The sequence below is a fragment of the Megalops cyprinoides genome, chromosome 2, assembly GCF_013368585.1.
Source record: "Megalops cyprinoides isolate fMegCyp1 chromosome 2, fMegCyp1.pri, whole genome shotgun sequence".
Lineage (NCBI taxonomy): Eukaryota > Metazoa > Chordata > Actinopteri > Elopiformes > Megalopidae > Megalops > Megalops cyprinoides.
Window position 1 is genome coordinate 23138134 of NC_050584.1, and position 144179 is coordinate 23282312.

Genomic DNA, 144179 nt, shown 5'->3' on the forward strand with positions numbered 1-144179 from the left:
AAGGGAAACAGATTAGTGTGATTGAGGCACATTAGGGCTTTTAACAAGGACCGAAATACCATTTGCATCATTGTTATCAAGGAAACATAATGGCTTGAGCACAACATTAATGGAGGAAAATATTGCCTTGCATAATTCATTTGCAAAAATTAATTGCTGCATTAAAAGATGTACCATCCCTGATGGAAAATGCAGTGCCCACGATAAGAGTTTTCCATTATGTTCACTTGTTTACCACTCATTTCATTTTGGAGGTTATTGTCATGCATAAGGTACCATAGATTGGAACAGGAAGCAGATAGATTAAATTGGGCATGTTTACAGGGTTTTATAAATTGTATTCCACACATGCTCTATTCACAGTAAACAGTAAGTTTTCTTAATAATAAATAACTTTCATTCCCATTTATTGTAGAAATGGCATTCTTTCTAAAAATGTCTCAGTTTATTCACTTTTTTAAAATATGATAGTTCTAAATTACCAGCAATGTATTTTTATGAAGTGATTAATTAATGCAAATCTTTGTGTGATGAACCATGCATGCTGTGCCTCTAGATCTCAAGAAAGCATCTGACAATGGATCTGTCTATTCCTTCAAAATTTGAAATTCGCATCGTACAACCAAAATGCTTTCCTTAATGCAGTTAAAGCCTGCCCAAAAGATAATGGCACTCATGCCAAAAGTACTGTTTGTCTAGTCTATGTAGCACTGCCTACTCTTCCATCTCCCTCTAATGCAGTAAGGCAGCTGCATGAGTGATGAAAGAGGCTGTCATCTGGAGAAAACCAGTCTTACAAGGTTAAATGCAGTCATTCAGATACTGAAGGTACCTGCCATATGTGTTCGTAATTACTGTAGCTATGGAAGAGGGTAAAGGGATGGTATGGTGAAGGAAAGTTTTTGGCTCTGGCTGCGAAGAAGAGACAAGAGCTGGGGGAACCGAGAAGCTACTTATAGTGACCATTGAAATCCAGCTGCAGGGAGCGACAGGGAGACGTCCCTGACCGCTGCCTCACCATCCTGAGATGTTCTGGGATTAAAGGGGTGAAACATCATTGAAGGACGGCTCCCAGCTGAAGACCCTGCAGCTGGTATTCAGGCACCGGTGGAGGTGCGACAGGCAGAAATGCCTTGCAGGTTTCAACATCAGCCTGTCCCTAAACTGGCGCACACTTTTTAAAATGTTTTGCATGAGTGATTTAAATATACAAAGAGACATAACCCTATTCAAAGCTGTAACCCTGTTCTGGTAATTGTAGTGACTGATTGACGGACGTAAATGTAAACACGTTTGAACACACTTTGTTCTCATCATTTTGTTGCAATAAAACATTCATTTTCTCCGCCCATTTTGACAGAGCCAGTGCGCAATTATGGCTTCTGTTATTTGTCTGTTGAACCAAATGCGACACATGTGCCACGTCAATTAAAAATTCATGCTGTGATTAAAAACAAAGCTACGCATGGCTGTTATGTTTATTCACGCATTTTAATGAATGGCTTTACAATGGGACAAAGAAGGCCAGCGCTAACGGGTTTATGAATGCAGGTAGGTGTGCCGCTCACAGCTGGAGAAGGGCCACGGTTTGTTGTCATCACTGACCCATGGTTTGCTGTTCCACTTTTCAGCTGGCATCTCTGTGTGCATCAGGCCTTGGGGACAGCCCCGAATATTGTAAGGTATCCAGAATCAACATTATAAGCATGGATATGTCACTATATGCGTCTCCTGCCTGCTGCCAATACAAAGAGCTTCCAGATACGTGTAACGGCACTGCATTACTTTGATTCCACAGCTCTGCTCTGTTCGAACAAAGCAGAAACAGCAGAAATGTTCGAGTTCAGTGTCAGCTTTAGTATTTGTTGCAAATGCTTCAGCTTTTAGGTGGATGGCCCATATACAGGAGCACATTTCAATCATCAGTAAAGAGTCTTTTCGTAGGTATGTTGTAGAGCTCTATTCACCTCTTTTCCGCATGAAGGAAACCAAAAGACAACTGAACTTAAACAAGTATGAACTAAGCCAACAAAATGACAGTCTTCTGGAAAGAAGGTGTCACATGAAAGACATTTCCTTGCCATTAAATTTTCCTGTCTATGTTTTCATTTAAATATATGCAGTCACATTGTGGTGTAATGGTTTGTGGGTATTATCCATCTACAGTGTCTCTAGGTAGTGTGTTTCTTTCTCTTCTTTTTTTTTTTTTTTTGGTGGGGGGGCGCTACATTTGTACCCACAGAAAGGTAATGTGCCAGTAGTGTAGGTAATGTGCCACCTTTGACTTACGAGTCCTGCTCATTAACCAGTATGCTACACTGCTGCCCCAACATACCAACTCGTATAAGGGTTTTTCTTTATTTTTGCCATTTTCCACATTTTAGAATAATAGTAAAGGCATCAAAACTATAAAATAACACAAATGGAATTATGCAGTGACAAAAAAGTGTTAAATCTATCTTATATTTTAGATTCTTCAAAGTAGTCAAAAAATATATTTTTTTAAATTACAATTTTTTGGAAAGAAATTCATACATAGACATCAACTTTACTATATGTACATATTTATCTAAGGAACAAATTTCAAGCATTTAAGCATAAATCTTGAGATCAAAATGTCTTTGAATGCATTTTTCCCATTATCTTAATTACATGTGTCCAAACGTTTGACTGGTACTGTACATGGATCATATGTATAAATGCTACAAATGCACACTGCCCTGGAAATGGGTGTTCTGTGTGCATCTAATTTTAGCTACACATCAGTTATCATAGGGAAATTATTCATAACCACCCAAATTCTTAGACCAATCATAAGACCTCCTCTGATTTATATTTGTGTTACATCATCTACCCCTTTGGATTTGGCAGTTTTTCTAGTCACATGACACATCTTGTCCTCATCGTCTCTCCCAGTTGTTCCATCTGGCCAGTTTTTCAGGAGGGAAGACTGACACCTAGTGATGCTGAATGCTTGAACTCGGGAAATGCTATGCAATAAATACTAAAATCTTTTCAGTGGTTTCAAATGTAGTTCAAAGCCTGTAAGTGTCGGATGATAAGAGATAGCACAAACTCAATGCAGGATCATTTGGCTTTTATACTGGATTTGTCTGCCATTGTTACAGTAGCACAGTGGTAGTTTAAGCATACTAGTATGTTAGTTCAAATTTGTGATGAATTAATTATCAATTTGATAATGAGGATTGAAACATTTCAGGGATTAGGTTAATGTTTTATAAATGAACTTCTCCTCCTGTGCAGGAAAATGCTTTTTTTTAATGTGCAACAATTACAACAGGCATTGAACAGAAAGTCCCAAAACACATTATGTTCTACCCAACAGCTTAAACTGAGCTGAACTTTATGGATTATTTTAATGATCTCCTTAGTCCCAGTCTCCAAGCAATAAAGGCTAAGTAAACATTTTCCTTTTTTATATGACGGGCTGTAATTTAGGAATGCAAACAAACACTGACTTTCATTCTTCCATCTTGCAACATTGCGTCAGTTAGTACTGTATTCCCAACACTTTCTGAAATACATGTCAGTGTGTACGTCAGTGAAAAACAGCCTGGCTTCCATGTTTCCTGTGCATGTTTGAGGCTGTGTTGGAGGATCTCTTTGGGACAGTCAGTGGTGTGTAAAATAGCCACTGAACTAGCATGCTTGGTGGCATTTCCCAGGGGGTCACCTTGTGCTCTAGTTTGAAGTTTCTGACAGCCTCCAGCATGTGAGTGTGTAGACAAGCACGCCCTGTAATGACTTATCTTGTTAGAGGACAAGGAAGCACTATTTTGTTTTAAAAGTTTGTAACTAAAAAACTAATTACAAGGAGTAAATTAATTTCATGCCATCATTTGAAATTAATTGCATTTTGAAATAACTGACTGGAAGAATGATAAGAGTAGGGGGAAAAAGTTTCAATTTAGTTGACAGTTAATCACATAGCTTTGGCTGAAGGTTACAATTTACTTGGCAGCTTTCTTAACAGTAGGCTCTTATTTATTTATTTATTTATTTATTTATTTATTTATTTATTTAAAGTAGTTAAAGAAAATCCCTGAGTAATTATGTTCTTAATTCATGACCAGCTGTTTAAATTTTATGAGCATGTGTTCACAATGGCCATGATAAAACAGAGAAATCAGTAAATGATGCATCAGGCACCAGCACTTAGCTTTCTCTCAGAGTCAAATTAGTTCCTTCAACAGCCCCTTGTCCGCCAACCCCCTCCCCCCAAAATTCCACAAACACGCGACGTGTCGCTGTTATTAGATAGCCACATAGATGTTACATTTTGCTTCTGTGGGTCAGAGGGTGTTGGAATGTTTAACTGAGGGGTCATACCACTAAAATTCCATAACCAGGCAACCACACCCTGCTGCCACACCTCATTCTACTGTCTTGTTTTTGTTAAACCGGCCCATATATATTCCTTTTTGCTGAAACCGGGAAAAACCTTTCACCTACACTGACAAAAGTGTTCAGACACTGTTGAGCATTCAGAGATTTTGCTTCTGTAGCTCCCTACCTTGCAAAGTAATTTTATTTTACTTTGCATGTACACTTTCAGTGTGAATCACTTGCTATTTGGTAATCATTGATCATAGCACATGCATATATGGGAGAGAAAGTTACCTTCCACAACTTATCTAACATGCATGCTTAAGTGTTATCTTAGCAAAGGATTGAATATACAATAAAGTATGAATATGAAATTTAAAGATACTAAATACATTGTTCAAAACCTTTACACCATTTATTGCATATGCTGTGTAAAAAAAAAGTTTTCCCTCCAAATAAGCACTGTTGCATTGCTATTGTGTGTGTGTGTGTGCTTGTGTGTGTGTGCGCACATGTTGTGGGTTGCAAACCACTCTGAAACAATGCAGTCCTGTCTTTAACATAAAATGCCTGCGAGTTGTTCATGAGACAGGTTCTCGCTCGAAAATAACCTGTTCCAAGAAATTCCAAAACTTAACCGATCTTCCCAATAAGATCAACCTAAGGAAGACACTTTCACCAACATGTCCTGGGCAAGAGTGAGTCAGTCATGTGAACAATGGTGCACTTGTTCGACGGGACATTCGTCACACAAAAACACTATTTATTTGTGAGTGTGCCGCAGCCTGTAAGCAATGTGACTTCAGCTCAGGTATCTGGTACAACATCTGTAGAATGTAAAAACAGGCACAAACGTTCTGAGTCAGGGAGGGAATGCTCTCTCAAGGTCACCATCTTGTGCAACCCTGTTTTAACCAACAGTTTACTTAACCCTCTGTTATACAACAGGGCAATGACACCTGCAGCAACCAGTATGGCACAAGTGCTAGCATGAAGAGTTGCATGAGATACCTCTCTGAGTTGTCAGAGAAAGAGTGTACGGTTTTAGAAAGAAAACAAACGAGAAACGCTTTTTCTGACAGTCTCTAAAACGGCACTGTGAATGTTAGAGCAATCCTTCCTTTGGCAGAACAAACCACGTTTATCAACATTTCTGATAAGATGGATTACACATAGTGTATTTGTTTCTACAAGTTTGCTAGTGTGACAGAGCATCTCTAATACAGCAAATGGCACATGCCCCCAGAAGGCATGAAAATGCATGTGAAAATGCAATCTTCATTCACTCCTGTTAAAAAAATACAAACACCCTAAATTCCTTCACATTCAAACCAGCACACACAATTATATGCAATACTTTATACAGAAAAAAAAATACATTTTCTTGGCAGATCCCAGAAGACCACTTAAGGAGGTGAGCATATGATTGCAGTGCGTCGATATCACGGTGTCAGTTTGCATGGTTAATGAAAAATTTTGAAAAGCAATACTTCTGGCACTGAGTATCATCCAATGTCCATTAAAGGCACTGCCCCACTTAGGGTTTCACAGTTATTGACTCTATATAAAAACATTTCAAAAACTAATTTCAAATAACAAACTATTCAGTTCAAGGACAAAGCAGTAGAAAAGGCACTTTGCATTAAATGTAACTAACTATACATCCCCAGAAATTATACTGATTTTCATATCCATTAGTTTCACTTAGAGGTTTGGCACATTGAACATATACAATGCATCTATTGCAACTTCACACATGCATGTACAAAATATTAGGACTTTTAAATCATATAAGGGGCAAGTAAAAGAGCCCAGGGCTGTGGTTTTGTTCTGGTTTTGTTCATAACTGGTGAATGATTGCGCATTCACACCCACAAGAAAAGAAATATGGGCTAGCCCTGTAATATACTCATTCATGAAAATCGACCACAACACACTCAAAACACTGTGCAGTGTGAGCCTCTGTCTTTTCGTAGCCGTTTCTACCTTCGGTAGGGTATTAATACAATGGACTACTCTGAGAGGGTATTTTTACCCTGGGTACATTGTTAATACAACACAGTGAGTTTTGGTTGTCTCTGAGTGTTTTTCACTCCACTTACAGTATTAAACCAATAGAGCAAAGACTGCATCTGTGAGGGCCCTCATTTCTCAGCACAGACTTCGGCCAGCGTTCTGAACTTGGGTCCCAGGGTGTCTAAGAAGGCCAGGTCCTCATCCCCCCCCTGGTCGCTGCAGCACCCCACAGAGCCGGCCGGAGAACCCACTCCCTCGTAGCCATATGTGTGGAGGAGGTCGTCCGCAAAGCGCCCCTCCTCCTCCGTCACGAAGAAAGTCAATTTCTGGTGGCATAAGGGTAAAAGGTTATCAAGATATTAGCACTCACAGTCAAGGCAATGGGGAAATGTAACTCAGTACCCACTAACATTGGACAATACACAAGTTTCACAATTTTGAAATCAAGACTAAAAGTAGACCAACACACTAACACTTTCCTTTGTTATGGTTACTAGCACGTGATAAATCTAATGTTGTCTTTTTTCCTTCCATTCTTGTTGCATATTATGCTGGTATGTTATGCTTCCTACTTGCAATGTATTTTAATGGTTTAATGTGCTTTCTGCCCAGGGCCTGCAGATGAAAATCAGCTACATACCTAACTCTGGTGCAAATAATGTATTGTGCATGGACCGTGTTGAATAAACTAATAAACTAAACTACACATACATACCTGAAAGCCAATTTCAAAAAAATATATGCAACTGGAATCACGTAATGTGTGGGACTAGGGACTGCAGACTATAAGATCTCAGAAATATCCTGAAGTGTAATATACTTATTGTATGATAACAAATAGCTATAGATGTAATACAATACATCATATATTCTTAGTTACATTAACGACTTGATGTCAATGATTCTTAATCAGCTGGAAAAGGACATCACCTTTTTCACTCAGCATCCACAGACAGATGTCGATAAAGAGTGTTGCAGCTGCCTTACCTTGTCTAGATATAAGCCGTTGGTCTTCCAGGTATCCAGAGAGGAAAATTCAGAGTATTTAAGCTGTCCTCCTTCGGCGTAGGTGGCGCCACTGTAATGCCCCGAGCTGTAAACATTCTGAGAGTCTGTCATGATGAAATCCCTGCCAGAGGTTTTATAGATACTCTGCTGCGTGCTCTGCTCCAGGGTCTGCTGCCTTCTGAGCGTGCCCGAAGTCAAGGTTCCCTGTCTGTCGATGAAGGCCCCCTTCAGAGAGTTGTCCACCGCGGTGGTCGGCACGATTACAATGTTGCTGCTCTTCTGAGGGAGAAACAAGACTACAAATGAGAACTTAAAACCATGTGAGTACCTCATTATGCATTACAGTACTGGCATGTAGTAGACGCTCCTAGCCAGAGAGACCTACATCGGGTATAGTTTTCTTTACAATGTTATCCATTTACACAGCTGGATATTTACTGAAGGGTAACTACCTGGCCCAATGGGTACAGCAGCAGTGCCCCAGCAGGGAATCAAACCAACAACCTTTCAGTTACGAGCCCTGTTCCTTAACCACTACGCTACACCACTACACATATACTTATGCAGGCATTTGTTTTTGTTAAGAACGGCTGTGGTAGACGCATTATTAGCCATTTAACTTTCTTTTTGTTTATACTTGAGGACGAATGCAGGGGACTGTTCTCACCCCTTCCTCTCCCGGAGCCTCTGTGTTGGATTTCAAAAGCATACCAATGCTTGAGTCATCAAGATATATTTTCTCTTTCTCTGTAGTGCAGGCAAATGTGAAGAAAATACCTTTAAGAGAAAATAAAAGCAAACAATCAAATACATTTACATTTTGCTCAGCAGGCAGAGCAAGCTACATAGCCTGCCCTTTTTATATGTAATCCATTTATGTAGCTGGACATTTACTGAGGCCTTGCCCAGTGGTACAGCAGTAGTGACCCACCATGTGAATTATACTGGTAACCTTTTGTTTTATTTATTAAGGTCCTTGAGCACTATGTCACTCTGCTACCCTTCATTTAGAGGTTTCAAAAACGTTTTAGAGGTTAAAACTGCATCATAATCTAATGTACTGTGAGCACTGGAAAGTTAGCATTCAAATGATTGGGTAGCAATAAAAGATATCCTGTGCTTGTCAGACCCTGATGGTTATTGTTTGCTAGTCTGAACACAAGAAAAAAACGTACAGTAGTCCCCCCTTATCTGCGGGGGATATGTTCCAAGACCCCCAGCAGATGCCTGATACCGAGGATAGTACCAAACTCTATATATACTTTATATATATATACTATATATATGTTTTTTCCTATACTTAAGTGACTAACGGGCAGGTAGCGTACGCAACGTGGATACGCTGGGCAAAGGGATGATTCACGTCCCGGGCAGGACAGCATGAGATTTCATCACGCTACTCAGAACGGCACGCAATTTAAAACTTATGAATTGTTTATTTCTGGAATCATCCATTTAATATTTTTGGACCGCGGTTGACCGCGAGGCAACTGAAACCGCAGACAGCGAAAGCGCGGATAAGGGGGGACATCTTTGCATTGAAGGAGGTATTACACGTAACGTGAGGAGAGAGCGGTAGAGAACAGGAACTTACAAAGCAGCAGTAATAAAGCCAATGCCAGCAAAATGGCAAGGATCCCCCACACGCCCAGAGCCGTTGAGCTCTGCTGAGCAACACACTCCCCGCCGCTGCACTGGCAGATCCGCACCATCACCGTCTGGACTTTCCCCAAGCTCTGCAGGTCCTTCACCAACAGGGGAATGGTGTACTGCCCTGTCGGGAGGTCCCTGGTTTGTTCAAGCACCACGGAGGTCTCTGGAGGCAGAGTACGTTAGATGTACGTTAGATCAGGTCTGTGAAGTCCAGTGCATGAAGACACAAAGGTTCAGCATCACCACATGCAGAGATAGCATACTTGGGTAAATTCAGCTGGCCAGTACATAGTATTGGACTATGCCACTATTCCAACAGGAGTAACTTTGCTGAATCAAATAGCCATGAGGTATACTGAATCATAGTTACGAGGATTATTGTGGTTTGTTATGCGGTTCCTCCAGCGAACATTAGGAGAATGTTATGAATGTTCCATGGAGCAGCTTAACAGAAACAACAAAATGTGAAGAGCAGTGTTATTTAAAATGGGAGGTTTTGAATGCATTTTAAAAAAAGCATGAATCAGCACAATGGGTTGAGTTACAAACCCACTTCACCCCTTCACAGAAAAAGACTATACTGTGTTCCACAAATGGGGGCGGTGAGAGGGAGTATCATTTCCTATGACTACATCCTCATTCCATTGCTGTTAAAATAATGTCATACCTTTAATGTCTTTTAGCTTCCATTTCCCATCATGACCATCTCCAAGTTCAAAGGTGAAGGGACCAGAAAAGGGGTGTTGATCCTTGTCCTCAGCCTCCACCAGCACTGAGCCTGTCTCACCATCCTTTTCACAAAGTATCATGTCTTTCACCGGGATATTGGGTTCATTGTCATTCAGATCCTCAATCTGAATCAGCACAGTCCCAGTGCCTGTTTTTGAACCTGAAAAAAGCAGTTTATTTTGAATGGCACCGCCACATTTTTCTGCAATACAATAATGTCACTTCCAGCAGGTCTAGTCTTAAAGCATTCCCACTTAATCCAGAGGCACTGTAAAACATACTATTTCCAATGCAGTTATGTAACACAGCACACAACCCTTTGTACACAAAACTAACTGACATTTGCAGAGACAGAAAGAGGAGTTCAGGTATTTTAGCAGAGCAATGTCCATCCCCCATAATAATGTGTAGCTTCAGGTGAGGAAACAGTTAGCTTTGCATTCTGACACATCTACTGCTCATATGAGGTATGCAGACCTCAAGACTCCACACTGTCTGACTTGCGGCGTATCTAAAAGATGATTACCGCGCTGCCACACCTCTGCTTAAAGGAGCAAGGGCGTGTCTACAGTGTGAGGTAGGGGCAAGGCGGGAAGAATGTGCTCTGAAATTATGTCATCCGTTTTCTGAGGTATTCAGATTTTTTTTTAAATGTACTTACTCTGATCGACCGCTTTCACCGTGATGTTATACATGTTGTCCGTTACAAAGGGAGATTCTCTGTCCACTGCGCTTATGACTGTCAGACCTCCTGTGGTTTCGTTTACATTAATCCACGAGGCAGGGTCTGACAACTTAAAATACCTGAATGAGGAAAGAAGACAGGATAAGTGAAAAGCTGCAGAATATGTCACTTTGTATAGTATATGTAAAATTGAGAAGAGCTTAATGGAGACCTCATTAATAAGTACTTCAAAGGTACAACAGAGTTCAAGTCAAATATAAGTCTTTGCTTATACACTACACATCACAGACAGAAAACATATACCAGCACATTTAAATTAAAAATTATGGTAATAAACAATGTACTACTGCTTTTAAAAGATCATGTGACTTCTATCCATCTATAATAAAACCTAAATATTTACTATTTTACTATGTTTTCATGTGTTTTCCACATTAATTTACCTTGAAAAACATGACATATCAAAAAGACATACTTTATGCCTTTGCTGCTTTTCGTTTCCGGGTCAACAGCTGTGTAGGTCCCGATCAGCGTCCCATTGGCCACGTCCTCCTTCACACGGAGGAGCAGGGTTGGGGTTGTGAACTCCGGGCCTTCATCCTCGTCTCCCACGGTGACATCCACCGGGATCGAGGCCCAGGTGGCTTTGGTGCCCACGAGAGGGGCCTCGTTCTGGGCCGACACCTCCAGTAGGACGTTCTTGCTGATCTCGTGATCCAGAGGCTGGGACAGGGAGAGTGAGGGGGAGAGAAGGCGGGGCAGAGGATGTTGGAATCGCACGGCTTCATCAAGCAGTTTAAAGAGATTTCCGAGAGGCACATTCCATTCCCGCCTTCCTCGGGAGCGTGCGGCATAATCAAAATTTCAGCCACGGGTGCATCAAATAGCAGGCGGATGCTTCACTCTGCTATTAATAGTGCTGCCCTCCCTTTATCGCTGCACCATGGAGACCATCACCCCGGAGCTCCAAAGTAAAATTTCATTTAGGAGTACTCCATGCAGCTGCTTGAGAGGGCTACTGAAGTAAGGCTTAAATAACACTGCAAAAAATGCTGTTATGGTGATACTGGCCAGTGAATAATACGGCTTGATACAAAGAAGACCATCTTAAGAGGACAGCTTTTACAAGCAAGTACAGTACCAAATGTTTGGACACACTTGATTAAGATTATGGGAAAAATGCATTCAAAGACATTTTGAATCCTAAAGACTGCTAAAAATGCTCGAAATTTGTTTCTTAGACAAACAGTGAAGTCTTATTTCATAGTTTTGATGTCTTTACTATTATTCTAAATTGTGGAAAATAGTAAAAAAAAAGAATAAAAGTGGCATCCAAACTTTTGAGTGGGACTATATTTTGTGGCAGGGTATTGTTTTTATGCTTCAAAACAATGCATCTGCTCTTGTAATCTGGAAGAAATTATGACATTTATTATTACGACATGTATTATCAGAAATTATGACTTACTAGGGTCAATTCTGTCATAACGATGCATAAACCTCATTCAATCACAGAAGAAGATTTATTATATGTGTATTACATGCGACGCCAAAGAGGCAGATTCTTTGGCGTCGCGGTCAGAGTTGCATGGTTGGTACCCCGTAGACCTGGATTGACCATTTGCACACCTCACAAAATTCGGATCTGTTCCGCACACGCCAGAGTTTCCCTCACCTTAACGACATAGAGAAGTCCCTCGTTAGTGTTGGGATCCGTGTCAATCCTGAAGTTCCCGTTTTCATTCCCCTTGCTGATCACAAACACGGCGTTCCAGTTTGGCGTCTTCTCGACGTCCTTGTCATCCACTGGGATTCTGAGGATTAAGACGTCCGCTTGATTTTCTTTGATCTTTGCAGCATACTGTCAGAGAGACATACGCTCAAGGTCAGAAAAAATGAAAAGGGGTCGGGAACATGAGGGCACTAAGATATTGTGAAAGCTGCAAAATCATTCCATTTATGCATTTATGTATTTTTTTCATAAAAATAAACTATGCATTTAAGGTATTGATTGATTGATTACATACAGTTTTGATTGACTGATCATTCATGACTGGTCACGACACGCTCAAGTGACACTCATGGTTGCATAAGATTACATCAGCTCATTAGTCAGCCTGGTGAAAATCAAAAAGGAGGCACCCATAAATGCCTTTGTACAATCCCTCTGAGATTTAACAAAGTCAACAAACTCTCACTCAAAGAGACTATGAGTTAAACCAATTCAAAAATGGTGAGAAATAGTTTAGCTTTCCTAGCAATGAACAGCTCAGATTGTAAGGGTGTGCTGACTCAGTACAGCCTCAAATGGACCAAATGCCACAATGACAGTGTTGTCTTAATGAGCAAGGAATTGTAGTTTTTCTATTTGTCTGTCTGTTGGTTCACCAGGCTTTGCATCATCACCTCTCTGAGAATGAAATGGTGTAAGCACATATGCAACAGTCAAAGTCTCTTGAGTGAATCACAGCCATGAATGACGATTTAATCAAACCTGAGGCCACCAAAATTAAATATCACATACAAAATCCAAAATTAATGTGCTTCTCTGAAACCACACGTGTATAAAAAGAATGAAAGGTTTTTTCTGGCACTCAGCATTGCAAACAAGTGGAGTATCATTCTGTCCTTAAAACACAAGTGCACATGCTCTACTAAATAAGACTTGCTTAAGAGGCATGACAGGTATTTCCACAGATACATTAGACAAACACAGCATGCAACCTTGATCTGTTCGAAGACTCTCCTTTTTTGCTTTTGTGCTTAGTTATATTCCTCAGGGTAATTCATCACGGAAACCACATCTACGTCAAAGGTGGAGAATCTCATATAGATTTGCATTCCACTTAGCTACATATTGACATCTGGGATTAAAAAAGCAAGTCAACCTCAAGACAAAATTTGTATGTACATTATGTGCTTCAATGTGTATGTACATTAAGTGCTTCAATTTGGTTCGGAGAAAACCAGCATGATCTGCTCCTCTGAGGCCCTGCAGCTACCTATTTCTCATTTAGTTTGAAAGGGGACAGTCTTTTATCCAACATTTTGTAAGCAACTACCTGAGAGACCTTCAGGCAGTGTGCTGGCTCTGGAAAACCTGTTTTTGTGCCTGGATTTCATAACAAAAGGCACAAAGATCAGTTTGTAGTTCTTTGCAACACAAGGAAACACATAAGACTGAGAAAACAAGGCTTGTGCGACGCATGTGAAGGGTATATTTCCCCAATGACCCTCAATGACACTTGACATGCATTCTACTGCAAATAATACATACCATTGTCCCAAATAACTGAGCACACAAGCACTACTTGTCTCCTAAACCACTAATTAAATTAATGTAAATTTAGCTGAAATTAATGCAAATGATTATGTACCGCTGTCTCTCTGAAAGTAGGTGGGTTGTCGTTTATGTCTCTTAATGAAATCGTTGCCGTTCCTGTGCTGGAGAGGCCGTTGTCTGCACCCTTCATGTCTTTGATCTGTACCGTAACCAAGTGTTTGTCCTGTACCTGCAATACAGCACACAGGACCAACACTGAATTAACACTGTCCTTCACCTGTTCAACATGTCAGATAATGACAATTTCTTAACACTAACATCGATCTTATTTGAATTTGGTCATTTTGGTCACACACACTCCATCATAAAGAATAATTAAGCAACAATAATGGCATAGAAAGCATAAAATTGCAAATTTTCAAAAATAAGTGTGCAGCATCTATCTGTACATAAGCATAATAATGCATAACTAAATGAGACTAAACAGATGCAATGCAAGAAGAATATTAAAAAAAACATCCTTACCTCCCTGTCAAGAGCTGCTGTTTTTGTGGTAATGACTCCAGTTGCAGAGTGAATGAGGAACAGGTCAGCTCCAGTGAGGAGCGTGTATTTGATCTTTGTGTGATCAGTCTCCGGATCATCTCTGTCGGTGGCGTTTATTTTCCCAATTAGAGTTCCTGCATGGAGTAAGAGAAAAGGTCCATCACTTTTTTAAAGAGCTATAAATAAAGCATACCCTATCTAGACCAAAGACCTGGTGTCACAATTAGCATAAGGAAGATGCACCTGAATATTGATGCTGAGTTTATCACTGCTCCCGCAATGAATGTATTAATTTGCTCTCACCTGTGCTGCATTGTTCCATCACAGAGAACTGAAGCGACCCAGAGAACTCTGGGGCATTGTCATTCTCATCCTCCACATTAACTGTTAGGGGAAGTGGTAGATCCGTCTGCTTATGAGTGCGCCTGTCAAACACTTTCGCCTGAAACTGGGAAAACACACAATGTATTAATCACATTCATCATCCAGTTGTTTGCCGCATGCCACAGACTTTTGCAAAATTAATGTAAACACACTCACTATGAATTGTGCATACTGTTCGCGGTCAACGGGCCTGTGTACTTTAAGCATTCCTGTTTCAGAATTGACAGAGAACAGACCAATAGGGGGCTCGGTGACCCCTGGCCCACTGATCCTGTAGTAAACGGAATAATTCACGGAGGAGTCAGAGGCCACCTGTCAAAAGAAGAAATCGTGACTACAAGAATAATTCCGAGAATCACATAGCAATTCCAGATGAATGCACTTGAACTCAATATCCCAACAATTATATGACAGGTTTGTAGTGGTGGAAAATCACTAATAATAACAATAACACCCCAAAACCCAATTATCTACAGTAGTGCAGTGTCCTTGTCATTTTAAATATCAGAGAACTTTTCTGTGTCAGCACTACTTTATTCAAGGATAACACAATCAGTGTGATATTTCCATGCTTGACAGAATAGGTTAAACCAGTTCAAGAATCCCCTGCCACACATTAAGTCAAAATGTTTAACTTCATTGTTACTTTTCATCACTGCCCACAACACCAGCAGAAACAATAGCAGTATCCATCTTTCATAGACAGTTACCAAATCAATTTCCTTTGGAAAAGGAGGAACATCATTTTCTTTTATGTTGAAGGGCAGCATACTCCAACGTCTTTTAGTGCGTCTCCGGCCTTTGCTCTTCTTTAAAGGAAAAGGAAGAATCCATTCACAATGGGTGAAAATATAAAGATAAAAGATCAAGAGGAAGCACAATTATTCTTGAACCGATGTCACAAAATCATTAGTGTCTTGCATTGGCCTTCCTACCTCGACAAGGTTAACATCCACTTTTTTGATCTGGTCACTCTGATCATGGATGAAAACTGAGAAGGTCTTCTCTCTGAGAGGTACCGCAGCCACGCTGAGCGTGATGACATTCCCGTCTGTTTGTGCACTGAAGTCTGAATTGCTCGTTGTGACCTGCACCACCTTGATGTCACAAGGATCCAGATCGACTACAAACATCAAATTGAATGGATTACAACAATATTAATACTTGGCATCCAATGCCATTTAGTTCTGGCATCAAGGGACTATATTACAAATTACTCACAATATAATGTACTTTATTAACAAAGACTTAAAAACAAAGAGAATGAAAGTGAAAAACTTGTCCATAATGTTTAACAGCCTGGAAAAGGGCCACTACTAAAGGAAGAAGAGAACTCAAGCATGTTGTGTTGAACAGACTAGGCAATTTTGGATTTCCAGGAGTTTCCGGAACAGAACAAAAAGCAGTAATTCCTACATATTTTGGCTGGAGCACCACAGTGGAGTGGCGGCTGCAGGTTTGAATCCTGAGCTGGAATCTACAGCTGTGCACATTAATTACATTCTGAACCTGCCCCTTAGCAAGGACCCAGCTGAATTCAGAGGAGCGACATGCAATAATTTAAATGACAAATGTTTCCCCATATGGCAGTTTGTGCTGAGCAAATAAATGTTCCGAAGTTCAACCGTGGTACTCTACCTTTCAAAAACACATAGCCAACCGTTAGGACCTCCGGTAGTTGCTCCTCAATGGAATGTGGAATGCAAGACTCGGCACATCCAAACATCACCTTAAAGAAGGAGCGAATGGTTTCAACCTGCTTGGTCCTATCACTCCTTTCTTATATATGATGAATGAGACCATTTTTAAACCTTTGAGCAAAAGGCAATATATGTCTATCAAACACATACCCAAAATGTGTACCTTAACCTTACCCACCTGGACATTAAAAAACTTCAATAATGGAGTTCCCTCTCTTGTTAAAACCCCTCTGTTGTTTGTTTACAGGTCTTGTTGGAAAGGGGTGTCAACTAGTTATTCAATTAATTTTTATAGGCCCCAACTAATTATAATCAAGTTTAAAAGTAATATGTATTTGTACTTTGTTTGTAAGGGACATATACAGACAGAGATGCTTTTTAGATATATGTTTTATCTTTCACTTGTGCAAATACGCTTTCAGTGATATTACTCTATCTGAGAGGCAGTTTAACAGATAACAGTATATTCATGCCAAATACGAAAAGCAATTTAAGCTAAAGCTCAGTCACGTTAATAGCTAGGAAGAAAACTCAGAATGAATAAGCGCACTCCAGAATCCGAGGACAATGCGCTTAGGACATGATGGAGGGCCCTCAACCTAAAGCCAAATAGCTGAAAGGACCTTGTGCCTAAAAAGACATGTTCCTCTGTCTACAGTGACTGAAATATTGTACACAATCACGAAAAAGCATAATCAAAAAAATCAGATCAACATTTCATTTCAAGCATATTCAAAAAAAGTTATTTACTAAAATAACCCATTAGACAAAAATCTAATAACAGTAGCTAAATTCAACTCGGAAATTAAGTTTTAAAATATTTTTCCAGCAACAAATCATGTGTCAGATCATAGGGATAGCGGTTTAAAACCTTGGACAAACATTAATATCTTAATTTCTCTAATCTCTGAACAGCATTCTACACTGTCAGCAGAAAATGTCTTTGAAACCGTTTCAGCTGCTTAAAACGTTGTGTTCATGTGATTTTGCCTCTCCATTCACATGAACAGTTCTACGTTAATACTCTTAAATGAGATCTTGCTTTTAAACTTTTCCCAGAATGAGCTTCTCGTCACATGCAAAAAATATATATAGGCAGTTTCCAGTTTTTACAATATTTACAGCCAGTTTTACTTACGTATTCGTTGGCCTACGTATTATATAAGAGCCTTTACAGAGTAATAAAGTTAATCACTTACCACAGAAAAGAATCCAGTAATGAGAAGCAAGCCTTGGGCCATGTTTGGCGCGTTGTATTAGATAATTTATGGACTAACGGCGTTTATGGGAAAAAAAAAAAAATCAAACTGCAATTTCAATTGCAATATCACCACACCACAGAGCGCGCGAGACAATTAAAAGGCGAAAGTTGACATAAAGGCTTTGGGTGCGGTGAAAATGATGAGGCTTAGGGCTTCAGCGCATTGCGATATCCCCTTTACCCTCACACCGCGAAGGTGTGTCGCCTGTATTGTTCTGTCGTGTGTTTAGGAATGCAATCCGTCTGTTTGCGAAGGCCATCCACCTGACCGGTTTGTACTCTGTTTCACCCTGTTTCGTGACTCCTCCTTCCGAAGAAGCCCACCCTCTGCTCACTCTGTGTGTGTGCGTGTGTGTGTGTGTGTGTGTAAGCGAGTGAGTGAGTGATAAGGCGAGAGAGATAAAGGGAGGGGGCTATAGAGGAAAAAGTACATTCTTTTCATGTGCGCGGTGGTATTTTTTTTTTTTTTTTTCTGATTTAAAAAGTCGGCGCTGACGGAGCTGCTAGAGAAATGTATGCAAATATAAGCAACTATATGTGTGTGTGTGTTATATATTAATGCTTTTAATACTATTAATAACTTATTTATAGTACTTCAGTTCCATGCGAGGCGGCAGTGTAGCATAGTGATTAAGGAGCAATATCCAGCTGTATACATGGATAACATTGTAAAAGCCTGTAATTTATCTGGATAATGTAATGATAAAGAGGAGTAATGGTCAATTTAATTTCGTGTTGAAAATCGCATTTTACAGAATGTCTGTACATATTTAAATTCTGATAAGGAATTCATGTGAATAGGTTGTTGGCATAGATGTTGTCATAGTCACACGACAGTCATTCAAAATAAGTCTGAGTCAGTGTGTACGATAATGGCCTCATATTTCTGTCATCGATGATAACCATCACCAGACATATGAGTCAAAAAGTCCAACATCTGCTTTCTCACCAAAAGCTTACTACGGCTGTAGTGTTAGTGCGGCATTTCCTGATCATACATACGCGTGTATTCTGCTTATGCCACTGACAGCAACGAGTACTTAAACAGTGCAATTAATGTTTAACGAGTTATTAAATAGTTCAAATGAATCCTTTGGCAAAAGGGAAAATAATTCTGCAAGTAAATGAATCATTCATTCAATTTATTAATTGAATCATTAATTGTCTGTTTATTAGTTAATGTTCAACCTTTTATCTCACAAAAAGTAGCACTGCCCTAAAGCTGGTAGTTATGGCCAGAGTATTTTGGTTTGGTTTTAACTAGGTTCTAATTTGGTTAATGGGATAAGACCTGTGTATGTAGTGCATATGTTTTGTTTCAGCATACAGTGTAAAACTTTACCTTTTTTCCTAGCTGGACCAAATGGCCAAATCATATGCTTATTTAAGTCTAAGTATGGGCAAGTTCATGACACAACATGGGCGTGAACAGGGCACTGTACTCAATAAGCTTTTTGTTCTTTTTTAACCTTTCAAAGGTGCACCACAGCAGGTGGAAGACTCATTGGCCTCTTGGCAAGCATGCCAAACAAGAATGCTGATCATTTGCAGGTACACAGCCTGAAGTGTGGGAGGGTAGGTCCAGTGCGATGAGCTCACTGTCCCGCTGGCTTTAAAAGCTGATAAGGAACAAATGCCTCAGAGAGGTTGAGTCAGGAATGCAGACAGGAACACTCTCTGCACCACAGTCTGCCCTGCAGAGGAGAGGTTGTAAACAGACCTGGGAGATATATTTTACAAATCAGGTGCATATATTTAGGACTTATGTACGTATAGACTGGCCCGGCACTCTTTATGAAGGGTGACCTATGAAGCAGATGCAATGTGGACACAGTCTGAAATGCAACTGCCTAAACAAAACACCAGCAAAAAATAAATACATGACCTAGAACAGGGTTCATACTGGTATTGCCTCATTGCTATTTATCCTTTATGTAAGCAGTAGGGCAGACTGATAGTTCATTTCTGTTTTACATGGATGATCTGGGGCATCAATGTTGGATGGGAAAGAGAATGGCTGTGCAGATGATCAAGAGTAGGAGGGGATGGTAATGGCCAGATGCAGAGAGTCAGCTTGACCAGGACACTGGGGTTATACCGTAGTGCAATGAGATCGTCAGTGGCCACAGTGAGACTCCCATGGGTGTCAGAAGAGCAAAATCACTGGCTATGACTGAAGACCCACCCTGTCAGGCTGCATCTCGGTTCCACCCCAATCCCCACCCCTTAACACCTGCTACTTGTAGTACTTGCTGTTTATTTCACGTGTAGTATTGAGATGTGCTTTATGGATTCTAAGATCTAGTGACTGATGTATGGTGGTATACTTGGCTTCCCTTGTCTGATCAGGTTGCACAAGTTAACTTGCAGTAGGGCTTGAATAGTGTTATGCTCACACTCACTGGTCTGGGAGTGTTATTACTCTGGTCTGACACGGTTGCTCATTCAGCTTGAATGGATACACTTCTGTTATTTTTGTGCTGGAATTGGCTCTGGATAAGAGGGTCTGCTAAATGTAATGTAATGTAACGAGTCAGTTTAATGGCATTTCATCCGACAGAGGGAACCTTCTTCAGCACAGTGCTCAGGGAAGCTGAAGGAAAGATACTGCAGGATATGACCTTGCATGCAGAGTGTGAGAGGCTGGTTTTAATACGGAGGCCTTTGGTGGAATGTAGCATGCCAATGTCACAGGGAGTGTCTGCGAGCAGGCCAGTGGTGAGCACAAGGAACAGGGCTGGGAACAGCATGCAGTCCTGGCTCTCCCTCTCAAAACACTCACAAGATGGAGTGAGAGTGAGTGGCCACAGCACTGGCTAGGCCATTTGTGCTTGCTATCTCTGTCAGCTAAGCATTCTTAACGAAGGACAGACTTGAAATTTGGAGACAATAATAGTAACACCACTACTACTACTATTACTACTACTACTACTACTACTACTAATAATAATAATAATAATAATAATGGTAGTAATAATAATAATAATAGTAATAATAACATAGTATATATAAATAAAGTAAATAATAAAATAATAATGTTAGTAATAAAATAGTCATTGCTTTTTTCTTCTTATTCCTCTTATGGCAAATGATTGCATTTAACTCTTCTGTGCATATACAAAAAGATGCATAAACAACACAGTCTACATTAAGGTTAATAATAAGGTTGATGTTAAAAGATTTAAAAAGATGAATCTATCTATGTGTTACATATGACCGATGCTGACATGTATTTAAACTATATTCATGTGTATGTTTTGTTTAAATGTTACGTAAACTGTCAACCTTTTTGCAACCCCAATTATGTCACAGGACATGATCTTTAAAATAGTGAAAGGAACCTCGTAATGCACAAATATCTGTACCCAGCCACAGCCATAATCAATAGTTTAAATGGTATCTATTTAGCAAAAGTGGGGACGCAAGTTATACAAACAATGAATTGTTTCCAATTATAAAATGTCTGTAGACTTGCAATTAATTTCAGTATGTAGGCAATATTACTAAACCATATTTGCTCTATTGATACTTGTTGTAAGCATTCTTATATACTTGATTTTCGGGGTGTTATATTTTTCTCTCAGACAGTGGTTGTGTAAATTGGCAAATTGACTGAAATTATAGTTATAGGTTATATATATAGTTATATAAACCGCCCATGTGAAATTTGACTCCCCATACTTGGTCCTAATACCAAGAATATAAGGACCCCTTAATGAAGTCCAAATTATTGCCTCATTCAAATTAAAATTATTTAACGTTTGAAGAACGTGCAGAATTACATTTATATATTCAGAGTTATATTTATATATTCAGGAATTGAATTTATGTATTCAGAATTACATTTATATGTTCAGGCTTATGTCTATATATTCAGGAATTGAATTTATATATTCAGAGTTTGTATGTATTTATTATTACTTCATATCCTCATATGGAAATGGCACAGAATTCAGTCCTGATCTATATGTTTTTGCACTGTCTTAGAGGAACAAATGACAAAATTTTAGAAAGTTATCATTAGGTGATCTAAAATAATCTGAGCTGACTGAATTCTACAAACAGCTCCAGCGCTAAAAGGGTTCATCAGTCCAGTGGTTTAAAGCCAGTGTTTCAACATACCATTAAGGTCATTTCATGTGGCAGTACATTCTGAATGACCTCTCTTTTACACTTCCAGCACAATAAGTAGACAATGTTTTATTGTGATGTAATAATTTAATTTGGATTTAAAACTATGACACAACACCATGCCATCTCTTTCAATCACATGTATATTAGTAATAATATGAAACATAAAACTAATTTTGAGCCTCAAATACAGTGTTGTTACTTAATAGATCATAGCTTATGTATCTACTATATATAGTTATTCACATTACTATATACTACATACTCTATATATCTAATCTCTATAATTTCTCTAACTATCTCTATATATCTAAAAAAAAAAAAACTCAAGATTTTGACCACTACACAGAAACTGTATGTGGCCTGGAACAGCTGTTCCAAATATCATCTATTAAGAAAACCCATTCCAGTTCTAAGTGAAGTTTAAACCCTTGCTAACATGTTAAATATGGCCATTTGTAGTCACATATACTGGGCCCCAGTATTGCCTGAAAAATAAATTGTTTTATTTATTAACCTCCTTACTTTAATAATTGTTTTTTGATAGTAATTTCCATCAGACCTAAACGGCAGGGCCTCTTCCCCTTCCAGGCGTGTAGCATGTCTGTGAGCTGTTGTCTGAACACCCATGCAGTATTCATTGTGTTTTTTACAAGAACTTGCGGCTCCCATCTGTCGCTCCACCCTTACTATCAGTCTAAAATAACCGTGCAGAGGAGGAGCCTGTACCCGTATCCCGGTGTGCTTCATGTTATCCTGGTCTGCTGTGAAATTTAATTTGGTCCTATTCACTGTTTTGGGGATAAGTTTTAACTGACAGGTTATCAGAAAAGTTTACACATATAAGTCTTAGATGCCTCCTGATTTATTTTATTCAAAAGTTATCTTCACTACAGTTTTAATGTTTAATCATTTCAGGATTGAGGAATGAGAACATGTAAATGTCTAATGAGTAAATACATGTTTATTACATTTATTACATTTATTACATTACATTTTAAAATACAGCTACAAGCAGCACCTAGGTGGACCAAGCACAAAATGGCCACAAGCAATCATGATGATATTATAAGGGTAACAATAAACACATGTCCGTGTAAAAATAATTATAAATGAAATAAATACATCACACTTGAAATCACAAATCAAAATGATTCCATATATACTCCATATTTGCAAGATTTGTGAAAACTGGTATGGCATGGCAAAGTCCTGTAGGTCTGTGTGTATTTGCATAGTTTTAGGAAATTCAAACATAATTTATTCATAATTCTGCACAGTATCATTAGTCCTGTGGATATGTTTTTTTGAGGAAGCAACTTGGTCATTTATATTAAAGCTTGCTACACAGATTATAAAAAGTAGAACGTACAATATTTAAGGACTACATTCAAGGACTCATCTGTTAGTATGTAAGATGTATCATGCAGCATGTCAGGATTTGAATCAATGCCTGAGTTGTGAGGTGTGTGAGGTGCAAATAGACAATGAGACAAACATTGTAACCAAGGTGGTTGCCATTTTAGTTAAGGTATAGAAAATACCGTTTATTCAAATTCATATGGTTCTTGAAAATGTAGATTTGCTTTGTCAGCTTAACTGGACTGACCTTACAAACTGGAAATGAATATTACTAAAATATAAATAACTACAGGTAGAGTCCTCATAAGAATATTATGGCATTTAAAGTGAATTTGATTTGTTAGTTTCACGTGAGCCAACTTGACACTTCCTTCTCTAACCTGACTCCCTTCTCAAAGTAACATTTGCTTTTCTTTTGGAAGAAATATTAACTTAGCATCACTCTTTTTCCTTGGCAGGTATACGCAGTAGGTGCAAAGTGCATCATTATAGTGTAACCATTGGTTGGCATGTAATGTAATGACCACTGAGAAGGACTTTGTTGAGTTGTTTCTGTGGATGATCAGTCACTGTCCAGGCTACTTCAGCACATATGCATGGCTACCACTATCACCTTTGCTCTGGCGTCATTGAGGTATGAGATGTATCATCATGAGATAGCCTATCACAGTGAGATCAGCTTGAACTGTAGCCTGTTGCAGATCAATGTGAGGCAACCTATCACCATGGGATTGGTGTGAGACAGCTTATCACAGCTGGGTCAGTGTGAAACAGCCTATCACAATTAATTCTTGTTAAGACATATTAACATATTGCTATACATATATTAATTTGGGGGTGGCGGTGTAGCAGAGCAGGGTTCATAACTGAAAGGCTGCTGGCTTGATTCCCCACTCGGGTACTACTGCTGTACCCCTGGGCAAGGTACTTAACCCAGAATTGCCTCAGTAAATACCCAGCTGTATACATAGATAACATTGTAAAAAACTGTAACTGATATAAGTTTCTCTGGATAAGGGCATCTGCTAAATGCCAATAATGTAATAATGTAATGTTAAGATTTTAAAGTTTATTTTTGCTTCACATGCAATACATGCCTAACATGTTGTCTAGCCTAGTCTGTATTTTGCTAACATTAAACTAGCCATTTTGGTGCATTAAATTGTTCTGTTTATTGATGTTGATGTTGATGTTGATTGTGTACTCTGCAATATTCAAAATAGCAATATAATTAGCTACAGTGAAAGAAATGACAAGTGTGTAAGAGATTATAGAGTGGCATAACATGTTTACAGCTTGAAGTGTCTGGATGGGTGCTGAAGAACAGATGTACCCAGTTTCCCACTGGTGGGCCAAACAACAGTCATATTTAGTCCTGGTTTACATTTTATGCATAAATACTGTGAATTCATTGGTTCATGGTGGCTATTATATTCAGTGCAGGTAAAACCTGAGTAACTTTGACAAAGCAGCATTCAGAGAAAAAAAATACAGTAGAGGAAGCAGCGTATGGATGCAATGAACAGGTAGGGAGATGGAGGTGATGTCTTTTAAGCATTTTACAAAAAAAATCAGTGTTGGAAAAATCCAATAATGCCGAGGTCATAAGTTGCAAAAATGTTCAACAGGAGCAGACACATGTACCTAACAACTTTTGCATTACATTATTAACATTTAGCAGAGCAACTTACATAAGTTACAATTGTTACACGTTATCCATTTATACAGCTGGATATTTACTGAGACGATGCTGTTTTACCTTGGCCAAGAGTACAGCAGCAGTCCTCCAGTGGGGAATAAAACTGGCAACCTTTTGGTCATAAGCTCTGCTCCTTACCACTATGCTACACCACAACCCCTTTGTAACTTTTGTTGAAACAATTTAGCAATTGCACAAAAACTAATGTTATCATGACACAAAATTTCCACTACATGTGTGATCTACTCCATCTACCAAATTGGAAGGTTTTGTGAGAAAAAACATTTTGATCAGCTGTTTGTATTTTATTGCCATCTTTCAAATGATGGGAAGATGGGAAAAATATAATATTCTGCACAAACATTAACATTTTTTTACCCCCTAAACTCAGCCCATTAAAAGCATCGCTTCCTTTGAAAGATGTCACTCAAAGTATGGGCAGCAAAGAATCAGAAGAATCGGACAGTTGGGCAACACTGTGTTAACTTTGCCCAGATTTCATTCTATTTTAAGCTTTCGTTCATATTTTAAGTCATCATTTTGTCATCTGTTTTTCAACAAAAAGAAAAAGACAAGTCAAGCCCTTATTATAAGGGTGGAGTGTCTGTTTTATAATACCGAAATAATGATTCATTGGGTGAATAATTTTCACGAGACAGTGAAAACCTGGGAAAGTCAGCAGCTCCAATTAGCCAGGCCTGTTGTTCTGCCTGTGAGTTCAGATGTGTGATTATAAAAGATTTTTGTAATTATCCTGAGAAATTGCACAACACGTTTTATTACATCCATATACAGCACATCTCAGGAACACATATGATATATCTCATAACTCAGCAGTCATATTCTCAGGTAAGCATGATCTGATCAGGCGACTGCTCAGGCTACATATGAAGGCAAATCGGGCAAAAAAACAAAATGAAATCCAATTTTATTATTAACATTTTAAAAAACATCATGAGTTCTTTATATTTTTTGGTAGTAGACACTTATCCAGGGCCTCTAACATTGCTTATGTCTTATACATACGATGATGCATTCTGTTAATTTTCATGGGGGGGTCAACTGAGGTCCCTTTTCCTAAGGCTACAACAGATTATTTCCTAAATGGAATCCAAACTGACAATCAGGTGTACAGTCTACTGGTATAAACACGATTCCCTTTTACCACCCTTAACAATAATGTATAAATGTAGTATGCGTGGAGCACATTGTATTTATTAAATGCTTTGTGCTACCTTGTAATTTGAATTCTGTTTTACTGGGGAATTTTATAAAATTAAATAAATTTAAATTTTAGTTAAAAGAATCTAATATAGCAGCAGTTATAAAAGAGGTATGGAATGATCACGTGTGTGAATATGCTTTGTCTTCATGTGGCTGTGCATATGGTTACACCCTTTCTCAGCAATTATCTCAGCATTCAAAGATGACTATTATAACTAGTTTAAACTCATCCAGCCCGTGTCCACTCAAGTGTGTCATGGGAGATGTGTGAAAACAGGCAGAGCTTTGGCAAAGATAAGGTGCCAATTCATTCGTCACTGTCTTGTCCAGGTTTCCAGGTGCTTGGAGTCTACAACGAAAAAATAAAACACACACTAACTCAGCAGGTGGTCAGGTAGTAAATAGATGAGAGTAGCAGCAAACTCCACCAAAGAGCACTCATCTAAAAAAGAGGAGGAAGAGGAACAAGCCAAGACAAGCAAAGGCAGACAGCACTGGTGACAAAGATAGGCCTACAGAGCAGCATGTGTTGTTCTGCTCCACTATGAAACAGTGGTTAAAGATGGCAAGCTAACAATGAATCAGACCATGTGGTGTCAAACGCATAATATGAACTGTGAGCGAATCACAAAAAATAGGATTCTACATAAAACCACTAGTAGGGTTATTATGTAAAAAGTTCAGAGTCCTGATTGTTATGTTAGTTTGGACAAAATTACACATAGAAGGGTATTTCTTTATTTTTTACTATTTTCCACATTTTAGAATAATAGCAAAGACATCAAAACTATGAAATAACACAAATGGAATTATGCATTACCAAAAAAGTGTCACACAAATCAAAACTACCTTATATTTTAGATTCTTTAAAGTTGCCTAATAATATATTTTTTTTCAAAGTCGCCTAAAAATAAAAAAAAGAAAAGAAACTCACATTGGCATCAATTTCATTATTTATATTCGTTATAAGTCTTCAGATCAAAATTTCTTTGCATGCATGTTTCCCATTTTTCTGATCAGGTGTGTCCAAACTTTTGACCAGTACTATGTGTGTGTGTGTGTGTGTGTGTACACATACCCTTGTTTTCATTGCCTTGAGGCCTGAAATGAAAACCCATTACATCTCATTTTCTTCCACTTTCAGTTATGCATGGTAACCCACAACAACAGAGTAAACCGAAAGATCAACAATTTCTCAATATTAATTTAAAATAGAAGAACTGAAACACCTTGGTTGCATAGGTGTACACACCATACATTATCATGGGAGTTATAATTGTGCTAATTGAAAAAAAACCTGCTCTCCTCTGTAAAACAAAAAAAAATTAAAATAATAATTAATTAATTTTAAAAAAGCTGAATATGGGGAAAAAATTTACCTTTTAGCATAACAGTGTCCCAAAGCACACAGCCAACTCCACAGTGGAAGGGCTAAAAAAAGGAAGATCAATGTCCTGGAATGGAGCAAATTCTCACTGAAAATTGTTGAACTGACTTGAAGTGAGCTGTTCGTGAATGGTCCCCTCACAATTTCAGTAAGTTTGAGGTCTACAGTTAAGAAGGATGGGAGAAAATTGCAAAATCAAGATGTAAGAAGCTAATAGACTTCTGCTAGACTCCAAGGTGCCACCCAGTATTAATTTTTTTTTTTGAAAATCTGTCTTAAATTTTAACTTTGATATTGTTGGTTACAATGTATAAATAAAGCTTTTAAAAGTCTGACTTTAATTGTCTTGATTTCAGCCTTTAAGGCACCAAAACAAGAGATTTTGAAAGAAGGTATAGACTTTCTTGATTCATTGCAATGCTGTAGGACGCAGCCTTGTGCTCAGAGCAAGTGCCTTCACTGATTTACCAGGATCACGATTGTTGCTTATATTTCTCTAATCTGACACATAAGTTATCCATGCATTGATCTGTGATCTGTTACTTATGGGTTACAGGGGAAGGATTTCCTGGCAGGAAAGTGAAGGAAACTACAGTAAGCTTGCATGATTACACAGGGGGGATAAATTTCCCCAGCGACAGCAAAGGTACTCTCCGAGGCAGTACTGGCTGATTTTTTTTAACCAACAGGAAATCACCTGTTGGTGAGAAAGACATATCATACAGGAGTTGGATAAGTGTAAACCTGCTCTGAGGTTTATCTTTCGGTTATGCGGTTGCCATGGCAATATTATGAGAGCGGGAGAGCGAGAGAGAGAGAGAGAGAGAGAGAGAGCAATGCAAGTGAAACCTTTCAAGCAGGGTGTGTCTGGTAAGGTCAAAATGTCCTGGTTCAGAAAATCTCCTGGGGCAATTTTCCTCTGTCATCACTGTTTTTGGTGTACTAACGCCGAGCAATATGAAGCATTTACAGGGAACCCATTATAAAGGGTGCGTTTCCTCCATATGAATAAAATGCACACGTACCTCAAAACAAGAGTCATTTCCACTTAAATTCCAAGTTAACTTTAGTTTATTTTCTTTTTTTCTTAGCACACGCTTACTGTTTGTGGTACGGATATGAGGCATCTCATGCCATTACAGAAAATAATAAATATTATTATTATTATTACTATTTCATGCTCTGTGTAATCCATAATTTTTTAAAGATAGAGTCAGCAGGAGTCAAAACATGAGTTGTTCATTAATTTGCAATTCTGCTGAGAAGAAGACAACTGTAATCATCTCAGCTCACCACTTTATCCAGAATAATTCCTTATTTTTTACAGTGACTGCATGGCTGCGTACAATATTGTTACTGTTGTATCTACTTCTATACTGCATGCTACTCCCTTTCTTTCACACACATACCTACAAAAACACACTCCATATTTATTTAACTATATTTTATTGCTATTATAACATTTTAAAATGTCAAATTTATAGTGTAAAGGTAATATGACCTATGATTAAGTAGAAATTAAATATAAAAAAGCAGTTCAATGATTAGATTAATGGCAGTTGTGTATGTATGCTGAAACACACAGATTTATTTTACAAGTAATGTCATTGTGTCTAAATTGTGGATACTTCCAATATGCGAACAACCCCCACTAAATTATCTGTAACTGAAACAAACCTATTGTTCTTTTTGTTCTTGACATATGCTCAGTGTATGTCAGCAGCCAGCAAAATCAAAACCATTTCATATATACCATCAACCAGTTTGATCAATTCATCAATTAATAAACACCAGGTACCATCTTGATTGAAAGGACAGCATTTTAGGAGACACCTGTTTCATCCACACCGATGAATCTGCACGCGTGATTCATGCATCCAGTCCGCATGCCTGAGACAGTCACAGTGTGAGAAACATGTTCGCCGGAGTGTACTGTTTGTTCCTCCCCAGGGTGTTTACCCCGCTGGGCCAGGAGTGTGTGGGCAGACCGGTTTTGCGAGAGCAGGGAGTGACGGATCTGTCTGTACAGGTAAGGAAAGGGCGTGGTTCCTGTGTGTTTCCTTTCGGTGCAGACAGACACCGCATGCGGGCCCATCTGGGCGCGCCGGTGAGATGACTCACCGCCTTGCCACGCCTCGGATCATTCCCGCGGCAACATCCACCCTGTTAGTGGACGAGAGGACTGGGTTCAGCCGCGCTTCCTGGATCACGCCCAAAAGCCTACGCCCCAGCTGAAAGTGGGCAAGGAGCTGCTGCAGGGGAGAGCTGATGGAAAACAAGGCAAAGAGGCAGTACAACGTGAGATCTAGGCCAGTTCGACCAGCCTAACGTCACGCAACATTCCAGTACCGTGCCGATGAGCCCTAAAGTGTAGAGCTAGAGGTCCCATTGTACTGTACACTCCAGTTATAACCAGAGCTCCCCTCTCCTCAGAACCTCTGTGAAACTCTGTGGAAGGATTTGTTGCTGTTGAATTTGTGACGTTTTACAGGCATATCATGTCTGCACATTAAAGGTTGGGGGACATTTTCATCATTGAGAAAAGGACACATGCACAGTAGGGCTGCAGATCTCTCACAGTGAACTTTTTCAAGTCTCAGCCCAATTTCTGGGTGACAACCCAACAGTTTATATGCTCTTTCTGTGTGTATATATAGAGTAATATTAAAATGATCTATTCAGCAAGAGATTTCACACCATTTGAGGCTAAAAATCTGTTTTGGGTTTTATGCTATTACTAATACATGTGAGATTAAAATAGACAACATGATGTTGTCTCAGGTTTACAGTTATTCAGTTTTGTCAATACTTGTCTCAATTGGATCTTTTTGTCAGTCTGGAGAACCACTGTCTATGAGAGAAAATTAGACAACCTGAAAATCCAGAACAGAAGAATTGCTTACAACAAGTATCTATTGTCTACCAATGTGCACACACACACACACATACACACACACACACACACACACACACACACACACACACACAGGGGTTAGACAAAATAATACACCAAATAATAAAACACCAAACAAAATCTAAATATCCATTAACTAATAAGGAACTGGGCCACCCTTTGCCTTCAGAACATCTTATATCCTTCTTGGAATGCTGTTGTACAAGTTTTGAACTGTTTCTAGTGAGACATGGGACCCTCCTTGAAGAAGAAAAGCTTTGAGAGATGAAGGAATTGGGAAATCACCCCCGCATTACGTTCCATAAAATTCGCATAAGGGTTGAGTGATGTTTCGATCTGGTTATTGGGGAGGCCATGGAAGGGATTTGATTTTATGCTGATGATCATGAAACTTCTCTTGAATCTGTTTATCAATGTGTATGGGTGCGTTATTGTCTTGAAATACAGTAACGTCTTAGGAACACTATAAGGTGCACTGGATCACCTAAAATGGCTTCATATTTTTTTTCTGTAATTCTATCACACAGAGTAATAATCGTACCCAATAACTCTTTACAAGATGGCTGCCCATACTTAACAGATCCACCATGTTTAACAGTTGGGAATACGCAATGTGTGTTGAAGGCTTCCCTTGGCTTTCTCACAATGTAGCCCCATCCAGACACAGGAGAGACAGTAAAAGATGAATCACCAGACCATATTACTGTCATAAACTGCTCTGAAGTCCAGGTTTTGTGCTCATTACACCACAGGCCTTTGTTACAAGTAATTTCTGAATGGCAGCTCTACCATAAATATCAGTTCCCTGTAAAGCTCAGGTACAGGTTTTGTTGAGACTGGGTCCTAGATGTGTAGCTGGGAGTTTCTCTGGATAAGAGCATCTGCTAAATGAATGTAATGTAATGAAATGTAACATTGAATTAGTTTGTGGAATTTTTTAAGCAGTTATTTTGTGGGTTTTAGCAAATATCCTGTTAAGTGTCCTTCTATCCCTATAGGTGAGCTTTGTGTCCTGACCACTGTTCCTCTTTCCAGATGCAGTTTTTCCTTTGGTGTATGCCATCATGATTTTCAACACCGTTCCCCTTTACATGTTAAATAATTTTACCATATGTGTGATTGATGCACCTGATATTCGGGCGCCAGCTATGATGTGTTTCAAAATCTGTTAAATCTCACATGTTGCTGTAGAAACTCATACTAAAGACATATTAAACATCTTTTATAGCAGAAATGTATTGATAATTAGTTCATATGAAACACCTGTAGAGTCCTTTATCATTATGAATACGAACACTTTATCATTGTGTGGTGTTTCCATTTTCTCTACGACCTTGTGTGTGTAAAACAGTGTGAGAGAGTCGAATATACAGTATTGTGATCAGAAGAGGTCATTAAGGATGAACATCGGCATGGTTTTAAGTAAATGTGATAATGTGATTAACTCCTGTTGAAATATGTTGGATTCAGGGTCAAATAAAGCGAGCCGCAAACATTTTAAGTCTTACATTTAATAACAAGAGTGAAGAGCAGAGCAATGTACGATCACCTCTCTCACTGCCATATAAGACCGAAAAAAGTCACAATGTTTTTTTTTTTTTTTTTTTACTTTTTAAATCATTATTATTATCATCTTTAAATTTCTGTATCCATAAAAGAATAATAGCCTACATAAAATTCGCTGCATGTTGTGTAATTCGCTGCTTGTAATTTGTACGATTACTAATGTAGGCTATATTTACCATTGAATTGTCAAGGCAGCGTTGTACGAATGGAACAGGCAACATGAGATATATAACGATCTTAATATCTAATATTGTCACACTGTGAATAAAGTATCTTGGCGTGGATTCAATGTCTATATTTCTGCTGCAGTAGGGAAAACAATTTTGATCTCGTGCGGTTTCACGGATTTTAACAAACACGAATGGCCGATTGTTGTTTCCAAAACTCAAGCCAGCACTAACAAACTGATTAACCTCGAGTGTTCCAGTCGGGGTCGACTGCTGTCGAGTTTCAGTTTGTCGAGGGAGCAGTATGATGGTTTATTCAGTGTTAATGTATCGAATATTAGCCTACTATGTTGGGACATAAACGTAATTGGACACACTTGGGAAATAATTTTTTATTTCATCTAACACATTTGTGGAATCCGTCCGTCGGAAGGACATTTCCTAATGTAAAAACCCATGTGAATTGTAAAATAACAAACATGAAGAGGGCCTGTCAAACTATCCTCATTACATTATCTTTGTAAATAACACTTCCGGCACATTCTTTTCTTGCAGAATCTGGTGTCTGGTTCTTATTTTAATACAACAATAATAATTACTATTATAAAGCAACGCACACTTTCGCCATTTTTCTCTATAAAACACACAAGCAACCATGTTGATTCAAAATAAAACCGTCTTACAGCACTTCTGTTGTCATGGATAGATCCACCTACAAACCAGCAGGTGTGGGTGTGGGTGTGGGTGTGGGCGCACTGAAATGTTAGGAGGTTAAGTACCTCCTTTGACTACACCCTTCACAAAAGTTAGTCTGAACCCTTCAAGGAGGTCATTACAGGTTTAATAACAGAATCGGACATATCAAGAAGTCACCTGTTGGATTTTGAACAACTTCTCAAAGGAGCTGTAACCTTCAATGGCTCGGTTTCGTCTGCCAAGCATCGGGTTACTATTGGTTTTCTTTTTAGCGGTAAGCAGAGACAGTATCTATAACTGCGGTTGTTTGATTCATTAATATTGTGGTTAACTACCAGTCATTTGACAGAAATGTGTTTGTTCGGAATGAGACGGCATCGACAGTACTTTCATGTTGTTATTCTGTTCGATCTCTCCTCCAAAGACTACTTTTCAAACCAAATTGAGAGAACTGAGGAAGCGGTAATTGTAATCTGGGGGCATGTAAAAGTTTCTACCATCGTTAGTCTTTATAAAACATGTTGTACACGATGGGTGTCGCTAATGGGGTAATGTAACACTATGCGCAGCTTGAAGGATCATATCGGCGTGAACTTGTATGAACCGACACCGAAAGTTTAACGGATTGTCTGTGAACATTGGACGGCGCCATCCGCGTAATGGAATGTGGATTTTTACATTATACAAGTTTAAACACGTATGCACAGCAATGAAATTCGTAATGTGTGATCTGAGTCTTGTTTCTTCCTTCCTAGTTCAGGGTTTGCATGCACCGTTTTTTACAAGTCTGGGGTAGGGCGTGCTGATTGGCGGAATGAGTCGCCTAGGAGAGGTCAGTTTGACACGTCTGGGCAAGGAAACTCCCCCCGTTTTGAACAGACTGTGTGTGTAGATCTCACAGGTGTTTTAGTTGAAGCATTTTGCTCCAGCTGAATGTTGTAGCCTACAGTCTTTTTTCAAATTTTTATGTAAATAAAAAAAAGGAAATAACGGAATGTGCATGAACGTGCACGGAACCGGTATGGATATCTATATCTATTATGAGAAGCTATAAGCAAAAATGAAAACACGTTTTGGCTGTTGCGTTTTACTGAGCTACTTTATCTCATGGATAAGGAAAACGTGACTTAGGGTGACTTCTGCTTGCAAGGGTCATCAGGACCTTACCAGTCAGAGTAATAGGGTAGTTGGGACCTTTGTTACTAAGATTCTACATGAAGAATTCTAGACCACTCAACAGGTATTCTTGACTGAATAGAGAAGACTATTTTAAAAATGCAAACTGTTTGGACTTATGATCAGGAAGAGTTGGTCGATCTGATTGAGGAAAATCCTGTGTTATAAAACATAATGCAAAAAAGTGGTATTAGAATAGAAACAAAATATGCGAGAAATAAGGCTGCTTTGTGCTGAACATACTTTTCTCATGTATGCTCCTATCTCAACTCTCTGATCTTTCCCCCTTAATCCGCATGCCACTTACAGGCTGGGACTTAACCATTGTAAAGCACAAAGGTGGAGATGGGTGGGGAAGGATATTGAGTGACAGGTTCTGTAGGAACGATGATATTCCAGCCTTGTGCCCCACCTCTTATTTACTGCCAAGTGAGCTGTTATGAAAGTAATGTGATGATCCATTAGCTACAACACACACGTCCACCAATGTAAACCAGTATGATTCGTAAAAAAAGAAAAGGTGCTTACCTTGAATTTTGTATTATTTTGGGGTATATGCAGGCACAGGCAGTCAGACTCAGGAAATATTTTGCTCCTTATAAATGAGGAAAACATGGGTGAAAAACAGTAGTATTAGTTTAATTACAGGTATAATTGTTTGAGGACAAACTTTAAGTTGGCTTGAAAAGGCACAGCATTGTAGAAGCTAGTAGTTACAAGCTTTGCTTAAGAGATGGTCTGTGGCCACTGTACCATGACTATTGTGATGTCAGCTACATGTAATAGAATGTTCTATTTCTGAATGTTCTATACATGTTAGTCAATGGGAAATCTTTTTGATGTTAGTGCACAATTTCCTCCTATAAGGGGACACTGTCATGTAACACAGTTCTTTTTCTAAGACAGCACACTGTCCATAGATGACAAAAGCCTGTAGAACTCCATTGTCCCCAACCACAAAAACCTTATACTCCCCTACATTGCTCATTATAGCCATATAAATAGCATTCAGTACATACATTCAGTTTGAAATTTTAGCAGAGTATATCATGGACCTACATTGACAGGCCAATGGTGTAAATACACAATTTCAGAATTGTAACATTCAGTTTTATTAAAAATATTATATGGAAAATTTCCACAGCACACCTGATTGGCTCTGGTGGCACGCTACTTGGTTGAGAAACACTGATTTTTTGGTATCTATGGCTAAGTGAAATGGGGAGCGGAGAGGGCAGTGACTGAAGCAATGAAGACTCAACTGGTAGCACAATGTCTTGGTGAAAAAAATAGAATTATTTTAAGGCTGCAGATTGCAGTATAACTTAAAAGTTAGAGAAACAAGTTACCTTTCACTGACTGAAAATGGTATGCATAGACAGTTTATGACTCCGCCAGTGTTTCTACCTCCACAGGATGTGGAACACAACAACTTGGTTTGGTGTACTCATGATCCTAGTAGGTCACTTTTAAATTACGTAGTCATTTTGGAGATAGCATTTTACTTGTTGTGCAATGACAGTTTAATGCTGTGAGCTAGGACCTGAAAGTGTTCGTAGTTCAAATCCTCAGATTCCAGTTGACTGAGGTTTGAATACTTTAGTCAAATGATCTTTGTTTGCCAGTTTACTTTGATTTGTGGCAAAGCAGTAAAACCAAATTATTTGTCCCTGCATTTCTACAGCATATGATATTTGTCATTCTACACACACATTCTACAGTAAAAAACATGAGGCGAAATGCAGGAGCGAGACCAATAGATTCTTTTGTCTGAGGCTCAGTGCAGCCCATCAGTATGGGCATGGCTACATTATGAGTCTAATCCCACAGTCAGTTCCAGCAGTGTCAAGTTCTGATCAGGCAGACAGCAATGTGAAAAATTCATATGAGAATTTGAATTCTTAAAGAAACAGGAAGTGAGAAGTCTAGATACATTCTTTTTGTTTAGTCTGATATATTTATTTCATAGTCACCTTCACAAATACACCATTAAATGAATAAGTGACATAAACGTTGACTTCCTCTAAGGAAACTGCCTAATTCACTACTCGCCTAACAAGTAGTTCACCAGGACTGCAGTGCAATAATGAAAGGTTGTTGGTTTAAGTCCCTACTGGGGCACTGCTGATGTATCCTTGGGCAAGGTACTTAACCCACAATTGCCTCAGTAGATTTCCAGCTGAATAAATGGATAACATGTAAAAATTGTAATCTATGTAAGTCGTTCTGGATAAGAGCATCTGATAAATGCTTGTAATTTAATGTAATGCAATGTAATTAAACATTGTGCTTTGTGTGGTCATATGTCATATGTTTGCTTTGTGAAAGAAAAAGATTTAAATGGGACATGTTTTTGAAATTTAATCTGAATACTACACATCTGAGCCATCTGTGTTACAACATGTTTTTGATGAAACAGCAGAGCTGATATGTGTTGTGCCAAGATAAAATGTTAGCAAATACTTAAGCACATGTTAGAGAGAATAACGAATTTGCGTTGGGTTTTCTGTCTTTTCTTAATTCCGCTAAATCCTAAATCCATTCTTACCGAGCTCTGTATCTTGTAAACATGGAGGCACAGTTTAACAGGGCTTGTCGATCTTAGTGGGAAGCTAAAACAGGCCCCTCTCCACTGCACTGGCTTAGCTGTGGGCCACCTTTCCTGGTCTGACATTGCTCTGAATATGGTACTGCTGTCAGCAGAATTGTGCCTGGGTTGTGGGAGGTCTCATTCTGTCTGAACTTGATTTTTCCAAGAAGTCTGAAATACCCTGTCGTGTTTATTTTAATCAGAAGCTCTGACTCATTATGCACTGCGTCATAGATTGTGCGTACAAGCACATACATGACTTCAGAGTGAAGATTACTCATGGCAACTGAAATTAAAAAGTAAAAAATTCTTTACACTGGTCTAGTCATTGAACAGTTTTTTTTTCATAGGCCTCTCACAAGTTCATGTAGCTTATTGTTACTTACTGTAGAATCAGTCAACTAGCCAGTCTTTTATTTTGTATAGCACCAGTTGCAATCAGCAGCAGTTAAGATTTGAAATTCCTAATATAGGAAAGAAAGAAAATTGTTCTCAGACCCCTACATTGGAAATAAAGTAGTCCTCAAAGAAACTGTGGGATGCTACATTTTCAGGCTAATTACTATGTTAACATATCAGACATATACACAACATGTCTCAACATGTGACAGGGTTGGCAACTGTCAGGTTTTCACTGTGACACTCATGTTTTGTGGAACCCGTGACAGTAAATTTGTAAGAGCTGGCAAGTGGTATGTTTGTCACATTCCCATATTTATCAGACTAACTTGTTCAGGTGACAGGTACATTAAAACATGGTAACATGTTCCTACCTTGTATTAGAATAGGCCAGACTATCCATTTGGCACATTCGTGGTCTGTTTGGGCCCAAACCATCTTTTTATGGTCATTTATTCAACTCGTTTGCATTTCCCCTTTTTTTCAGGTTTTCGGTGTTGAAGCAGAAGGAAAGAAATCTCCAGAACTGAGGAGACAGAAAAGAGAATGGATTATTCCTCCACAGAAGCTGAAAGAGAATACCGATTATCGGTCTAGGGAGTATATTGCAAAAGTAAGGTTCTTATCCTATCAGCCATAATGCTCAAATGAATGAAATACCTGAAAGAAGTGGTACATGTCATTATCATATGTTATCATTATTATTATTATTATAAGAAAGGGCAGTCTTTTCTAAACAGCATTTGTTTTTGCACTGGCTTGTAATAAACTAACAGTGTGATAAAAGCAACTGTCTTTATCATATTTATTAAACAAGATAAAATCCGTTTTAAAAGGAAAGTGAGCTAAAAATCAAAGATACTTATGCTGCTTCTTAAGAAAAGTTGATGTAGGTTTTTTCATGTGATAAATCCAACATTTTATTTTACAACTGAAGCCCTTGGCGTTGCATATAAGTCTCATTCTTAGAAAAATCTGTAAAACTTCTGAGGGCCCCTGGTGGCTCAGTAATCTGCACATTTATCCAGAAATTAGTTTGCCAATCATTAGGCTTTATATGCTACAGCAACAGGCCATGCATAGCAAAGTAGTGGTAGATTACCAATAAGTTCATCAGTAAGGTGTGAACTCACAATTTAATAAACTGTGTCTAGCAAATAAACAGAAAATCAGCATCTGTCAGTGTATGTTAGTCTGTCTCTGACCAGATGTATCTGCATCAGATGTAACATATATGTGGTTATTGGAAGGAAAAGTTTTAACATACTTGTTTTTGTCTTTTCAGATTCGATCAGACCAGGAGTTTAAAGCACCAGTGAGATACTATTTGAAGGGCCGTGGCGCTGATGAACCTCCTGTTAATTTGTTTATAGTTGATCCAGTCTCTGGCTTTGTGAGAATTACAGATATTCTTGACAGAGAGAAGATCCACCTTTACAATGTGAGTTTGGTTTCAAAACTGGCTGCATGAAAATGGTGTCCTTCGGAATGCAGTCAATGCATATTCTTTTCATTGACTTTTCAGCTCTCGGGGGTTGCCCGATATGCGAATGGGGAGTATGCTGAGAAGAACATTGAGCTCCGTGTCCAAGTTGAGGATGAAAATGACTGTGCCCCTGTATTTGGCGAAATGTCACCTGGATCTGTGTATGAATTAAGTCCAACAGGCATGTTTCCTTCTCCACCCCCCCACTCCCCCATATAAAAAAAACAAGTAGCTGATAATAGTAATATAAAGTAAACCAATTTTTCATTTGTTTATATTGAGTCAAAACTAAATAAATAAACAAAACAAAACAAAATAAATAAACGAACACAGTTGGTTTATTTGTTGCAGTTTGAGCTGGGTTACCATTCTCCTTGTTTGTTTTGTCTTTGCTCTTTGCAAAGTCTGCTGAATCTTCTGAGCTTGTTTTCCTCTCTTGAATCATAGACACTTTTGTTATGAAGATAAATGCCACAGATGATGATGAGCCTGGTAACATAAATTCAAAAATAGCATACAGCATTGTGAGCCAGAGTCCAGGAGGAGACATGTTCTACATAAAACCAGATGGCTCACTTTATGTCAGAAAACCTAGTCTTGACCGAGAGGTAAGTTTCTGATCATTTTACTTGGAACATGTTACTTTATGCATTTTACAATATAAGGGTGCTTAAATGTGTTCTTGGGTGCTTAAACTATAATACATTAAAAAAAAAATTAAATTTGAGTGATGAATTTGAGGAAGTGCTAATGTCTGAAGGCTGACTCTTACACTGCCTTGATTTGGTTGGTGTATAAAAACCAAGAAAGATACTACTTATTCAAATGAATTACTTAGAATGGACAACAGCATGTTGGATAGACTGTGTGTATGCACATCCTAATTAGCATTTGTGTAATATCAGAACAAAGTTGAAAAAGTAAAAACAGACCATCATTACATCATTAAATGTATTCTTCCTTGAGGATGACTTTTGTGTTTTAGAATAGCTGTTTTCGTATACCTGCTTAGCTATAGATGGTTTCCAGTTTTCAGCAACTTTTTTGTGATTAAGGTACTTGCAAAGGAATGACATACAAACAAATGCTTTGTGAATCTACAATGCCACAAAACGTTTTGATTTTATTTCTTATTACAGTTACATGGGTCTTACACTTTGGTTGTGAAAGGAACAGATCTGGATGGTGCAGTAAATGGCAACACTGGAACAGGCACTGTTAAAGTCAACATCCTTGATGTCAATGACAACGTTCCCACACTGGACAAAGAAGATGTAAAACTAAAAATTTTACTATTTACCTCTTAATTTTTCTTAAGTCTGTTTTAAATAAATGGCTGGAATGTAAGGTATTTGACCTTGATGTATTCTCTGTGTCTCCCAGTATACAGGCAGCATAGATGAAAATATACAGGGTGTGGAGGTGATGAGGTTCAAAGCCAGCGATCTTGATTTGGAAAACACCGACAACTGGCTTGCGCAGTTTGAGATCATTTCAGGAAATGACGCTGGCTACTTCAGCATCACCACTGACCCCAAGACCAATGAGGGCATTTTAATGTTGGAAAAGGTATGGTCCTTTTTGCACCTGTTTTTTGAACAATAACCTCAACAACAACAGCAAAAAAGTTAACCAAGTGGCAAGTCTTTTAAAAAACAAAACTGAGAAAGTTTGTTTTCTCTTTTAAAGCCAGTTGATTATGAAGACCTGAAAGAGCTTGACCTTGGAGTGGTTGTACGAAACAAAGCAAAATACTACACAGTATCTGGTGGAGGCTTTGGAGAATACAGTGCTGGAGGTGGAGGTGGAGGTGGAGGTGGAGGTGGAGGTGCTGGTGCTGCAGCAGGAGCAGGAGGAGCTGGTGGGGGAGGGAGCATGGTCGTGAGTAAACCATATCCTGTCAAGATCAAAGTAAACAACATGCCTGAGGGCCCCATGTTCAAACCCAAGGTCAAGGATGTGCCCGTTTCTGAGGACAGCAAAAAGTTCAACATAAAAAATATAATTGCAACATATCCAGCCATTGATGGAGACACACTGAAGCCTGCTGAAAATGTCAGGTTAGAAACCCACAACTTCTTGCATTTGAATTATTTGTGTCTTTTGAAAAAAATTCATTTGTGGTTAATAAGACCTGAATTCAGTGAAAACATAATGCATTTTCTCATATTTCATATTTCTCAATTGAATTAGTAACAAAAAAGTTGTTGCTGTACAAACTGCCGTGCATTCTAATTGAATCCTGGCTGTAAGTCAATGTTGCATTATTTTATCAGTCATGCAATCAAATTTCATTTCATAAAATCCTTTATACAAAGAAATTTATCACAGAGAATTGCATACTTTATGTAAACAATTCCAGAAACAGCAAATATAGCAAAATGCTTTAGCAGCAGAAAACAAACTTCTTAGAATAATTTCATTCAATGATCTAATGGAGAGTCACCAACAGCTAAATACAGGGATATACAAAAACATCATGCACTTGATAGTATGACAAAGACAAAGAAACCCCACAAAATACAGAGAGGGAAAATGATTTTTCTCTTAGTCCCCTTGAGGAAACTGGAAATAACCTTAACAGTGAATCAGCTTTGGTAGCTAGTAGAATTGAGCTCATTTGAGGGAAGACTAACCTTTGCAAAATACAAAGTGTTAAAAAGGTACAGGATCCTGTTTAGAACATGTCACACACCTGTATGTCATTGTGCAGTAGTAGTATCTGGATTTCAGGTATTACAATGGGAAGACAGTTCCTGTTCATTGGTGGATTGTGTACAGCATCTCAGTATTGTATTATTTTATAACCATAGGTATGTAAAGGGACATGATCCTGACAACTGGTTGGTCATTGATGAAAAGACTGCAGAAATCAGACTCAACAAAGCCCCAGATCGGGAGTCCAAGCACCTGGTCAACGGAACATACTATGCCAAAATTCTCTGCATAACACAAGGCAAGTTCTAAAATAAAAATCAAATAAAATTTTGGGGTAATTCAGAACAAAGCACCTACAGACCGGGATAGGCAGATAAGAGTGTTGAATGGATTTTTTCTTCACTTTAGATACAGTTGTGCAATGCGTACTGTTCCTCATACCACAAAACTCATACAGGTTCATGTGAAAGCAGTCTCACACAGTACAGAATGCTTTCAGGTGATAAGTCAAGTTGTATCGCCATCTGGTGGAATGTTATATACATTTACATTTACATTTATTCATTTGGCAGACGCTTTTATCCAAAGTGACTTACATAGGTTACAGTTATATATAGCCTCCGCTCATTGGGCCGCTCATTCATCAAAATTACATTTTATTCATTTAGCATATGCTCTTATCCAGAGCAACTTCCAGCACAATAGAATATAAGTGCATTCATTCAAGATGAAAATATTTATAAAAATGAGCACATTTTGTTCTTCAATTAAATTTGTATGAAAAAGTCATACCAGATTTATGAAACATGTGGAAACAACCATTTTTGTTCTTACTCTTGTTCATATACTGATGAATCCTAATCATTTTTACACTGCATGCTCATTCATGCTACCTTTAAGTAGCCCTGAGTAAATGTCCTGGCAATCCCATTAAAGGATATTCTAACTTCAGAGGTGCAGGTGTAGCTGAAATGCTGCCAAAAACGTCAGCTTGCTCAGATTTGAGTGCTTGCATGGTACGAGCGGACTGTATCAGTCGTGAAATTCATTCATACTTAGGAACTCATTCCAGCTAAGAACAAATTAATGAATTCTAAAATGTCTGTCATTGTGACTGTACGCTCACTATATGCATAAAATTGTTCCTACGCATGAACAGGCCCTTGACTTTGAGTGATAAAAAATTAAATCTCCTTTGTGCTTTCATTACATCATTACTGTTGTCACGTATAATGAGTAGACCAGACCATTTGAAAGTATTTGTTGAAATAATTGATAATAAAAAACCAAACATGAGACATACTCTGTGCTATTGTTTAATTTACTTGAAAAAAAGTCAGATAATTATTCTTATTTTTCTAGATATGCCCTCCAAAACTGCTACTGGAACCATTGCTCTCCAGGTAGAAGACATGAATGACCACTGTCCCACACTCACTAGCACTTCTCAGACCCTGTGCTCAGATGAGAAAGTTGTGCTCGCCACAGCGGTAGATGAAGATGCTTATCCCAACGGAGCTCCCTTTAAATTTACCATCATACCTGAAGAAACCAAGGGAAAATGGACAGTGGAGCGCCTGAATGGTGAGTAACTGTAGCTGGTCTCTTCATATTCACTTTGTTCTGCAACCTCAGAGGATTGCTAACACAATCTTATTGTATGAACTTTTGAACCCTTGCTTTGTATGTCACTCTGGATAAGAGCATCTGACAAGTTACTAAATGCAAATGTAATACTCCAGCAGAAGGTGAAATACTATATAGCACTCTAGTACCACCTAGAAGCCTAATGCACCAACCTTAACATTTGTGTGCAGTAGGATTCTTAGTTAAAAGTATAATGCTTGTTTTCTGGTTTTCACATGTGTTCATGCACTCATGAATATCACGGAAGCAAGCACATTAAGGGAGGCTCCAAATTAACCACTGTAGCACTTTTTCCTTCTAAAAAGTTTTTATTCCTTTTTTTCTACTGAAGACACTACAGCGATTCTGAGGGCCAATGAGACCTTGTGGCCAGGCTCCTATGAAGTGGCTGTTGAGATCGCAGACAATCAAGGGGAGGTCTGCCCTGACAGACAGAACATCAAGGTGGAGGTGTGCACCTGCACGGCAAATAAAGTCTGCGGCAGCAGAGGAAAGGACGAGACAAGTGCTATTTTCGGAGCCCCTGGGATTGGTCTGCTCATGCTCGGCCTCCTCTTGCTTCTGTGTGAGTAAAGTACTGCTGCAGAACATAAGACCCTTTTGTTTGTTAGTAACAGTATCCCATGTCTTCGGGCATTTTGTTGATGAATCAGTGAACTTTGAGGAAACCAGTCTTGTATATTGTATGTTATAAAAGGATCAGCGTGTGAAACTCCCAGGGATTTGAATCCTGGGTTGAAGTTAGGTTTCATTGTAAAAGACTTATTTAACACTGTCACAGGCATGCAACGAGATGATTATAGGAATGTGCAAAATGTCCTACAATTTAGGAATAAAAGAAGACTATTGTGACAGCATCATTACTGATCCAATGCATTGTCATAGTATTATGTTAAGATTCAGTCAAAGATCATTAATGATAACAAGCAGAAGCTGATGTGCACCTTTCCTTCCTCACCGTTTCCACAGTGGTGCCCCTCCTGCTGCTCTTCTGCACCTGTGGAGGTGCTGGTGTGGGAGGGATAGCCAGCGGTTTTGCCGATTTGCCTTTTGACACCAAAGAACATCTGATTTCTTACCACACAGAAGGAAAAGGAGAAGACAAGGTAAGTAGTGAAATGATGAATGTACTTTTTGACAATTTTCGGACAATGAGTGAAAACATGAATATGTCTGGGGTGGGTTTTTGTGAAACACCTAAGAAACAGTCCCCTTTGAGGACTGTTATATATATATACAGTAAATATAATACAGAACACAGAAGTGTACTTTTATCCTCTAACAGCATTTATTGAATAAGTTTACTGCCTTTGGGCGCTGATTCATTTGGAACAAACCTGACTTTTGTATATATTCTGAGACACCCTTCCTTCTAGTGGACAAGTCTAAGAGCAAACTAGTTGCAGTTTGTAGCAAACTAGCAACTAATTTCCATGAGCTTCTCACCTTGTTGAACTGACAAGGAATAATTCTGTGGTACACACTGCATTCTATGAAGTAATTTTGCAGATAGATATAAACACAGCAACAATATCAAGCAATGAAAGGACATTCAATTACTGGTTCTTCATCCCAACATTCTCACTGAGAGAACGAGTCACTAAGTGTTTGTGTGCCTTTGGTCCGCTCCCCACGGAAGGGCAAAACCGAGTTCTCTCAGCTGAAATGGATTCTCCCGGCTTTTCTGTCCTCTCAGGACGTCCCTCTGCTGACTGCCCCAATGGACATGGGTGACGGCTTCATAAAAACTGCCACTGTGGGTGCTGTAGGAGCCGGGGCCGGCTTCTTGTCCTCGGCTTCAACGATTGGTCATGGAGGCGGCATGTTCTACCAGTCCAATGGACACATGGAAGGCGAATACATGGGCAAGGAGCAAGGGAGCGCTTTCTACTCCAAAATTGAGGGCAGCGAAGAACACATGTATGACGGATTTGCCCTCCCAATGGATTATTTGGAAGAGTACTACTCACAGGTTAGAGATTTGACTGACTTAGTATCAATGCAAGCACTGTCAAAGTCAGATAACAGTATACAAACACTTTTTAAAAAATATTAAGAATTTTAGTGTAATAAATTCTATAATTTAGTTAATACTCCTCCCCATTAATGAGTCAGCGAGTTTAAAGGCTGATCACCTTGAGTAAGGATTTGTCAGATAGAATGGGAGAATAAACACACAAACAAAATCAGATAATTTACTATACATCATTATATTATGAAAAGCATATCTATATTGCATGTTTGCAAAATGGTTGTCAATGCAGTGACACTGCCTTTGCATATTTCCCTGTCAATGGTGTAGAAAAGCATCCAAACCATAGAAGACCATCCAACAAAGGATAACTTGCTGGTCTATGACTATGAAGGACAAGGCTCTGCTGCAGGATCAGTAGGGTGCTGCAGCATCCTCGAAGCTGACGACGACCTGGAATTCCTCAATGACTTAGACCCCAAGTTTAAAACCCTGGCTGAGATTTGCAAAGGTCAAAAAATCGAATCTGAAGTTTCCGCCATCGCGTCGACGCCCGCAGTTGAGCACAGCACCGTGACAACAGTGAACTCCTCCGGCACTCTGAATGTGGCAAGCTCCAACGTGGCAGAAACCTCTGCCGAGAGAAACGTCGTAGTGGAGAGTAATTATGCGGCCACCCTCCCCAAAGTGAGTGTCTGTGAGAATGTGGTGGTTCCGAACCAGACGTACCTCATTCAGCAGCCTGTTTACTATGCTACGGCTCCGGTTTTACAGGCTACTCGGTATGTTGTTGAGCCTCAGGTTCACAACACAGTTCTGGTGTCAGAGAGGCCCTCTGTGCCTACCATGCAGGGTATGTATGTGGTGAGTGATGCTCCAGCAGCGGGGAACGTGGTTGTCCAGGAGAGAAGAGTGGTGGGGGGTCCTGTCGCACACAGTGGTGTAATTGGGGTGCAGCAGGGTACCTTAAACAGGGGCGAGAATGTTGTGTTGGTGGAGAGGAATGTGGGTTCAGGCCAGGTGATGAGAGAGGGGACAGGCCTTGTCCAAATGGGAGGTCTGTCGGGGTCACAGAACATCATGCTAGTAGAAGAACAGGTGGGTGCAGGACAGGTGCTGCCAGGAACCCCAACATGGATCCAACAAGGTACCCTGCAGAGGGGACCCATCTCTGGGTCTCAGAACATCCTGCTAGTGGAGAGACAGGGGAGCAGTGGGCTGGGAGTGCAGGAAGGTATGTCTGGGTCAACATTACAGAGGGGAGAACTGTCTGGATCCCAGAATGTAGTCTTTAAAGAACAGGGTATGGGATCGATCTTTGGCTCCCAGGGGACACTGATCGGGTTGAATGGAAGCCCAACTCAGGTGACTGGTCTGCCTAGCTCTCACAAAGTAGTGGTCCAGGAGAAAAAAGTAGTGTCTAGTCGAAATGTGTAAGGAGGGACCACCAAAGAATGTTAAAAAGTTGTAGGTGATCCTGATTGGCTGAAACCCAATCAGCATTTTCTGGTTGTTTTCTTTTGTGTTGCGTCCCTCACCCATACACCTGGACGCCATTACACATCTGGGACGTAACGGTGGGGCTTTACTCTTGAATTGTTGCTTCAACAAAACGTTAAGTCAAGTCTGTTCAGTTCCTTCCATGAGAATTTATGCCAGTGGTTGGTTGTGCACAGGGAGTCATGTTGTTAAGTATTGAGACAAGAAAACAAAAGTCAGTCTGCTCTTTGTATTAGCATAACATATAAGCATGTCTGCCTTTTAGATCAGTGTATTATAGTGTTTTACGATTTCAAAAATGTTTGACATAAATTTTTTGTGTGTGTTGGAGTGCGCTATAAATTCATATTGTATCAGGGCTGATATCAGGTGTGCAGCTGTCCTACATCCTTTTCCATTCTGACTGACTGCCTCTGGAAGACAACGTAATGAAATATTGTTATAACTGGTGTGGAGTTAGAAGCGAAAACCTGAAACGAGACTGTCCATCTCATTAGCACACATGCAGTATTGCCACTGCATGCCTCCAGACCCTGCCTTATAGGCAAGTGATTACAGCTAAGTAGGGTGACATATGAAAAAAAAATCATACTTCAATTTCAATATTTCGCCTCAAGCAGCGTGAGAATATTCTTTTCTTTTACCTGCCTCCTTTAAGAGATGTAACTTTTGTGAACTTGTGCTAACCACCCTTCATAAAATCCACGGGTCATGCCATACATGCCATTTTCCTCCAAAAAAAAGCTTACTGTGAGTTCTGGTTTTTCCAGGGCACACTTCTTTTAACATTTCTTAACTTTTTCTGTATGGGTTTATTGTACATGTTTCTTTTTTTTTTTGGGGGGGGGGGGGGTTGTTTGGGTATTTTCATTAATGTTTAACTGTTTGTTATGTTTAATATATATTTTTTGGATTTATGTATTTTGTTGATGAACAAGTCTTGTGTTGTGCTGATGGATTTGAGTCTTGTATTTTAACTTAGATTCATGGAAAACTGTTACATTTTTCATTCATACACAGTGCAAAAACAGAATTAAACTGGTGTGCTCTTTTTTCTAGAGTGAAATAGAATATTTACAGATCGTATATACTCATTTATATTTGGGAGAAATAATGAATTTGTATCTCAGTGCTTAATCTTTTACTATGTCAGTACAAAGGACGCTTGCACCTTAAGTGGAACATTGAAATAAGACTGTGCTGCAGATATCTTTCCTGAAAAGCTGCACATTTACACTTACTTTTTTTAGTTCATATACTTTACAGTATGTCATTGATAATGTTTGCTTGTAAGTGACATTAACAATAAAGCTCTTCTATTTCCACAGTTGTGAGTTGATTCGTCACCCATTTTTATTACTTGTAATGAGTTTTAACCCAATGAAATTATTAAAATGTATTTACAGCATACACATTAATACATTTATTGATGATGAATTTGTGAATGTAATTACTGTGTGAATGCATTCTTAAATGGAATTTAATTACAGTCAGTGGCTAACCTAATACGGCGAACACATACTACGGCTATAGGGTGCAATGAGGGTTACATTGCTGGTGACAATGGAAGACATCCCTTTGCCAGGAAGTGTAGTACAGGACTGCACTGTTATATAACTAACACTGAAGAATTTTTTAAAAGGTGGCGATTCCATGTCTGTACATCCAGATATCGAGCCCATAAACTAAATGTTCAAACATCCAACAATAACATAAGATCAGTGGCAGAATATGAGATTTGTTTTAAGACACGTAGTTACCTGATACAGTACATCACAACATTAACGTTAGCATTGCAAGTTATATGTAATAATATAGACACAAGTGATGAATATGTATACCAGGGGCGAAGCCGATGGCTCATTGCAGAGGGGGCGAGGACCTGTAGTGGGCCCTTATAGAGCCTATTATAGGCTGTGTGGAGATGCAAGACAGATCCAAGGGGAAACGTACGGAGACGGAAGGGCGGAATGCCGAGAAATGCAGAGTACAATGAGGTGTGCTATTTCAACACACCTAATTGCATGAGATCATTTTTAAATACCGCAGCTCCGTCAGCAGTGACGGCGATGGGCAGAAAAACAAGACAGCCGGCGATCGCCTAGTTCCTATACTTTGGGACTCGGACAGAGGGTGTAATTTTTCTGTTTGTACACTTACACAAGGATACTGGACAGTGAATAAAGTTTTCTGTAACTCTATTGTGTCTCTGCTCATTCAAAATAGATATCACAGCGAGAAACTTAGCTAGGGGTCGAAACCCTCAGTCTGACTTTTTATCTGTAATCAAGACATAAACAAACTTTATTCAAAATATTCAACTAAACAACAAAAATGCATGTTCAGTCAGGCAGATTGGGCCCAAGGTGGGCCCCTTTGTAACTGGAAGAACCATGGGCCAAGGGCAGGCTACACCCTCTGCACCCCCCCTGCCCTCCCCCCCCCGCTCGCTCCGCTACAGGTGTATACACCTACAAGCAAGCAGGTCAGCTCATAAAATCTTCATGTAAATCTGACATACACCCAGGCTTGGCACCAGGAGGACATACAGAGGGTGCAATTGCAATCCATGGGGGTGCGCAAAAAGTCATAAATACTATGCAGACATCGGGATAAAAGGGTGCAATGCACTTCTAAGCACCCCCATAGCACCAGGCCTGCATACACCACTTCGTTTATAATGCATAGATCCTCCTACAAATCAGTGTATTTGGGGGTAGGCGCAATGAAATGCAACCAATTAAAACACCTTGTTGGCCACATCTTTCATGATAGTTCGTCCCTCCAAGAACGTTATTACTGATACTGTAACTGCATAAAACATATCAAGGAGTCACACACTGGACAGGTTGGATGTTCAGGCACATCCCGTAGGTGCTGTAACCTGCAATGGCTCGGTTTCCCATACAAGGCATCGAGTTACTTCTCCTTTTCTTTTCAGAGGTGAGTAAGGACATAATAACTACTTCCTCCGCACAGATATTAATATTGTTATTCTTTACCATAGCTACCAACAAAAGCTATTCAACAAAAATCTGTTTGTAATTGGCATCATCAATGTTTATTTATTATTTTTTTCTTGAAAACCTGTATGATTTTCTTTGATATTTCAACACAAGACCAGTTTTCAAATCATATTGGTAGAATGGAGGAAGAGGGAATTGTGATGTCTGGGGTGAAAGTCAGCGAGTGGTATTTTGTTCTAAAACATAAAGTGCAATATAAATTTTTTTTTTTCATCTAGCAGGTGTGATATACAGTGGTCGTCGACATAGGGGCACTTATTCGTGGTGATTTTTAGTGGAATTCGCATCCATGTCTAAATTTATGCTTGCAAATGAAAACACTATATTGGGCACAAAGAGTGGTGTAAGTCGCCTAATTTTGTCCGATTTAAAAAAAAAGAATAATAACCGGCAATCAACGAAAACACTTTCAGGTATGTTTAAATCCTGGTTAAATCACACTATTCTACCATAGGCATCTGTGGGGAAAAGAAACGGGTCAACCTTAAAAATTCCAGGGTCAGTAAGGCTCATTCCAACTGAATATGTGGATAATAAAAATAATCTGTCTGGTTAAACTACTTCATTATGAAGTGATCCTATTTGATAGATGGACAAATGTTTTTACACTAGCTAGCTAAGTGTCTGGGATCCTTCCCCTTACGTTAGGACCTGGCTGAGACAACACCGCTCAGCTACGGACACCCAGACGAGGGTTGCCAAAACCACACAATTAAAACCTAAACATCTGAGGAATTAATAACCATGTAAGCACAATTATCATAACATACATCTCCAATCTACAATCATTTTGATAAAAACATGATTTTTTTTAACCAAGATAACGTGTCCTTGCCCTTAAAAATGTCACATGGTACGACCATACTAAGTATTTAAAATAATATTTCTCATTAACATGCATAATTTTTTAACAAGGTATTAGTAGTACAGTGACGTGTTCTGAAAATGAATTTGCATTTTTTTTAATATCTGTAATATCTTCATATTTATCTTCTAACAGCAGTCTGTTGGGTGTTTGTAAAAAGTAGAGATCCATTTTTCTTTAATAACCCATAAAATTGCTGAAAAAAGTATTACAAAAGGATCCATTTGAGCATACTGTATGAGTGATTAATATTTCAGCCAGAGTAATTAAATCACTAAAAATGAATTTAATATTTTTACTGCCACAACTGGTTATACCACATGATAGATGGTTGCACCAAATGATGACAAGACTGCATGAGGTTAAATATCTAGTCAAAAAAGACCACAAAAGAACACAATTAATTCCATGAAACAAACAGGATAAAGTACTTTTATTACTTCATGAAATCCCCCTAAACACAAACAACTCAAATATACAAACAACAAAAACAACAGTTCAGTGGACATCATGTATTTCATTCAGTTGTATTTCATCTGAAGCATTTCATTAAAAATCATCAAACTATAATTCATATTATGAGTGTTAACTTGAAGGCTGGTAAACTTGGAGAGTAATAGTGCAGACATTTGTGAACTTTGCCCAGTCTGGGCTGGTCAACGTTGGCCTGCTGGCTCAGATTCTGTATCTGATATCTTTGGGGAAGATGGCCAAAGAAACAGATTCTTGTCACCTGAGTGTTGCATGCAGGTAACCTGTACTTCCTCTCCAACAATCTTAAGAACCTGGCCTACATATGGAAGCTCATCATAGATGACAATAACAAACTTGCCTTGAAGATCTTGTAGACTGGATTGATCACTTGGTGGCTCAGGAGAGCCTGTGGGATTGTCACTGTGGTTTCATGTGTCTTGCAGGTCTACTATTACTGGCCTATAGCAAGGGCATGGCTGACTTTCTGAGCAGTTGCAGAAGCATGACACTTCCCTGTGACTAATTTGTGCAGGTTGTGAAGATAAACCTGGTGTATCTTTAAAGTGCCCTTCACAGGCACCAAATTTCCAGGAAACAACTCATATTTTCCTATACTCTCTTCGCTCACCCAATAGTGGGTAATGCTTGATCCAGACTTTTGGTTGAGCATCTCATAGAGATCCATTGCAGTCTGATGCTCACCTCCTCCACCTGTGCCATCTCGGGCACCTTTGCATTGGGACCTTTCTGAATAATTCCATGCTTCCAATAATTCCACCTGCTTCAATCCTGAGAGGAGAAGAACTATATGGAGATAAAGTTGTTTTTATTATGGTACTGTGTAACCAGCCCGTCACTAACAAAATGTACAGTAGTGAGTTGCGGGAAGGTCGCCCTAAGCTCTTTCAGGATGGGCTCTCTCATCGTGACAAAGGCTGTCAGACAGTGTCACATAGGATTTGGTGCCAGGGATAGTGGGGCGCCATCTTTTTTTGCCCAGCAATACAAAAACAGTTATGAAATTATGCCAAACAGGAAGGCGTATATACGGGTGGGAGACCCTCATAACAATAATGACCAGATTCCCCAACCGCAGGGTGTTCCGTTGAAAGAACGAACAAAGGTTTAGGTATCAAAAGGTCACAACTTTATTATACCAAAAATCAGTAAAAACAGACTTTAAAACAGGGCACAGTAGTAGGCTATAGGTCAAATAGAGCGTGATGCCATAAATTTAAACTTAATTGTTCCCACCCCAACAACCTTGGAATCACTGATATTACAGTTAAAGAACCTTTGTCCCAAGATGGTGGTATAGGCAAAGTACAATCTAAGCCATATGGTTATCCCTGTTTAGTGCATACTACTGGCTAGGGTAAATGAAACAAGAAAAAACCCCGAAATACATATAATGCAAACAAAAAACTATAAGAAACCCAACTACAAAATAAATCCAACAAAAGCAACTCAGGTAAGAGCAAACGAAGGAAACATAAAGATCAATTAATGACCACCATGCGCCCAGAAGGACAAGAACGGAATGCCATCCCGTCCGTCCGTCCCCGCGTCCCCCATAAATAAATCCAGCTCTAGTCACAGTAGTTTTAATTGGGCAGGTGCAAAACTCAAGCACAAATAGTCACAACTACTCACAGTGCACAACCTCTATATCCAATTAAGTCACTAGATCACACAATAAATTAAGAATATCACTACTCACCAAATCGATACTCAAGCTTATTGTACCACCCCACAAATGCTATATATCTAGTTCATCACACTTATTTTAGCTTTAGGCTATTGCAGCACTTCACAAATTAAAATCACTGTTCACAAAGAGTTTTTTTTTTTTTTCTTCTTCTTTTCATAAGTAAATATATTGCACCACCGCATACGCCGTCGATAACACCAGTCGCGGAGAGAACCTACACATACAACTACGAAGCTCTATTAGGCCTTCGTCGGCAGCGCTATACGCAGAAACTATACGTGTGGGGGAAAAAACAGCGGCCAGACGCCACAGCTTTATTGCACTTTCCTTGCGGAAAATATAATAAACAAATCCAACATTCAATGTTGCCCATGCATTCTAGCCCCCCGAAAATAACAAGAATCAAAAAATTACAATACAAATACAATATCAAGCTGGTAAAAACCACCGAGGAGCTGCCGCATGGAATATAGCAATGCTGGGACTATGGTAAATAAGAACGTGGATATAATCATTTTACTAAACACTTCGATGAGAATGCTAAAGACCTCACATATACCCCAGTAAAACCATTTACTTTATAAGACTGATAAAAGTCCAAACGCGTATGCATTGCTCCAAACAAAGTGGCTGCTTTGGATACATTCACTTCAACCACACAGTAAATATTTATCTCACCGTAAATTGGTGAGCAGAGCTTACAACATTAGGCGGCTTTTAAAGTAGCGAAAAGTTATTTTAAGCTGTAAAACATACAGCTGACGCACATGGCAAACCTCACAGGTGTAGGCTATTCGAAACCGCATAGCTACTATACTACCAGTGTATGCTGATTTTGACCAAATGTAGTATGTAGTATATTGAATTTTCCAGTACACCAAAGATACCCGGATGACGTACTGATTTGGAGAAATATCGCCAGTCTCCATTAGACCAGTCTATCTCGCCTTCTGTATCCCACAAGGAAGTGCAGCTGTAGACGTCACAGGCAATTTTGAGGGTAAAAAGCTGAAAAACAGCTTGACTTTATTATGATCCTTCGTAATTCCATTACATTTAAATGATTAAAATCTGAAACTGCATTACATCTGTAATTAAACTATCAATTGTTTCTCACAGAAAATCGTCATTAAAAAATAACATTTTATTCATAATTATTCGTGAATTTTCATGATATACATTTTTCTTATCTGATAGCCTAACAGGTGTAACACCATAAAAAGTTAAGCTTGAAAGCTAGCAGTGTAGGCTACGTGCATTGTATTCAAACTTAAATATCACGGCCATTTTTTTTTTTTGGTAGCAGCACTTCTCCTCCGTACCACATTATGTGCCCGTTCCACCGAAAGGTAATACACTGAAAAGAAAAAACCTGAAAATACTTCAACTCGCGAATACTTTTCGTGAACTCGTCAATACTTTTCACTCGTGAGAATGCTAGCGGCGTCTAATTGGAAAATACCACGAGGAAATCTGGACGTTTCTAAACTCGCAAAGATTTCACGCGACAATGTAACATAGGCTACTACAAATGTAATCATTAATGGTCGCATACTGGGTACTACACTGAAAAATACCATGCAGTATACAGTAGGCGGTTTCGAATATCTGACGCCGGATGTAACGTTGTGACCTATAACCTTGCGGCAGAACACCTGAGTGGATGTTTTCGACACGGTCCTAGTGTCCTACCCGCTACATATAGAAGTGCAAAAACATTTTGAGTGATTTCAAACAAGCTTTCAACATAGAACCTCTGGCTTGACGGTGGCACCACATGATATTTTGACACTTTAAATGTGGAAAAAAAATTACCAGTACCTAAAAAGTGTGAAAAAGTAGTTACCTGTATTACAGAGTCACTACATATACAGTACATACTACTTTTAAAACAATTTATTCGTTTTTTGAAAAGGAAAAAATACAGTTGGACAGAAAAAGGTGTCACGTCATTGACCCATAAGCGCCTTTCTCAAAGTGACACAATGTGTCTACATTGAGATGTTCTGTTGTCGGGCACACCTTTTCTTGGGGGTTTTAGTTGGCACAGACTGATCTAATGAGTCATCAGGGAGAGGTCTGCTTGACACGTCTGGGCAAGGCAGGGCAATGAGAATGGAATCAAAACATTAACCGTTACTAATATTTTCTCAAAAATTAACTTTACTGTATCTCATGTTAGTAGATACGCTGTGAGCCTCAAGTTCCTGAGCTCAACTTAATTGATTAAATGCAGCCTGAAATGTGATTGTGAGAAATGACACTGCAGGTGTTGCACGTACTTTGCTCATGTCTCTTAACTTTCCTGTTTTTCCCCTTTAGTCTGAATGAATTAAAGACCAGAATTTATCCATTGTAAAACACAAAGGTGGCGATGGGTGGGGAAGTATTCTGTAGGAACTAGTACATTCCAGTCTTGTGCACCAATTTCTATTAACTGCCATCAGTGAGCTGGTATGTATCTCTTATGAATCCAATGTGATAATGCCTTGTACCTTTTACAAATTGCTTACAATATGTACATATCTGGGGACATGTTGCACCCCCACCCCTCAGGTGCACACACCGTCTCTTAGATGTTGGATAATGGCATAGTTTAATGGATTTTCACATCATGCAATACAAACATGTAGCTTGTTCTACAGAAATGTGATTCATATTAAATGCATTTCTTATATAATGTCAGTGGTGTTTGCTATTTGTAAATTGTTCATCATAAATCCTACAATTTTTGAGTTATTTCATCTTGATTTGAAGGTGGTGAGAGTGCACATTCATCTCCTTCGTTTTAAATCGTAGTATTTCTGCAACTTTTCACAGTGTATTTGCACATTTGATAACATGAAGGATGGCTTGGATATGATATGAAGAATTATCAAGGTTGTGTATAGTGAATTTGTTCTGGGTTATTCTATCTTGTTTAAATGAATTTTAACCAATTTCTACATCTCATAAACATGGAGAGACCCTAGAATAGCACTTGTCACCCATCGGCCCGTCCCCAGGCCCTTCCTGACTGCACTGGAAGCTAGTATCAGTTCTTTGGTGCTGGATGGATGGTCTCTCTCTGTTTTTCAGAACTTGCATTCTTCCAAGAAGTCTTAACTTCAATTTAATTCAAGTTCAATATACTGTTGTATTTATTTGAACTGTAAGATCAGGCTTGTTTTACACTGCCGCACCTGTTTGGTGATCAAGCAGGGGCATGACTTCAGAATGAAGATTACTCAATGCAACTGAAATTTAAAACAAAACTACTTGTGCAAGGTGTCGACTTGGACATGGCACAGTATTTGAATAGTATACAGTCATTAAACAGGTCTGTTTGGATGTGTCTCCCACAGCTTCTTGTGGCTAATCATTAGCAATCAGTCTTCTTTTTTGGATAGAGCCATCTACATTGCTGCGTTCAAAGACACTTAAATCTTTTGTTTTGCCCATTCTCCCTCTGAATTACAAATACACACATCTGTAGGTACCTGCCCACCTGCTTTAAATAGCATAGTCTGAACATCTGATGGTGTCACTGATTGAGCAGTCTATTTCACTGAAAGAGCAGGTGTACTTGATAAAGTGTCCACATATGCACTTTGCCAGCTTGTTAGGTACACCAACCTGTTCATGAAAATGGATGGCTCTCACAGACAATGAGTCATGTGACTGCATAAAGCAAGCAGGTAGGCATTGAGGCATCCAGTTACTGTTTGATGGGATGTTAGAATGAGCAACATGAGTGACCTAAGCAACTTTGAGCATCATATGATCATCAGTGCCAGGTGCACTGGTTCCAGTATCTCAGAAATGGCTGACCTCCCAAGTTTTTCAATGCACAACATTGTCAAGTGTTTACAGAGAATGTTGCAATAAATGCAAATCGTAGTTTTTATCCAGCTGCAGTCCTGCGGGTGAAAACAGCTTGTTGAGGAGAGAGGTAGAGGGAGAATGGCAAGAATTGAGCAACCTTACATGCGGGCCGCAAATAGGGAAATAACAGTGCCATTCAACAGTGGTGTGCAGAACAGTATCCCAGAACACATAATTGATAAGCTATAACAGCAGGTGACCTCACCAGTTTTCACTCCTGTGAGCTAAGAACAAGAAGAAGCATCTCCAGATGGCATGTGATCACCAAAACCGTACAGTTGTGGGGTGGAAAAACATTGCCTGTTCTGACAAACCCTGGCTCCTGTTGTGTCATGCTGATGGAGTCAGGATTCAGCACAAGCAGCATGAGTCCATGGACCCATCCTGCTTGGAGTCAATGGTACAGTCTGGTAAGGGTGGTGTAATGCTGTGAGGAATGTTTTCCTGGCTAGATCCCTTGATACCAGCTGAGCAAAGTTCAAAGGCCACAGTGTATCTGAATACTGTTGCTGACCAGGTACATCCTTTCATGGCTGCAGTTTACCCTTCATCACATGGACATTTCCAGCAGGATAACACACCATGTCACAAAGTATGTATTGTCTCAGAAGAGTTCCAGGAACCTTGCTTTATTTTAGTTGACCAAGCCAACGGACTATCTTTAGGCTGAGAAAGCATGGGATGCTCCCAACAGGAATGTAACACCATCCAATCTGCAACAACTGTGTGGTGCCATCACATCAACATGGACCACCACCCTGTGGAATATTTCCAAAATCTTGTAGTATACGTGCTCTGAAGACTTCAGGCTGTTCTGGAAGCAAAAAGAGGTTCAACTCAGTATTAGATGTGTGTACCGAACAACTTAGTATTAGATGTATGTACCTAATAACTCTGTCACTGAGTGCATACACAGTCATAAAAACACAAGCAGTGCAGTGTTTTGTTCCCTTGGTATGTTGGCCAAAACCTAGGGTGACCATACGTCCTCTTTTTCCTGGACACGTCCTTATTTAGAGACACGTTTTAGGTCCCAAAACGAGGACATGTCCGGGAAAAAGAGGACGTATGGTCACCCTACCAAAACCACCTTTATGACAGGGATGCTTATTTCATTAATTTTCTTTGCATTTTTTTAGGTATTCTACTCTGAAGAATGGTGTACACCTCCAAACAGACTTAAGGAGAATGTGGATTACACCAGTAAGCCACGCATTGCTATAGTAAGCTTCTTGTTTGTTACGAAATGAAGGGGTCATTTGAATAAAATAACTACAAGAACTGGTTTGATATTTAAATATCACATAAGGAAGAAAGGGCCTTTTTTCTAAACAGCATTTCTTTGCCTTTAAATTGCAATGAACCAGTGGTCTGTACATTGTGGCAAAAGCAACTACCTTGAAGTATTTATCAGACATTCAGATAAAACCCATATTTTAAGGAAATGCTATTAAAAGTTAAAAGGCTATGTTGTATCTCCCTCAAGGAAATTTGTTTTCAGTTCTTTCATGTAAAAACCCAAGAACTTTCACTCAAAGAGTATCATTGGAGCTGTGTACTTCGCTCAGTCATTAAAAATTCTGAGTGCCTCTGATGACTGTTCTCCCACAGATGTCCCTGTATTTTAAGCAGTAGTTAGCTAGCTCTAGGCAGGGCACTATGGGGCACCGTTTGTAAAAATGTATACACTGATTTATCCTGCACAGTTTTTGCACATTTAACATTTTTACCCACATTTTTCAAGGGTAATATTTTTTCATTAATGAAAAATATGAAATAACTTGTGTAAATATAAGTGTTAAATGTAAATGTTAAATGTAAAATCTAATATGCAAATATGGAATGAACCTAATGAATATGGTAATTAACCACACCTCCATTGTGTGACGCATGTTCTTTCCCATGGAAAAGCTCGGCCATTCCCATCAAGCACTGTGGCAATGTAGAAACATGTCAAGTGCAGCAACAGGTGGTGGTGATTTGGCGGAAATAATTGAAAAAGCAGTAGCTGCTGGTGTCAAAGCAGCTCTGCGAGGTCAGACCACGCCAACGTCGAGTGGACCTACAATGCCATCGGTAAGTTCTGATTTTTAAATTAGACATTTAGCTACGTTATGGTAAACATCGCTAGCAAACAAGCGTTACATTCCAGCAGATGTTCGTAGCCTAAGTATTGCTGAAAAGGTAGCAAGGTCACCCGACCAGACAGGCTACGAAAGGAGATGAGAAGCGAGTGATGACGTTGTCACAGAGGTAACGTTAGCTAACTAGCTAATGAAATGCAATGTAGTAACCTTACCAAGGTGATAACTTGCAAAGAAGCTGCTAGCTAACATACGAATTCACCGACTGTGTTTATGGTCCGTGACGGACGTATGTCATCGCATATCCATCATGTGCTGTATTGTCTACGACTACATCGGAGCAGGTTTTCAAAAATGTGTCCCTTTTATCTCGTTAGCCGGAGCTCATTTAACTTCTTTAACTTCTCTAACTAACTCATTTAACTAAGTTCAGCAATACTTAGGCTACGAACATCTGCTGGAATGTAACGCTTGTTTGCGATGTTTGTTAACCAAAACGTAGCTAAATGTCTAATTTAAAAATCGGAACTTACCGATGGCATTGTAGGTCCACTCGACGTTGGTGTGGTCTGACCTCGCAGAGCCGCTTTATTAGATTTCACTGTGTCTGTCTTTGATGCTTTGTTCGAAGCTTCGGATCTTTTTTCGGCACAATCACGAAGAAGCTTCAAAAGCCTCACAAGGCTTTGTCCGCCCATCACTACCAGCAGCTACTGCTTTTTTAATTATTTCCGCCAAATCACCACCACCTGTTGCTGCACTTGACATGTTTCTACATTGCCACAGTGCTTGATGGGAATGGCTGAGCTTTTCCATGGGAAAGAACATGCGTCATACAATGGAGGTGTGGTTAATTACCATATTCATTAGGTTCATTCCACATTTGCATATTAGATTTAACATTTATATTTATATTTATATTTAACATTTACATTTAACACTCATATTTACACAAGTTATTTCATATTTTTCATTAATGAAAAATATCCCTGAAAAAGGCTTTGACAGATTTGCATCAATTTGTCTGTAAATGTATGAAAAAGTGACAGTTTAAAATTGTACTGCATTTTTTTTTTTTTTTTTTTTTTTACATTTGACAATGTTAAATGTGGAAAAACTGTGCAGGATAAATCAGTGTAGCCTATACATTTTTACAAACGGCGCCCCATAGGGCACAGAACCATGAACGATCTGACAGTCATTCTAACACATTTGGAAAAAATGTCTAGGACCACTTGCTATCTGTATGTCTGTGGTATAAGGTAAGCAAAAGAGTGTGCCCGGTGATATTGCGGCTTGACAAAGTGGCGATCTGTGATTTATCCAAAGCAACCCGCAGCAGTTATTCACTCTTTCTCAAACGATGGTTACCTGTAACTTCATAGCAAATGCTCTGCCTTGTAGCCAGTCAATATAGTTACCAAGCTGGCTACATTGTTTCCATCGATTACAGTTTATTTTGGATTCGCTAGTTAGCTAGCTATCTAGGAATAGCACACATTTGAAATGGCTAGACTAGAGAGTGTTTTAGGCACTACACGAACGATGTTTCATGTAAGCAATAAAACTTGTTAAATTTGGTCCCTGCCCTTATTGTATGTAGCAGTAGCTAAGATAGTAGCTAGCTACCGTTAGCATTAAGTTCACCCATCAATGATTTTGTTTTATAAAAGAAAGGGCAGTCTTTTCTAAACAGTATTTGTCTTCTTAGCATTAGCTTGTAATAAACAACGCAATAAGCAACCTTCATCATTTTTATTGAACATTATAAAAACCAGTTTAAAAAAGGAATGTGAGTTATAAATCGAAAACAGATGTTTCTTCAATCAAGAAAAGTTGTTACGTAACAACTATGTCTAGTGTAGCAGAGCTCATGGGAGCCCTGCGTAAAGCTAGCAGGGTATCAAGTAGCAGACTGGTTTCAGTGATTACGTCACTCCCTGAGATTTGATTAGCTAGCGTTGTTTCCGAGTTGGGGTAACGACTGGTAACGCTGTTACCAGCTGAACAGTAAGAATATCGGTTCACTCGTTTGCTGGGTGACCCAGATAACATTCATCCAAAAGACACAACGCAGTCTACACACTCTAGCAGAGAAACAGAAAATCAGCCTCTATCAACAACATCTGTGTTTGTTCGACTGACTATGAACAGATTGATCTGTACCAGGCGTAACTTATCTGTGTTTTTTGGAAAATATGTGTTTTACATAGGCTTACTTACTTGTTACTTTTCAGATTCGATCAGACCAGGAGTTTAAAGCACCAGTGAGATACTATTTGAAGGGACGTGGCGCTGATGAACCTCCTGTTAATGTGTTTATCGTTGATCCAATCTCCGGTTACGTGAGAGTTACAGGTATTCTTGACAGAGAGCACATTCCCGTTTACCATGTAAGTATGGTTTTAACACTGGTTGTATGAAAATGCTATTCTTCTGAATGCAGTCAATAAATATTATTTTGATCGTCTTTTCAGTTTGAAGGATTTGCCCTATACCCCAATGGAACACGTGCAGATGGACCCATTGAGCTCCGTATCCAAGTTGCCGATGAAAATGACTGTGCCCCTGTATTTGACGAAATGTCCCCTGGATCTGTATATGAATCAAGTCCAACTGGTACGCCCCCCCCCCCCCCCCCCCCCAATACAAAACAAGCAGCTGTTAAATCTGTTTACCTCATAGTACTGTTTACATTTGTTAATATTGAGTCAAAACTTTAGGAAAAAATAAATAAATCAATAAACCATCACATTACAGTTATAGTTTGAGCTGGGTTATCAATATGCTTATTGGTTTCTTTGTTCTTTGAGCAGACCCTCACCAGGTGCAATCTTCTGAACTTGTTTTCCTCTCTTGAATCATAGACACCTTTGTCATGAAAATAAGTGCCACAGATGATGATGAGCCTGGTGGCATAAATTCAAAAATAGCATACAGCATTGTGAGCCAGAGTCCAGGAGGAGATATGTTCTACATAAAACCAGATGGCTCACTTTATGTCAGAATTCCTTGTCTTGATCGAGAAGTAAGTTCAAATGTTGCTAATTATTTTACTTAAATATATTTCAGTGTGCATTTTAGAATGTAACACTGTTTAAATGTGTGCTTTGGTGCTTTAACTATAATGTACAGCATCAAGACAAAGAATAGCTGGGAATTCAGGTAAATATCAATTAAATTTGACTGATGAATGAACGCAGCTGTAATGTTGACTGTGAAATCTAATTCTTACACTGCCTAATGTTGAGTGGTGTGTAAAAACCAAGAGACACACTATTTATTCAAATGAGATACTCAGAATTAAGGACAACATAATGGTGGATAGCCTTTGTGTCTTCACTTCCTAGTTAGTGTGTGTGTGTATGTACTATGTAAAATATATACAATATATAAAATTGTATATATCACTAAAACAACATTAAATGATAAAATGTTATTTAAAACTAAGTTAAATTATTTGTACAAGTAAAAGCAGAACGTTATCACACTGTTAAATGTATTTTGCTTGGGGATGACTTTTGTGTATTTTATAATACTTGTTTTGGTATATGTTCTGAGCCACAGACATTATAGGGTATGAACATTATGTATCGAGTTTACAGCTGCCATTATGTTAATTGTTTGATCAAGTCACTTGCATGTAAACCTGTAGACTATACTGTATTTTATTAAATCAGATTGGCATACTTGTCTCATAAAAGTAGGTTGAATTCTTTGTACACATCAGTTTTTTCTTAAGAATGTATTCTTTAAGTGACATACGTGCTCCAATATCACATACTTCCAAATATATTGAAATATTGAAGATTTTAATTTTTTTTTATTACAGATACATGAGTCTTACACTTTGATTGTGAAAGGAACAGATCTGGATGGTGCAGTAAATGGCAACACTGGAACAGGCACTGTTAAAGTCAACATCCTTGATGTCAATGACAACGTTCCCACACTGGACAAAGAAGATGTAAAACTAAAAATTTTACTATTTTTTCAAAAGTTCATATAATAAGGTCACATGAGAAACAGTACAAACAGAAGCTGGCAGATTGCATGTGAATATGCTTGAGTCCATCCTGTAGTGAAACATTGTGATTGGCCCCAGTGCAAATATTTTTCTTGACCCCACCCCAAGCACAAGCACACACAGACTTTTCTTAAGTCTGTTTTAAATAAATGGCTGGAATGTAAGGTATTTGACCTTGATGTATTGTCTGTGTCTCCCAGTATACAGGCAGCATAGATGAAAATATACAGGGTGTGGAGGTGATGAGGTTCAAAGCCAGCGATCTTGATTTGGAAAACACCAACAACTGGCTTGCGCAGTTTGAGATCATTTCAGGAAATGAAGCTGGCCACTTCAGCATCACCACCGACCCCAAGACCAATGAGGGCATTTTAATGTTGGAAAAGGTATGGCCATTTTTGGAACTATTTTTGTGCAACAACAACAACTAAAATGTTAATCAAGTAACAGCTCTTTTAAAAACAGGAAACTGACAGAGTTTGTTTTCTGTCTTAAAGCCAGTTGATTACGAAGATGTGAAAGAGTTTGACCTTGAAGTCACCGTAGCAAACAAAGCACCATTCCATGTGGTATCTAGTGGAGGGTTTGGAGGATACAGTTCTGAAGGTGGAATTTGTGCAGGAGAGGGTAGAGGAGCTGGTGGAGGAGAGGATGTGACCATGCGCAAAACATATCCTGTCAAGATCAAAGTAAACAACTTGCCTGAGGGTCCCATGTTCAGCCCCAAGATCAAGGCTGTGCCCGTCTCTGAGGACAGCAAAATGTTCAACATAAAAAATATAATTGCAACATATCCAGCCATTGATGGAGACACTCTGAAGCCTGCTGAAAATGTCAGGTTAGATCCCACGAGTTCCTACAATTGCGTGACTGAAATAAAGGTTTTGCTGAGTATAGACTTCATTAAAAAACACAATGTTTTCTTTAGCTTTTCATTATTTTTCCTTGCTTATATTAATAGCAAAATAAATAGCTCAGACATGTCTTAATATGGGATATTACCTGTATTAAAAAATGTTACAGTTGTAAATAATCGTGGGGAGATGTGGCAGTTCCTAGTGTCTGAGTACAGGGGACCAAGCACAGAGCCATGTGGAACTCCTGTAGTGAGGAAATGTGGTGCAGAGACTCTGCATGTCACCTGGTTAAAAACAATCACAGAAGAACAATGCAAACCATGAGAGGGCACTGCGAGATAGGCCCATTTTCTTCCTACACCAATTTGATTGTCCACGGTAGCAAACTGGTTTAACAAGATGAGAACAGAGGAGAGAGACGAGACTTACTGTCTTACTCTGTAGATTAGCTAACCTTGAAGATTGATTGGGTTTAAAATTGGATCTTCCATCTTCCATGAGACCCTGCATATACCTTCCAGAAGGAAATAGTGACAACCAATCAACAGCATTGACACAATGATGCATAAATGCATTAAAAACACTAAAAATACAATAAACTTCCTTTAGATGTACATTTGAATGAGAAATGCATAACACTGCAGAAACATTTTTCAATGAAACACTTCAGAAATATTTAAGCGCACACCATATGTTAATAGAATTTAGCTCAGTGGAGAAGGAACTAACCAGCACATAATTCAAAGTGTTATTATCTAAAGTTTTAACTGCTGAAGTGGAGGAAACGGATACCAGCTTTAGAATGTGACTGTATACCATGTAGCAACATACAGAATACCTGTACGTTGCTGCATAATAGCTTGATTTCACAATGGGACTGACCACTCATTGGTGGATTATGTACAACATCACAGTATTGTATTTTATTATAACCATAGGTATGTAAAGGGACATGATCCTGACAACTGGTTGGTCATTGATGAAAACACTGCAGAAATCAGACTCAACAAAGCCCCAGATCGGGAGTTCAAGCACCTGGTCAACGGAACATGCTATGCCAAAATTCTCTGCATAACACAAGGCAAGGTCCAAAATAAAAAATAAAAACACTCCATGTAATTCAGACCACAGACTTGGGTAGATGATTCTTGAAGGTTTTGTTTTTAGGCGAGATATGATTAAACATTTTTAGATTAGTGGGGTAAAAACATCTTGTGGCTTATATCAAAACCCACTCTTGCAAGTTACCATGAAAACACTCTCTCGAACAGTGCTGCAGGAGTTCAAGCAACACGTAGTTGTACATCATTGCTATTTTCTAGTGCAATAACTATACTTTTTGAAAATATTTGTTGATATAATGGGGCCTAAAAAATAAATTAATGACAAATTCGGTTTGGTGGAATTCTGTTATTCACTTGACAAAAACATTGTTTTTATTTCTAGATATGCCCTCCAAAACTGCTACTGGGACCATTGCTGTCCAGGTAGAAGACATGAATGACCACTGTCCCACTCTCACTGGCACTTCTCAGACCCTGTGCTCAGATGAGAAAGTTGTGTTCGCCACAGCGGTAGATGAAGATGCTGATCCCAACGGGGCTCCCTTTAAATTTACCATCATATCTGAAGAAACCAAGGGAAAATGGACAGTGGAGCGCCTGAATGGTGAGTAATTGAAAATGGTCTCTTTCTATATTCATTTGGTTCTGCATCCTCAGAAAACTGGCCATCCTTCAACTATGGGGTTGCAGTGTCCTAGCCACAGCCCTGTCTGTTCTGGTCCCCATGTGGTCAAATAAGGTTCCTATGTCTGTCATGACAGTGGAGTTGCTAGCCAGCTCCCACCACATACCAAAGACCCACCAATCCAGACTGCGTTTTGGCTAACCAACAATACTTACATATTTCCTTCTTGTATACATTACTATATGGTATTATTGCAACTGTTTTTATTATGGTTGTAGCACTGGTGTATTCAGTATGGTACTGCAAACAGCACCTTGTGATGGATTCACTGGCGTAAATATCAACGGTGCAACCGGTGCAGCGCACTGGGGCCCAGAAGCTGTCAGGGGCCCATGTAGTCTGTTTTTATGTATTTTTATTTGTCCTTATTGAAATGTTCCAAAACTGCATGTTTTATTAACAATAAATATTATTTATACCCACCACTTTAATTTAGTTGCTTTCTTCTCAAAAGTTACGAAGGAAGAAGGCTTGCTGGGAAATGCTAATTTGTTTGTCCAATGACCTTGCTCCCTGTCATTTGTGATAAATTGCATGGACGTCGTGTCTGTGTGTGTGTGCACACGAGCGTGTGCTTGTGCTTGGGGTGGGGTCAAGAAAAATATTTACACTGGGGCCAATCACAATGTTTCACTACAGGATGGACTGAAGCATATTCACATCTGCCAGCTTCTGTTTGTACTGTTTCTCATGTGACCTTATTATATGAACTTTTGAACATTTGCTTTAAGCCTTTTGGATAAGAGCACCTGCAAAATGAATAAATATAAATGTAGGAATAGCTACAGGAATAAAGCTACAGAATAGTTGGAGTTGGAGTGTATATGCAGGTCTAATGTACAGGGTAGCAGCCTAATGCTCCAATCTTAACATGTGGTATAATGGTCAATTAAGAGTGCATTTACTGGATCACAAATGCTTGTCACCCAGTGCTTTCATGCACTCAGACTGGAAGCAAGCATATGCCTTCAACTGTAACCATGTTTTTCCTTTTGAAAACCTTACTCCTTCCTCTAAAGATTGCCATTAATCCTTTTCTCTACTGAAGACACCACAGCGATCCTGAGAGCCAAGGAGTCCTTATTTCCGGGGTCCTACAAAGTGACCCTTGAGATCGCAGACCAGCAAGGGGAGTTCTGCCCTGAGAGACAGGTCATGAAGGTGGACGTGTGCACCTGCACCGAGAATAGGGTCTGTAAAGCAAAGGACGGGACGGGCGCTGGTTTCGGAGCCCTAGGGACCGGTCTGCTCGTTCTTGGCATCGTCATGCTTCTGCGTGAGTAAAATACTGCTGAGGAGCACAACAGACAACAGCGCAGAGAGGGTCAACTTAATACACCTCTGAATTTCTGTGATAATCCAGATATGCTCAGCTCAGACAACTGTCCCAGTATCAATACGATAATGCAGATATGGTCAACTAAAACAAAGCATTTAAGCAATCAATATAGCTGATGTCATTCAGACAATGCACATAAGAGCAACTGAGATTGCTCAAGGTGGGTCAACTAAAACACCTCGGCTGGGGTAAATTAAGAATTTGAATGATGCTGTTCTAGACTGAAAATGTTAGAAGTTGGAAGACCACACCAGAGGTTCCAATCCAAATCCTGCTTCTTGCCCGATTGGCTGCGAAACATATCACTCGCACTAAGTTGGAACGAAAACAATACCTCATGCTGTTTTAATCTGATGAATGAATTCATATCAGTTCCATGTTTTCTGCATAGAACTCTACTTATTTAAATCAAACATTTCTGTAATTTGATAGAAAATGTTATGTATGTATACATGCAGTTGTTTAATACTCATTGGAATTCAATAAGATTATGACAAGAATGTGCAAAACATTCAAAAATACTGTTTTATTAATAATGTGTATACATTTATGCATACTGAGAAGCAAATGAAGTCTGAGAAAGCAGCATTACTTGTCCAGCTCACTGTGATTGCCTTAATGCTAAAATCCAGTTCAAGGCAATGACAGATGACCAGCAGAAGCTGATGTGCACCTGTTCTTCCTCACCGTTTCCACAGTGGCGCTCCTCCTGCTGCTCTTCTGCACCTGTGGAGGAGGGAGAGCCAGTGGTTTCGCCGGTTCACAGTTTGAATTCAAGCCACTGCGCAACATTTAATTTCATGCCGTACAGAAGGAAAAAGGGAAAACAAAGTAAGTAGTAATATGGAAAAGACACTCTTCATACAGTTTCATTTTTGGGCAAACAATGTAAGCATTAAGATGCTTTTCTGAGGGGTGGGGAGTGTGATTGTGCAGGATCTAAGTCAAAAACCTAGAGAATGTTGTCCCCTTTCAAAAACATCATAAACTCTCTTACACTGTGGGAATATACCGGGCCTTTGGTTGTGTAGCATTGCGAGAGTTAGCATATTAAAGACTATCTAGTGAAGAGAGAGAAGAATCATGAATCACAGAAACAGAACAGATCAATGAGTGAATTGTGACAGTCATACTATTTCACTGTTGAGAGCAGAGTCTTTTGATTGGTTCATAGACAAGTGTGAATGACAGTGCCTGTTACTTCCACACATTGTAAAGTAGTGGGAAGAAGCAGGACTCGCATCCTAAACATTGCCACTTCCCAGGTGGGACACTGTTGTGATATACTTGGGCAAGGTACTTGGCCTAATTTGCCTCTAAATATCTAACTGTATGAATGGATAAACCTGTGAAACAAACTTAAATCTAAGATTTGTATGTTTCTGTGGATCTGCAGGGTAAGGGTCTACAGCGTAAATGTGAAACTGTGTGCACTGCAGAAATCTTATGTCTTCTAGAGAGCACTGTCCTCACACAATACAGAAGAGTACTGCTGTAAGAGCTTTATTTTTTATTGCTTGGGTTACTTGTGGATTTGGGTGCAGAATTGAATATCTCCCTCTAGTGGACAAGAGCTGTATTTCTCACTTCCAGTTGATTTTCAAGACTTTATTTCAGCCGCTTTACTGAGCTGGCAGGGAATAAATCCGTGGTTTACAATATGATATGAAATCGCACAATGTTTCACAGTCATGGGGGACAATATGGGAAGAGACCAAACTTGACAAAAGTAGTACTGTACTCAGTGTGTGGCATTGAAATGACAATATGGATATTGAATGTTTGCAGTATAGATTTAAATAGTGACAGACTTTTCCCTTTTCTTTGTCATTGGTGTACAAAAAAGGTTTGTAATGCCCAAGACCATCCAGTGAACCAAGAAACCAGGCCTCAAGTTTCCGTCACCTCACCAAGACAACTGTATAGCATTCATCATATCTGTGGACAGTTCAGCTATTCAACCAGCTAAGAGAGAAAGAAACCTCAGAGTCATTACTGACAAGAAGCTTTCGTTCTCCAAATACACCCCGTCCACTATCCAGTGCTGCAGGTTCCTCCTCTGCAGTCTTAAGAAAAATCTGTCCATTCCTCACCCCCACAACTCAGTGCAGCTCCTGTCCAGGCTCCTTTTCAGTCTCTTGTCCTGGCAAGCAATACTAATGTGCAGGAGCTGGCTCAAGCTTGTCTCATAAAAACAAACAGAAAAATTTTGCAAAACATCAAATCATTAATTTTAAACATAACAGTGTTTGTTTTTTTAAGTGAGCCTTCTACTGTTCATCTGAACTTGTATTTAATGTCTGCTGATTAAGGCATGTGTGGTTTGTTAACCAAATGCTGGATAATGTATTTAGACAAGACACCATAACGCAGTCCATGACAATCGCATTCACAATTAACTGGATTTTAATACGCACTTGTTTGAAATGAGCAGAGTTCTGTATAAAGTTATAGATTAAATACAAGGATCCTTAACACAAGTTAAACAATGAACAATTAAACAATTGACAGTTTGAAGGGATAGGCGAAGGCCCTCCTTCACGCTATACTGCTGCAGATGGTCCAGACTGCTGCGGAGTAGTGTTTAATCAGCGGAGACATTCACACGTCTTTTAAAACCCTGGTGCTTGCAACTTAAGGGGGAAACGAACCATTCGACAAAATGAACCACTTGAATCAAAATATGTTCATTGTGTCGAGCCACTCAGATCTGCCACGCTTCAGTGACTTGTACTGATTTATGTAAGGCGGGGTCCTCTAATTCTGAACACGCTGAGTGTCTGCTGTTTCATGTATCCGTAACCTGTGATGCAGAACATGTTCTATAGGAGTCCGTGGCTAACTTCGATTTGAAAGTGTGTGCCAGTGGTATTACAAAACAGTTCGATTTGTGGCGATTCGTTTTAATTAACTGAAGTCTGTGGCGCAACACTGATCCGATAAAAAATTACAGTGTAACTGTCTTTGAAAGAACACAATAAGTTTATCAGATTTTACATGTTTGGGTAACAGTGGTAGCACTGGCTGTAGTATAACAAGATAAATAATTATAATAACACAGGCAATTTTGAAATTGATATCTCTGTTCTCTCCTCGTAATTCGGATACTCAATTCTTATTCACATGATAATTCAGACAGGAAAATAAGCAAGCAATCTCGTATGCGCATTAGGCGAACTCCTTATGCATGATGCAACTTTGACACGGTAACCGGGTAAGAATAGGTATTTGACTTTTTATGAGGTGCAGAACAAAGCAACGTTACAAGAGTAGCCTGAGTGATATGCTTGTTTGTGTGTTTTTCTTAGTTGCAAAAACTCTTAGCACGTATCCGGACATTCATTTTTAAATGAATGGAAATATTTTTGGAGAAACAAGTTTCGCACATGTCCGTCAGTTAGCCAGCTGGCTAATTCCCTCATTACAATTTCCTGACATATGACGCGCACTGAACACTTAAGACATAACTTAATGTTAGATCAAAACGATAGAAGAACACCAGCATATGCATTTGAAAGGGGTGAGGTCGCTGGTATGTAGATGAGTTTTAATACGTGCATTACCAGCACCATTCAGAAACGAGTTTGAAAAACGTAATTGATAACAGCGGTTTAGTTCCATCATTCTTTCCGTCGTGCGACGCCAGTGTTAAGATACGGCAAAACCCCATATGGAAAGAAAAGCCAAAACGTAAAGTTTTCGAGCCCTCGACCGTTTTGCTTCGTAACAATTCTGCTTGGAAATGCTTGACCTTACATCCCCGCCAGATCACTCCGCTCAGCTGCCTCCTGTAGCTCGGCTTCTCCACCCATTTTCAGACGTGTTGCACGGTACAGCCTCTTCTCCTCAGTGGGGAAATGACTTGCCTGTTCTGGTCACGGCTGTGGAGTCTCATGCCATCTCCAAGCATGGACTGAAAACCCACCTTTAAGAATGTTCCTCACGGGCTGTTCCTCCTTTCTCCACATTAAAAATTTTCACTTCGGCTCGAGCATTTTATGTGGAATAGCTCATGCACTTTTTTCTGGTTAATGTCACTTGTATGGTAAGTGGGTATTGCTTAGTATGGAATCTCAGTCGTGTTACTTTTTGACTCTGTTATGTTGGCTTTGGTTACTCCTTGGTATTTGCACTTGATATTGCTTGCCATAATGGTCAGTTGTAAGTCACTGTGGATAAAGCCTTTGATAAATGAAAATGTAAATGTAGTACTCCTTGTGCCAAGCTCAGCTCCAGAAATCTCCATCGTATTTCACTCCCAGACGGACCTCAGTGCACCCCCATTTGTCTCATTATATCCTGATGTCTATGTAGTATTCTTTTTTTTTTTTTTTATTAAGATATGACTTTTTGAACCCCCCTGCTCCATGGATTGCAATTGCACCCCTCTGTATTTTTTTCCTGTAGTTACCCTCCACGAAGTGAAAATTCGTGAGAATGTGGTGGTTCCAAACCAGACGTACCTCATTCAGCAGCCTGTTTACTATGCTACGGCTCCGGTTTTACAGGCTACTCGGTATGTTGTTGAGCCTCAGGTTCACAACACAGTTCTGGTGTCAGAGATGCCCTCTGTGCCTACCGTGCAGTGTATGTGGTAAGTGATGCTCCAGCAGCGGGGAACGTGGTTGTCCAGGAGAGAAGAGTGGTGGGGGGTCCTGTCGCACACAGTGGTGTAATTGGGGTGCAGCAGGGTACCTTAAACAGGGGCAAGAATGTTGTGTTGGTGGAGAGGAATGTGGGTTCAGGCCAGGTGATGAGAGAGGGGACAGGCCTTGTCCAAATGGGGAGTCTACTTAGATCACAGAGCATTATGCTAGTGGAGGGACAGGTGGGCTCAGGGCAGGTGCTGTCAGGAAGCCCAAGATGGATCCTCCAAGGTACCCTGCAGAGGAGACCCATTTCTGGGTTTCAGAGTAACCTGTTAGGGGAGAGGCGGCGGGGGGGTCAGTGGGCTGGGAATGCAGGAGGGTACATCTAGGTCAACATTAAAGAGGGGACAACTGCCTCGATCCTAATGTCAAAAAGTGTATGAAGGGAGCACCAAAGAATATTAAAATTAAGTGGCAGTTTGTCCTGATTGGCTGAATCCCAGTTTGCTTATGGATGTTATGCTGTTTCAACTAAAGGTTAAATCAGGGCTATTCACCTCCTTCCAAGAGACTCTGTCAATGGCAATGTATATGCAGGGAGGTAAGGTATGGGATCAAGAAAATGACAGTTTGCTCTATATTTTTTTAAATATATTTTAACATTTACTTTTTTTGTTTACGAGTGCTGTGAACTCAGTGCATCAGGGCTGATAACGGGTGTACAAGCTCTGTCCCACATCCATTTGCATTCTGACTGGCTGTCTCTGGAAGAAAACCACATGAAAGGTGAAATTTCTAAATGAACTACAGATTGCACATACCAGATGATTATGACTTCCAAGGAGCTATAACCAAAAACCAGAAACCTGACCATCCAGCTCATTAGCAAACTGCCACAGCATGCTTCCACATTCCACACACATCATAGGAAAATTATCACAATTATGTCAGGTGACTGCAGAAAATGAACACAATGGCCCGCATTTTAAAACATAAGACAGGCAATGTGTTTTTCTTCCTTGCCTCCTTGAAGAGACAGAACATTTTTGAAATTGTGCTAATCGGTCTTCATAGGGACAGTGAGTTGTCAAAATTTGTGTTTTATGGGCATATTGTGTTTTTTCTTTTTTTACATCACACCATTGTTAACATTGCAAGCTGTTGTCTGTTTATGGTTATTATTCATATTTCTTTTTGGGGGAATCATGGATTGTTGATATTTTGTTTTATTTCATACTTGACTTTTTATTGGATTTGTATTTTGTATTGATTATTCTTGTAAGTGGTGTTAATGGAAGACTTACTTTTTCATTCATACGCAGGAGTACAGAGTGAAATAGGGGTCATTGGCAGGTTTCTCTTTTCTACAGTAAAATAGTGTATTTACAGACCATATCTAACCACTTATTTGGGAAAAATAATGAATTTGTGACTCAGAGATTAATCTAGTTAAAGCTTTTCTATGCACCATCTCTGCACAATGGATTATTGCACTTTCCACTGAAACAAATTGCAGATATCCTTCCTGAAAATCTACACAAATGTCCACTTGTCTTTATAGTTTATGTACTCGCACTTTATCTGTGTGCTTATAAGTGACAGTTACAATAAAGCCCTTCTGTTTTCACGTCCTGGTTGTGAGTTGATTCATCACTTATACTGTTATAACTTGCATCTTTTGTGTTTAAATGTATTTAAAGATCACAGATTAATCCATAAGTTAATAAAAAAAATTGCAAAATGTGCTGAACAACATTTAATTGTTGAACGTAATTGCGTATTGGACCTATCAGGAATACAGTCACATTTACTGCCACAGGAATCGATGAAGGTTAGATCCCTGCAAAATTACGGAATCCAGTCCCCTGATAGGAACTGCAGCATAAATTATGTCATTTAACCACCTGTAAGATCACCTGCAAGAGTGTAGCGAGAGTGGACTTCGTACGCAAAGCAGTGTGGGTGTGGACAATGAAAAGTACAGGAGACTCCTCCTGCCTCTTATCAATGTCCTTATCTCGCCTGCTGTTAATCCGGTTCATTTAACAGAACGATCACCAGCAGAGCACATTCGCTAGGAAGCCGTCTGAGGTGTTCAACCGGCGATGGCTCGAGCTTCTTTAGTTGGCATCGGTTTACTTTTGCTTTTCGTTTTAGCGGTGAGTAAACATAATTTCCATACTGATGGAAACTGTAAACCTTCTCTTAACTTTTGTGTTAAACAGTAATGTTGTTATGTGTTGTTAAAAAACCAGACCCGAAATCGACGTTTTAAATCTGTGGTGGGAGAAAAAAATTCCAACATGTTTTTTCTCCCTTTCACACACTCATTTGTGGCCATTGTGTCATTGAGAGAATTTACATTTGTGTTAATCTGTGAAACTAAATTAATTTTAATCTCCACAATCGAATTTCATATCATTCTGTAATGATGCAAGATAAACATGATACAAGAATGCAATGAATATTTGTTGACCTTGCAATTATTTTTATATAGGCTAAAAAATACAGATATTTACATTATTTAAAGGGGATGCAGGGCAGACGCATTCGCATGTACTAATTTTTTCATTCACTCTAAGGAACGTAAAAGTAAAGTCTAGTGACCAATTCTAACATTATTGCTGTAAAGGCAGATAGTTTTTAACCTAAATTAGCAACCTCACAAAAAGTTGAGATTGTAACAAAGAGGGTCTAAACGTTGAATAGCTGAAACCAGAAGTGAGGTATACAAAATTTTAATTCTGAGTGGTGAATGTCGTTGGCTGGGAAAAAAGTCATCTATTTATATTCACATTCTTTCATATCAGTGGAAACTTGCATTGAAAAGGCTCAAATAGTGATGCAAATATAAGCTCCCAATCAGGGGCACCGTAACACAGGGGGGTCGGGGGGTTGGGGGGTGATTCCAAGGAGCCCTCAAACATTCTACCATATATTTTTGTTACATACTGTATATATAAAGGGGCTCAGTGCATTAACCTTTCAGGGGGCCCAAAATTCCTACCGGCACCCCTGCTCCCAATATTCAAAAAGGAGTACATTCCACGAAATATCTGAGTCTCTGTCTGCAGACATCTGAAGAATGACACAAAACACTGAAACACGTTTGCTAACTTGCCGTTGCACAATTATTGTGTCTGTTTATTGCTGCTTGCTGCACAGAAATGATAAACATATTTCAAACCTAGCGTTTCATTCCACGGAATAGCTATTCAGGAAGAACCCCAGGCGAAAGGAGGAGGCAGACAGGCTTTCGTCACTTACCATGTTATATGCAAATACATTGTTTCCCCGAAGTGATGCTTATTCAGTACACAATAACACATAATAACAGACTACAGTAGTAGTACCTCTGAAAGATTAATGGGTATTTTATTGCCTTGATAGACGAGATTAACAGAAACTATAGTCCACCTTTTTGTCCCCATGTTTAAATGAAACTGCACCTAGGAGAACATTTTTATGAAATCAGTTGTGTTTGCCACACTGAAATTGCTACTCCAGCTGGAGGCAGTCCATTATGTTATAGATGCTGAATCTATAATATTTTCCTCTTCATGCTGGGTAACTTTTTAGACCGGTGACATAAGAGCATTGTTTTTAGTCATGTCTTGAGAACAGTAATGTGGCACCATTATTATTAAGAAGAACAATAACAGTAATAGTAGTGGTACCTTAATACCACACTCAAATATCTTTGAATCATTTTGTTTCGACCAGTGTTATGATTTTGTTGTTTTTTTTTTTGTTTTTGTTTATAAAGATTGTACAAGATGAAGTGGATGCCAAAAGACAAATGGGACACCGAAGGCACAAGAGAGAATGGGTTGTTCCTCCTCAGCAGCTGATAGAAAATACAGATTACAGGAGCAAGGCATATATTGCAAGGGTGAGGGGATTTTTCTATGTCTTAGTGAATGTATTGGCTCTTGCCTCCAGTCGGAACAGGGTAGTTGCATATTAATATATATCACTCGGTTGGACATCAGGACATTGCGGGTATGCTTGCGATACAAATTTGATGCAGACAAAAAAGAATCCTCCTAAACAGTCCAGTGTTACTTTGGTTTCTACAGCGCTAAACCTGCTAAGGACTGCTGTTGCCACATTCAAGATGTTAACTGAACAACAGAAAATCAAAACCTTGTAAAGAAACTTAGAAATCCCTAAAGTTGAAAAATAGCATGTGTTACAATATATTTTAAAATACCATTTATTTAATCGAACTCTGTTCTTGTAATTTTTAGTTAGGACCCATCGATCAGTTATTTGACTGTGTCTATTTCCATGTTTGCCTTGGACATTGCTATTAAGCATGGCTCCATCATACAATAAAAAATAAAACAATTTGATTTCATTGCAGGTCAGATCTGACAAGGATGTCATGGAAAAAATGCTCTACACTTTGACAGGGCCAGGTGCTGACCAACCCCCAATGAACTTGTTCATTGTCAATGAAACAACTGGATTTGTTAGACTCAATGACATTTTGGATAGAGAAAAAACACCAAATTTCACTGTAAGTACTAAATTAATGTATCTCTTTCTTATGAGCACATATGTATGACCTAAACTGTCTGACAAAACTTTTTTTTTTTTTCATTAATTGTTGTATTTTATAGCTATCGGCTATTGTCAGATTTGCCAAGAACAAGTCATTGGCAGAGGAAAATATTGAGCTGAATATTAAAGTTGTTGATGTAAATGACAATCCCCCTGTATTTGGAATATTACCACCTGCAGCTGTCCATGAAGCAAGTCCAAAAGGTGAGTCGTATTTAATTGGGAATTAACACTTTAAGCAGTAGTCAAATAATTTCATTTCAAAAAGTATTCCCTTGGATTTATTCTCATGCATAAATACTATTTTTGATTGCTGCTTGACTGATTCTGTCTACGCATATCAAACATTGTGAATATCTAAAGTTGCCAGGGGACAACACTGATGATTTAATTGCAACTCAAAGGAGACCAATCCCACCATCTTATAAATCACCCTCACCATCCAGTTTTCTGTCAGGTGAAACCAATACATTTTAGAAGCACCAGGATGTTGTTGTCCCTATGAATTTTCAAATTCATTGAGAGATTTCTATCATTTTAAATAGGCTTTTTTTCCCAAGGGTTTAACTTAGCCAGAACCATGGCAATGATTAGCTCGAGGTCCTCGGGATATTTAACCAATATTTGTTGCTGAATTAAAAAACAAGTTTTAAGAAAGGTATCCTATCTAATCTATTTATGACACTTTGGCCAAGAAACAGGTGTTCAACATGCTACACGCACCTTACACTCCAGTGATGTGCCAAGTTTTGTATTCTGAGAATCAAGTTAACAATTTTGTGTGGGTTTTTTTATGCTCACCAGCACACACCTTTAAGAAGTCATTTATGATGATGATGATGACTATTATTATTATTATTATTATTATTATTATTATTATTATTATTATTATTATTTTATCATGACGTTATTGTTCCAATCCATTGGCGCACCTGTGCCCCTGCAGCTGAATTTCGGGGGAGCAGGTATTGTTTCAAATGGGGCTTCTTTAGCAGCACACAAGTTTTGTAAAATAATATTTGTAAAATTTTGCTTTTCAGCAAAATTATTCTGTATAAAGTCATACTGATGGCTTCTGATGCTGTTTATTTTACTTTCAAAATTAAAAATAATGTGACCACATTTCATGGTACTATTTAATAATCATTCAAGCAAATTTAAATAAACCTACATAGCTGAAATGCAAAATGTACAGTATTGTTTAATCTGAGTGATAGTCCACTAATTATTTTAAATGTTTTTATTTTTATTATTATTTTTTTTTTTTTGCTCATGTTATTTTGAAATTTGTTTACATTTATTTTATTTCATTTTTAGGAGTCTCTGCTATTTTTCAATTTGCACATTTTACAAGTTTCAAAATGGATGGAATGAAACCAACTGCAAAATAAAAAATGTGAATAATGTTAATGTCAATGAAATTATCACAGAGATGTAAGGAAACTTCACCAAGGATTACACTTACTGTAGTGAAGAAATCTTGCATAGTTTAGGAACATTATGAAAATTATATCCCAGAGTGAATTGCATTGAACACGGCATCATGGGACTATTGCAATGAAACACATTACAGTTTAGGGAAATAAAACGTACATTGTAGGCTCAAAAACATGCTTGTAGTAATCCATGCCAGTTTCCATTGAAGTGTAAATTCTTTTGCCTATTGAGGATTACACAATTCAATTGCTTGATTTATTTTTTCAGCATTGGTTTTAAGTAGCGTGATAGGTAGGCAGGTGAATTGACAGAGCCTTTATTCAATTTCTCTTGCACATACAAGTAAACAGGCATGACAAGGTAATCAAAAGTGACATATCACATTACACAATAAAAATAAATTTAAAAGACAGTGTTCTTCTTACACATGGTATTTGATAAATAAGGGTATAAGATGTCAGCAATTATTTTTGAGCAAGACATAGCAGGCACTACTCAGACAGATTTTTTTACAATTTTACAAGGCAAGAGATTTCGCAACCAATCCCTATTACTCTTTAATTTTGAGACATATGATTAAAAAAAAGTTGAGTTGAGTGTATTGGCTGAACAATGACAGCCATGATGACAGCCAATACACTCTGTATGTAGGTTTGTAGAATAAGGTCCGCATTGTTTTATCAGTTTTAAAAACCTATGCATGATGCACATATTCTCTTTTTACTTTGGAGTCCCATGCATCAATATTGGCATTCCAAGTCAGTTTGTTATCAGTTATAGCGCAGAGATATTTACACTGTGACAATGTCTATATTCGCTCCCTGTATGACGACTGCAGAAAGATCTTTGTTAAATCTGCTAAATGAATGTAATGTAATGTAAATGACGGTATGCATACTTTCTCTTCACATCTAGATACTTTTGTCACAAAAGTATATGCCGCAGATGCCGATGAACCTGGAACCCTTCATACACAAATTGTATACAGTATTATGAACCAGGAACCACCAATTCCTAAAAATGTGTTCTACATCAAAGGAAAGACGGGGGAAATTTACGTTAATGAACCTACTCTTGACCGAGAAGTATGTTTTAATTTGTTTCTTTCACAATATTGTACATTAGTTGGAATAATATATGTGTTTTGTGTGTGTATGTATAATTTATTTAATTATGCTATATTACACTGTATAATTATTAGTATTAAGCAATGTTAAGAAAACTATTAGTTACATACTATGCAAACATAGAGTTTGTATTGTTATAAAAGTAACTAAAATGTTTTAGGCTGGTTCTCTCATGCCCTTCACAGAACTGACCAGTTGGAGTTTGCAAATTTAGTGTGTTTTTAGTTGCTGTTTTTAATTAAGAATTCCTCCATGAGTGTGTACATTAACAATCTCCCAAAATGCTATGAACCGCAGCTATGAGCATAATTGATGAATACATCAAATTTATTAATGCAGATAATTGACTGAACAGCAGTAAAACCCATTGTGCACACTGTACTCCAAGAACAGAGCTAGCCTGGGTTGGGAATTGTGACTTCATGAATTTAACATTATGTCATGTATTTTTTTTTTTTTTTACAGAAGCAGAGTTCCTACATATTGACATTAAAGGCCGTAGACATGGATGGGAAAGTAAATGGCCAAACTGGAACTGGAACAGTACAAATAAATATCCTAGACATCAATGACAACAGACCCACTTTAGAGAAAGACGAGGTAGAGAGAAGATTCTTACTCAGTGTACAATTCTCTTTTTATATGTGTAGCTATTCTCCATATGTAAAATACCAGTGAAAAGGTTGGACACACTTCTCCTTCTTTATTTTTACCAAATTTTAGAATAATAGTAAAGACACCAGAACTACAAAACAACGCAAATGAAATCAAGTAGAGACCAAAAAAGTGTTATAAGCAAATCAAAGCTATCTTATATTTTAGATTCTTCAAAATAACCCCAAAATATTTTTTTCGATAATTTTAATTTTTTGAAAAGAAATACATACATAGGCATCAACTTGATGACTTATATTTGTCTAAGAAAAAAATCAACTAAACTCAACAGCTAATTAGATCAAAATGATATTGAATTCACATTTCACATTATCTTAATCAGGTGTATCCAAACTAATGACCAGTGCTGTGTGTGTGTGCGTGTGTGTGTGTGTGTGTGTGCATATATAAGCACATTCCCATGCTGTTCTGTATGTATTTGCTTGATCTCACCGACAATTTATTTGTTGCATTCAGTACTCAGGCAGCATTGAAGAAAACACAGCTGATGTAGAAGTGTTGCGAATCCGTGCACTGGACGATGACCTGGCAAACAGTGACAACTGGTTGGCACAGTTCACCATAGTTTCAGGAGATGATGCCGGCTACTTCATTATTAAAACTGATCCCAGGACCAATGAGGGCATTCTGATGCTGGTCAAGGTACTTCACGAATTATTATGATAGTGCACTGTTTGGGCATCCTGACCTTCAGTTATTATTATTATTTTTTTTTTTTTTACAAATTCATACTTTATTGTCATTGTTTTTTGTTAGCCAGTAGATTATGAAGAACTCCAGGATCTGCAACTAGGTGTAGTTGTTGAAAACAAGGCACCTTTCAAAACCTCCCCTGGAGATGGAGGTGGTGGAGCCGGAGGAGGAGGTGGGGGTGGTGGAGCTGGAGGAGGAGGAGGTGGGGGTGGTGGAGCTGGAGGAGGAGGTGGTGGAGGCAGTGGAGGAGGTATTGGTTCCCATTCAAGCAGCAGTGTTACAGGTGTCATACTTGTACAGAAAACATACACAATTAAGATCATTGTAAAGAATATGCGAGACATGCCGGAGTTTAATCCAAAGGTGAAGCCGATTCCCATCTCTGAGGACAGGAAGAAGGTCACCCTCAATCGCGTGATTGCAAAGTATCCAGCTGTTGATGGAGATACTGGAGAGGTTGCCAGTAATGTCAGGTTTGTGTTTCATTTTTGTTTTTGAGCACACATTCTTTTTCTAATTATTTTTCAGTTTTTTTCTTTGGAAAGATGTTAATTTTGCAGCTTGCGATGGCAGCTCCAGCTTGAAAGTTACCTTGCAACAGTTGCAGTAGTGTAATTGTTGTGCAGTACTTCATGGAAATATGCGCACTAAATGCAGCAATAATATCCATTCCTTATGAGGAACTTTTGAATCAATAATTTTGTGTTCGATGAATTGAATCCTTAATCTTAATTGTCCTTTATGTCATTTACTCAAGGTATGCAAAGGGGTATGATCCAGGCAGCTGGCTGACAATTGATGATGAGACAGCTGAAATTAAACTCAACAAGATGCCAGATCGGGAGTCCAAGCACGTTATTAATGGAACATACTATGCAAAAATACTCTGTCTGACAGATGGCAAGTCAGAAAAAATTCAGTCGACTCATACTGCCTCAGCAGAACTGCATTGTTTAGCTTAATATTATTTTCAATTTATAAATCCTAATAAACATTGAACAATTTAAACTTTAATACCCTGCAAATATGTAGAACAACAGATACCATGACATTACAACAGGCTAAATATACTGTATGTGTTCCAAATATGTATATGTATAACAATGGTAAATATCGTCAATGTGCTGAATATGTAGCTGTTTGTAGTAATAGTTCTTACCACTCACCTCTGCCCCACCCACCCCCTGTGATCTCTCTGGTGGTCTTACATCCAAGTACAGGGTGTGGTCTAATTTTCGCTGTAAACTATTGAGAATGCTTGCTCTAATCCAGAGAATTCCAAGACAGTGGATTTCCACACTATAGTGCATGATGATGATCACATATCCTTAACTGTTTTTTTTATTGTGTCATTGTTTGTTTTTATTCAACAGATTTACCAGCCAAAACTTCTACTGGCACCATTGCTCTTCAGATAGAGGACTCCAATGACAGCTGTCCCAAACTCACCAGCACATACCAGTCCCTATGCACTCAGGATAAAGCTGTGTACGTCACAGCCAGTGATCAGGATGCTGACCCCAATGCAGCTCCCTTTCATTTCAGGTTGTTGGCTGAGGCTACAACAGGCAAATGGAGCTTGGAAGATCAAAATGGTAAGGGTCTGTCAAGGCAAAATATGGTTGTATTATGGTTGGCTTTGGTCTAGTGGTGTTGTTGTGACAACCAGTGACACGTTACTAAATTGTTTCAGTTTATATCTAGCTCTTTAAATGGATGTGAAAGTAACTTGTGTAAATTGTTTGGGATAGGGTAAATGCAAAGGATATTAAAGTGTGATGAAAAAAAAATACATTTACAGAGACAGTCTTACAACTGTTCTTCTCTACAATAAGTAAGTATTAGTAAAAGAATAGTGAGGCTGCATGAATCCCATGATGTGTGGAGCTGAACCAAGCAAAAGCGTTCACTCCCTATCACAAAACACCATCCTCATAGCAAAACGCCAAAAAAACTTTTAAATGTTTTAAAAACCCGTTTAAATGTTCCATAATGCTCCCTGCCCTTTTTATTCTTGAAGGCACCACTGCCATCTTGAAACCCCAGGACACCCTGTGGCCTCGTTCTTATGAGATTGCATTTGAAATCAAAGACCAGCAAGGGCTGGCCTGTCCTGACAAAGAGGTCCTTCAGCTGGAGGCTTGCGAGTGTGTGAACAATGAAACCTGTGGTGTCAAGGCCAATGAGTTACTAGCAATAGCTCCTGTCAGATCTGAAAATGCTCACGCACTGGGAGCACTGGGAATTGGAGCACTCATGACTGGGTTTTTGGTGCTTCTCTGTAAGTATGTCTGAGACTCCATGTTTGGTTCATTTGACTTCAGTGATATGTATTGATTCTTGTGATTTCATCTGAAACACATGTTTGTGTATTATGATTTTTTTGCATACTCTGTGTACACGAGTGTAAATGATTATGGTGTTCATGGTGGAGAAGTAATGAGGCATGTTATTTTAAGAAGGAACACGTTCCCGAAGAAAAAATGCACACCACTCACTCAGCAAATTTAAAGATATGGATTCTTTTATTAATGGGTTGATGGAAAATGTATGACATGCTATTTCCAGCAAAACCATAAAACCATGATAAGCGGACACCTATCCCATACGGAAATGACATAATTTGTAATGTACTGAGAAATACGTTGATCAGCCCAAAAATATTTTACAAATACAGATAAAATATATTAATGGGAATCAGAAACCAAAACAGCAATAATTAATATATTTTAAATGTGTTTATTGAGCTAAAAATGTATATTCTCAATAGATATTTTTCAAATGGGGTGGTATGATTGTGATTTAAATTGCAGTAGAAGCTTTATGACGTGATGACGTGATGATGTGATAATGTGCAAGCATGCACACGGGAAACAGCGAGAGCAAAGAAAAAGCTAAGTGTTCCGTCTCGCTGGTTCCACAGGTGCGTCCCTCCTGCTGCTCTTCTGTTCCTGTGGAAGTGCTGGTGCTGGTGCTGGGGGGATCCAAGGGATGTTTACAGATCTCCCGTTTGACGCTAAAGAACACTTGATTCCATATCACACAGAGGGTCAAGGCGAAGACAGGGTACAGTAACAGCCAAAAGTTGCATATGTGGTGATATGTACAGTATGTAGCCATTACATTACATTGCATTATTTGCATTTAGCAGGCGCTCTTATTCAGAATGACCTACATACAGTAGGTTACAATTTTTACATGTTATCCATTTATACAGCTGGATATTTTACTGAGACAACTGTGGGTTAAGCACCTTGCCCAACAGTACAGGAGCAGTGTAAGAGCAGGGAATCAAACCAGCAACCTTTTGATTATGAGCCCTGCTTCTTACCGCAATGCTACACTGCCACCACAGGCAGTACACTGCCACAACTGAGCTGTGTTGGGTGAATGGTGGAAACATCAGCTGATATCATGGATAGATTCTGATGAAAACAGTTTTCCAGTTAACTGCACTGTGTGAGAGACTCTAGGCTCTTCAGCACTGCTTCTTTTGATCTGCTGCTCAATGTGCTCTTATTTTTGCTAATTTATACACCTGGAAAAAATGTTTCCAAAGAAATTACAATATCATTTTCAATAACAGCTTCAAATAAACAATCTAAAATTCTTTTTTTAATATAATGTCTAGCAGTAGTATGTCAGGATAAAAGCATACTGTACATGAACAATGATCCATATTATTATTATTATTATTATTATTATTATTAGTATTGTTTAGTGTTCTTGCTGCTATATTTTTATAAACACCTCTACGTTGAATGTGGGCCAATAAACAGCAGCTTTGTATTGAAGTATTGATTTAACATAAAGAGGCTTAACTGGGTTTTTTTTTTGTTTGTTTCTGTTCACAGGAGGTGCCTCTTTTGAGTGTGCCCGTGCTGATAACAAAAGGAGGAGCGAAAGTGGAGGCGAGGAACGTGGCCACCACAGCGTCTGCGGTGCCCAGAGGCCGAGCTGTAGATCCTATGTACTACAGCAGTGAACTTGTGCAAGCGAACTTCTACTCAGAGAGCGAAGCTGACAAAGGAGGCATCTTTGATGGAATAGCACTTCCGGAAGAATATTTGGGAGCCTACTTTTCACAGGTACGTGACTTCATCTACTTTGACCTAAGTACAAATGCTTATTAGAAATGTTATGATCTGATTTTTTTTGCTAATCCAAAATAATTCAGGCTACACTCTGCGTGTGTGTTTAACTCTTCTCACAATGTGTTGCAAAGTGTTTCCCATGATTACAAGTAGGCATTCTGGATTACATACACCGGTAGGTGAAGTGAACTAACATGCATGGTAGAGTGGGTCTCCATCATCGGTCTAGACTGTGTTCCAGGAAAATGGGACACGTAGGGAAATGATGCATGAAGTTACATTTTTAAACTTGTTTTTCAAATAAACATTGAAAACAGGACATTCATTCTCCATTAACTCCCAAGACCATCCACAAAAAACATTACATATGTATGTAACAAAGAACAATAGAAAGAAATTTTTTTTTACCCGTTTATGAAACTTAAACAAAAACCTTTTTAAAATGTCTACAATGTTTAAGTCCAATATATGCAACATGAATTCCCTTTTGACATCAACAGAGCACCACCTGCATTTATAAACTAAGACCATCATTTTTCAACTTTTTTGCTGTTCTTCATCTCTCAGAAAAGTGCTCATCTGAAGCTGCTGGCTGAACTCCTTGAGAAAAATCAAAGCAGTTACATTACATTATTTAGCAGATGCTCTTGCCCAGAGCGACTTACATAGGTTACAGCTCTTAACAATGTTATGTTTATACAGCTGGATGAGGCAATTGTGGGCTAAGACAGCAGCAGTGCCCTAGTGGGGAATCGCACTGGCAACCTTTCGGTTACAAGTCCTTCTCCTTAACCACTATGCTATGCTGCCACCCCTGTGGTAATTACACACTGTACAATAACAATTCAAAAACAGAATGTGAAAGTAGGCTACACTGCTGAATACTAAGAATATCTTGAGATGTCATTCTGTAGATTGTGCCATACAATCTTCAAGAATACGAAGTACGTTTTATGTGTGTGTGTGTGTCTGTGTGTGTGTATATATATTTACATTTTCATTTACATTTACTCATTTAGCAGACGCTTTTGTAAGCGACTTACAATACAAGGAATACATTCAAGCTACAAGGAATATTCAAGCTATATATACATATATATATATATATATATATATATATATATATATAGAGAGAGAGAGAGAGAGAGAGAAATAACAAAAATAGTACAGTGTGAATTAATACAAAGCAGTTGACAGATTGGACATCAGATGATCACCAGATACTTTTCTGTTTTTATATTGAATATAAATCTCTTTTAGACAGATTATGGTGCTTGCATGCTTATGTGTGGCAGGACATTTATTCACTTCATGTTTCAAAATGGAAAAAATGCTTTGTATTTTTTTTTCATTGTTGTAGAAGACCATCCAAAACACAAAAGACCATCCAACGAAGGATAACTTGCTGGTCTATGACTGTGAAGGACAAGGCTCTGCTGCAGGATCAGTAGGGTGCTGCAGCATCCTTGAAGCTGACGACGACCTGGAATTCCTCAACGACTTAGACCCCAAGTTTAAAACCCTGGCTGAGATCTGCAAAGGTCAAGAAGCCGAACCAGAAGTCTTGGCCAGCACATCAGTGGCTACCGTTGAACATCGCACTGTGTCAAACCACGCAGAGGTCAACATGGAATGTGCGATCAGTGGGACTGTCGATGTGGTAAAATCGCTTCCCTCAAGCCCGACTGAAAAGGTCGACTTCAGTGGCGCGGCGTTCTCTGCCAACCTCCCGCTGGTTGCGAAACAGGCATACGTCATCCAGCAGCCAGTGTACTACGCTGCTGCTCCGGTGATTCAAGCAACTCGGTATGTGTCCGAGCCACAGGCTCAGAAAGCCGTCATTGTCTCGGGCGGTCCCTCTGTGCCATCTGTGCAGGGCATGTACATGGTGAGCAATGCCTCAGGCCCAGTTGTCCAGGAGAGGAGAGTGGTAGCGGGTCCCGTTGTACACAGAGATGTGTTTGGTCTGCAAGGCGGGACCTTGAACAGCCGTGGGAGTGTCCTGATGGTAGAGGGGAACGTGGGCTCGGGTCAGGTGTTGCAAGAGGCTGCAGTTGGGATAGATCAGCGTCTTGTCCAAGTGGGGAATGTGTCTGGGTCGCAGACAGTCATGCTGATGAAGAGACAGCTGAGTTCAGGACAGGTTGTGAATGGAGGCCTGCAAGAGATTAGTGAAGGAGCTCTACAGAGGAGTGAGTTGAGTAGGTCAGTGAAGACAACCCCAGTGGAGAGCCAAGAGATATTGGTGAGAAGTCCTGTGGGGCTGGGTTCAGGGTCTTTGCAGTTGAATGGCTCAGAGAATGGATTTACCTCTAAGGGACTGATGACAGATGGACAGGTACTTCATGATGGCAAACTGGGATTAAATAAAGGAACTTTACAGGATGGTTTGTATGTAGTGAAAGATGAGCCTGCTTTTCACAGTGTCGTAATGAAGGAGACCAGAGCGGTATCTGGTCCAGCTGTAAATGGCAGTCTCCTTGGGGTGCAGCAGGGTACCTTACACAGGGGCGAGAACATTGTTTTGGTGAATAGAAACGTGGTTTCAGATCAGGTGGTGAGAGAGGAGACAGGCCTTGTCCAGGTGGGAAGTCTACCTGGATCACAGAACATCATGCTAGTGGAAGGACAGGTGGGTGCTGGGCAGGTGCTGCCAGGAAGCCCAACATGGATCCAACATGGTACCCTGCAGAGGGGATCCATCTCCGGGTCTTAGAACTTCCTGCTAGTGGAGAGGCAGGGGAGCGGTAGGCTGGGAGTGCAGCCCAAGGAACATTTCTGAGAGCAGAACTGCCTGTATCACACAGTGTAGATCTGGGGAAGGTAGAAGTTGGTTCATTGTAGATGTGATTTCATCAAGAGAATGTCTGTCAGACACTTCAGAGACTCAAAAAGGAGATGATTAATCTGGTTCACAGAATGAAGTTAGTGGAAAGTAAGTTTATCACATGAATTTTGGAGTACAGTTCAACCCCCAAATAATCAAGTATTTGAATAGTGGAGCAATACATGTTAGAGTTTAGATGAGGTAATTAAAAAGGAGACGCATTTCCTGGATCACAAAACAAAGAGCTAAGGGAGTCAAGTTAGTGCTGACCAATAATGTATGGTAGGGCCTGAATAACAACTAGGACTGCAAATATGGAGATGATGAAAAGACAAAGTTATCTTTTACTCGATAATGGGGTAAAATTTGTGACAGGTTTGTCAAAAATATTTAAAAATGAGCAAACAAGATCCCTCAGTGAGAGCTATAAGCAATGAATGTTGAAAGCTGGATTGTAGATCAAACAAAGGGACAAGAGAATAAACCGAGTGGACTTAGTGGATCATAGAACACAGAATTATTACAGGTACAGATGGGCTGTTTCCTGAAGGGTTGACTTGCATCAGTGGTCAGTGAATGCATTCTGCATCCTAACCCTAACCCTAAGAATGTGTTTATTTAGTAAAGGCTTTTGTGACTAATGAAAGTGCACAGAACTGGATGAATGAAATGATAGATATGAAAATGCAAAATCAAAAACTGGATTCATAAATGATAGATGGAGAGTTTGAAGCACTGCAAGACAGCATCTGGGACTTTTGATAGTATCAAAAATCATTTTGTGTGTTGGGCTTTAGGGTCAGTACTTGTAAGAAGCTAATACATTTCCACTGACTTGATATTCAAAAAAGTACTAATTTAGAATTTTTGGGTGTTTGCTGTGGATTACCATTAAATCCTTCTGTCTTTGACATTAGAATTATTGTAAGTGTAAAAAATGTGATGGTGTAAAAGAAAAATTACACTTTTATTTTTTGGTAGTTCTATACATGATGGAACGGAGAAAATATTACTATCAATGCATTATAATCTGTTGTAATATGTTTGTAAGTGTACTTTTGCCCAAATGCAAGTAATGATAATGTGACATTTGTGCCATGGCTAACCCCATCAAGGGATATTAAATAATTGTATACTGTATATATTAGCTACCCTCCCAGCCATGTAAGGCCGGAATACAGTGTACATTTACATTTATTCATTTAGCAGACGTTTTTATCCAAAGCGACTTACATAGGTTACAGTTCTTTACAATGTTATCCATTTATACAGCTAGATATTTTTACTGAGGCAATTGTGGGTTAAGTACCTTGCCCAAGGGTACAGCAGCAGTGTCCCAGTGGGGATTGAACCGGCAACCTTTCGGTTACGAGTCCTGCTCCTTAACCACTATGCTACACTGCCGCCGCAGTGTAATTGGTGAATGGCAATTAAGGAATATGTAGTCATATTTCACAGCTACATATAGCACACTATTACTCATATAAAGGAGGCAATACAATGATCAGCCATATTACTGTCATAGAAAAAAGAACATTTGCATGGACTCCAGCATTCATTATGTGGGAACTGCTATGTATCTTCAGAAAGAATTACAGTGCACTGATTACTTACTTACTGGACTCCAGTTTATCAGGCTGCAGTTTCACCACCCAAGTCATTCACTCGGAGCCATTCATAATTACACAAAATTACAGGTTTATCATTTTCAAATCATGTTGTGTTTACATTTGTTATTCAAACTTGAGGAGAACGCACAGTAAAAACTAAGCTGAGAGCTCACTCTGATTTACCACAGACCCAGGGTATTAATGTCGTGGTTTATGTTTAAACTGTGTATCGCTTACTGGTAGAGAGTTATGATTTAATGATAGATGATGATTTAACGGCTACATGATTTAATGGCTACATAGTTAACTATCTGCCAGAATTTTAAAAAAGCAAATCATATGTGAAGTTATGTTTGTTGCCCTGTTTAGGGTCTCTGTTAAGTAAATAGTGCAGGGCATTATCATTTGTACCCATTGTTGTTGATGCTAGGAAAGTAGGAAAATGAATATTGTGGCCTTTATCTGTTGAAAATCACCCAATAAATGTTTTTTTAGCTAAATGTTTTAAAAAAATCTATGTATAAGGGTTTTTTTCATATGTAATGGAACTCAAAATGATAAATTGTAATGAAAATCAATGTCTCGATGGATGAAGAGGTTTTAGTTCAAGGGAAGTGCGTAGAAATGTTTTTGAAACTGCTTTCCTGCATTTTTAATTACCATTAATCACTGAGCAAATCATTTGCAAGACATACTCAATAAATGCATTTTTTTTCAAACATTGCAAAATCAGTCACGAGTGAATCCATGTAATGCTGTTGTGCTGTTCGGGCTGCAGTGGTGTGTTGCAGAGGGGGCACGGTCATACCAATGCAGCCTTTTTACAGCATAGATGGTCTAGAGTAATTTCAATGACATCATGTTAACAGCAGCCAGAAGCTTTAGTCAGCCCAACAATGTGTGTGATCCAGAGGCTTCTATAAAGCTGGTGCCAGGATAAACCAGTGCATGCAACCTATTTCAAGACTAACCCTGGCTGGTGTCAGGGAGCCAAGGAGCCATGAGCCGTAACTCTTTCATATGACAGGAAAGCTGCCAGTTCCTTCAAGCTCCTTGAGTCAGGACCCAGCACATCATTCCTGTCGAGGCCACGACCTCCTCGGGTGGCCATGCAGGGCAGGCTGTGCAAGCAGCTTTCAGGGATGAGGCTTATCTGGGAAAGGCCATCACGGTGGGGAGGGGGCTCAGGGAAGGGCAGGATTCAGCAGTGCTCCACCCTAACGGGTCACCAGCATCTTGTGATCAAGCACGCATGACGCTGAGAATCGCCTGCAGGCCTCAGGCACAGCTCTGCTGGCAAAAACCATGTGTGTCTAGTAGACGCATCCAGCAACATTTCACAGCCATTCACCCATTTGCATTTCTGCTCTAAATTTGGAGGGAAATCCAATGTGACAGCTACACATAGCTGTTCGTTCAGCCATGGTTTTACATAACCAAATAACCTTTATTGTGGATTTCGTCTTTATATAGTCACACGCTATCAGTATAATGCCCATTTCCCATATTGTCTTCTCTTTAGTGAAAATAATGTTGTTAACCAGCTTTATCATCTTACTTTTAATTATGAAAATGTAACTGTTTTGACCCCTGCGGCATGTAGTTAAGGGTGCTTCCGAAGTCACTCCGGAAGTCGTCTGCTAAATGACAAAAAGTAAATGTTATGCGCTTTTTATTTTCTTCACATTTCACCATTATCTAGCTCAAGTGCACAGCCAGGCATGCTGGAATGATGTAGGCACACTGCTTAAGGGCTCTGTTCCAGGCAGAATCTGAAGGAAACCGTCATCCCTTAACCTTGACTATCCATTCTCTAGCTCTCTGGTTTTCATGGGAGTGGCCATGCAGCTTCTGTCAAACAAGTAATTTGTTTCAGAAAAAAAAACCACCTTTAAAAAGAGAGAGAGAGGAGGGGGGTGTGGGGTCCTCATGCATACCTTGCAGACATGGGCGTATGCTATAAAAAGTGCACCGAGCACCTTTTGTTCAAACCAGAGGCTTAACCACAAGGCTGTTTTCTGTTTCAATCCATATTCACACATTAAGAAATCATTGATAAAACAGGCTTGGGAAAATACATGAGCGTTTTCTAACCTGCAATGGCTCGGGTTCACTTTGCAACCCTCAGCCTACTACTGCTTCTCATGATACTGGTGAGTATTGACATTTCCAGTGCTTTGCCGATGTTTACTTTATTGCTGTGCTTTGTCTTTTAAACTTTGCAGAAAGTGTCTGTTGCAGAAAACACTTTTTTTCAGTAACATGGCAAATGGAGACCCATTCAGCATGCAATAAATCTGTGCACCGTGCATGTAAGGTGTGTTTAGGTTTCCAGGACCTTAGTATGTGATGTGTTGATGTGAAGAAGCATTCAGCTATTTGTGAAATGTCACCCACAAGTATAAACTATGCACACGTAATGACTTACATGTAATCTAAGGTTCAAATTCCAAGCAAAAGAGATCAAACAATGCCACCAAAACTCAGTCAAAGGTTGCAATTACACTGCTAATATCTGAAGTAAACGTTTTTCTCGCAATGCAATAATAATACTTGCTTAACCTGAATTTCTTTATTTATATAGCCCCTTTGAGTATGTTCATCTCAAAGCAGAAAGCAAAAGCACACAAATGCACTGGTGTACATAAGTACTATAGCACTATTATGAGCACTGTAATTAAATGCTGTGGTATTTAGAAGAAGCTTTTACATTGACTTATTAAGAGTTTGATGTGTGACCAAGAGGGTGTGGTACCATCAAATACTGGCCCGAGAAAAAAGGCTGAAAATAGCCCATGGCGGCACGCAGCTTGCGACATGTCGTCTCATGCATTTCTGCTGTCAGTATATCTGCGGCGGGAACGCCTTCTCACACCACTGAACCGCTCACTGATTTTTTTTTTTCTTTCGAGAAATATGAACACTGCAGAACATGAAGGTCAAAACTGAACAAAACTGACAGACTAGAAGCACAGTAAATACTTTTGCAATGTGTGATTGAGGTAACAGAGGCTGAACCTGTGGACCTGAGCTCATTTTAAGGGTACACAACATGGTGCTTTCAGAAAACACATAAGGAACTGTTGCTTCTATTAGCGTGGTGTCAGCACAGCAAGAAAATCTTCTGACAGCACTGATATTTATAACCTGAAATTGCCGAGTGTCTGCCTTGTGGTGTCTACCCCAGTCAGTTTAGAGTGACCATTTAGTTAAATCTAATAGTCACCCAGTAAAAATGGGAGACACCTCATGATGGCCTTCAACATTTAATTAACAGTTGATTCAATACTATTTTAAATATATAAACTAAATGCAATTATCAACTAGACATTACAAAACAGTTTAAAAAAAGTTTCCCTGTCCTGTGTGGATTGTCACATTCTCCATAAATGTCTTTAATCAGTGTAGCAAATATTCTTAAATAGTTAAATACTAAAACACCAATTGCCAAGCACAACATGAATATGGTTCAAGCAGATACACTTCACAATCCCACAAGCAGAACGAGAGAGGAAAAGAAAGCTATAAAAACTGGCTGCGATAGATAACAAAGTAAGAATCAAGTGTGAATTAATGAATGATATTCTCTTTAGCTTCTTCTTAAGTAATATTTCCCTCAACTAGCCATTTATTGCTTTAGAGTACAGTAGGGGATGGCATCAAGTATGGAAATACTCCAACACAGTATGTTTCCCTTTGTATTTCAGAGGAGTAGTGTGAGTAGCAGCACCTATGGTCAATCTTGTTCATTTGCTCGATCTTTAATCCATTTCCACTGTCCATGTTCCATACACTACATTATATTATTGTCATTTACCAGACAAACTTATCCAGAATGACTTACAGTTACAGTTTTTGCATGTTATCCATTTATACAGCTGGGTATTTACTGAAGCAATGCTGGGCTAAGTATCTTGCCCAAGGGTACAGCAGCAGCGATCCAGTGGGGAATCAAACCAGCAACCTTTCAATTACAGGTTCTGCTCCTTTATCAATATGAAGATCACCCCCCCCCCCCCCCCCCCCCCCCACCCCCGCATATTGCCCAATCAGTTGTCAGTTTAGCTCTCTGTGGGGTCACATCTATTGCAAACCCATGCAGTCACAGCCACCATCAGTGACACTAGTGACATCAGCTCTGGATTTTTCCAGTTGGCCTGTTCTGTAGCATGAGAGAGGTTTGCTTGGGAGTGCCATTTTGTTTTGAGTGAGCCAAGAGCCAGAATATGGCAGGTTCCACTGTCAATCATTCCCAAATTATAACTCGGCTACAGAGTAAGATGAAATAGCTTGATTATTGTTCTTAATTAATTATTATTTCAAACAGACCGTATATGTGTTATGTACATGCACACCAATAACGCTACAAACATACAGTTTCCTATTTATACAAATCTCGATTCTATTTATGATCATTTCACAGGTGTAACAAAATCACAAAATATGATCATTGTCTCATTCCTTTTATTAAAACAAAATATTCAATAGCTGGCTCATTCTCTTGTCTTTTGCTGCCTTTTTGTCCTTTTGCAAATGAGATATGCAGTAGGCATTATAAAAAGATCAGCAACAAATATGTCTTGTCGTCAGTTAAAACATTCACTGTGCTCAATTTGAACCTCCTAATCAGTCAAACAAGTTCAAGAAGCATATTTTTGTATGATGTGTTCTCTCTCTCTTTTCACTGCTTCAGATGAATTGTATTTGTTTTGCTTTTTTTTCTTCATTTTTAGATTTTCAAAGTTGAAGTGGAAGCCAAGAGACACGTGAAATTAAGAAGGCAAAAAAGAGAATGGATTCTTCCGCCTACCAAGTTGTTTGAGAATGTGGACTACAGAAAGAGGGAGTTCATTGCCAAAGTAAGAGTGATTCCTTTTCGATAAACAGCTCTAATATCAGTGATCTGAACAGAGTTTTAGAAAAACACAGATGTTTGCATTGTTACTGTGTTATTGTGAGAGGCACTTAAAAAACTGAGGTTTTCTGGAACATGTTGTACCCCTAAACAGAATAAACTTGAATTTCAGCTTCCACTAAAGCTTTACTCAGCGTCTGTTTTTGGCCTTTTTCCAAAGCCATGAACTAAATGGATTACAGTAAGATAGGCATGTGACCACGTCTTTCCAAATGTACCAATTCCAGTGCAATTAAAGAGTTTGAAATGTCAATTACCATATCGCTTTCGTAACCACAGAGTTGAAAAATAAATCAAAACTCCCATGCAGTGTTTTATTTCAAGCTCACTACAGATGGAGAGTTAAACAAAAATGAAAAATAAAGGCTTCTGTTAACTGCTCACTGAAACAGCTGGGAGAAAAAGATGCGTGAACTGAAGCACTGAATACATACCGGTGCCTGTTGGTGCATAAACACAAAGCAGTTGTGGTAATTTTATGTCCGCAAAGTCAGCAAAACTGTCAACAGCACCAAGATCGACAGCTCCAGCATGTTGCCACATTGTGTTGGAAGGTGATGGGTGTTGGCCTGTTTGTGGCATGATGTTAAATATTTGGTGGTTGCACTGGTTTTTTATGCACAGCACATTAGGAAGTTTGTCTCTTGCACTTACGCCACTGCGGATATGGTGGATCATGACAGAGCCTAGCGCAGTCACTGTTTTACACTGTTGGTGGAGAGCCCTTGCAGTACAGTACAGAAAACACCCTTTGAAATGTGACCACGCCCTGATTGGCCAGTATATGGTCATTCCTCCTTCACACCTCCAACTGATAAAAACATTTTTTCCAGCCCATTTTCTGCAGCACATTATATGTACTGTGGAAATACCATAATTGTACTGGTCCAATCGCTTTTGGCCTGTGTGTGACTGTTGTGCTTGTGTTTCAGACTTGTTTTTGCTGCTGTTGTTGTTCCCAGTTATACTTTTGGAGCACTGCAAGCAATTGTATCTGTCACACCCAGTAAAGAGACTATGGCTTCCTTCTATGCAATCACTGCAGATGTAACCTGTTTGGCCGTAACAAGAGAAGTTATTGCACTTCACAAGTAACTGACCCACTAGAAAATCTATATGGTTATGCAGAATCATGACTTCAGCATGCACGCACAAAATTTCGACAATAATCATTAGTCTTCACAAGGTAATATTGGAGTTAAAATCACATTGTGTGTTCAAGGCTTCAATCACCCTGAGGGTGTGATATGTCAGGGAGATGTGGGAACATGTTGTAAATTACACAAGTGTAAATCAATATTTAGAGTGCCAGCATAACAGACCAATCCTTTCCATTTCATAATATCTTTTTCCCCTTTATGTAACCCTGTGTTGGAATCTGCAACTGTATGCTATACTCATCTCACATCTCACATCTGTGCTCCAGTGCAGGAACATACTGCCCTTATCTCTGGCGAAATGAAGACAATTTGTTCCACCGCTGTGCAGGTCATTGTTGGCAAATGTCACGGCCAGTTTCGACCCTGGACCATAGGGCTCAGCCTGTAGTCAAATTGCATGCATTTACATTTACATTTATTCATTTGGCAGACGCTTTTATCCAATGCGACTTACATAGGTTACAGTTCTTTACAATGTTATCCATTTATACAGCTGGATATTTACTGAGGCAACTGTGGGTTAAGTACCTTGCCCAAGAGTACAGCAGCAGTGTCCCAGCGGGGATTGAACTGGCAACCTTTCGGTTACAAGTCCTGCTCCTTAACCACTATGCTCCCAATTACAGTTTTAGACTGAATGGCAGATGCCTTCTCTTCTGACAACTAGCTGTTATCACACATAGATGAGATCCAGTGTAAAATGACACAAAAGAGCAGCATTACGTGTTACATCACTAAGACTGCACAATGGCTTGACCCAGGGACTTTGTGCTCAGGGTGTTAGGTATCATAGGCAGACTCAAAAATAACCTTTATGCCTTTAATAAAACTACTTGAATTTTTTAATATAATAATATGAAATAAAAGCCTGTAAGTGTTCAGCAATCGAAAAGGCGTTTTTACCCTGAGGGACCTAACAACTAAAATTAACAATGAAATAAAATAAAAATGAATCATATTACGCAAGCCGCAGTTAAATAGAACACAAAGTGTTTAAATGGTACATGATAAGGATGCAAGTGTTGTTGAGAAGATACCAAAATGAATGAAGTGAAGACAGAAAGTGAGAGGGGGAATTTAGACAGGTGTATGATTATTATAAGTGTGTGTGAAGAGACAAGTCAGCTGTCGTCAGGCAGGTCATGACAATGAGAGGCACTTCACAACAACGTCAGCAGCTGAGAGGGAGGGTGGGAGGAAATGACAGGCTGACTCAGGTGGTTAGCAGGAATGAGGGCTACTGGTCATGAACACAATGGAGGAGCTGCAGATAAACTTGGCAGATAACGTGTAGCTGGGTAACAGAGAGTTACAATAATGAAACTATAGAGCTATATTTCAGTTTATGGAAAAAAAATTCCTTGGTCCTTCCTTGGTGTAAAGAAAACCAATCATTGTTGTTGGTCTGCCAAGTGTCTGTATTGATACAGTTTTCATTAATGGCTTTTTATTCACTAAAATTACATACTATATTATATATTTACATATGGCAGACACTTTTGTCCAAAGTGACTTACACGTGAGACAGAGTACAACGCAAGTAAAAAGCCATATATGAGGCACTAACAATATTAGAAGCACTGCATGACCAAGTTTCAATAGTTGGCCAGACAAGGTGCAATTATACTAATAATAAACTATAATTGACTGTATCTTTTTTTCCAGATTCGATCTGACAAAGATGGCTTTGACAAAGTGGAATACTCTTTGACAGGACGTGGTGCCGACAAAGAGCCATTTAACTTGTTTATTGTTAATGAAACAAATGGCTTTGTTAGAATTACTGATATTTTGGACAGAGAAAAAATCTCTATGTACAATGTAAGTAGATTTTTGGATACAATAACAATAACGACAAATTTGTCTGTAAATTTTCCATTCATAATAAAAATGTTAATCATTCAATCATGTTTTATGTTAATTTTACCCTCAGTTGACAGGTATTGCTAAATTTAAGAATGGGTCATTAGCCGAGACAGACATTGACCTGCGCATTCGAGTTCTTGACAAAAATGATAATCCTCCTGTATTTGGAAAGACCATTGGAGCCGTCAACGAATCAAGTGAAAAAGGCAGGTTTTCATACTTTTTTGGTAATGTATTGTATTGTGTAATCTGGAACACAAATGTGGAGTCAACATATGAATCAAAATAGTCAAAATATAATACAGTACTCGTCAAAAGACACACCTACTCATAGAAGAGTTTTTCTTTATTTTTATTCAATTTCAATTTTCTTTATTTTTATTCAATTTCCCACATTTTAAAATAATAGTAAAGATATCAAAACGATGAAACAACACAAGCGTAAAAAGTGTCAAGCAAATCAAAAGTAATTTATGTATAGACTCTTCAAAAAAGAGCCAAAAAATATTTGGAATATATTAAAAATATTTGGAAAGAAATTCATATACAAGATTCAACGATTTTATATTTGTCTAAGAAACAAATTTCAAGCATTTAAGCATAAGCAGATCAAAGTGTCTTTGAATGCATGTTTCCCATTTTAATCTTAATCATCTTAATCAGGTTTGTCCAAACTTTTGACTGGTACTGTAAATGCATTTATTTTGAATTCTCTCTAATTTTAAAGGTACCTTCGTCTTACAAGTGACTGCCACTGATGCTGATGAACCGGGGACAATCAATTCAAAAATCGCATATCACATCGTGAAACAGGAACCCCAAGACAAAGGAATGATGTTCTACATTGACGAAAAAACTGGGAAGATTTTTGTCAATGAACCCACTCTCGATCGAGAAGTACGTTTATGTGCATGAGCATTTATTTGACATTGGTTTATGAAGTAAACTAAGTTAAATACAAGTTTCCAATGTTGTTTAAAGGTCTCCCTAATGCCAAGCAAATGCGACACTTGAGGGATTGAAACATTTAAATCAAGTTAAGTTCACATTAAATTAAAAACAAACACACACACACACATAATGTACACAGAATGCACAGAAAACCTAAAAAAAATAAACAGCAACGCATTGCATGAATGCAGGTATTGCCACGTTCCACCACGTTTTTATTTCTTTTTTGCAGACTCATTCTTTCTACACCTTGACAATAAAGGGAACAGATTTAGACGGTGCGGTTAACGGCAACAGCGCAACAGGAACAGTGGAAATCACCGTCTTAGATATCAACGACAACGCTCCAAGGCTAGAGAAAGAACAAGTAGAGTTTATCACTTCTCATTACAGACAGTTTTTCTTCTTTCTCTTCCTCCTAATCTTCCTCTTCTTTTTTTTTTACCATGCATATGCACACGTTCTTATGTAGTCCTCCTCTCTCTCCCTTTGGCTCCTGCAGTATGAAGGCAGCGTGGATGAAAATACAGCCAACGTGGTGGTCATGAGAATCAAAGCGCTGGATGACGATGTAGAAAACACAGACAACTGGCTGGCAGATTTTAAGATAGTCTCAGGAAACGAGGACGGGCTTTTCAGCATCGAGACAGACCCAAAGACCAACGAGGGCATTTTAATGCTGAACAAGGTACACTAATGTTATATTACCTTTTCTTTTATAGTGCATAAAATGAAACATACAGTACCAGTAAAAAGTTTGCACACACCTACTCATAGAAGGGTTTTTCTTTATTTTTACTATTTTTCACATTTTTAGATTAATAGTAAAGACATCTAAACTATGAAATAACACAAATGGTAGTGACCAAAAAGTGTTAAACAAATCAAAATTATCCTTTATTTTAGATTCTTCAAAGTAGCCAAGAAGTATTTTTAAAAAATATTTTTTTTGGTAAGAAATTCATACAGGCATCAGCCTCACTATTTCTCTTCGCCTATGAAACAAATTTCAAGCATTTAAGCATACATCTTTAGATTGAAATGTCTAGAATTAATGTTTCCCCATTATCTTAATCAGATCTGTCCAAATTTTTTGACTGGTACTGGGATTTTAATGTACTCTCCACACATGTAAGAATACAAATGTTTTAACTTCATTCCTTTACCTTATTCTCCCCCCTCAAGCCAATAGATTATGAGAAGATTAAAGATCTTGAGCTTGGAGTGGCCATTGGAAATGTGGCCCCACTCGTTGTTTCTGCCGGAGCTGGAGTTGGAGTTGGAGTTGGAGTTGGAGCCGGAGCTGGAGCCGGAGCCGGAGCCGGAGCCGGAGCTGGAGCCGGAGCCGGAGCCGGAACCGGAGTGGGAGCAGGGGTTGGAGCTGGAGTTGAAGCAGGGGCCGGAGCTGGGGTTGAAGTTGCAGTTGGAACTGAGGTCTCTGGCACTACTGCTGTCGTTGCTGGTACAGGCGGGGATAAAAAGCCAGGGAAGGCCCCTGGGAAAAGCTACCCAATTAAGATCACCGTGAACAACTTGCCAGATGGTCCCATGTTCAGCCCGGAGGTAAAGCCGGTCCCACTGTCGGAGGACCCGGAGAAGGTCACCGTCCCCAGCGTCATTGCAACGTACCCGGCAATCGACGGAGACACAGGGAAGGTCGCAGAGAATGTCCGGTTAGTGCATTTTCTTGAAGAAAAAGAAATATTCCAAAATGAATGAGGTGACCAAGGCCATTTCAAACTTGTGGTCATTATGATTATTGTAACTGACACAGCTGCATTACAGAGGGTGGTGGAAAGGAGGAGAACATTGCTATGATGAATAAAAAGTTCATTTCAAGTTCATTTCAGAGTTATTTTTTAGACGAAAACAGATATTCCTTTCAATCAAAGGACTGGATATAGCAGAGATGCACATAGCAACTCTGGGTCGTTCCTGTTCTTTTATTGCACAGAAAAGGTACTAACATTTTTATACAGCCAAAAAAGGCTCAGTGTAGGCAACTTCTGTAACAACTGACTGCCACTGTGTTTGAAAAACAGTTTGAAAACTGTCAAGCTTTTTTTTAGACAAAAAAATCATATCTAACAGTACCCCAACGTATTTAAAGTTCATTTCAGTTTTAGAGATATGAATGAGTTCAGTGGTCAATGAACTTAAGATAAAAACACTGTGCATAAATTGAAACAATGTAGTACTTGCGTAAGTTCAGTACAAAGCCCAACAGCAATCAGATCGGCAATCTCCTCTACCTCCCCATCCCACCCCCAGGAGAAACAAATGTTTCTACCATATGCCATATTTAAATTTACATCTCATACCCATTTAATAACACTTTTACCTGGGAACACGATTCACATAATATCCAGAGGCCATCCCTAACCCTCTCGCTTTTCAAACCATTGTCACTGTTACCTTTATGAATAACACTGGCTTCACTGCTGTCAGTACTACAGCTGACAGCATAGCTGCTAATGGTGCAATCTGACTGGCGGCTCCATTAGGGGGAAGTGTTTGCTACTTTCAGAAGTAGCTGAGAATTTGCACCTTTTTAAAAAAAGAATTTTTTGCTGCTCTATATACTATTACGATTAATAATAATAATAGTAATAGGAGGAATGTATTTAATCTTCACCGTACCGTTTCTCCTACCAGTCCCGCCACTGGGAATAAATAGCAAATATCATATCAATAGAGTATGAATTATGCAGTGTTGTTGGTTGGAAAAAAATGAATTTGTATGAGACTTAATTCAAGTAATTTCAACTAAAAATGACCACTTTTAAAAAGAGGTAAGATATTTATAGTCTAATTTAATAACATTTAATTGGAAATCATTTAATTAACAGCCAATTATAACTGAGAAATATGTATTTAGCAAGCATAGTGGCTGAATTTGTCACTTGAATCACTTTCTTTTCACTAGCTGACTACTTATAAACATTTCCAACATATACGCTGAAGGAGTATCGATGGTTTGCAGCTTTGTTCCTTTGTTCATACCATCATGTGTTTGTGTTTCTGCACACAGTCCCCTAATAATGCTAGTATGTTTCAATCTAGGTATGCTAAGGGATTTGATCCTGACAACTGGATATCCATTGATGGAAAAACGGCTGAAATCAAGCTTAACAAAATGCCAGACAGAGAGTCCAAGCACTTGGTTAACGGAACATACTATGCTAAAATTCTTTGCATGACCCAAGGCAAGTTTCAAAACCGGCACAACAGTATAAATCCTTCCAGTCATTTACTTCAATAGCTCTGATTTTATTTGCTCCCATCAATACTATTTCCAGACCAAACTTAGCCAGACCAAGTCAAAGTTAATGTCAATAGCACTTTCACCTCAATATACGGTTTACTATTATTGAATGGATAAATAAGTATTTAGGAGTAGCACTGTTGTGTTGTAGTAGGAAGCAGAGCTTGTGACCAAAAGGTTCAGTTCATATGTAGCTGAGCTGAAATTAGTAGCTTGTGTGAGTCCTGCGTAAAGCCAGTAGGGTAACAGGGAGCACAATGGTTTCAGTGACGATGTCACTCCCTGAGATTTGTTTAGTTAGCATTGTTGCCAATGGACCTGGAGCAAATTGCCTTTTGCTTAACTGATAACGACACTGGCCATTAGAATTTAGATGTGCAATGAGAACAGGAGTTCAGATCTCACTGGGGCAGGTACCAACCTCTTTCACACACATTATATAGAGGTGTCACATTATTATTGTGCCATTGGGTGAAATACTTTACCTGAATTACATTATATTACATTATTGGCATTGTACCAGACGCTCTTATCCAGAGCGACTTAAAAGATTACAATTTTGTAACACATTTATAAAGTTGGATATTCACTGAGGCACTTGTGGGTTAAGTACTTTGCCCAAGGGTACAACAACAGTGCTCCAGCAGGGAATCAAACTGGCAACCTGTTGGCTACAACTCTTGCTTCTTACTCGCTATGCCACACTGCCGCCTAAAGTAAATACCCAGCTGCATGAATAGATGTAAACATGTAAATATTGTCATCGATGTAGGACACTCTGGATAAGAGCATCTGTTAAGCAAAACAATAATCATAATAACATGCATTTTGTTTTATAGACATGCCCTCCAAAACTGCCACTGGAACCATTGCTCTTCAGATAGAAGACTCCAATGATCACTGTCCTCAGCTGACTAGCACCCACCAGTCTATTTGCACTGATGTCAAAGAAGTGCACGTCACAGCTGTAGATGAAGATGTTCATCCTAATGGTGCCCCTTTTGAATTCCTAATAGTACAAGAGGGTACAAAAGGAGACTGGGAATTGGAACATCTAAATGGTAAAGAAGAACTATCCAAAAGCAAAATATCCCTTCCATATACGGTACCAGTCAAATGTTTGGACACACCTACTCATAGAAGGGTTTTTCTTTATTTTTACAATTTCCCAGTTCATTGAATGCATCTTTCTGATTATCTTAAAGAAATGCTTGAAATCGGTTTCAAATATAAACCATGAAGTTGATGCCTATGTATGAATTTCTTTCCAAAACAAAAATTTTAATTAAATTTTTTTTTTGGCTGCTTTGAAGAATATGAGAGAGCTTTGATTTCTTTAACACATTTTTGGTCACTGCATAATTCTATTTTATGTTATTTCATAATTTTGATGTCTTTGCTATTATTGTAAAATGTGGAAAATAGTAAAAATAAAGAAAAACCCCTCTATGAGTAGCCATTTTGATTCAAATGTTTTGACTGCAATTTTTGTGTTTTTTTAAAGATCCAAATTACACAATACAATACATTATCAAAAAAGTATGAAAACCTGCCTTTTTCACTTGATTCGTTGACTGCTCCAGTGGTCTTTTCAAATACAGGAGGATTATCATTTTTGTCAAAAACTCAAATGCCAATATCTGTCAGGTCAATGTCTTTCTCCAATAATGGCCCATTCTTAAATTTGGCAATACCTGGCAGCTGACTGGTACTGTAGTTCCATAAAATACACCTAAATCAAATTCACAGCTGTGAGAGAATTGCATTCCTAACACCCTGCTATTTCCCATTGTTTGTTTAGTGAGTAAATAGCACACCATTTAGAACAAGGAAAATCAGTGCAACTATATTAATCGTGGCTCATGAGTCATGGAAGTTGACAGAGATAGCCAACGTTAAGCTTCAGTAGACATAACAGCATTACTGTGAATGTGGTTTTAAATGATTTTTCTCAGGTGACGAATTTTTCTTTTTCTCAGACACCACAGCGATCCTGAGGGCCCGGGAGCCCTTGTGGCCTGGCTCCTTTGAAGTCACGCTTGAGATTAAAGACAAACAGGGCGTGGCCTGTCCGGACCAACAGGTTCTTCAGCTGGAGGCCTGCACCTGTGTGGAGGACGGACCATGTGTCCTCCGACTGCAACAGGAACCCTCCGCAGAGTTCGGAGGGCTTGGGATTGGCTTACTCGCCCTGGGGTTCATGATGCTGTTATGTAAGTGTGACTCAGACAATACAGCCCTCAGACACCACCATGTGCAACCTAAATCACAAGACTAGAACTTCTAATAGCGCTCTTTTTATGTGACATAATTGGTTTAGAAAAGGAGAGAACAAATTAGGACTCCCCTAAGAACTGATGTTTCATTTGTAAGTGTGCTCATGGGATACAGAATATGACATAATACCTCCCAGCCCCCTGCACAGTTTGCTATGTAAATGCCAATGAGAATGCATCACAAGGTTCTTTCTTGTGAACTTTTTTATTGTTTTAACAAGCTGTAGAGAAAAAAATGCATACTGTAAAAAGACAATTCTATAGATATAACATGTTAGCTATATACAAATTGACTTGGAACAGTACAAAGAGATAAAAACAAAATAAAAGAGAGAGGGGTTACCAGTAAAATATACACGTACGTACATACATCGACATATACATTCGTGTACATATGTCATCAGGCAGCAGTGAGCTGTAGTTGTAAGGGGCAGGGCTCATAACCAAAAGGTTTCCAGTTCGATTCCCTGCTGGGCCACTGCTGTTGTACCCATAGGCAAGGTACTTAACCCACAATTGCCTCAGTAAATATCCAGCTGCATAAATGGGCAGCATGAAAAAATCGTAACCCGTGTAAATTGCTCTGGATAAGAGTGTCTGCTAAATGCCAGTATTGTAATGTAATCATCAGTTTCTAAATGATCTCACTAGCCGATGATAGATGTAACAGTGCCACACTGTAATTGCTAAAGGGCAGAATGAGATGAATTTTAGGTACTGAGGAAATGAGGCAAACAGCAGCTGAGTGATCTTCCGCACTGTTCCCACAGTGGTTCCCCTCTTGCTGATGTTCTGCAAGTGTAGCAGTGCTGCAGCTGGAGGGATAGGAGATGGTTTTGCTGACTTGCCTTTTGATGCTAAAGAATATCTGATTCCATATCACACAGAAGGAAAGGGAGAAGATAAGGTAAAAAGGAAATTCATATGACAAACTGTAATCTGACCTAACCTGTAAAGTAATGTTGTGTCCTTTTTTCTATGATTACTAAGAATAATAATTGATTTTTGAAAATTGTGTTGCTTTTCTAATCCTTTGTAGCTGTACCAATCTGGACTATAAGGCTATAGAAGTATACATTTATTTATTTATTTATTTATTGATTGATTGATTGAATCAATACAATGGTTATTCTTTATCACTAACCTGTGCTACAAAACAAAAACTCAACCAATATTATTTCTGAAAGAAAAGTAAATTTTTTTGTTGTTGTTTGTTTTCAAAGGAAGTCCCACTTCTGAGCTCCCCGTTGATAATGTCAAATAAAGGAGCAACAGTAGCGGCAGCAAACATACCCTTGGTTTCCTCAGTGCCATTGAAAGAAAGCACCCTGGGCGGCGCATTCTACGAGACCCTTGACAGCAGGCTGGAGGAGGCCAATCATGGGCTGCAGAGAGAGGCGTATGGAAGTCTCCAGAGAGAGGCATATGGAAGTCTCCGAAGAGACGAATATAAAAGCGCCTTTTACTCAGAGTTTATAGAGGACGATGGAGGTCCATATGGGGGAATAGCACTCCCAGACGCATACTTAGAGGAGTATTACTCACAGGTAAGTGACTCAAATTTTTCCTTGGCCCCCATTTAGAGGTGGATTATGCTATAGATTATGCTGGATTATGTTAAAGATATATTTCCATGAGAATGTCGTCACTCATTTTATCTTTGAGTACTAGAAGCTATTACCTCTAGTCCTGTGAAACAGACACCAAAATATTTTAGCACTTAGCATTTAGTACACTAAAGTTGCTTTGTCGAGGAAAAAGTAGAGCTTCAAATGTGCTGGGTAGGTTTTGTGTGAATTGTAGCTGTTTCTAAAAGCCTTTTTGCACTTTTATTCAAATTATTTTATATGTTTCTGAGCTGTCCACAGACTAATGTCTATCATTTGTAAACTAATGTCTATCATTTTAATTTTTTAAAACTTTTTTATTTTTATTTGTATGCACATTATGCCAAATTACAACTGGAAAATCACATGCTTTTGTAACACTGCAATATTAATTTTCTAGTCACATAAATGAATGCTAATGGAAACAGGTATTGTTGATGGAATTTGTTTCTATTATTTATTAAAATGGAAGATATCCTTGTGCAGTGAGACTTGTAGAGCATGTATTGGTACAAATGCAAAGTGCAAGTACAGCGTATTAAATATTGAATACAATTTCCAACTATGACAGTAGTATTACAAAAAATTCAAACATAACAGCTTTCCTTAAACCATACAATTTTCCAACTCGATCCTTTCACTTGACTAATTCATCAGAAGAATGTCATTTTTATTGGTTATCTGAATAACCATTTTCATGTCATTTCTGACCAAATACTAAACATATTGATTAATGTTAAAAGCAGCATTACCCTGCAGAATGTGTCTAAATGTTTAAAATTACAGATAATGAATGGTGGTTCTTTTTTCCCTTATTGCAGAAGGCAAGATGTACTGCAAGGCATACCAAGGACAGTTTGCTGGTGTTTGATTACGAAGGAGAAGGTTCCCCTTCAGGGTCAGTAGGTTGCTGCAGTCTCCTTGGCACGGACAATGACCTGGAATTCCTCAATGATTTGGGCCCCAAGTTCAAAACCCTTGCTTCTATCTGCAAGCGTTCTGAAACTGAACCCGAAGTTTCTGTCCCTCTGCCGAAGCCCAAAGTTGAGTACAAGGTTGCGTCAAACCAGGCTGAGATCAAAAGTGAGGGAGTGCTGACTCAAACCACCACATTGCATAATGTGACCAGCTCAACCCCAACAAGCCCTGTTGAAAAAATTGCCAAGACAAGCCACTACGCTACCCTTCCCAGTATGAAAATCTGTGAGAATGTGGTGGTTCCAAACCGAGCATACATTATTCAACAGCCTGTGTATTACACCGCTGCTCCGGTTTTACAAGCCACTCGATATGTTGTTGAGCCTCAGGTGCAGAGTATGTATGTGCTGAGTGATGCTCCAGGACAAGGGAATGTGGTTGTCCAGGAAAGAAGAGTGGTGGGGGGTCCTGCTACCCAAAGTGGTGTGTTTGGGGTGCAGCAGGGTACGTTAAACAGGGGTGAAAATGTTGTATTGGTGGAGAGAAATGTGGGTCCAAGGCAGGTGGTGAGAGATGGGGCAGGCCTTGTCCGATTGGGAAGTCTGTCTGGATCACAGAACATCATGCTAGTGGAGGGACAGGTGGGTGCAGGGCAGGTGCTGCCAGGAAGCCCAACATGGATCCAACAAGGTACCCTGCAGAGGGGACCCATCTCTGGGTCTCAGAACATTCTACTAGTGGACAGGCAAGGGGGTGCAGGTCAGGTTCTGCAGGAACATACATCAGGGTTAATTCAAGGAACTTCACAAAAGGATGGATTGTATAGTTCAACGATTGTAACACCCTCGGGAAGTCAGGTTGCTGGTGGTCAGACATTGCAGGGAAGTCCAGTGGCATTAAGTCCAGGGCCTTTGCAGATGGACAGCTCAGATGATGTGTTCATTTTGAAGAGGTACATCATAAATGGACAGGAACAGAGTGAGAGTACAGTAGGGTTACATCCAGATGCTTTACAGAGGAGTACGCATGAGGTGAAAGACATCCCTCACTCAGTGGTGATGAAGGAGGGGAGAGTGGTGGCAGGTCCTGCTGTGGATAGTAGCTTGTTTGGAGTTCAGCAGGGTACCTTAAACATGTGCGAGAATGTTGTGCTGGTAGAAAGAAATAAGAGTTTGGATCAGCCTCGAATGGTGCAAGAGGGGGCAGCTGCAATTGACAAAGACCCGAGCCACATTTTAGAGTCTGATTCTTTGGTCTCTGGTCCAGAGAGAACAGTGCTGTTAGACACATGTGTTGGTTCTGGACAAATATTGGAGGAAGATTCATCTGGATTACTTCAACAAACTTTAAAACAAGTAGAATTATCAGGATCACAGACAGAAGAGCTTGTAGAAAGTCCAGCTGTTGCTGAAGAATTACACAAGGAAGACACATTAGGTGGTGAATCAAAAGAAACTGAGGGGAGTCAAATCGATCCTAACTGTATTGTGCAGAAAGAATCACCTCTAGATGCTTTCCAGGAGGGTGAATTGTCTGCTGAATTGTATGACCAGCTTGTTGACTGCCATGTTGTTTCCAGCCAGGTATTAGAGGAAGATACACTCAGATTAACTCAAGATACTTCTGTGTCTCTGAATAAAGAAATGATGGATAATGATACATCTGAGTCACTTCAGGTAACTTCAGAAGGAGAATTAGCTGAATCACTGGAAGAGATGGTGGAAATGACAGTTAGTTCTGTTCAGGTTCAGGAAGAGCAAACCTCCAGCTTGACTGAGGAGATACTAGCAGAGGGAGAAATGTCGAATGAGGACACAGAGGGATTGATCAAGTCTTACTCAGTTGTAGGGGCGGATACATCTGGGTTTAGGCAAGGAAAGTTAGAGGAAACTGAATTGTCTGAATCTCTGAATGAGGAGATTGTGGAAATGGCAGTCAGGTCTTGCCAGGTTGAGGAAGAGCATTCCTCACAGTTAACTGATGAAATTTTAGAGGTAGGAGAATTGTCTGTTTCTCTGAATGATGGGCAAGGGGAGACTGCAGCTGAAGCTTACCAAGGCCAGGAAGAAGATACATCAGACTTACCTGAAGGTACTGTAGAGGCAGAAGAATGCTCTGGATCTCTGAATGAGGAAATTGTGGAAATGGCAGTTAGTGCTTGTCATGGTGAAGGAGAAAATACATCAGAGTTAACTGTCGAAACTTCAGAGGTGGGAGAATTGTCAGGATCTCTGAATGAGGAACAAGCACAGATAGAAGCTGAGACTTACCAAGGCAAAGAGGAAGATATGTCAGATTTTCCTGAAGGCACTGTAGAGGCAGAAGAATGCTCTGGATATCTGAATGAGGAAATTCTGGAAATTAGGTCTAATCAGGTGAAAGAAGAAAACACAGAGTTAACTGATGCAGAGTTAACTTTAGAGATGCAGGAATGCTCTGGGTCTCTGAATGAAGAGCAAGCACAGATGGAAGCTGAGGCTTGCCAGGACAAGGAAGAAATTTCCTTAGAAGATGCATTAATGAAATGCACTGTAGAAGCAGAAGAATGTTCTGAGGAAACTGTAGAAACAGCAGTCACTTCATACCAGGTTGAGGAAGTACACATCTCAGAGTTAACTGAAGGAACTGTAGAGGTAGGAGAATTCTCTGGATCTCTGAATGAGGAAACTGTGGAAACAGCAGTTCGTTTCTGTCAGGATGAGGAAGTGCACTTCTCAGAGTTAACTGAAGAAGGTGTAGATGCAGGAGAATTCTCTGGAGATCTGAATGAGGAAATTGTGGAAATGGAAATTAGCTCTGATCAAGTCGAGGCAGAAGATACATCAGGGGTAACAGAAGGGATGACAGAGGAGGGAGAAATGTCTGGATCAGAGGATAACAAGCTTGCAGAGAGTCAACTCATTCCTGACCAAACAACGGAGGAAGATATGGCAAGGTCTGAATTACAGAATGTTGAAATAGTGGACCCTGAGGTTGTTCCCTCCCTGTTACTGGAAGATGGTGCATTCGAGTTAAACCAAGAAACTGTACAAGAGGGTGAATTGTCTGGTTTACCGATCATGGTGATAGAGAAGAATCATGTTATTACTAGTCCATCAATGGTGGAGAATATGTCAGAGTTGACTGAAATGAGACTGCAAGGGGGTGATTTGTCTGGATCAGAATACCAAGAGATAGAGGAGAGTGAAGCTGTTTCTGGGCAGATACAGGTTGAAGGGTCAACAAATGAAGAGGTATTGGAGACAGCAGCCAGTTCTTATCATGACGTGGAAGAAGAATATACAACTGTGTTAACACAGGCAGAGTCAGAAGACGAAGAATTGAGTGGTCAACAGAATGAAGAATTAGTGGAAAGTCAAGCCAATGCTGGTCAGGTATCAGGGGAGGATATAGCAGAGCCTGGATCACAGGAAATTGATGTAGCGGGGACTTCTCATCAAACAATGGAGGAAGATGTGACCCAATTAATTCATGCCACCTCAGAAATGACTGAACTGACTGCTACTCAGGATACTGAGCAACTGGAGATTGACACTGGTACTGAGGAAGAGTCATTGTTAACTACAGTAACTTCGCAAGATGCTGAACTGTCGTATACACAACATCAAGAGTCAGAGGATACTGTTGCTGAAAAAACATCAGAGGAAGTGATGTCAGAGTCTGCATCACAGAATGATACAGTAGAGATTATAACTGGTTCCCTCCAGGTAGCAGAGGAAGATCCACCAGAGGAAACTCCGGGGACATCATCCACTGGTGAAATGCCTGAATCACAGGTCAAAGAGGAAGATCAAGCTACTATTCAAGCGCAAACTTTGGATGATACCACAGAGGTTGTCCCCTCCCTGTTACTGGAAGAAGTGATGTCAGACTCTGCATCACAGAATGATACAGTAGAGAGTCTAGTTGGTTCTCACCAGGCAGCAGAGGAAGAATCACTAGGGCAAACTCAAGGGACATCATCCACCAGTGAAATGCCTGGACCACAGTTCAAAGAGGAGGATCCACCTCAAGCATTGGATAATACCGCAAAGGGTCGTACCAAATCGAAACGTAAGATAAGTCTCAAAAGTCCTAAAACAAAGTGTGCACAGCAGTGAGGTTAGGTAGGGTGACCTGGCATGATTAAAGAACAAGGAGCTCAGCAAGGAAAGTGAAGTTAGCTGTTACCCCAGCAGAATTTGATGGTCATTTGATGGAGAGCCAACTGTCTGAATCAGAAAATTTCACCAGCCAGGGAGCTGATACTGGTCAGATATTGGAGATAAGTATTGATGTCCAGGTGGCTCCCAGACACAATGCACAATCGTATGTGGGCAATGGGCAAGGCGGTGCAAGACCTCAGGTGGGAGTAACTCAAGGGATTTCGCAGTGTTTGAATCACAGGGCACTGTGAGTGAGGTTGCAGGTCTGATGCTGCGGTTATTCAGCTTCTGGCATCTCTGGATCTCAGAAGAGAAGGCAGGCACAATCTGGAAAGACTGTACATAAATTAATCCACACTACTCAAGATTAGTTTTACTTGCCTTGATATTTCATTTTTTTTTTAGCTTAATTAGATTGATGCAGACAGTGATGTTGTTGAGGTTTATCTTACTGCACTGAATCTTTACCTGTCAGAAAACGTCATAAAAATGGTAACACCTCCTTATTTGCATTTAAAGACAAATAGGTTGTGATACTTCAAATATGATATATTTGAAAAGCAGCATGTTAAAGTTGAATGACGCCTTAACTGAGTCTCATAGTACTTTCTTCTCAGAGGTATCACCAATAAATTTGGAAATTCAGATACTTCAACTACTTTTCTCCAGAATGTGAATTGATTTTTCATTGGTATTTCATAATAATTATTTTGAAATCCAACCAGTTTAAAGATGTGGGCTATTCAGTCTTTGTAATATGACCAGTTTAAAGATGTGGGAAATTAGTAGTGGTATTGTTTTTATTGTTGTTGCTGTTGTAGCTGTTATTTTCTTTATTTTCTTTTGTTTCTCTGGACAGGTGCAAGGGAAATAAAAATAAGGCATTTTATAATATAAAAGGAAATGCTGAAAAGTAAAGAACATTGACAGTACTTTAAACAGAATGGTATTTGATTTAAATGAGATATGATGTGGTGGCATAATGTTAAATCATAAAGATTGTTTCTGTGGGGAATCATTATTTCTCTGAAGTGTTTATGCTGTCTGTAGTGATAAAATGTTAATTTTTGTGTCTAAGTCTGTAGTGATAAAATGTTAATTTTTGAAATAAAGATGTGGAGGATATGCATGTTTTTTTATGTTCATTGGAATTTCATTATTCCTGAATGATTTATGTTTTCTATGACATTTCATGTTCATTTACAGTAATTGCATTTTTGCATTAAAGAGAAATGAAATCACAAGCTTTATTACAGACTTATTCATGTTCCTGTCTTCCAGTTGTAGTTAAGGAGCATTGTTGTATATCATCCCCACTGCACCACTCCACCAATTCACCAATCCACTGTTCCACCATTAGTTCTCTGATGTCAGCTACAAGCACTGTTCTCCATATGGAAAGATAAATTCAGACTGCTTGAAAAGTTTTTCCATGAAAAATAAGTTTTCCATTTACCAGTAGTTGATGAAGTTCAAATAGGTAAAATGCCATTTTACATTTAAATTCTGAAACTTGTAAATGTATGCCTCGTTTCTGTAAATGTAGTTTTATTTTTTTAAATCTGAACTTTCCATGTTTTTATTTCAATGTTGGTTTCAGAGGCAAGGTCTGGTTTTGACCTGTGTATCTACATTCTTCTTTTATGTTTGATGATTAATAAACATCGGAATGGAATGTCCCTGTATTTTGTATGAGTGACAGTTTAAATGGCATTCTGAACTGATCCATATATTTAAACATACATATACTTGAAGATTTTAAGCACTTGTGCCTTGTTATCTCCACTCCACCACTGTGGAATCACCAAAATAACATTGCCAAAGCTTGATCTGAAGCATTTTTCCACTCTCAAGGACTGAGTTCAATGGAATTTTGGCCTAGCTGTCCTCTTAGAACAAAAACCAAACTTAACTGCTTGGAACTCTCATTCTCAGGGGTTGGAGTATTATTTGCATGTTTAGTCTAACTCCCACAGATGCCATTCTACTTAATTATTATCTTATCACCCTTAGGGTCTAAAACCAATGTTCCCAGACTCCAACAGCAGCAAGCTTCTACATGTCCACTGTCTTATGTGGAAACACTTTGCAACCGTTAACAACAAAAGAAAAATGATGAATTTTAGTACTGGCCATATTCAGTATAAACACAACATTATGAATAGCCTATTATAAAACAGAAGACAAGAAACATAAAGTGTTAATGTTAACAACTGAAGACAATTGCTACACTGTCAAAAGAGTCTTCCTATTGAAGGAGACAATGATCAGTGAGTTTTCAGTGATTTGGGTTACATCTGTGTTTTTCCATTCACAAGCAAAATGAACTGAATTGAATCGAAGTGAATTTCCCACACTGGATAAAGAAAGGAGAACTTGCTGAGTTTGCTCCAGCACGGTCTGGCCCACAGCAACATACACAAGAAGGTAAACCATGCATGTGTTTTGTTTTTGTTTGGGTTTTTTAATTTGTTTGTTTTTGTAAAATGTATGAAAGGAGGAATAGTGAGCGTTCCAAAAGGTTAATAAAGTTGTGTTATGTAATATCTAAGATGTGGATAAAATTACAAAAACTCTAAAGTTTTTTACTTTTTTCTATTGATGTTTTTAATTTTAACTCATAAAAGTAGAGTTCCATAGATTGTTCAGGGGTTGTAATGTAAAAATATAACAACTACATTAAAATAACTGATTTGCAAAGAAAAGTAAAAGTGTGTGTGTGTGTGTGTGTGTGTGTGTGTGTGTGTGTGTGTGTGTGGCAGCAGGGGTGGGGGGTTAATGATTTGGAAAACAAATTAAAATATGCTAAAAGAAAGTGAAATTGGGGTGGGGTGGGGTGGGGTGGGGTGGGGGGGTGGGGGACAATAAAAAATGAGCATAAATGAATCTAATTAAACTAACCCCATATATATAGTACCAGTCAAATGTTTGGACACCACTTTCATTCTTTATTTTTACTGTGTGCATATTTTACAATAATAATATAATAAATAATGAATAAATGGGATTATGCAGTGACCAAAAAAGTGTTAAGCAAGTCAAAACTTCTTATATTGTCAAAAAATTAAACAAAAAAGTCTTATATTTTAGATTCTTTTAAGTATCCAAAAAATATTTTTTGAAAGGAAATTCATACATAGGCATAAACTTCACTAAATTTCAAGCATTTAGGTATAAGTCTTTAGATCAAGATGTCTTTGAATGCATGCTTCCCAATATCTTAATCAGGTGTGTCCAAACTTTTGACTGGTACTGTACAATCCACCATGTTAATATAATTACATGGCCCAGGCTCTGATCAACGTGGCCAGGTTGACAGAATTATGAATATGAATCTCACCTGTGCTAGAGGAGCTGATGATTGATTAACAGATTTCTTCTCAGTCTCAGAGGGTAGCTTTCTCTCATGTGCACTCTGTCTCTTCGTGATACAGGCAGATCAGGATGCACCTTGTTGAAATACCAGTCCATTCATCCTGAATGCCGTATAACTTCTCTGCATTCATATGTCCTTTGAATAATGAAATACTATAAAACCATTGACCTATAGCACACAACTAACACGTACACATGTAACTTGCATGTCTGACATTTCTTTTCTGTTATCTCAGACTTGGTGAACTTCACCGATAGAGTAGCTGGGATGACTAAATCACTTGCAAATATTTATTTGGTGGCACAGAAAAAAAAACCAATCAAAAATCAAGCTCTGGTCATAAGCACCAAAATGATCATAGATCCACTGTTCTATCCACAATGCTGTTGCTCTCCTTGACATACAGTACCAGTCAAAAGTTTGAGCAAAATTTTTATTCTTTATTTTTTTCTATTTTCAAATTTAGAATAATAGTAAAGACGTCAAAACTATGAAATAACACAAATGGAATTATGCAGTGACTAAAACAGTGTTAAACAAAGCAAAATTATCTTATATTTTATATTCTTCAAAGTAGCAATTATTTTGGAAAGATGTTCATACACAGGCATCAACTTCACTATTTATATTTGTCTAAGAAACAAATTTCCAGCATTTAAGAATGTCTTAAATCAAGATGTCTTTGGATGCATTTTTCCCATTATTGTAATCAGGTGTGTCCAAACTTTTGACTGGTACCATAGCTGCTGACTTTTTTGTGTTTGTTGTCAATATTACACTAGTAATAAAATCACCGATTTGATATGTATGAGGTGATCAGTGTTTAGCTACACTACACACATACTGTATTTCCAATTGCAGATTTTGCAATAAATGATGTCAGCCATCAATACAATACCACAACATTTCCATTAAGTTATCCTGCAGTGATCAAAAGATAGTACTTACTGTCCAATCCATAAAAGTCCCCTGATTCTCAGAAGGACCCACTATTTCCATTTTTGTGTCACATTTTTTGTGTCCCATTAACATATTAAGAGCAACAAAATAATCAACATGACTAAACACCAAAGGATTTTTTTTGTAATTCTACATATAAACAAAAACAAATTTATAAACATTTGAAGAGAAACAGAAAGTTAAAAATAATTCAAAACAATTCAAAGGATATCGAAAACATATTTTTCATTTTACATTTATAAGTTTGATGTGTTGTTTTAAGTTTTATTCACATCTCAAATTTTCTTATTTTTTCAGCCTAATATGCTGTTTTCATTTTTAATTCTATCATTTTAACATTGTCAAGATATAGTATCACATCTTTTTGACATCATTAAAAATACAGATCTTTATTAATGAATGATAATTCCTTTTTGGATCTTGCTCATTGTTAAATAAGGGTTTCCTTTACTGCATTAATTGTAGCTAAGAAAGCTATGCTTAAGCTTTGAGTTGAACCAGCGCATCCAATAATGAAGACATGGCTACCTGACTTAAGGAAAATTGTACTATTTGAGTGCTCTACAGCACAGATGAATAAAGCTAACCCACAAATCATTAATGAATGGATCAATGTCACACACGGTATAGCTGAAGACATGTTGGAATGAATTTAATGCTGTCATTGTGATATGTGTTTTTGTTTTACCATATATTTAACATAATGTTTATTAATGCAAGCCGTAGCAGTATTTATATAGTTCAGGGTTGATTACTACTTGTTGTTGATGCCTGTATGAGTATGTATGTGTATGTATGTATGTACTGTTTATGTTTACATGCATATGAGTATGAATGTGTACATGCATGGGTATATCTGTGTATAGGGCCTGCATACATATCCTTTTCAATTTAATAAAACATCACAAGATCACAAGAAAAGCTATCAAAGTATTTTCCAAGGTTTATGTTTTCTCTATAGTTGCTAAATTTTATTTAGTTTTTGTTTTATTTCATAATCACTGATGTCCCACAATGTTTCAGCACCCTCTGCAGACAAATCTATGAGGACCTGTGGATACCAGTCAAACTGGATTTAAAACAAATCCTTACAGAACAGAATGTGCTTGTGGCGTTTATTTTCTTGCTGTGAGAAGGGCTTGGCTTCCGCTCAAGCCTGTGTGTTTTTGTTTGTGAAGAAGATTTATTTTTACAAATATCCAACCAGGATTTTGGTTCTGCTTAACACAACCAGGCCCCCAACGTGACTTTTTTCCCAGCTTGAGCTCAAAGGCACTGTTTACATGTTAATATGTACACAGATGGTTTTAGTGACATCAGTGGTTGACAAATCACCTTTTTACTTACACTGATCATAGAAAAAGTCAAACTTTTGACTGAAGTGCAAATAATACATTGACTGAAAAAGAGGAAGCTGTGTCTACCACCTCTTAAAATTCTTGCAGCTGCAGGCAAAAATACTGTAAAAGCAATGCTTCAAAACACCATCTAACAGCTCATCCTGCAGACCAGAACACTGAATGCCACCTTGCATTAATTATCCAAAGCAATAGGCCGCACATCAATGGAGGACATGAGTAACAAGCTGTATTATTCATAAACACAGAATCAGCGAGGCCAGACCCAAGCAGGAGTGTCAAGGTAAGGAGTATTCTCCAGCAGAGCTATTCTTGGATGAGTATATCAGAGTATGGAGTCACAGGAGAGGCCAAAACGATGATCCATCAGATTTCTACATCACATTAATTGTCTGTAATATCTACCAGCACCATACAAACAGCATTTTTATATTACACTCATATAATGAAGAAAATGATATGAAGAGTGAAAATGGTAAAAGTGGAAGAAGTAAAACAGCAATATATCAAAACCAGATCACATTGTTTTGGTACTGTAATTTTTTTTCTTCATCCATACCCCACTGCTTTTTAAAATTAATATTAAATCCAGAGTAATCCTTAATATGTGAAAAATTCAACTACATGCAGGAAACAGTTCTGGCAATAATCCAAATCCCTTTTTAATCCTTAGTACAGGCAGTCCGGTGGGACATACCTGTGGTGGCCTCTGCAAAGCCTTCAGTATCAGCCCCATGGAAATTTACATGCATAACAAAATATGATTTTTAAGACTGAACATAACCATTCCTGTCCTTTTTTTTCAGATCAAAACAAAGAAGAACCTACAAATTATGCAACAAATATATTCATCAGATCAGTAGAAATTCAAAACCTATTTGTATGTTGACATAAAAAACATAGCTGGCTGAATATAAACAATGCACATATGCAACTGTAAAAATGTCTGCCGTGTTTTCTGGTATTCCTTTTGTAGCACTCCTGCATAAAAAATAAAGGGACTATTTGCCATCATTGAATTTCACAGATAATGTCTCCCATAAAAACACACAATGCATGTTCTGAAATGACATGTCAGGGAAAGCTGTCTTTTACTGATGCTCAAATCATGCTTGAAGATCTCATCTCTGACTTGAAGCTTCCAACTATTCTACAATATTAAATTCCTCTTTGTCCTAGAGTTGCATGTATGACCGAGTAAAAACAGAAATTTAAAATGTTAATAAAAGCGTAAATAACAGGCTGTGATTTAAGTCATTCTGGGAAAGGGAAAAAAAAGCTTGCACTCCTTGTAAGTTACATACCTTGGCTGAACCCACTGTTCCCCTCATTTAAAAATGTGAGCTGTAGATTATCCATAAGGGGTTAGCAATAGCTAAATCCCCTTTTTTGTGAGTCTTACAAAGCAGTTTTGTTGGGGTTACTTATTCTCCCATTATTTACTGAGTCAATAATCAGAGTCAGCAGGTCCTTGGTCACCTGATCAGACACAATTGGTAGGAGAGTGTATAAAGTGCCCTGAGCCAGTTTGAGGCAAAAGTCAGGGTTCTGTGTTACCGTAAAAAACAGAATGGCCCACTTACATGTCGTCGCGCTCTTGGCCGCTGCCAGCATCTTCTGCCAAGCTGCGCCAGTGGTAAGTGTCTACACTTGTCTGCGAGTTTGAGGTTTTTCTGCTTTTTTGTCTCAGGTCCAGATTACATGGTACATGCTGACAAAAAACCTTACAAATATAACGCTAATGCCAGCACTAGTTGTATTTGGATCATTGCCTGCGGTGTCTCATCTGAAACACTCGTCTAAAAACCAAAAAACAATCTCATTGCCAAGAGTGCATTATCAAACATCTAATTATGGATTCATTTGCATTTTGAACACCTAACACTATGATTCATTGGCATCTATCTTGTATGGAGGCTCGCATACATGGCTAAGAAGGATAGTATTCATTCAGTACATACTTTCGATAGGGACATATTTGTTCAGCCACTGAAAGTCTGATTCATTCATTGCCCTGTACCTTTCCAAACATGGTTAGTCATCATGGGATTCTTTACAAGGGCGTTTAACTGCTCAACACCAATCAGCCATTCTTTTAATTGCATTTACTGTTAAGTGAGCTTTTCAAAAAGATCAAAATGGAAAACTTTTGGATGTTGGGGTATGTTATGTAAAGGTCTAAGGTCAAAATGATCCCTTTTAATGTTATTCTGCAGCCATACTGTTTCGAATTTTGATAGAACTGTTTTGCAGACCTGCCCCGTAATTTTCACTGGCCACCTGTGTGTGGCCTATGTGTTAGAGAATACCTATAACTTTTTTTTCTTCTTGAGGGCGGCTTAGACTTCTTGAAGGTGTACTTCCATCACCTTGAGAGTGGTGAGAAGCATCCCACAAAAGTTTGAGATTTTCTGTAAGATGGTTCTGCCACCTGACAGACTTGGACTTGTTTCATCAAAGCAGGTGTACCTCCTTATGCAGCATGTTTGCACAGTAGTGCATTTGCCACAGGCAGTCAGTCAGATTACGTACTTTATACAAAGGAACAACAACAGAGGTCAATATCTAAGCCACTGCTCCTGAGGTCAAGGCCCTTACTACTTCCACCCTACTAGTCCTCTGTACTTGCATGTCTGTTTCTGAATGTAGGACTGTATTGATGCCTCTTGAGCAGGTCTCTCTTGGAGAAGAGATAATAATCTCAAATGGGCTTCCTGGTTTTTTTTTTTTTTTTCTTTTAAAGGATTGAAAAATATTTTCAATAAACTGAACTTTGACCTTTATCACAGGAAATGTGAAGAGCTGAATGTTGTCTTACACTGACACTCAGCGGATGTACTCATTGATTTCAGAAGTTGGGCTCCAGAGAGTTGGAGATCTCTATAAATATTCATAAATATTTAAATATTCATATTCAAAAATACATATACAGTGATCTGTGCTGGTGGCTCCTTTAAAATTCTATTGTGTTATAACACTCTAGATTTGGACAAATCTGTTCTCCAAATTACTCATGGAATAGATTATATTTTTAATATTTCAGGTGAATTCTGAACAAAGATATGTACAACACTGACAGTTTAATGTTAACTAGTACTATAATCCTTACCACAATTAACAAGGTAAAAAAATAGCCTCATCTGAGTGATACAGTATATTGTCAGCAACCAGTTACAACCTACATATGAATGAAGAACAAGAATCAGATAAAAATAGCTGTGAATTGTAATTTTAAATAAATGAGAATTTCCCATCTGTTATTCAGGCTTTTTTGTTCTTCGCAGGATGAAAAACATGGGGGATCTGACACTAAGTGTCCTCTGACTGTTAAAGTCCTGGACGCAGTGCGGGGATTGCCAGCTGCAGCAGTGAAGCTGAGGGTCTCCCGGAAGGCGGCAGATGGCTCATGGGCTGACGTCACCTCAGGGTAGGCAGGACATTATTCATTGCAGGGGGAAAAAATTATCCCATTCAAACAGCTTAGAGGTATTCACCGTTATTTGGATGTTTATGACACATGTAAATATTACTTAACATGGCACACTGTCTGACACTGTTACTCATTTGAACTTCTGTTCTTTTGTGCTGGAAGTTGTTCTTTCTAAATTAATTTAATGAAATGTAATGTAACTGTCAATTTACATTTTAACTTGTCAAAGTCAGTGATGGACAGGGGTCAAATTCAAGTCATACAAACAGCCATCTCTCCATGCCCGATCCTGTCACAGAAATTATTATGCAATGTTTATCACATGCAGAATCACTGACGCCACTGGGGAAGTTCACGACCTCATCAGCGAACAGGACTTCATCGCGGGAGTTTACAAGGTGGCGTTTGAAACAAAAGCTTATTGGAAGGCAGAGGGGCGAACGCCGTTCCACGAGGTGGCGGATGTAAGTGAAACCTGGACAGGTCTTTTAAAATTAACTAAGTATACACTAACCAGCTAAATTTAACATTTGAAGCTGAAGAGTGTTATGTCCTTTTCACAAAAAATGAGTAAAAAGCATGTTACCTACTTATCTCTCCATTCTAATTCCATCTCATGTGTCCTTTGATACAAACTCATACTGGACATCAACCATTTAGAACCTCAATCCTGAAAACGACTTTTGGCCTGACTGTCTGCAGGTGCAAATAAAAAATACCCTTGCATCCTGTCAGAGCAAGCCATTAGTTTGGATTATATCCAACGCAGTAATGTGAACACTATGGTTTTGTGTGCGTGTGCGACCACGTGTGTGTTTGCAGGTGGTGTTCGAGGCCCACACGGACGGCCACCGCCACTACACTCTGGCCCTGCTCCTGAGCCCGTTCTCTTACACAACAACTGCCGTCATCACCAACGCTCACGAGTAACACATGCCCCTTTTCATTTTAGCAAATAAATGGTTAACAATAACGAAAATGACCCAGACTTTTCCTACCTGCAGTGACATAGAGCGGTATCCTCAAAAAAATTAAAGATTGGAACTGGAAGGGGAGTGGGGGTGGATGTGATTACAAAAGCATATATATAGGAACAATTTCAGAGGAAATCACAATGGAACAATAAAAGTAACTTAGCAGAAGTCAAGACTAGGCATGCCACAAGAAATTTTAAACAAGTTTAAAATTCAGCTGAAGTAAGCGGGTTATGAAGTTATGGTAAAAGGTTATGGTTTTCACAAAATGTGTTCAAAAAAGTGGCTGCATGATTAAGCCATGGGTAATGGCATTGATACTCGGTACCTTTAATAGCTTCCACATGATAGGCTAGGTAAGTTTCTATCAGTAGACCCTTGAAAATTCATTTTCAAATGACCATATTATCGGAAAGGGAAACTTGGACAGATTCTGAAGTGGAGGGAACTAAAGAAAAGAGAAACACCTGAAGCAGGTCATGAATATGGCAACGGAAGTATTTATTCACCTTTGTTGAAAAACATAAGATTACGAAGTCCAACATACCAACTATAAATTCTTTGTCATTACAGAGCATAACGTGAACAGATTCAAAACTGAAAAGTGAAGAGCGGGGATTGTACACAAGTGGACAAATTACTATAAAACTCCATCTTTACTGTCGAAGTCTTTTTTTTTACTCTGAATGTTAACCCACAATAACAAAGAACATAAAAACAACTTTCCTGTTTTTGTCCCACTTTGAACGCATCTTCAATCTGAAATGGTGTCTAGCTCACAGTCCATGGATCAATATCAAACCTTAAAAATGCCCACACTCAAATTTCAACTTAGAACAACCCAAACCTCATTTCACAACCAATAATGTAAAAATCAGTGTTTCTAAACAATTGAAAGAAAACAGGAAAAAAAAAAACATAAAAATAAAATCAAGGCACAGATAAGAATACTGCAATACTCCACATTACAAAGTTGTAATGGTGAATACATTTTTCAACTTATTTTTTGGGATATGATATACAGCACACACAATAATAGGGACAAATAAGGATGTCCCTTCTCAGCTAAGGGACAAATGTAAACTATTTTTCAGTGTAGTTTTACCGGCAGGAATTCCTGCCAAAAAAGTATCAAGAAACACTACGCTGCACGAGTGACAGGCAATATGCACCGTTCCACATAGTCTTCGGTTTGTACAGTTTGTACAGGAGCCTTAAAGTGAGGATAATTACTTTCCTGCTCCTTGGTGCGTTTTCTGAAACAGTACTGAAGCAAAACTGTACAACACGACTGCCAAGGGCAGCAGGACTCAACACTGAAGTATTCAACACTCATACTTAACGTATTTGTGACCTCAAAGTCCACCTGAATACGGAGTGTATGTGTATGCAGATACACTCTAAGCATTTTTGATGCCTCAGTCCTATGGACCTGTAGGTTTGAATTTCAAACAGCATACAATAGGGGTGTCTAAAGGTACTGAAATCCATAGGTGTGTCTTTATTTTCTTCAGGTCCTTTTTAATGAATGCAGAAAAAAAATATCATGGACTTTGGCACTGCACTCAGAAGTATATATTTTTCTTTCCTCTTTATGAGCATATATTTACACCCCGGTCTGCGTAAACTAAACTGGGGGCCAAATCAAATAAAGACTTTCACCTACCAGTTGATCCGTAATTCCACACTCCAACACTGAGAGCAGGTTCTATTTACTGACAGACACAGCCCAATTACAAGCAAAAAATAACAGTTATACATATTAATCTGTAATTGGAGGTCAGTGGTTGAGTCAAAGTTCTGATTTACCAGCACTCAGAGAATGGGGCACTGTGCAGGAGCAGCTCTGTTCTATAAATTTTGCAAATAATAATAAAAAATACACCAGCAAAATATACAAGCAAAACCAATATATGAACGCACAGGGAAAAAAATATGAACAACAAAAAAGAAATCTATAATAGACACAGAGAAATAACTTCCTTCTTTTTTATAAGGAATTGCTTTTAGTGCTCAAAACTTTAATTTTAAAGTTTTCATGGCCCAGGTTTACTCGATATGCCATTCAAGAACAACGAGTCCCATTGTTCTCTCATTTAGGCTCCTCTCACAGTCTAGCGCAAACTCAAAAATCAAATGCAACGTTACGAATCGGGCTGAGACTCACAGTTCTTAACATGTGGAATCAGTATCAGGAACATTCTGGCATTTAGCAGCGCTGGCACTACACTACAAGGGGTCACCCGCCCCTCGCAGCTGTGACCACCCATGCCCTCGTTTGAACAGGTAACCCTATCATTTACACAGTGCACTTCAAAACTTAAAAAACAAAACAAAAAAAAAAAAATCTAAAACCTTCCTATGCAATATCATCAACAAAAAAAAAAGTTTAACTGAAACGATAAAAAATAAATTAGAAAATGATTTTTTTTTTTCAGTAATAAAATAAATTAAGGCATGCAGAAGATACTGTCAACCTATTAAAAAAAAAAAAAAAAGTTTCCTTTGAAACTGCCAACATCACATGTACGGCTCCCCACAGGGAAAGCCTCTCACTCAGTTTATATGGGTTATCTATCAATTTGGAAAAAGTTATAGCTGCCAAAACAAAAGATTAATTGGAATATGCTTCATAATTCTAATATGCTGAACAATTGTAAAAAGCCTGTATTTACATATGTTCTGTTCATGCAGATGGAATCTACAGTACAATTTACAGCCAAAGGAGTGGGAAATGCCAACCTAACATACAGTACCGACAGGAGTGCTCGTGAAACTGAAATTAAAATCATACAAAAATAAATACAAAAATTAAAAATGTATTGTAAATTTACAAACATATACAAATCACCTTCACTTTTCTTGGAGAAACAAAAAAAAAAACCCTCACTAAAAATGATATGTGTAGAATCCACATTATGGTGAGACAGTGACATCTTTTGGGGTCTAAAGTAATGTCCATGGATTAACCGACACAGACATTTATGGGAACCTTAAAGGTGAAACTGAGCCTACATGAATTCGTTAAGGCTTTGCCATAAACATCCTATTTCTTGATGCTGGCACTCCGTTCCTCTGAAATGTGATGTGGATTTAGTAGCTAAAGCCAGCACAGACACTCAACATGCAACAACACACACACGCACACACACTATCAATTGATTATACAGGCCCTATATATCCACACTTAAGATCCTTTCCTGAAGATAAGGTAACTTGGCAGTGTAACCTTACGCTCCCAGTAACAGTGCTGACCAAGGCGTCTTTCCCAGGTTGTCCACATCAGCTCCACACCAAATTCATTCCAGTCCAGAACAGATTACAGTTCAATAGTCTTCAACAGGAGCCAGCTCTGGAGATAGGTTGACTGTTATGTTTTTATATAAGCTACTCAAAGTGATTTCAGGGGTATAGTTCAAGTTGTTCAAGCCATCGAGATATTGCCTCTCTTTGGAGTACCTCAGCAGCTTGTACCTGGAAAGCAAAAACGGCAACAATTATAAGGGATATGAGTCTGGATCATACCATTTTGAGGGGGAAAAAAACGAGGCACCAACCCAAACACCACAAACGGTAAGCTACTGGAGTTCATGGTGATGCCAAAAATAATACATCTTCTCAGTCTCACTAGCCCCATTATCCTTTCCTGTGACCTTTCTGCCCGATGTTAACATACAGTCCACACAAAATGCAAAACACTTAATAACAAATATCGCGTACGATAATCAGTGACACTATGCAATGCACAAAGCGGTAAATGCAGAAATACATGGAAAAACATCCAGTACGGTTATGGTGTTCTGATCAGGGCATATGGCCCATACAGGTATTACATAAAGGGTAGTTTTTGCAAGCAGGGCCAAGAGATCGTTAGCAGTGATGAGGCCGATGAACTGTCGGTCAAAACAGCAAGATGGCAGTGCACACACTATAGATGACATTATAGCACCAGAGAGCAGGAAAAGCTGTAAAGCAGGAAACACACTACAGCAATGATAAGTTCTTTTTTAATTTACCAACAGACACATACATTTGCTAAAAGAACTATGAGTAAAATTGTAACCAGAGAGCCACTGGGCACAAGAACATAACTGTTGTTGGTTTTGTCCATAAGGGCAGGGACAAATACATTGATAGGTTCATGCACCAAAATGGAGAAAAAAGGACAAAGCATAAACATCAGTTTTAACAACCCCCAGCATTTTAGTTACATATTGAGACTGCTCAATGGAATGAAAACATTACATAAAACACTGAACAAACCACAATATCTAAAAGCCAGTTCTGTGGTCTTAAAATGATAAATAGAAACTGTAGCCTTGGAAACTGGGAGAGTTTTTTGTGGTATCAATTGAAATGATCAAACAATGACATTTAACAATATTTACAGCGATATGCACATTATCACAGTTAGCCGTCTATTATAATTGCTAGCCATCTTAATGCAAATAAGGTAATTTAATGCTGTAATGAAAGGACGTATAATCTCATAAACATGTGACAAGTAGCAGACCTCAGTCTGTAGAATAGTGTTGCCATGCAATATGCTGAGCACAAACAAAGCACTAACCAGTTCATTGACAAATAACCAGTTGCACCAGTTAAGGTAAGAGATTAAACTCACCTGCCCAAAAACTGTACTTCTCCTCGATGGTGGTGCGGAATTGATTTATATTTTCCTAGTTCCCCTTCCGGCCTGGTCACGTTGAGCCCGGAGTAGTGCACTCTGAAATGTTAAAAAGTATGTCACTCTTGTTACTTGGCGGGATTAACCATCAACATTACTGACCAGCATAACAAACCATTTCACCAACATAGGAAATTCAGTAGCACACCAGTATTTGAACTACACACTATGCATCCTACAGGAATACCTGAATATACTTGATGAATGCACTTTGACTCTGACATTGAAAGAACCCATTTCCAAAAATAACTCACATTCTGTATTACCATGAACAAGACAGGTTTTTTTCTTGTAAGTCTGAAACAAACATCTAAGAATTAACCTGCCTTATATTCAGAGTAATGCAACATGCAACACCTTCAGCAGGTGCCAATTTTTTTAGTTGACATAACTTGTCATTACCAAATCCTCCAACTGTCCAATCTCTTGTAGTGCACTTGGAATTAGTGTCCCTTTTCCCTTCCACTGAGTGCTAAAATTATTTTTAATTTACAGAAATACTTTTGGATTGCATTTTACTTCATATTACTTTTTATTAAACTCTTCTTTGAAAAGGGGAGGCTTACTTCATTACCTCAGAGCTGCCCTATATTCATGCTAATATAGTGTACACACACACACATATATACATATATACATATATATATATATATATATATATATATATATATATATATATATATATATATACATATATATATATATATATACATACACACACACACATACGTATAGTATGTATAACAGAGGGCGATAAAATCCAGCTCAGTAAATAGGGTGAACAGTCCTTGGGTCAGCGGCATTTGCACGGCAACTAACCTGTTCCAAAGGTCATCGTCCTCTCCACCCCAGCCCCAGAATGCATTGGGAAATCCATTGATCTTCCGGAACTGTTCCACTGTCAGCCCACTCACGCCTCCGAAGAACTCACTGTAGGGAAGGCTGACAAAGAAACGCTGAGTGTTACTAACAAGAGACTGACAAGAACCGAGACTCCCACGGCTTACCTTAAAACTGAAGCCGTGACTTTTTGAAAACCACAAAACGATAAAACTTAAAAATATAAGAAAGTGAAACCTTAACATGTTGTATCACAGTAAGCAACATTCAAAAAAGCAATTCTGGTCACAGGGTTACTCAACTACAGCACTATACAGCAGGTTCTCCTATTACACGTGTAATAGTTACAATAGCTGTGGAAAAGCTTCACAGCACACACAATGGGACAGTTTTTCTATAAAAAGGGCCACTGACATCAACTGGAATTTATTCTCACCTGTAACTGAGAATTATGTCCAAAGGGAAGGTGGGAGTGGGGGGTGGGGTCATGTCATCAAGGATATCAAGGATATGTCCAGTCAAACTTTGCCACTTGAAGACTTCTCTTGAACTTTGCTTGAAATACTCAAATACCTAATTCTTCCACACCATACATCACTCATCAGTAAACTTTAAAAAAATGAGGCAATGTGTTGCACCCTTGTTTGCTGAGCAATTCAGAATGCAATCCACTCCTGCCTTATTTCTGTTTTCTATGTTTTCTATTTGTGTTCCTTATACTGATGTTTAAAAGCAATACAGTGCCTGCATCGAGAACTGAAGATACTGAAGATTGCTGATCCCGTAGCTTCCACAGCGTTTGGCATTGATCAGTGGGCTGCTTTTTTGTGACTTCACATGTTAAGTTTTTCTGTGAAATGTTTTGTAATGTGGTCCTCGAATGTCCATCCTGACACTAAACAGAAAAAACTACCAATTACATACACTCCTAAAGTAAAGCCAGCAATAGTTAGCCTCAATAGTGCTTGGAATAGCTAGGTAGCCACTGTGAAAAACCTCTTCATCTTAGTTCATATTTACATCAAATGATCACCACTACAAACTACATTTGCAGGTGGCATAGGATGTGTGGACATAGGCTGTTTGATGCATTATGGGATATCAAACACATGATGTAAATGAACGCAGCCTGTGGTGGTTAATGTTCTGTATTGTTGAGATAATTTCGTAGACAACAACATTCTGTAAATGTTTCTCAGTGTATCCTGAAATGACCTTCAAGAAAGCAAGTAAGCAGTGGCTTGCGTGAAAAGGACCAGAAAATGAATGATAAAACGCCACAGGGTGTGAAAGACGTAAAAATCAGGCATACAATCAGATTGACAACCCATGACAAGGCTGGGATACCCAGCTAGGCAGGTTTCATTGAGAAACTCACGCCAAACTCATTCTGAAAATGTACCACTGATCCTACAGAGTCCATTTGATTTCACCAGAAAAGGATTCCATTTGAAAAACTGGTGTACAAGTCTGAGGGACTTTTTGGGGTGGGAGTACTAAAAACAGGGTAAATGCCAATGTGTTTCTGTTGCACGTTTCTGAATTACTTTGAGTCCTGCAGATGAGAGCCATTGGTACTGTACACATCTACACAGGAAACCTAAAATAAAATGAGAAAGGCTACATACATAATGCAATATGTAATCAAACCAAGAGTTGCAAGTAACTACTCTTATTTGGCTCAGACAGTAAAAGTGCTTCTATCAAGTGCAGGCTTAGACCTACAGCCCGGACTGGCCGTGTCATTCATGATGACGACGATGAGCCCAAATGAAGGTAGACGCATTGACAAGGGTCCCTCCTCTCCCCACTGTGGCACCCACTCAACATCTTGTGAGGTGCCTGAAAAATCCCTCAGTCACATTAGTGGGGGTGCTCCTATCCTCCTATCCTCTGCCCCCTGTGCTGCGCTGTGGGAACTGCAATGTGAGAAATAGTCACTGGCTGTGTGTGCATGTTTTGGAGGATTGCAATCACCTCATTTCAGTGTTCCTGCACCAGCAGAGGGCGTGTGCGGAGATACGAGCAAAGAGATGAACCTGGGTCAGTAATACTGCTGATTCCAAATTGGGTGAAAACAGAGGAAAAATATAAAGAAATTTTGAAAAAAAATCTTATTAGGTATAGCTCTGTTGGTACTCAATTGCACGTTGTAATAGTAGTAAACTCCCTACCCATCTTCAGCAACACTGTATCCTCACCCAGAAAGCTGTCATCCTGAAAGCTGTACAATTGCAATGACTATGTACCTCTCCGCATAGTAAACATTCAAAATTCTGACAAACTGATGCTGATGTCGGTCCTTGCAGTAACAACTTGGTGGTTACTGAAGCCACACTTAATCGAGGGTGTAGTGTTCATTTTAGGTTACATCCATGTGCAGTTCACACGCGCTTATGTATTCACAAATATTCCAGGTTAAAAAAAAATGAAGCTGATACTCAACAATATTCAATACCTGCTAGCAGTCACTGTAGTAGCATTACTGTAGCAGTAACCTAAGTCAGCTTAGATAGCATAGTGAATCTGTAAAATGCTGTATTATACCAAAAGAGAGTGCAAAGCCAAAGAGCCTGATAATGCCAAAACAAAGTTCACCTGTAACGATGTGTTGTTAAGACCAACCTCGGGAAGAGCAAATGAAGAGTAGAAACACAAGCATTAAAAAATGAGTGGAAACAAATGCTAAACAGGGGTAGCACAAAAGATAACACATTCACCATGAGTTGCATTGAATAGGTCTGAGAGTCATCTAAACAGTTTTGTTTAATCAGTATATACGCCCCAGGTCCAACAGCCTCTGACAGCCTGATTTATGGGTAGATAGACCTTTGCATGTTCTCAATACTGTTAAGCTGTTACATGGAGCAAGAACATTTAAATATAGCCCAGAGGATAGTGAGGCCATAAGCTATTACTACACTGAACAGGTACAGATGTTGGGCTCAATATGGTAACAGCACAAGCACAGACCATAAGCCTTCTTTCAGCTAAAACAAAAACACAACAAAAACACAGCTGTTCATTTTAGGCTACAGATACAACTATGCACTGAGCTCGACTAGGACCACCTCTAGTTTGACTTACCGGACTTGCCACAACATGGCTGTGTCCGATTGGCAAAGAAAGCATTCCACCTTAATTACAAGGTTTTATCTCAATGACCAATAATGTGGTTACCAATTACAAAATAACTGTATAATATACACACCTATGACTAAAAGGAGACCTATACTTGACAGAATGAATTCAATTCTTTAGTAACGTTATGAAGTTTCTATAGTAACTTGGGCAGGAAACAGGTTGTGGCATTTAAATTAAAAGTCATCTCTTACATGTACATGTACTTGTCGAGTTTAGCAGCAAAGTGGCGGGGCATCTGTCCGCAGCCGTAGTAATTGCGGTCGTTCTCAGGGATGTGATCCACGTCGTGAAAGATAAGGCAGTCCCAGTCCAGGTCCTTCATGGCCTCCTTGAAGCCGACATTGAACAGCATGGCACGATTGAAGGGCTGTACCCCTGTCTAGGAGAGTGACAGATCCAGACCGAGAATGAGCCTCCAGAATGAGAAATACTCTGCACAATGCTCTTCAGCAGGTCATGAACTAGGATGACTTTGCTGATGAGAGACGCGATGAAGACATAAACGTTATTTGCAACAGTTCAAGCATCAGGAACAACATAACACAGGCTGATCCCGTAAGAGTGGGCCGCAACTTCCTACTTCCTTCTTCTTGTTCTTTTTATTATTATTGCTAACAGTCATAATTGTAATGAAAACTAATATTACATACTAGATGTACAGTACAAAAGCTCTACACAAACCCTGGAAAATGTAATCTCCTATAACACTTAGTTCCAGAAAACCAGAAGATGGCAGTACTGGCGAGATAAACATGCTGGGGGCTTATTAGGGAGAATGTCCTTATTCATCACAGGTGAACAGAATATAAAAGAACAATACCTGCTCGATTACATAGAAAGCAAACTGCAGGCGTTGTCTCTGTAGCATGGGTGTAAGGTGCTGAAACAGTATTGGCAGGTGTTCATGGCGGTTTCGAAAAGGAATGAGAATGGCCACCTAGCAGAAAAACAGATATTCACAGCAGTTCAGCCTTGATTATCCATTTACTCTTGTACTAATCACATTTACTACATTACACAGGAAATATTAAAAATACCTGAACTAGAAAATCCAGCTAAATATCTGATTTCTAAACAGGAGACTTTACTGCCAGCATGATACCATTTCATCACAAACTGAACCCACCATCTACACTGAACTTGTGACGCAGGTGAGCTAAATGGTGTACAGACATAATAGCATAAACAAAATCAGTTTCTTTTTCCATTTTCACATAACGAAAGCAAATGAAAATATGGCATTTCCCTCGCAATCATCAAATAACTGAGTGAAGTAGTTGAATAACACAGCTCAAAAATAAGTGAAAAATGCATGTGTCACTCTAACCTTCCAACGTGGTTTGCAGTCTTTCGGTTTCCAGTGCCCACCAAACTCAATATCCAGGTACTTGGACAATCGAAGCTCGATCTCTTCCATCGGGATTTCAGTCATATTAACGTCGATATGACCCTCTGTGAGATAAAACCAAGGAGAAAAAGTTTCAACAGAAAAGCTTTAGGTAGTTACAAAACAACATACTTCTGGTCCTAGAGTGGCCAAATATGAAATAAGACGTTAAAAGGATAAATGTTACAACATAAGGCAATGAAAGAACACTATCGGCACAAGATAACAATTCATAATAAACGAAACATGGTATATGTGGTAAATGTCAAAAACATCATCTCTAAATTTCTTTTACCAATACCAGTCTAATGAAACACATTTCACAACGGGAACTTTATTTTTGTGGAAACACAGATCATGATGAGGCAAAGAATAGCATATAACAACACTAGTTCACACACACAAAAGAAATCCAGCGAGATGTTGCATTTCTGATAACCTAAAATCATCACATTCAACAGTAACTCCTCACTGTCATGCTCTCTCCATACGGTGCATATGCATTCGATAATTTGACACATATACTTTTATATATCGTTTTATCCTATGAGGGCAGGTGACCTTATAACTGGAACCAACAACTGTAAAACTTTTTCCGTTTCCTACTTTGCACTAATATACATTCATCAGATAAAGAGCACTGTACTGTATAACCTTTGGGAATCAAGGGAAACGTTTCAAAAGGCACAATGGGCAAAAGAGATCACCTCAACAGAGCTCATAATTTGAATCTATTCAAAGTTGTTAGCTAATAAGAAAATCCTGTATGAAAAAAATGCCAGGCCATCCTCTCCCTCTGCAAAGGGATCTGGGAAGTTCTTCTGTAGGTCAAGCTATAAAAACATAGGATGATTGATTGCAATCATTTTGCCATGAGAGAAATGAGTCTTTTATAAAGGGATTAGTGAAAAGGGCACTAACAGCCCTCTCTGCTGCAAAGCCTAATTTAAGGTGGGTCATAGGAACAGGTTTCAAGTTTGAGTCAAGAGCTTAAGAATGTCAAAACAGCATGACCCTGTCAAGTGACAACAATACTGATGATGGAGATCAAAAGTACCACTGTATCAGATACTATACACACAGCCTTTCCAGACATTCCAAAAGCAATCTCCACAATATTTCATTTCCCTTCAATTATTTTGAATTAGCAAACAGAACTACCCGTTTTCTCAGTGTAGGCTGATAACATGTTTTGATGTAATGCAAAAAGGTAAAAAGAGAGATCTATATTAATTTCAATTTAAATGGATCAAGCCCTTGTTTTATGTATGTATAAAAAAGAAACATGGGGCTTAATAAATGTTATGATGAATAATAAAACGATAAAAGAGCAACACAGGGTTGCACCACTGTTATGTTTTCATTTTTAGGCTGATCTTTTGTTTTTTAAGAAAATTCTCTGTCCTTGCGACATAGGAAGGCACAGGGCAGGAGCACACAGTTGGCTGCTACGCAGGTTTTTTTTAGGCTGCTGTCAGCCCTGTCTCCCACAACCTGGGAGGCTTTAGGACCCAGGACAGCAGCGGCCTCACAGACAGGCACCTGTACAGCTGAGCCCTGACTGCCAGTCCACCCAGGTGTTGCCTGTTGCCTTTGTTAGGCCTGTTAGAAAGGCACAGCCTGCGAGGGAGGAGAAGCCATTGATGTGACTGGTGTGACCCAGTAAGAGTTTGCCTGGTTTCTTTTGTTTGTGAATTGATTGACATAAAATGACATATAAAATTTAATTCATTCCTTTATCTGCCTCTTCTTTCAATTATTGCCTCTTCCCTTTATCCACGAGAAGGGAAACTAAAACAGCCTCTGGCCAAATACACCTTCTGGTACTTGTTCCCCTGCCACATTCCTACACAAGCATCTGTAGCATCCTGTTCACCACCGTACACATGCTGTACTGGCAGGAACCTTGTCCTTGGTGAAGAACTGAGTACTGACATGTCAAAGCTGAAATATGCAGTCCATCTTAAAATAGCCTACTTAGCAGTAAATTCTGACTTGACATCAGCAGTTGCCTGCAGTGACCAAACACTTGGATCAACCACATTTTAATATAGACCAAATTACCTAGACCAATTAACTAGAAGACAAGGCAAACGGATGTATAGTAGAATGAAGTGTATTGTCCCAGACAATTAAAATTAACCTTTAAATATTTATTTATTAAAGGGCAGTAGTGTAGCATAGTGGTAAGGAGCAGGGCTCATAGCTGAAAGGTTGCTGAGGCACTGTGGCTGTACCCTTAAGCAAGGTGCCCATAACTGTAAATATGCAGCGGAATAAATGAACATATGGTTAAAAACTGTAACCTATGTAAGTAACTATGTGCCTGCTAAATGACAATAATGTACTGCAGTGTGATGTGATGTAATGTAATGTAAAGGATTCACTATGAGCTACAGCACCCATGCATCTGGAGCAAACATAAAGCAATGGGATTGAAAAACAAGCTACATATCCATTACAGGGAACAAACAGCTCTTAGACCATGTGCACGCGCAGGGACACTTTAACACAAAGGGCTCTGACAAAAGCCTGGGCACAAAGCATGAAGCGTGGCCATAAGGCCCATCATTTTGGTTAGATCCCTTTAAAGCCATTTAAAGTATAGCCACAAGTTCTCTTATTGTCGTGTCTCAAAGAACTTGGTACATCCGGCACCTCACCTATGAAATTGTTCATGAGCGCACATCAAAAAACATGGTTGAGCAAAGACTGATTGTGGATGTTAAAAAAAAGGAGCGTTGTAGTGTATGCAGTTAATACTATGCATCCAATGTGGGACACAGACACAGGTATCAGCCACATTACCACTGAGGATCTCATCTCTGGTTTGCGATTGGGCTCTTTTTCCAACATATGCCACACTGACTGTCTGGACAACACAAGACTGATGTGGTCCATTGTCAGAGTCCTTTATTACCTGCTCTTATCACTGATATATTATTAGAGCCAAAATAAGCCCCTAACACAATTACATGTTGTACCTCTACTGACAGATGGCACTGAACTAAAAACTGAGAGAAAATACAGATTAAAAAACTTCCAGTTCCAGTTACTTCTGTTGCAGTCTTCAGACACCTCTGCACCTAAAGACTGGGGAAAAGTAATGAGTAGGCAAGAAGTTCTTTTTTTTTTTTTTTGAAAACTTACTCATAGAAGGTAATTTTTCAGGGCACGGGAGATTCTGAGAAAAGGTGAAGTTCTCTGGCAGATATGTGGTGGGGTGCGCGATGTACTCACTGGAATTACTACCATCAGGGTAATCTGGAATAGAGTTACAAAAACAGAACCTTCACAATCACACATTAACACAATAATACTGCCTAATAAGGACTAGCCTTCCTGAACACAGTGTTGGCACAGCAAAGCATCAGTTAAGAGCTCTGACTGTTTTGTGAACTCACACAACCACTGATAAAAGGCAAAACATGCTTTCATCGTTAACAGACAACATCCATTTATTCATAAATGCAAGGCAGCCTCACCAGTTGTGAATTTGGGACTCAGAGTACAGTACACATGCTAAGCAGTACTCGCTGTTCCCAGCCTGCAGCACACTGTGCCTACCCATGACTTTGCACAAATATTATACACATTTATACACATTTAACATGCTTCTTGATTTCATACATAAATATGCATATGTACAACTTGCTTTTAACAACTAAAAATGTATTTGTTTATGCATTGGGAACAAATGCTACTTGGCGCTAGGGCTGTGACGGTGATGATTTTTTCTTCCCGCGGTAATAAAGCAACAAATTACCACAATTTAGAGGTTTACCAGCACACAAACAACTTGCTTATTTTTCTGCAAAATTCTCGGGAAGGCTGATTACAACTTAGAAAGTGATTGCAAACTTACAAATATTTTACATTTTAACATTTTTACATTTAACATTTTAATATTTTATATTTTAATTCACATAATTCTGTAGGCTATACAATAATGGCATCTGAAGCAGCATGAACAGGTAGGCTATATGTAGCCGCATTTAAACAGTTATTTTTCAAATCAAATGACAAATAAGATGGTAAGGGAACATTAGGCTAATGGTTTTAAACATGCAACATAATTGAACATTCATGATGTCGGTAGGCTATCTACTACAATCACTGCTTATATAAATTGAAATGCATACTCATTCTTTATTTTACGGTCTTTTTATTTTACTTGGCAAAAGCAGATGTGCTGAATGGCAAATTTCGTTTTAACCCTTTCGCGCGTACAGTCACACCGGTGTGATTAGCTGTTTAGCACATATGCTAAAACTGATGCGATTAGAACACGAGATTGGCGAAATTCTAGCTAATTTTAGCTTTGAGGAAACAGCGATTTCACTCTAAAAATATAAATGAAAACTGAAATCTATAAGAAACTTAATAACGCAAATGAAAACATAATGAACCATATAAGGTAATACACGCGCTACATACCATAACAAATAAGTTACATGCCAAAGGGTTAAAACGAAATTTGCTGTTCAGCACATCTGCGTTTGCCACGCTTTTCAGTAATTCAGCCAGGTAAATATCCGCGCTGGAATTACGGAAGGAAGTTGCGGTCAAACTTGATAATACGATTAATTTGCGTTAAACCATTAACGCGTTAACGTTTCCAGATTAATCGTGAATGAGCATTAACATGCTAATGTTGACAGCCCTAAACTAAATAAATAATTGCGGTGATGCGGTAATGAGCTCAACCCCGCAGTAGGCATCTCATGACCGCGGTATTGCGGGGATGCAGTTATCGTCACAGCCCTACTTGGTGCACAAGTCTATTTTTGATACAGTACAGAATTAGGAGGTTTCCCTGTTCATTATAATCTACAGAATTTATCACCCTCAAATGGCAGGGGTCTCCTCTACAAACCTTCATGACCACCAATCATGACCACAGTATCTTAAATATTAAAAGCTGAGGGTGAGGCATCGGACAAATAGGTCCTAGATTAAAAAAAAACATGTGGACAGACCATAACCCTCATTTACCACAGAGCTATTTTTCCAGACCTGTTTCTCCCCTGTACTGTCCATAGATGACAAATTAAATGAAGGGACAGTATAAAACACAACCAGTAAGTGCAGGGTGAAAAAAATGGAAGTCAGCATTTCACCACGAAAAATACCCAAACGCCTGTACCCACCTGTGCCGTTCAGCGTGCTGTTCTTATTGGTGTACAATCTGATCATGTGTCCAATTGTTCTTACGTTGTCCCTCAACATTATACCTTGGGCCTGGACCATGAAGAAGTAGGTGTTGGCTGTAAGAAAAAGGGATAACATATAAACATTTAGCCAGCATCAGAAAGACACAGTGGTAATACTTTTTACCCTGACACTGGCTTTAATTTATCATCACTTGCTATTTCCCGCCTCAGCTGAACTCAAAGCCATACTCATGGTGTGCGTGCCTGCTGCACAAGATAAGACTGCTTGGAACGGATGCCATTTTAGAGCAAGAGTGCTTTTCTATGATTAACACGTTTTTTCAAGAACATGGACACGATATTTACTCGTGCTACTTCAAGAACAAGCTAAAAGTGTAAACAAATGATGCTGTGGTTGTCATGTTGTTACCTTGGCCTACATCATTTTGTTAAAACATCTCTCTGTTTGGATTTGTAAACACAGTCAACAGATTTAAGGATACCAAATTACTCTTGGAATTCAATCTACATCTATACATACAGTGTCTAGCTGGGCTAGGAGCAAGATATTCAGTATTGACCTCACAGCCTAGAGGAGAGACCTGTTATAGGCTATAAAGTGACATACACAGAGAAGCCAGTCTCCTTATGTTAGAAATGTGTACATTTTAATCATTTTACATCACATCTTTTCATTAATTAATTCCTGCTCCCAAAAAATTAACATGATGGCCGATCCATTCATAGCAAATTTGACACATACAGTAATGGCATAATATTCATGATATGTAAAATAGCAACATTTTGCATGTCTACTCTTGTGAGAAACAGCTGTACTGCACTACATAAACTAGATTTCAATATCTGAGTAAGAGCTGGACTGCATGTTTTCCCACCGGTTAGAATGTTTCGTTACAACGCTTAGTTGTTATGCTGTGTGAACCTTTCCCCCCATTAATTCTTATAGTGCTAATTCAAATGAATCAAATATGCTAATCTTTGGCAGGTTGTTGCTGCACTTCTGTCATTTGGTCAATGCTAGCTCTAAATACTAGTGAAGTACATGTACGCAACCCAACAAAGGAAAAAGAAATAAACCAGAGGCAAGAAAATTTTTTTTAAATAATTTTTTACATATAAGACCAATTTCAAACGGCTCTACACACCTGTCAAGTAATTCAGAGATATACGCTACATCCTTTGACCACGTGATTACAGGTCTGATTCCCTACTGTGACACAGCAAGTGTATGTCACAGCTCTTGCACATTCAATTCAGCTAACTGTTAAAATGTGTGAAATGTGGACCAAGGGCATACTCACACAAGGCGTGGTTGCCTTGTACCGCGTCCGAGCACGGGTCCCAGCACCCTTACGTCATCACGATGCGATTTTTTGTGTTGAAGAAAAGCGCTCTCTCACAGCACAATGGAGTTCATGATTGTACTTACTTTGTGGCTAATTTGGAGTCATTTTGGGGGCGGTGACACACGGCCCTCTCAGATGTCTTATAGTCTTAACGATTAACAGGGAAACAGGGGAAGCCCGAACACTACCTTTAAATCTATCATTACTTTCAACCTGTTCCCCTTTATCCTCCTTGATTAACAATAAAACAAATAATTCACACAATAATCGACACCAATCGTCTAATTAGAATAAATGATTATGCTCGTGAAACACCGCAGACTGTCTGTAGTTTGTGTGCTTGCGAAAGCTACAACATGAGACACTAGTCAAACAAACTGGACTTTGGGGGTCAAACGTGCTCAGGCACGGGACGGATCGTCTAGTGTGAGTACACCACAAGCTGCTAGTCAATCTGAAAAAGAGTTATGCTATGCATAAAAAATGCAATGCAACTCAAACTTAGGCCTAGTAGTAGCCAAAGATATTTTTACTACAGCAAATAATAGTATAGCATGGTGCAAAACGTGAGATGCTTCACAGCCTACATTCGGTCAATACCCAAAGTACAAAACGTGCCTTTCATGAATTCCCTCAAAGGCAACATCAACCTTTAGCAGTCAGGCAATTAACCGCAGTATGAATTAGTAAATACCACAGCCAGACAGAGTATCCCGTTTACAGGAAAACGCAATCTCCTTTTGGCTGGCAAATGAGCGGGCGAAGCCAAACCTCTTCCTCGGCCCTGGTGAATCATTCATTACAACCACTGCGGAGGCACTAGGGCATTTGCACAGGCTGTGCCTTTCACGTTACACCAGAGACGGCAGCCTCCATCCGTGGCCAGTTCTCACGCAGGCTCGCCTAAATCCAGAATATGGGGATCCTGATTGGATGTGACTGTATTAAAAAAGGCAAATGATTCCTGTGTGTTCAACCCCTGAACAACTGCACCCCCGTGAGCCACGGCATGCCAAAACCATACATCATTGAGCAGCCCATCCAAGCTCATTTCACGTTACATTTTGTCTGATTCACCCGAAAGAGATGCGACCAGAACAAATTCCACTTCAACAAGCACGTTTCAGTGAAATATTTGTGAGAAGCGAAAGAGATGGGCTGTCAGGCTGGTTCTAAAAGCACAAACAGCAAGCGACCGACCAGGACATGCACAATAAGGCCTGACTGCAAGAAGGCAAGAGAGATGAGATGCTGGACTGTTGAGCCAGAGATGTTTGCCCAGGTTAGTTAAAGGAGAGACGGGCTAGAGCAAACATCAAAGAAGCTCCAACAACGCCTAGCCCCCCCTCAAACACAAAATGCCATCATGCTATTTTAGTTTTTTCCCTTTTCAGCGACAACTTCAGAGCCAACCACAGGTTACATCGGATTACCAAGTATGGTGGCAGTGTTACCCTCACAGGGGGTAGTGAAATGACTGTTTTCTTGCCTGTGCTGCACACTCACATACAAACAGTGAGCCTAAATAGTGCTTAAGTAAGTGTGGCGCCATTATAAAGGACTGGGAGAAATATTGTCATATGGAGCGTATTTTGATACTTCATAATCGTTTCTGAGGAAGACATTTGCTACCCAAGCAGTCCAATAACATCACTAAAAAAGGAGGGGATGTTTGATTTGCAGAGCGATGCTCTGAAACTTCCCAGCATTGACAACAGCTTGTCTCACTGACAGACGTACAGGCCTACTCTAATGAAAATCTCTTAAATTTGCATTTCAGGACAGGGTGGGGTCAGCAGCTGCGTGTAGTCACTGTATCCATACCTTAGCAGAGACCTTGAACGGAGCAGGTAGTTCTAACTAAATAAGAATCCTTTAACAGTGTAAAAATAATATTTGTCCAAGACACTGACAAAGATGTTCAGTTTGACTAGTCATTTCTTTTCAAGCCCTGCTGGTTCTTTGAAGCATGACTTTCATTAATGAATAAAAAGGATGGCCAACATAACATGTTCAACTGCCACTTTGACCCTTACCTGTGTGCATTCCATTCCGGAGTCCAACTCAATCTAACACAGGAACCCACTTATGACAAGCCCTCATGGATCCCAAAGTCAGATTTCTTTATTGTTAAGCCTTATTACATTTTTACACAATTGCCTTTGAAAATTTTTACAATTTAAAATTTCCATTTTTAAAATTGGATCCAACTTGGCCTTCCACAGATATGTTATTTGTTATTCTACATCAGGCTCCCATTCATTGTGAACGCTGCGAAACACAGCTGGTTCAAATGAGAAGTGACCAACCAATGCTTCAATCTAAATGAAGTCTTTAGGCTCCTTGGGACTTTGTGGATAAGCAGGTAATGGAGCTGTTAGTTGCTCCCACAGATAACCAGACACACAAAAAAAACTGGAAGGGTTGCTTGTAGGCTACAATTTGCAGCATTTGCAGACAGTATGGGAACTAACTGCAGGACAGTGCTGAATATCTGAAACTGAATGGCAATGACAAGACAGGAAGGCTCATGACTCAGTGGCAAGTAATCCATTCATCAGAATTTTTACAGCACGTCTCGACGGATGTGCAAACACTCACATCCATGCATGTTCAAACAGTACCTAGGGTGGTACTATGATAAAACAAGTGCAACCAGAGATTGTAGGCCCTGGCAACAGACATTCAGTGTGCTGTGCCTAACTATGAAGGCTCCGTCTACTATTGCTGTAACCAAATGTACTCTGCTTGGTAGTCTTTTCACTTCAATTAACTCTTCTGCACTGATTAATATCCACATGTTTATAAAAGAGCGCGGCCAAAGACAGAATATCCCAGAGCGTCAGCAAAGATCTATGCAAAATATCCCAGTAACAACTGGAATTGCCTAACATGAGTGTACTGAGGGCAGAAGGAGCCCACGGTTTACAATCTCTTGTTTAACAGTCTCTACCCAAGCCCATTTGATGTAATTTGTTGCTAAGCTGGCTATTTCTACTGCTCAATTCATTACATCATGAAAGGCTCACTGTATCGCATCTGCTATGGCTGGATGCGTCAGTCCATTTCAATATATGCCATGTACACTTTAAATTAAATTTTGACACAAAGCACAGTTACTGACATGTATTTGTGGACAGACTGCCAAACAATACCCTTGGGGAGTGGATGCCAAAACCCATGGAAAGTGTTTGGCTGGATACACCAAGCATTTATAAACCAGTTTTTGAAGGCATGCATGGGAAATGTAACACTGGAGCTCATTTACAAATAATCTGGTGGTATTTGATCCAAAAAACGTGCCAACGTCACGTTCCTGTAAGGCAAATTTGACGTGACAATTATAAGGTAAACCACAGATAATAGTTTGGAGAACAGTTGTTGATGCGCTTTAAATTAGGCTAACGTCCATCTAATTTATTTCTTCATGCAAAATATTTTTCAGATTCTTTTCTCATGCAGAAAAAAGTAAAAAACTTTGACTTTGTCCTCTACAACAAATTATTTCCACTTACAAGATGGTAACGATCCTATCTGCATACACTTTGGTGAATATAATCTATGACCGGAGTTTGGGAAATTTAGCATTTTGTGCATGCTAGAAATATACTGAATCACAATGCACTAGGTGACATTTTACCAAATCATTGCAGCAAAATATCCTGATATGGTCCTCTGCAAACCCGAATGTCAAAGAGCCCACAGAGTTTGCCTGCACCCAGCTAAACACTACCCTATTGTGCTTTGCTTAAGAGAGTTTGTCATATGCAGAGAGACTTGATGCTCAATGTGTCCAGTAATACCAATCTAACCCCATTCCAATAGCTATAAGCATGTTCCAGCAGCTGTTACATACCATAGCTGACATTTATCAAGAATAAACCTCAGAGTAGAGATAGAAGGCATCTCATGCTTATGTGAACTCTGATGTAATCACACACACACACACACATCTGGCTCTTCAAATCAATCTGAGAAGGCTGGTGGTGGGTGGAGTGGGGGGCCTCTGTGTGGCGTAGTTCAAGTTATCTTCTAATCTTATGACTGGAGAGCTGATTCTCAGGCCTGCTACTTTAGCCCTGAGCAGTATACTTAATCTTGTCAATCTGGGGCCGATTAAGTAAACATCCTACTGTATCGTCCAGCAACGATTTTATCACTGCACAAACGAACAATAACAATAAAAGAGCTAAATTTCTATTGTGACACGCGAGGAGACGGCCTCAACTCTGCTACTGCACCATAATGTGTCTCCCACATATACGGTGTGCCACTCACAGCATTTCCTTTTAACATGAGCATCAGTTCCACGCTAAATTAAAAAAAATCAAGTTTAACATACTGAAACGAAAAGGCATTTCACGCTGGAGTCCCTGATGTCACGCACTGGTCTTTCCAAGCCCTGTTACTAGCAGGACTGTTTCAGTCTAGCTACGCGTACAGCACGTGCTCAAATTGCCAGGAACCCCGCATCATACATACTTGGCTAGTACAGGTCATACGCTGGATGTTGCAACCCTCGTTTCATGCACTGCAGCTTTGCACTTGATCGCGGGTATTACATAATCAAAACCTGACAAATTTTGCCTTCAATTTGCTGCACAGCTGACTGCCTAGAGACATGCATTGGTATAAAACACAAAGCCTAGCTGTGCAAAACATGCAATTGTTACATCGCCTACGCGAAAAACTGACCAGCTAGCTCGTAAGCTAAATTAGCAACCTCTACACACACTGTAACAGGAGCCTGGAGGCCAAGTTAGCGTATTATGGGTACGGCAGCTTCATACATTGTTAGATTTAATTTACTGGCCATGCTATTGTGCATATGATATCTATATCCATGTGCCTTACCAAGCTAGATACACGTGAACGTTTAATTAGCTCGAGTAGTTAGCAAGCATAGCCGGACTGTCTATCTACACCACAACCAAGTGACGTTTAATTCGCACTGCGGAGCGCAATGTTGAATAGCTATGAAGCCATTGCCAACCTAACATAAAATTATGATGCGGCATGCACTCCATTTTAAATAAATATTTTACTTCGCACGAACATTTTAAAGGTGGATTGTGGTGGATGTGAACACGCTCCACTTAAGTGAATATTTCACGCGCGCGCGCATAGTGTCAACTATGCAGGTAGCTAGCTAGTTAGCAAACTAGCAATCCATTTTATCTGATGCCGCTTCCAAAAACCCACTTGTTACGGAAGGTGGGGCAGACTAATTTCAATTCGAAAATTAAAACACGGCAATTAATAAATCTTTACCACCCTGGAGAAATATGATCATAATGACAAAAATCAACGACTGCATCCTACTCACCTATTCCTGGTGCAACATAAATGAAGTATAGACAAGATGTAGACATGGAGAAGAAAAAAATGAAGGCCAGGAACGAGCGGTTGGATATCCGCAGAAGCCGCCTCCAATTCAACATTTTTGCGTAGATCCGCGGTTTGAGCCGAGGTGGTTAGCTAGGTAGCTTGCTAGCCAACAATCCCATGCAAGATTTTGTTTGAAAAATCTTTACTGAAATACTATAAGATGGAATTAAATCAGTCATCCAAAAATCGCTGATACAGTCCGCATCGTTATGTTAAAGGGATGCTGTGGAAAATGCTTCCTTGCTAGTTAGTGATGTTAGCTAGCTATCTTAATAAGATGAAAAAAACGTAGCCCCTGCTATCCTGGTAAAGAAATTTCCAGATTGAAAAGCAGGCCTGAAATCAAGCTCTGTCAGTCTTCCAAACACATCGTCGACCAGCCATGCTGCAAGCGCTGACAGTATGATGAGAAAAATATTACTATTGTTTTTTCATAAATAAGCATGACGTTGCTTCATGTCAGGATCTGCATTTTTCGCCGGCAATGAAGGTTTAAAAATGAACATGGGAAAACGGGTCTGCCCTGCCTCCTCCCACTCACTGACTCGCTGATGTTTCCAAAACACTCACTCACTTCCACACAGCTCGCTAAGGGAACGAGCCCGAGATAAACGCTTGTAGGTAGCAAAGGAGATCAGATTGCTAAATGGTCTGAATTTAACAGATTTAACGGGCGACAAACGCACAAGATGATCATTTGGCTAACGATTACACTATACACTGTTCCGAAAATAATATCAGTTTTCAACCAAATTTCTGCTAGCGTTGCAGATCTGGTTTCCGGTGGGTGTACCCGGCCTAAATCACCCCGCCCTTTCCAGCGTTCACCATGGTAACCAATCAGACTGCAGTGACGGATTGTGGGTTGTAGGGGTCGCTGCTCTTCGAGGGCAGTACCTGGCACCAGGTATGGAGTACAAGTGAGTGATGTTTATGTTATGTTCATTCACAGGTTATTATCTTATTGTATGTCGTGCACAACAGTGGCAGTTCCAAAGTGTTTGAAGTGGTCCCAAGTATCGCTTCCTTATGTTTAATCGATTTCAATTCTTACTCGACAGTCAAAGCACAAAATGCATTAAATGTATCACTGAAATAGTTTATTATGAAACAACTTTGTATATGCCAATCCTTGTGGTGCATTTATAGGAGAGGTTCTTGTCCAGCTGTGGAAAAAACAAGACCTTACATACCTCCATTCAGGTGATCGAACTATCATAGATGCTAATATGTGGCTTCTGTTTCTTATGCCAAGGAATGAAGTGGGAGTTACAGTGGTACTTATGACCACATGAAAAGTGACCCTGGTGTGGAGTTCCAGCACCGTAATTGCTATGGTAACCATTTTGCTGTTCATGGGGTGCAAATCCCAGAAAAAGGCCTCAGTGGTGCTCCAGTGCCATGTATTAAAGAAAGTGTCCTGTTTTGAAGCTGTGTAAAGAGTTATTGGGATCACTATTAGCCTTATCTCTGGCAGCAGTAAGTTCAGTGTTAGTGATCTTTAATTTTTCTAAATAGCCAAGGGAGTGGGTAGCATTTTTCAATCGGTGTTCAATGTGGTTACTGCAGGCTATGAGTTTAGTTATGTTATAGTTATTGAATATGCTGTGAATTTTATTGCTCTGTCTGATTTTCAAACAGTCAAATATGGTGTCTGCAAGTGATGGAGCTGTTTTGTTAGCTATTAAACATGTTGTGAACTGCACTGCTCTGAAACAGAAAAAGTATTGCAAAGACCTGGAAGGAATTTGTAACTTTCCCACTAAGTCATGACTTGTTGCGTGCTGCCCTTAGGGCAGGGGTTTCTTCCTTACAAGTTGGCTCAGAACAAATAGTACTCATTTTTTAGTTTTTGCTTCATGTTTAGACAGTGATGTTGTTTGTGGCTCCATTCAGTGCATTTGATACAATAGGTTTTGTGGTTATCTGGTTCTCTCAAGTATTGTTCATTGGATAATGGCATAGATAAGGAGGTATTAGCCTGGCAGGACTGGCAAAGTTGTACTGGAAGACAAGAACACCTTGGGCTCTGTGATTTGGCTTGGCTTTTCATTATATATTTATGAACTTGGCAAGAAAGGTCTTCATATCCCTATCTCCTGGTTCTCTGTCTGATAATTGGGTACAGTTGGTGGCAACAGCACACCAGTGTTGTATCCTCAATCGATTTTCAGACCCTACATATCAGCCAAAATCTTCACTTCAGCCTCATTTCCAACTTGCTATGGATCACTGTATGGAATAAACTGTTATTTCTGGTCAGACTGCTGAGTCTCCTGGCCGTTTGTTCAGAAAAGCTAAAAGCATTGTATATGGGATGGTATAGTCCCTTTGTCATGTATAATGCTTTGCACTTACATTGTCATCTAGCCACGCACTTTCAATCTCAGCACTAATTTTGGCACTGACACATGTTCATATGTGGTTAGTGGTATTTTGTTAATGTAACTTTTCATGCCAGTCTATTAGGTAGGTGCAGTTTGTATATTGCTCCACATAAGAGCATCTGTTAAATGCCAATAATGTAAATGTAGTTTACTGTAGGGGGCAGTAGTGCACCTGACTGGTCTTGCACCCTCATCAAACTCAAGCGAAGAGCTAAAGGATGGTCTCTGATGAAAACCTGGCTATAGCTCCAGCCACAGTGCCTTGAAAGAGATAGTATGTATATAGATATGTATGTATATGTATATGTATATTTTTCCTTCTGATCATTTCATATTTTTTTAAAAATATTGTTGTTGCTGTGTTGATTACACAAAAAAACATTTTCCATGCAAATGAAAAATATAGGCATGTATCTTTTGATGAGGAACTACTAGCTCAAGATGTCTGAATGGCATCAGCCATAAAGCACTGGAAAAATATTACAACCTGCTGGAGAAATACAGTATTGTTCTTTTTATTTGCTGTTGTCAGGAAAGCTGATCTCACCAGACTGGAGTTCACTTAATTGGCCCTTTATCTCAAGTTGAAGCCATAGACTCACTACTGGGCAGACACTGAAAACACACAGATTGAGGAGTCAATGAGGGTCGTTGCTCTCCCGCATAAGAATAACACTCCAGGGAAAAGAATGGGCTGGTTCACAAGGTGAGGAAAATGTAACCCAAACAACAAGAACCCTCTTTAACGCTCCATGTTAACTATGTACATCACCAAAAACCTCACGCAGCACAAAACAAACACGGACATGAATGACAGTGGCGGCA

The 144179-nt window shown here is 39.1% G+C and overlaps 7 protein-coding genes across 8 annotated transcripts; 5 read left to right on the forward strand and 2 right to left on the reverse strand.

Annotated features, from left to right (window-relative positions):
* Nucleotides 1–4802: 4802 nt before the first annotated feature.
* On the reverse strand, nt 4803–17863 carry dsc2l (desmocollin 2 like). The gene is made up of 16 exons (XM_036522714.1): nt 17551–17863; nt 16290–16380; nt 15587–15774; nt 15362–15460; nt 14808–14963; nt 14571–14715; nt 14247–14401; nt 13816–13950; nt 12114–12299; nt 10914–11161; nt 10415–10557; nt 9692–9913; nt 8966–9187; nt 8039–8148; nt 7351–7650; nt 4803–6689 (listed from the first exon to the last, which is right to left on the reverse strand). Exons 1-16 carry the CDS (start codon nt 17590–17592, stop codon nt 6492–6494), a joined length of 2640 nt encoding a protein of 879 aa, XP_036378607.1. The 5' UTR covers nt 17593–17863; the 3' UTR covers nt 4803–6491.
* Nucleotides 17864–32879: 15016 nt separating this feature from the next.
* Nucleotides 32880–46774, forward strand: LOC118773231 (desmoglein-4-like). The gene is made up of 14 exons (XM_036522074.1): nt 32880–33032; nt 37411–37536; nt 38209–38364; nt 38449–38590; nt 38857–39017; nt 39549–39683; nt 39793–39978; nt 40099–40469; nt 41223–41365; nt 42430–42651; nt 43046–43279; nt 43684–43820; nt 44411–44686; nt 45017–46774. Exons 1-14 carry the CDS (start codon nt 32979–32981, stop codon nt 46121–46123), a joined length of 3450 nt encoding a protein of 1149 aa, XP_036377967.1. The 5' UTR covers nt 32880–32978; the 3' UTR covers nt 46124–46774.
* A 12205-nt stretch (nt 46775–58979) lies between these two features.
* On the forward strand, nt 58980–71013 carry LOC118770528 (desmoglein-2-like). The gene is made up of 12 exons (XM_036518260.1): nt 58980–59054; nt 60448–60603; nt 60688–60829; nt 61078–61238; nt 62043–62177; nt 62438–62623; nt 62735–63075; nt 64033–64175; nt 64541–64762; nt 65892–66119; nt 66881–66940; nt 70590–71013. Exons 1-12 carry the CDS (start codon nt 59025–59027, stop codon nt 70778–70780), a joined length of 1995 nt encoding a protein of 664 aa, XP_036374153.1. The 5' UTR covers nt 58980–59024; the 3' UTR covers nt 70781–71013.
* Nucleotides 71014–72834: 1821 nt separating this feature from the next.
* LOC118772689 (desmoglein-2-like) lies at nt 72835–86104 on the forward strand. Its single transcript, XM_036521235.1, has 14 exons — nt 72835–72930; nt 74538–74663; nt 75138–75293; nt 75397–75541; nt 77690–77859; nt 78367–78501; nt 79033–79218; nt 79333–79742; nt 80027–80169; nt 80643–80864; nt 81290–81550; nt 82193–82335; nt 83124–83357; nt 84724–86104. The coding sequence occupies exons 1-14, from the start codon at nt 72877–72879 to the stop codon at nt 86077–86079; spliced, it is 3741 nt and encodes a 1246-aa protein (XP_036377128.1). The 5' UTR covers nt 72835–72876; the 3' UTR covers nt 86080–86104.
* A 3706-nt stretch (nt 86105–89810) lies between these two features.
* LOC118770537 lies at nt 89811–108858 on the forward strand. Its single transcript, XM_036518274.1, has 14 exons — nt 89811–89953; nt 92534–92659; nt 95541–95696; nt 95809–95947; nt 96469–96638; nt 96925–97059; nt 97195–97380; nt 97878–98365; nt 99756–99898; nt 100797–101018; nt 101937–102170; nt 103004–103140; nt 103457–103780; nt 104662–108858. The coding sequence occupies exons 1-14, from the start codon at nt 89900–89902 to the stop codon at nt 108856–108858; spliced, it is 6711 nt and encodes a 2236-aa protein (XP_036374167.1). The 5' UTR covers nt 89811–89899.
* A 7267-nt stretch (nt 108859–116125) lies between these two features.
* On the forward strand, nt 116126–118987 carry ttr (transthyretin (prealbumin, amyloidosis type I)). Its single transcript, XM_036522650.1, has 4 exons — nt 116126–116233; nt 117882–118024; nt 118356–118491; nt 118850–118987. Exons 1-4 carry the CDS (start codon nt 116168–116170, stop codon nt 118955–118957), a joined length of 453 nt encoding a protein of 150 aa, XP_036378543.1. The 5' UTR covers nt 116126–116167; the 3' UTR covers nt 118958–118987.
* A 2860-nt stretch (nt 118988–121847) lies between these two features.
* Nucleotides 121848–141690, reverse strand: b4galt6 (UDP-Gal:betaGlcNAc beta 1,4- galactosyltransferase, polypeptide 6). Of its 2 annotated transcripts, none has more exons than XM_036522698.1 (9): nt 140906–141690; nt 134210–134326; nt 132210–132323; nt 129000–129124; nt 128493–128609; nt 127864–128051; nt 124508–124630; nt 123626–123727; nt 121848–122475 (listed from the first exon to the last, which is right to left on the reverse strand). In XM_036522698.1, the coding sequence occupies exons 1-9, from the start codon at nt 141018–141020 to the stop codon at nt 122328–122330; spliced, it is 1149 nt and encodes a 382-aa protein (XP_036378591.1). In that variant the 5' UTR covers nt 141021–141690; the 3' UTR covers nt 121848–122327. The 2 variants fall into 2 exon arrangements, with proteins under 2 accessions (XP_036378591.1, XP_036378592.1); XM_036522699.1 differs by lacking the exon at nt 140906–141690 and adding an exon at nt 135535–135596.
* Between the last annotated feature and the right edge of the window lie 2489 nt (nt 141691–144179).

Coding starts and splice junctions, on each gene's coding strand:
- dsc2l (XM_036522714.1), bottom strand. CDS start 17,592: ATGGCCCAAGGCTTGCTTCTCATTACTGGATTCTTTTCTGTG. Junction 13,951..14,246: donor CAGCAGCTCTTGACAGGGAG/GTAAGGATGTTT, acceptor GCTGTATTGCAG/GTACAGGACAAACACTTGGT. Junction 11,162..12,113: donor GACTTCTCTATGTCGTTAAG/GTGAGGGAAACT, acceptor TCCCTGTCCCAG/CCTCTGGATCACGAGATCAG.
- LOC118773231 (XM_036522074.1), top strand. CDS start 32,979: ATGGCTCGGTTTCGTCTGCCAAGCATCGGGTTACTATTGGTTTTCTTT. Junction 39,684..39,792: donor CCACACTGGACAAAGAAGAT/GTAAAACTAAAA, acceptor TGTGTCTCCCAG/TATACAGGCAGCATAGATGA. Junction 39,979..40,098: donor GCATTTTAATGTTGGAAAAG/GTATGGTCCTTT, acceptor TCTCTTTTAAAG/CCAGTTGATTATGAAGACCT.
- LOC118770528 (XM_036518260.1), top strand. CDS start 59,025: ATGGGAAAGAACATGCGTCATACAATGGAG. Junction 60,830..61,077: donor ATATGAATCAAGTCCAACTG/GTACGCCCCCCC, acceptor CTTGAATCATAG/ACACCTTTGTCATGAAAATA. Junction 66,941..70,589: donor GAGAGCCAGTGGTTTCGCCG/GTTCACAGTTTG, acceptor TTTTTCCTGTAG/TTACCCTCCACGAAGTGAAA.
- LOC118772689 (XM_036521235.1), top strand. CDS start 72,877: ATGGCTCGAGCTTCTTTAGTTGGCATCGGTTTACTTTTGCTTTTCGTT. Junction 75,294..75,396: donor AAAAAACACCAAATTTCACT/GTAAGTACTAAA, acceptor TGTATTTTATAG/CTATCGGCTATTGTCAGATT. Junction 75,542..77,689: donor CCATGAAGCAAGTCCAAAAG/GTGAGTCGTATT, acceptor CTTCACATCTAG/ATACTTTTGTCACAAAAGTA.
- LOC118770537 (XM_036518274.1), top strand. CDS start 89,900: ATGGCTCGGGTTCACTTTGCAACCCTCAGCCTACTACTGCTTCTCATG. Junction 89,954..92,533: donor TACTGCTTCTCATGATACTG/GTGAGTATTGAC, acceptor CTTCATTTTTAG/ATTTTCAAAGTTGAAGTGGA. Junction 101,019..101,936: donor GGAATTGGAACATCTAAATG/GTAAAGAAGAAC, acceptor TCTTTTTCTCAG/ACACCACAGCGATCCTGAGG.
- ttr (XM_036522650.1), top strand. CDS start 116,168: ATGGCCCACTTACATGTCGTCGCGCTCTTGGCCGCTGCCAGCATCTTC. Junction 116,234..117,881: donor TCTGCCAAGCTGCGCCAGTG/GTAAGTGTCTAC, acceptor TGTTCTTCGCAG/GATGAAAAACATGGGGGATC. Junction 118,492..118,849: donor CGTTCCACGAGGTGGCGGAT/GTAAGTGAAACC, acceptor GTGTGTTTGCAG/GTGGTGTTCGAGGCCCACAC.
- b4galt6 (XM_036522698.1), bottom strand. CDS start 141,020: ATGTTGAATTGGAGGCGGCTTCTGCGGATATCCAACCGCTCGTTCCTG. Junction 129,125..132,209: donor TGAAAAATTACCTTCTATGA/GTAAGTTTTCAA, acceptor TTTATCTCACAG/AGGGTCATATCGACGTTAAT. Junction 123,728..124,507: donor GACGATGACCTTTGGAACAG/GTTAGTTGCCGT, acceptor TTAACATTTCAG/AGTGCACTACTCCGGGCTCA.